Raw genomic sequence first — 107115 nt, forward strand, 5'->3', positions numbered from 1 at the left:
GAAAGTTTAACTCCAGCTCCTGCCAGCCACTCTCCAGAACAGCCTGAGTCCTTAAATAGGAGAAGTTCAACGCCCACAGCAATAAACAGGAACAGCAGATTCCCAGCCCAGCACAACTGCATTAATTCAGAGGCGTGTATTATGGAGTGTTTAACTGTTCTGTAAATACTGAACACGCAGCAAACAGCATGAGGGCAACTGCTAGTTAAATAACCTTTATCACCTCTGCTCCCTAACAGTTTTCACAGTGCCACGAACAGACTGGATGCTCAGAAGACACAGCTCAACTCTCCAGGAAGGTAGGCAAACAGATGACAGCTCAGGAGTTACAGCGCTGGCAGCACAAACCAGGGACCTTCTTTAAAAAACTGGGGGATCTCTGATGGGCTTTCTGGGATAGGGGACCATGCCTGGATTTTACAGGTTCGAACCCCAGAAACAAGAATTTCTTCATGAAAAGCGTCAGGCTGACAGCTATCTTACCACAGGGTAGCCCTCACAGCTCATCTTCACAGCAGAAGCTGAAACTGGGATCACACCTACAGAAGACTGGACCTGGAGCAACAAGGGCTCCTGTACCTGAAGCCAGTTTTCACTTAAAAAAAAAAAAAAAATTAAGACAAACCAGGCCATCATCCCCTTTTCAGTTAATTCTCACCTATCCTATACACCCCAGTCCATCCTTTAAAACCACACCCGACATGGGGTTATTATTTGCTTTAAATAAGTGTTGCCACACTGGCCTGCTAGAAGCAGTTGTTCTGGCTACTGACCACAACTCACCATGTGCTGCCATTTCTGTGAGGTGTGATGGTTCTCATTTTAAAGTTTCAAATTATTTTAGTGCTTCCCAGGAGATCTCCCTCTCTGCGTTTCCGTTCAGAACAGCAAGTGCTTTGTAATTGTGGATGACAGCACCCCAAGGGTGGGCGAGGCAAGCACAGCAGCCCATAAGCAGCAAACACCTTCTGTAAAAGTCCTTGTGTTTTTTATGTTCCTACCTCTTGAGGGCAGCCCCTTGTTCAAACAGGCCCATATCATAGCCCTCCTGTTCCTGGCAATCTTTGACTAAGAATTTAAAGACGGTTAATCCTGTCCACCACATCATTAATTAGCTTGCAATGCTGTGACATGGCATAAACATGTTAGCAGGCTCTTCTCTGTCTTTATCCCCACTTCACCCCCAAATAAACAACAAAACCCAAAATCAAACATGGCTGAAGTGCAATGCAATGAACTACTTTTTCACTAGGTGGAAGGAATTAATTTCTTGTATTACTAGTACACGCTGCACGGACAGCAAAGACTGATCGTCTGAAGAGAACATTATGGGGAAAACATTGAATTTCATGGTCATCTGTTGGCTGGAAGTGATTTAAGAAACACCCAGTATAAATCACAGGTCCAAGAGACAGTTTCATTTTCCTCTGCAGTTGCACCTTTCTATTTCTGAGATCTTTTAGGTTACAGCTGTGCCAGTTTCCCTGCATTCCCAGATGCACAATATAGGCTGCTCAAAGACACACAATAATAAATGAGCAGTTCTCCAAGAATGCAAAACTACTTGGGAGAACACACAAAAGACTGGAAGAAAGAGAAACAAAACACAAAACACATTCAAAAAGGTTAACTTAAATCTTTTGGTTGAAGAACACAAAAGTTATCATAAACATTTGAGCTCCCACCAAGGATCAGAGCTTTGACTACTCTCAGCTATTTAATAGAACCAGATGACAGTCTGGTCATACTGCCCTGCACACACCTTTTCCAGGTCTTACACTTGGTTTCTGGGCCTGATCTCCAGCAAGGAGTACAACAAGAGCTGGGATGCACTGAGAGAAGAGGGAAGTCCTGTGGAGCTGCTTCTGTTTGCTCACTGCAAGATAAAGGAAATGGCAGAGAGGAAAAAACCAAAGACATGGAAAAGCTGTATTGTAAAATCAGTACAAGGCAACAGAACATGCACATTGGACATCAAGGACAAGGAGACAACACGGAAAGCAGAGAACAATAGGAGACATGAAGAAACAAGTAACACTCTGTGTGAAATTCTGGTCTGTGACACCTTGGTAAAGCACATCAACTTCAACCATGCTAGGATTTCACCTTCAGTACTTTGAAATAATCCATACCTACACTCTGCTATAATGTGGCTGGCCCAAAGGCCAGCCTGGAGGCTTTCAGACCTGTAGGTGGTGGGGAAAAAAACCCGAATAACTAAGAAGTCTCTACTTTCCTCCCTTCAAAGACACAAAGGCAAAGGGGGTGACATTTCCCATACAAGCTGAGCAAAACAGAGGCAAACACTGGAGGTCATTACACCACTAACAAGGCGAGCCCCCAACACAGTCAGACAGGAAAGTCATACAGAGGTTGCTGTAATAGGTGGGATACGCCCGCATATGGCTGACATGAGCCGAATCCGAGAAGTCTACAGCTTTCACAGAGACACCGAGCTGCTGCCGGGCATCAGCCATGTGCTTAACTTCACTGGCCTTAATGATAGCATCGGCTTGGGAATAGAGGTAAAGCTCAGGCCACCGCGAGGGCGCTTTCAGCAGGGCATCATAGTGGCTCTCGTGGATGAAGCGGGTAAATGGGTACAGCAAGATCCGCAGCACGACAGCTGAAGTAGCAAAAGCGAGTAAGAGGAAATACTTGAGCAGCACATTCATGGATACCAAGACAGTTGCCAAGGCACGAAGGCCTCCTCTCAAGTTTCTTCTGCCAGGGGCACTATCAAAAATGGTGCCTGCTACTTTGAGGTTCTTAAAAGGCGTGTGAGTGTGGAGCGCCTCAATGATGTAACGGTACAGCATGACACCACCATTGCTAAAAACATGAAAAAGAACTGGTCTGTTTTCAACACTGTAGTCAAAGAGCAGCTCCAGGAGTCGCCTGGCTGGGGTCTGGAGGGATCTGATGCCAAAGGTCTCAGAGAAGAATATCATCCTCCATGGAGCCGTGTAGCGGATGACGGTGCACCCCTAAGAAGAAGAGAAAGAAACCACACACACATTTAGGCTATGCTGTAAATTACATGGAGTAGGCAAGCAACAGTACAAAGAACGTGAAAATTTGGGACAGGTTTCCAACAGAAACCACAGGGCCAGAAGAAAGTCTTTAGCGTCAGTAGCAAGGCACCAATATGAATAGGATTATATTAATCATAACAGCACACAGTATTATGAAAAGGTTAGAGGCCTGGATTTGATGATGTTTGAGATCCTTTCAAATCCTGTGCTAACTGGCACAGCCCCTGTGGACACTGCCACCCAAGCTTTTATGAGTGTTAGTCTTCACTCAGGAAGAGAAAACCATCTCCCTGATTCACAAACCTTCAGTATCAGCCATTTTGGTCAGAAGGGCCTGCTCTGGTAGACATCTAGCTCATGACATGGAAACAAACGTAAGAAGGAGAAGGAACTTCTTCCTGTCCTTGGGTAGTACTTGTTTGCAGCTGTCTCTAAGATTCACCCACAATCAACACTGACGTGATTTTCCTAAGCCTTTCTGAAACACTCCAGCTGTGCAAATGAAGAGCACCGATTCAGAACGCCTGAGCAATTGCCTTTACAGTTAAGGCCTTACATTTAGGTATAGATTGGGAAACAGGATCTTGGAGGAGTTTCTAAATAGGGCAGATGGAACTACATTTATAAATGCTTTAGATCTTTTCTATCACCTAAACTCACCGACATTACACACTGACAAACACAAGGCAAAGCCACCAAGACAGCCCTCCCACCCAGAGCTCCCTAAACAGTGAACAAGGAAGAAGAGGATATCAAGTTCTTAAATCAAAGTCTTCTATACCATCTTGCCATGGTTGCAGCAATTTCCTCATTAGGGAGCTAATAAAACACTTTCTCTCCTTCCCCATTCCTATCATCTTTCTGATAGAAAAGTATTTTCAAAAAAATTGGCATGCTCCCATGTAATGTGCTCCTCATCTGCTCAGCAGTATCTCTTAGTCACAACAGTCACTTAACAATTACGTCTTCACTACAACAAGCCAATTCATGACTCTTGCACTGGATTATACATTAAGAATAGACCTGTTAATGTACAAACTTTGCCACCTATAGCTGAAACAAATTTGGATGAATACAAGATCCTTGTATGCTGACAAAAAAAAAAAAAAAGTCTAATGTTTCGCTGGGTCTCCATACCTCAAGTTGGGTCATTCCAGTAAAATACAGTATTAGAAAGGAAAATACCATAACTTAGGGAATAGACCTAAGTCTGTTAGGTCGGACAGGCCTCTCTAGTTCAAACACAAGGAGCTCCTAGTGAGCAGGGATGACTGTCATAGGATGCCTGTTTCACAGGCAGGATAAAATGAATTTGGATTACAACATTTAAATGAATCATCATCACAGGAAGGAAAAGCCAAAGGAATGACAGATGCTGATGTTCTCTTTCAGTCCTCAGCCTGGCCTTGCCAAGTCTGTGCTGTGGCCTATTAGCAAGCAGTAAATGCATAATCTTTCCCCACATGTTTACCTGTTTGGCAAGCCAACACAGTTCATGTCATTCATGAATAATCTCACAACTTTAAAAGCCTTAAAATACTCCAGTGATTCACACAATGTCAGAAAGTTTCTCCAAGGAAGTATTTTTGTCTCAACTGCACGCACAAAGATTACATCAGCAACTGTTAGATAACGCCGCCTGGGCTCAGAGAGACAAGGAGGTTTCAATGACAAGAGAACTCACCACTCGCTCCCAATGACTCTTCAGATGGAGAGAGGATTTAGAGTGATTTTAGCAAGATGCAGAAAAGAGGCAGTTTCCTCAGAGAGCTGTACGACAGTGTCATGAAAATATAAATAAGCTACTCACCTTCTGACTGTAGATTGCACTGTATTTGGCCAGGTATTTGTCCTGGCAGCCTGCCCAACCTAGAAGGATCACCACAGGCTGATCGTCCGTATGCCCTCTCTTTGTACTGCTTTCTGAAACAAATCACAAGATTTAGAAGAATTGTTCTCCAGTCTACCAGAATCAGAACTTATGGCAACTTGCCTGGTTAATAAAGTTTAAAGGTAATGGTGAAGCGGGTATTAGCTTAATTTCTCAGTCAGTTATGAACACTGCCTCATCCCAGTTTCACTGTGTGGGCACGCTCAGTAGAACAGCACAGTTTCGATCCCTGCAGCTTTCCAAAGCTCTCCACTGATGCAAAACCAGCAGTGTGCAGATCGCTACGAGAGGCAGAGACCCCCCCTCCGCACGCCTCCCGGGCGCTGGGGGGGCAGCAGAGGCTGCTGCCCGCTTCCCGGGGAGAAAGGAAAGTGTCCTGCCCTGCCCTCCAGGAATTACCAGACACGCGGTACGGCACAAGTGTCTCCACGGCTCCCTCCCCCCATATCCTGACGGGTCCCCCGGGCCCGGTCCCCTCCTCCACCCTCAGGGGTCCCCCGGGCCCGGTCCCCCCCATCACCCTCAAGGGTCCCCCAGTCCCTCCTGTCATTGGGGTCTCCCCGGCCGGCCCGCGCCTTCACCCTCGGGGCCCCCCAGGCCCGCTGGCCCCCCGCACCACGGGCCTCCCCCGGCACCAGCTCCACCGCCGCCTCCAGCCCGCGGGCCCCCATCGCCGTGCACTCCCGCCTCACACCCCACCGGCGCTTCCGCTCTCCCCACCGGAAGCTCCGCCCCCCGCCCCTCCCGCAGCCAATGGGAAAGAAAAGCGCTCACCCCCTCCGTCCCCTCCCCGCTTCCCACTTCCTTAGCAACGCGCCCTTAGCACCCTGCCCGGGCTGGGCGCCTCGCCCACTGATGGCGGAAAGTGGCCCACCCATTGGGCCGGGGGGAAAAGGCGGGCCGCGATTGGTTCAGCTGAGGTGTCAGTCATGATGCGGGGTATCCGCCCCCTCGGGGAAGGTGAGGGGGAGTGAGGGGCTGAGGCGGGCGCTGCGGTTGAGGGGTTGTAGGGCCGGGGGGGTGGGTCGGGATGAGGGGAATTGTAGGGCCTGGAGTGGAGGTCGCAGTCAGGGGGGCTGGGGTATAGGGTGGGCGTGGGGGCTGACAGGGGTAGTTGGTCCTGAGCTGGGCATTTGGGTCAGGGGAGCAGACACGGGACCTGGGGTCAGGGAGCGTGTGAGGGACTGTAGGGCCTGGGGTGGGTTTTGGGCTGTGGGGGAGCACAGGGCCTGTGTTTGGGCTGGTGGGATGGTTGGGCCTGGGGCGGGGAATGTTGAGACTGCAGTGGATTAGGTGGGGTACGGGCTGGGATGGATATAAGGGTCAGTGCAGGGCCTGTCTGGGGGTGAGGGGAGTGCAGGGGCTAGGTTTGGGGTTGTGGCTGGGGTTAACAGTGCGGCTGGGAGGCAGGACATGTAGGTGAGAGAGGGGCCAGTGGGACTGTGGGTTGATAGGGGCTGGGTAGAAGGCATTGGGGTACACTGAGGAAGGTGCGTAGTGTGTGAGGAGGGTTGGGGGGGACTTGAGGTATGCCAGAAGATGGTGAAACCTGCTAGGGAAACAGAAGCTCTAAGTTTTGCTTGAGGCTGGGCACAACCTTGATGTTGTAAGATGCAAAGGTAACACCAAATCACCGTCACTCTGTCCTTCCGTGAGTCCAAGGCTATCAGTCCCTGGCACCTCACACTTGGACTGAGGCTGACGCATCACCAGTCTGACTTTTGATCTCAATCTGATGATTTAGCAGCACTCTGGATGTAAAGAACTGCTGAATTGCCAGAGCCAGTTCCTAAATAACTTGTGTTTTTCTTGGCAGGAATAAAGCACTGCCCTGACCCAGCCTTGTTTTGATTATCAGGTCCAATGGACTGGGGTGGCAGCCTAGCACTGTTGAGAGCAGAGTTTGAAGCCAACGAACAGGAGTTATGTGCTGATGTTAGCACTGACAAATTACTTGGGCAAGTCATTTAACTTCCCTGTGTCTGTATGTTCCCATATGTAAAATGGTTATAATAAAAATACTCGTGTACATTTTCAGGGTACTTTACAATGTTGGCTTAAAGACTACTATGTCAGCAGATGCTGTTATTATAGCAGCCAGGGACAGATACCACTGTATCCTCAAAAGCCTCATGTGACCATTCTTTCAAACTCCTCTTTTTTTTTTTTTGCCATTGATTCATAGGCAAGCCCTTTGTATCACTAAAATCCTCACGTCCAGGGGCTGGTGCTGATATTTCTGAATAGTGGGGGGGTTACTGCAGCTTTATAATAAAAATAGGATAGCATTACACCACCAGCATCTTAAATATAAATACGGAAATGTTAATTTAGAATCAATTTTGGGATGTTTCAGACTGTAAAGTTCTTTTAACTAGATCTCTTGTTGAGGACAGAGAAACGCTTTATGAGACTGTAAATTTCATGCAAACAGTCTCTGTGAAATACAGATTCCCCCTACACACTAGCTGTTCTCTCAATATCAATCATATGCCTTGCAAGTAATGTTTCACAAATATTCTGTAAATCACAGGAAAATGCTTGCAATAATGTGAAATATGACTTTCACTGTTTCTGTGTGACTGTATGACTGTTTCATCAGAGGCCCCTAACAGGCCATTCTCCTGTCAGCACTAACATTTGTTATGGCTAATAACATTTTCAATCACAACTATTTTGGGAAAATGGATTTATTTTAAACCTGCTTCCCCACAAAGGAGATCCTGAAAACGCCCTGCCAAGGACACAGACTCCTTACAGAGCACAGACCGTTAATTCCCAAATGAAATTTCATCTCATCTGAATTCTCAAACATTGTTTTTTAGCCAGCTTTTTGACGACTCTGTTTGTTTTCAGGCACTGAGGTACATGTTCACCTCTTGGTCATTATTTTCAGTTTGCTTCAGATAATAGCAATAGAAAGTTACTTTTGAGTGGCATGTTGGGGATATTCTGGAACTGATTTGGAATTTTGTTCCAAATTCTAGGAGACAAGGCTTAAGAACTTTGTGGATAGGAAATCGGTAATCTTGGTGACTTGTATTACATTGAAAGAAACTTCCTTTTTCTGAACCCCCGAGATTTTGTGTCATTTTAAGTTTTTTCCTCTTAAACCACACTTTAAATAAAACCTAAAATGGTGCTTTTCTTACGTAGAAAGTCCAACAGCTGTATTAGACAAGGCGTGAATTCCTTTCTTATCCTCAGGCATGTTGATACTGATGTTTAACTGCAAGGCTCCTTGAGACTGCTCAGTGTCTTAAAGCCAAATGCACACGTCGGTGGAATTCTCACCTACCTGAATGAACAGAGAGCTTAATCCTCTGACATTTCACCCCCCTACTAAGTGCACCTTCACATTTGTCAGGCTGGAATAGGGGATATCATACTGAGCCAAAAGTGTGCCAAAGAAATTTGGCAAAATATGGATTGCTTTATTTAACACCTGTGTGAAGGGATGGAAGGCAGTGCAGGCAAGGGACGTTTCTGGAGCTTATGTCTTGTTGCCTATAGTTCTTATCATTTCAGGTTCTCTTAGATTGTTTAAAAACTTGCCACAGAAATTAGATGAGAAGAAGCCAGAGCAAATATCTGTTGTGCCAAAGGGTCCCAAAGTGCTCTCCCACTGCCAAGGCCAAGCACATCTTCCTGGGGTGGATGTGGGCCCACTCCAAGTGACTGTTGCTCCATCACGTGAGCGAGAGCATGCTGCGCTGCTGTGCTAACAGGCATTTACAGCCCCCTTGACCCTGTCACTCCCCATAAATCCATACCTATTTGTGCTCTCATTTCACCCTATTTATTCTCTGGCAGGTCAGATATGAGATGCAGTGTTCATATCATGAGGCTAGCGAGAAACCAAGGCTGGGGTAATGGGTAACATCAAAATGACTTTATTAACAGAGCAGAGAAGGTGGTGAAGCCACCTGCTGTGGAAAATAATCTCAAGTCTGTCGCAGATTGATTGTGCAGCTTCAGACATACCAGGAACTCTCCTTTTGCCTCAGTTTTGCTATCTATGAAATGAACATAAAGGAAAATGAGATGAAATTTATGGCTAGTAAGTGGTTTAATATTATTTGCCAGAGTTTTTAAATGTGATTCTGGTGGTAATTCCTTAGTACAGACTTTTTCTATTTTCAAAGCTTTTTTTTAACTTCTGTCTCACTTTTCTCTAGGCAGAAGAGATCATGACTTCTGTCAAAGAGCAGGAAGCCATCAGGAAGCTCATGGTTTTCTTGCAGGAATGGGATAGTGCCCACAGAGTTGCTCGAAGCCGCATCCTGGACAACTTCATTAAAAGCAATAATGGCAAGACAGAACCAGAGCTGGAGCTGGAGTTCTCCCAGGGAGCCAGCTTGTTTCTGGCTCGCCTAACAGTATGGCTGAGGATGACGTATCTCTTTCCTTGGACAGCTGGAGGTGGCGTGTGGTAGTGGGATGGAGAGGGAGGGAAAGTTCTCTACCAAAAATTTGTTTAAAGAACAAGCTTCTGTATGGAGACATCCATATCCAGCAGTGTTTTGCAGGGTTAAAAAGAATCTGGATATCTAAAGATAGAACTGAAGTGAAAGTCATGTAACCTGTCTCTCAGGGACCTAGAATTAGTGGGTTTTTCTCATATTGGGATGAGCGTGCGGCCTCTGCATGCCTGTGAGAGAAGGGTTCATGCTCTCTCGGAGAGGGATTACCCAGTTCAGACCTCCACATTGCCAAAGGCAGCCTGAGGGACACCATGATGGTCTGTAAATCTCTCCTTAGCCTTGTCAAACAGATACATGTACAACACATGCCTCGACAAGCTGCTCAAGTCCCTTGGCATCTTCTTATCTGCTGCAAGTGGGTAAGTATAGAATGTCACTGTGTGAGGGGTGCCATGGGGAAGGCACACAAGGGTGAGGGGGTGAGTAGATAAAGAAAATAACTAGTCCTTGGTGGTCTTTTGAGAGGGCTGTGTAAGCATTTCAGGCAAGGCAGGCCCCAGTGAGGCTTGTGGTAGGAATTTCAAATGCTCTCAAAACCAAATCCACTGCTTGTGTGCGTCTCCAGAGCCACTGGGTCACTCACATGATGTGGAAGGACTGTGGTGAGAGTCTGAGTGTGGAGACGGGCCTTTCTGTGCCTGTGGTTCAGTACCTGAAATGGGCACAGGGTAAAATGGGAGCTGGTGATCTGCTGGCAGCAAAGCATGCTGCCAGCGGGCATCTGCCTCTGCGCTCCAGGCTGAGCCTCCTTGTGTTCACTGCCCGGGCACTGGGCACCCCTTGCAGCGAGGCAGGAGGTGATGGTTCCCAGGAGCACAGCGTGCTGACAGGGGAAGATGGGCTCCAAGGCAGGTGACACTTTTGACTTTGTTCTCCCCATCTTTGCAGACGCAGATATGTTATCGAATTTCTGGAGATCGGAGGTGTCTTGATTCTCCTGGAAATACTAGGGCTGAACCACCTGAAAGAAGAGGACAAAAGGGAGTCTGTAAAGCTGCTGCAGCTCATTGCAGATGCTGGCAGGAAGTATAAGGAGCTCATTTGTGAAAGCTACGGTAGGCAGCGTGTCCATCCGTGCTTTTTCCTAATTCAGGCGAGGGTGTTCTCCCTGACCTCTGGCCCCAGGGCTGCTCACAGTGCTGAGCCACTCCCTTGCCTCTACCAGCCAGGTGGCAGATTGCCGCAGCATTTCTCTGGCTGGAAGGAGTTCAGAGTCTCGGCTATTGTTGAGCGGTTGCATTTCATCCCCTCTCTCAGTTTTTAATGAGCTCGCTTTCTTTACAGTCATTTCTTTTGATGCGATACTGCTGTCCTGCTGGTTGCAACTGCTCCAGTTAAACCACAAAACAGTTTCCGTTCTTAACTGCAGCGTTCACCTACTGCAAACTTTCCCAGACTTTGCCTCTGGGGGTGGGAGGGTTTTGTGGCTTGTAACTTTTGAAAGAGCATTACAACTTTTTTTTCCTGTTTTTTCTCCTGGACAGTGGAAGCCAAACCCCGTTAGTTGTTCTATAGTTCGTATTACGTTGTCAGAGGCTATGGGGCGATACCTGCCGCCACAGCCTCCTCCAAGGGAGACGAAGCGGCAGGATCAGCAGCGGAATCCTTAGCAGCACTGTCGGCATCCCAGTGCCAGACTCTCTGCTTGTGCGAACGCCTGCAGAAGGGCCTTGGCCACCTACTCCAGCTGAGAATTTTGCCGACTGGTTTTCCAGCTGGTGATGTGGCTCCTGACAAGGACAAAGAACTTTTTTCCCAGCTTCTGTTCTTTGACCTGCCCCTCGAATGGGTTGTGGTGCTGGGTCCTCTCAGGGTGAAACAGCTGAGATGGGTGACCCAGGCTCATCCAGGCACATGACTTGGTGTATCTTTCTCTGCACAGGGGTGCGATCCCTTGCCGAGTTCTTGGCCACTTCCAACTCAGCAGAGGCTCAAGAAGACGTGCAGGTTCTGCTGGACTCTTTGGGCCGTGGCAATCCCAAGTACCAGAACCAAGTCTACAAAGGCCTCGTTGCTGTGCTGCAGTGTGCTTCCCCCCGAGCCCAGCAGCTGGCTCTGCAGATGCTCAGGGTCATGCAGGTGGGTAGTGGACCAAGCTGGGGGTGAAGCACAGCATTAGCTTCCATGTCTGTCCTTCCTGCCCTGGCAAGAGCTGGGCCAGTCCCCTTGGTGTTGGGGGCTGCACTGGGCAGCCCCTGTGCTTGGAGAACCACAGCCTGGTGTACTGTGTGAAGACTGTCCCTGTTGCTCTTTTCTCCCCAGGACGTTGTGGGAGAGGCCCTCTCCGTCCTCGTGGAGCCTGTGCTGCGTGTGCTGGGCTCGGTGCACCTGGAGGTCCAGTATGAAGGTAGGACCCATCTTGCAGCCTTGGGTGGTGGCCAAAGGGATCTGGGGGAGGTTGTCGCTGGGGGTGGTGGTCTCTAGACCTGGGCAAGTGTGGCAGGGGCGTGGGGAACGGTGGTGGGGGTGGAGGGCAGGGGACGGGAGGCCTCAGCCCGTGCATCTCTGGGGCCCGCGGAGGGGCCGGACGGGCGCAGCAGCCCCCACATAGCGCCCCCTCGGCCCGGCTGCGGCCATGCTCGGCACCGCGGGCCATGTGCGCCTCATTAGCATGCGGCATATTAGCATTCATCTTATTTGCATACCCAGGGTGCACTGCGGACCGATAGCGCCATCCCCGGTAGCGCTCTCCGCCGCCGCACCTCCCGCGGAGCCCTAGGGCGGGGCGCGGAGCGTGCCCTCGTCCGCCATCGGGGGGGAGGGCCGGGACGGCGGGGAGCCGGCTGGCGGGGCGGGGGTCGCCGTGTGCGGCGGAGCGACAGCCGGGGGTGGGTGCCTGTACGGGGGAGTTGGTAAAGCATACTCTGGTTTCTCTTCAAATCGTATAAATCTTTCGCCTTTTACTAAAGATTTCCGTGGAGAGGAACAGGCACGAGTGTCGAGGAATTTTTTTGAGGCTCCATTCAAAGGGAGCTGTCTCTTTTTGGTTAAAAACAGAAAATGCGATAGGTGGGTTAGAAGCGCCGAATGTTCAGTGTGCGAATATCGGTGCTGTGGTGAGGGCAGCGAAAGATACGGCTGCTTTCGGGGCGGGGGGAGTAGGGATCTGGCGCCGCCGGGGTCCCGGTGCGCACGGCGGAGGTGGCTCCGGCTCGACGTGCCGCAGCGCTGACCCCGCTGCTCGGGCCTCTCCGCATCGTGTCTACCCCCGCGAGGGTGGCGGCGTCCTTTGTTACCGAAAATCGTAACCAAGAAAACTCTCCAAACGAAATGATAGTTCAGAAAGCCGACACTGGTTTATTGCAGCGCTGGGTACATGGGGGATTTTTCCTCCTAGCATGCACACCGGGTTAAAATCATGACAGGTGTTTAAAACAGTTAACGAAGTTAGTTACGCCTATTGGTCCTACCCCTGAATTAACTATTGGTTAGTACCTTTTTTACTTCATGCTAAAGATACAGTTCTATTTTAATTCACTACGCATGCCCAGAGAGTAGGGGGCTTATTTGGGTTGGGGGCGTTTTCTAGCTAGGAGGTGTGGGTTTCACACTATAATTAATTATAATGAGGCAGGTTACCTTTAGGATACTATTTTGGCACTCTGTTCTATTTTTCTAGAATTTGTCCTTGTGTTAATCGTTATTGCTAGTTAGTGGAGACAGTTTTTAATATGTCTAAATACCAGGTGCATTCGTTATGAAGTATCTTTACATTCTTTCCATTCTTTTTCACTTATTTTTGACCTTGTGTTTCGAGATGTTCTGTAAAACCTTGTCTGGTCCAAAGATAAGAGAGCGATCGGGAGGGGGCTCGGGCGACCCCTTCTCCCGGACCGGGCGGTTCGAGCTCCGGGAGACGCGGTTAGCTGGGGACCTGCCCCGGGCGCGGCGGGCCCAGCATCGCAGCGCTGTCCCCGGCGCTCCAGCCCGGCCCGGGTCGCCGCTCTGGCGCTGCTGGCGTCGCGGGGCTCCCGGGTGGGCCCAGTCGTTAGTGCCCGGGGCTCAGCGCCGTGCGCGGCGCCCGGCTGGCTCCCCCCTCGCCGCCGAGCTCCGGTCCGTGGCGGCGGAAGCGGCGGTGGGGGCGTACCACGGCCTCTCCCGGAACCGATCTTCCGCCTCTGCGCAGCGCTGCCCGCGGGGGCGATGCGACCCAACCCGGGCGCCGTGGGGTCCTTGCCCGCTTCCCCTCGCTATCCCCGCCGTTCCCCCCGGCCCGGCCATCTGGTCCCCGACCGGCCGCCGCGCGGCCCCGCCCAGCACTACCTCCCTCCTTGCCTTGGCGCCGGGGGCGGGGCGGGCCGCCTCATTAGCATGTACCTCATTAGCATGGGTTCGATTAGCATACCCAGGGTGCAGTGCGGGGAGCGCCGTGCCGGTCCCGCTCGCCACAGCCATTCCGAGCCGGCGTGGCCCGTGGGCTCGGGTCGAGCCGGGGCTGTCGTACCTGCGGTGGGCCGCTCTCGGGCCGGGAGGGGCAGCGGGGGGGGTGGGTGTCGGAGTGTGAGTCGCCATATCCTGTGGGGCGACAGCCGAGGGTGGGTATCTGTGCTGGGAAAGAAAGAAGCATACTCTGGTTTTTCTTCAGATCGTATAAATCTTTCGCCTTTTACTAAAGATTTCCGTGGAGAGAAACAGGCACGAGTGTCGAGGAATTTTTTGAGGCTCCATTTCGGTGGAGCTGTCCTTTGCGTGGTTAAAGACAGAATGAGAAATAAGTCGGAGGTGAGAGAGGAGTGTAATGTGGTTGTTACGATGGGGAGGGAAAGCAGGAGCTTTCCTGGGCTGGGCTGGAGGGAGCGAGGATCTGCTGCGGGATAGGGATCTTGCCCCCGCCCGCCCATGCGGCCGCTCATTAGCATACATCTCATTACAATGCGGCTGTTTTGCATACCCGGGGTGCACCGCGGCAGTACGGCGCTGCCCCGGCTCCGCTGTCCGTCGCTGCGGCCGCTCCCGGCGGCCGGTGCGAGTCGTTCGGCTCTTCAGGCTTGTGCGCTCCAGCGGGGCCGGGCCGGGCCGGGTCGGGGGCCGCGGTGCCGGGAGTGCGTCCGTCGCCCTGACTTGTGGGGCGTGGGGCAGGCGGGCGGTGTGCCGGGGGTGGAAGAGTGCGTATACTCTGGTTTCTCTTCAGATCGTATAAATCTTTCGCCTTTTACTAAAGATTTCCGTGGAGAGGAACAGGCACGAGTGTCGAGAAATTTTTTGAGGCTCCATTTCGGTGGAGCTGCCCTTTTACTGGTCAAAAATAGAGTGATTTGCGTGGTCGCTGTTATAAAGCGTTCATCTCTGAAGGTTGTACTTTGGGGTGGTTCTTGCTCTCTTCTGCTTCTAGAACCTCCGCCGTCACTAGCATAGCTGAATCCCTTCTTCTCTCTGCAAACACATCCAGAATGTGAGTCCCTGTGCTGACAGGGGCTCCCCTTTCCTCCAGCCATCCAGCTGCTGAAGGCCCTCATGGCCCGCGAGGTCCGGCCAGCCCTGCTGAAAGGCCTCGTTGCATTGCTGATGCCACCCAGGAAGAAAGCATTTACCTTCCGCGATGAGACCACCAAAGGTAAAAGAGCTGACCAAGGCCTCCAAGTACACAGCAGGCCATGGCCTGCCAGGGTGGTCAGGGGGGTGTTTCTACCGAGGTTCCTCATCTCCTTCTGCAGGGTTCAGCTGTCACGCTGACTCTAGGGGAGGAGGTGCAGGGCGCTGCCCCTTGAGGTGAGGGGCACAGCCAGCAAGGGCTGCCCGGGTCGAAGGCAGTGCTTGCCTGCAGCACTAATGCTAGCGTGCAGGCCTCCAAAGATCTACTTGAGGTCTGCTGTCTGCTGGGTGAGGATGATGAAGAGTTCCAGCCCTGGGTATTTCCTCCCCCAACTCAGCACAGCAGGCCACAGACCTGTGGGCATCGTGCGCACAGATCCTTGCAGGGTACTACATATGATATGTAGCCACAGGGTTTCCCTAAGGCGTTTCCTGAAAAACTACATTCTCCTTTCACGCCAGCAGTGTAACTCCACCTCCTCTCCCACTAACATCTTAGAAGTGATTCAAAGCATCGTTCTCACCTTCCTAATGTTCCTCATGCAGACCCAACTGCACTTTGCCTGAGGGAGCCTGTGCTGGTGTATATTCAGCAGGCAGCTGCCGCAAAAGTCATTGGGTAAGAAACTCTGGAGCAAAACCCACAAGAGCATAAAAGGGACCTTAGAGTAAGTGGCTTCCTTTGGGTAGGAAAGGACTGGGACATGTTCCTTCCAGGGAGCATTCATCTCTAGCACTGCCCTCTAGCTGAGTAGCTCAGCTCTTCCGAGTCTCCAGTACTAGGTTGTTAGGAGATGGGGTGTGTTCAGGAACAGGGCAGAGCCGCTGCCTGCAGGTAGCAATGCTCAGACCCTCCCTGCTACTGACACTGGAGCTGGCTTGAAGTTTTATTTATAGGGAGAAGTGGAATCCCCCCTGCTCTGGCCCTATGTGGTGTCAGTGTCCCCTTTATAGCTGGGCCTGGAAGCAATGTGTGTCCTGCCACAGCGCAGGGCTGAAGGGTGCTGTATTGCTCATGGCCACTGTATTCTCCACACAGCTGGAAGCCGCAGTGAGCAGTGAAACACCCTTATTTAACATCAGCCACTCAAAGGAAGAATCCAGTGCCTATGATTGACTGCAGAATCCTTAAGGAATTTCAGCTGTTGTTTATGCAAAAATTGGTTCATTCAGTATGAATTTCCTGCAGTGTCCACAAGATAGTGCTATCAGAACACCTTTCCTGCAAAAGCAGATGATGATAGAAAACCCTTGGTGGTTAGGGAGACGTACCGGAGTGTCTTCCAGGGACATGCCCACAGATATAATGTTGGTGGTGTTTGAGTCCTGGGTTCTTTCTTTATGGTCATACAAGAAGCTTGCTAGACTTTAATGCACAGGAAGCTCTTGCCAATCATTAAACAATTGGGTCTCAGCAAGCCCACATGTTGATTCTTAATCCATGCACAGCCAAACATTTCTTGTTTATTTTGACTCTCCTATCTGTTGGTGCTACTAGGGCAGGATAGGAACACATAATTTTCCATTGGGATTGAACCAAGAGGCCCAGACTCAATTTGTTGTGTGCTTCTTCCCCTCTGTGGGGTAGGAGCTAATAGCCTATTTCATTGCAGCGTATTAGCCAAGGAGTCAGCAGAAGTGGCTGAAGAGCTGATCCAGTTGAAAGTGGTACATGGCCTGATGGTTGCTGTGGGGAACCTGGATCATGTCGCCAGTCAGAGACATGCTAGCATCTCCCTGGAGGTGAGCATGGTGGTACATGGTGGCAGACATCATAGCATGGGGTCTGCTCCCAGAGCACCTGAACAGAAAGGCTCCCTACACTGTGGGTTGTGTTTGGTTTGTGTTTTTTTTCCTAAGCATAGCAAACAGAGGCTTATTCATAAAGGCAGGAGTGGCACTTCTTTCAGGAAAGAGCTGTATTTCACCTCCTCGCTTCCTCCCTCCTGCCACCCACCACACATAGGGTGCTGGGAAGCCAGTGTTGGCCTTCACACCCCTGTTTTACCCCCAGGCTTGCTGAGGGTAGGAAGCACAGACAGAGCTAAGGGGCTAACCAAGACAATTTGCCTGGAGCAAAACACTAGCACAGAATTATAAGCAAGCAGGCTATTTTTTCCTGCTGGTGCTGGGTAAAGAGTTTTGGCCTGCCTCAGCATGGCTCTGCCTGTGTAACAGCCACAGGGAAGGACCATGCTGTCAGTAGACAGGAAGGGCTGAATGAGTGATGGCTGAGAACCAGGCTGCTCAGGGTGAAAGAGGGTTTACAAACCCACACAGTAATGCAGAGGGTTGGTGCACCCCTCCTCTGAGCAGGCACCGACAGCACAGCAGGATGAACCCCCTGGCAACTACTGCACTGCAATCATTTCACTGAAGCACCCTCCCTCCTGTTGTCAATGAAGGTAGGAACTGGCACTGGGGGAGGGCAGGGGGGAACAAGGTGAGGCTTCAGCAGGGACCCACAAGTTCCTCTTGGTGTCTTCATAAAGTTCCATGAGTAGCACCGGTGGTGCTGAAGGAGGTGGGTCAGGGACTCACTGGCGTGTGACACAGGTTATCTGGAGCCACATCATCCATGCAGCTCTACCCTCTATACACACACACACCCCCCTTCCCCCTACACACCAACTCTCTGTTCTGTTGCAGTATCTTGTCCACACATTTCCCTTTGTGGAGGAGTGCGTAAAGAAGGCACTAGGACACACACTGTTCCAGCACTTTATGGTAAACATGCCTCCCTTATGGGGTTTATTAGCAGCCCTAGGACCTTGGTCTGTTTTGCAGGGATGTAGGGACTTGTCTTGCATGAGAGCCCAGAAATAAACAAAGCCACCCTTTGAGAAGTGTTCACCTTCAATCTCAGTGTTCAGGAAGATAATTGCTCTGACTCAGCCCCAAGACAGAGCAGGGAGGGATCTCATACTGCTGCTACTTCTATGACAGTGGGAACTTGATGTCAGAAGTGTGAGCTGAAGGCCCATTGAGGCAAGAGGCGAACTTGAGCTCCTCCAAATCAGGTCCCTCCTGACTTGAGCTCCTGGGGTGGATATACAGATTAGTAAGCAATGTTAGGTCCAGGGAGGGAATGTGGAACAAAAAAGAGGCAACATTTTGTTCCTAGCACCCAGGCCCATCATTACTCACCCCAAGACACCCCTGGGCAAGGGTGGATAATCCAAGTGTAGTAACATCAGAAGTGGAACAGGACTGCCTTGCTTTAGTCCAATCTCATTAGGGCATAACAGCCCTTTTACTCTGGCTGTGCCCTCTTAATATGATGTAGGCAGAGCTCAGGTACAAGTCAGCTTTGACAGTTCAGAGGCCCTTAGAGTGCTCAGCCCCACAGTGCTTCTAGTACCTAAACTGTTGATCACCAAGTGCCCCAGCTGTGGGAACAGATCCTGTCTGGGTTGAAATATCCCTTCTTTAGCTGCTTGTCACTGCTGCTTGCCCACATCCCATCAAGATCCTAACTCTTTTGCTGCCTTTTCCAGGATAGTCCTGAGACCTGGTACACAAAAATGGATCCAGTCCAGGCTGTAGAACTGGCCTCCAATATAGTAGACATCCCCAGAGAGACAGCAAGGATGCAGTCCACAGGTATGTGCAGAGCTGGGGGCACAATCACTTAAATTACACCCTTTACTTTCATGGGGAGAAGGCAGCTCAGGAAGCAGGAGAGCAGGGTGGGCCTCTAGGGAAAAAGGGAGTAACAGCAGAAGGATCCCTTTGTAATGTGGTGTTGACAGAGCTGGATCCTGTGTTGCTGCACCCAGAGCTCACAGGGCTGTTTTGTCCTTTTGGAGACAAACCCTAGAACAAGCTGAACAAACAGGAAAGAGGGGAGCAGCACCTGCCTCCCATCTGTCCTCCTCCACCCTTCCCCTCTGCCTGCTTCTTCCCACAGGACAGGTTGTGTAACCTGGGTCCAGATGGCCCCACACACAAGGGCCATGGCAGCACCTTGCTGCACCTGAGACAGTAGCCAGCTTTGCACTTCTGTCCTCAAATACAGATTTTGGTGGGCTACTCAACATGTGTATTTTATGTGGCATGCTAGCCCTGGGAAATATATGTGAAAAAATGCAAAGTAACATCCTGGAGCTATCTTCAAAGCCTCAGTAAACTCCAATGGTACAAGGGAATCTCACAGGGCCCTTCCTACTTACCTGATGTCATAAGAACTGAGCCACTCACTACATGCTGAGCTTTGCTCAGGTGCAGGATAGGTACCCTCTAAAACAGCTTCCCCCTTGCTAGGCAAGTTCTACCCATCAGGATCTCAAAATTGAGACGAAATTTATTTTGAGTGATTTTTTTTATGTAAACATTAGAAGTGTAAAGACTTTAAAAAGAAACTTCATCCAAGAAATCAGCCTCTCTCTACAACACCAGCCAGTCTTTAGGGGCTGTTAGACTTTACCAAAATCAGCAAGAAATATATTTTATAAGATAGAAGATAATTAAATCCAGGAACATTTATTTATCAAACTTCTTAAAATACTGATTTTTTTTTTTACAATTACATATAGTCCATTTTCTTTCTAGAAAAGCCAGACTTGCAACAGTTTTGCAATGTTTCAAGCGTATCTGGAAAGGTTATATGTACACTAGAAAACTATACATGTGTATCTAGTTCTATTAGAGGAGACCACTGTCACTAGCAAAGGGCCAGATGCTAGACACATCTAGCAGACTCTCAGGCCACCCTCCCCAGGCCTTGCAGGGGGTGCATTTCTAGCACTCTGCCAAGTACCCTGATACCAGGCCATGAAGAGAGAGAGGCTGCCATGTTCACTGCCCTCAGGCACATGTGACCTGCAGACACTCTACCACATTTAAAATAGGAGTTACACAAACCACCGACAAACATACAAGACATACAGAAGACTGCTTGTGAACCAGGTTTTGCTGTATTTACTAAGGCCTCTGCCAGCTCATCTGCTTGCTGGCTTGCTCCTCCAGTTGCATGGCAGCCCCCAGGGCATCCAACGTTTCTGTAAAGGAAGACAGTGACAGGGTGACTGACTTGGACGCAGAACTCCCCAGCCCAGCTGTCCCCCTCAGCAGCGCTCTGCAAGGGCCACAGAGGGAAATGAACTGGGCAAGAATTGCTCAGCCAACATCAAATCCTGCCTGGTCCCACAAAGCTCTTCAGCTGTACTTGTTAATTTCTACTCATCAACAGTTTCAAGCCTGCAGTTTGCAGTTCATACTAGATGTCACTAATCCAGCCATCCCAGAGGGACAGATTTCCCTGGCCTATAAGGCAGAGAGGGTAGCAGGGCATTTAACTCTTGTTATCTTCTCACCACCCCTCCATCGTGAATGGAGAGATACAGCTCTGAGGCTGTATTTGAGATGGGAAGACAGCCAGGGCTGTTTAAGAAAAAGTCTTAACAGGTTAACAGTTCACTTTGATGCCACAATTTTCAGCCTCATTAAAATAAAAAAGCCCTCACAGCCCTGTTTTTGAGGCAAAAACTATGCCAGCTCTAACAGCTCAAGTGACAATCAAAGCCAAAGTTATTGGAACAATGGCAGAAAAGTAGCAGTTACCAGTGTAGCTTCCCCTGTCCTAGTCAGGCAGTCTATGTACCTGGCACTCTGTTACCATGTGTCAGCCAAGCTCATACATCTGCCTTGCTGCCTCTCTACCACAGCTTCAACCAGCATGGTCCAACCAAAGTCAGGCAGTGCTCAAGGAACAGGCAGCTGACATCCTCCTGCAGAGAGCTGGGAAGTCTCTAAACTGGGTCAGAACTGAACAGTTGGAGGGATTTTGTTGCACATGAAATAAGGCCCTATACTAAGGCAAAGGCATGCCAAATGCAGGTGCTGGCAGACACAGCACCTCAGCATGTGTCTGGCAGACACTTGTTATTAAGTGGATGGGTATTAAGGCCTGATATCCATGAAACAGGAGTGGAAACAGTGGGCATACCCCTGTGAATCCCTAGAACATGGCACTGGGACCTATTTCTCAAAGTCTGTTTTTTGGCCAAGGTAAAAGGTAAACTATATAACCAACTAGCCAAGCAGACTTCAGATTATCTGCTCTTGGCAGATACTGCATTCTGCTCAAGGGAAGGCAGTTTTCTACAGCAGTGCAAAGCAAGTGGAAGTTACTAGCCAAAATTTTACTTTGGAAAGTGCAGACAATAGGACATTTCAGATCTGTTCCTATGATCACCTAAGAAAAGTGACCCAAACCATAAGCTATGCAGAAGCACTGGGTGCTCAAACCCCCACAGGTATGCTGGTGTTACTTCCAGGTCTTTGAAAAAAGATTAGTGACAGTGCTAGTCAGAGACAGGCACTAACATACCTCTGACACTAAGGAAGTTTCTTGAGCTCTCCTCTACAAAGTGCTTAGCTCTGCTCACAAAGGTCTCAAGATCATAGTCCGGTTGCTCCGTGATTCCCAAGAGGTAGTCAAGTTCAGCTGTCATTCTCTATATTTACAAGGATAACAGTAATGAGAAATTGACTTTCTGGAAATTCAATTAGTTTCTTCAAATCTGGCATACCAATCAACAGAGCTGAGTTTCAACAGACCACTACTAGTCAGTGCTCATTAGCAGCAAGTAGAGGTTGGTAGTTGGAGGGGAAGGGGGACCAGCTGGCCACAAGCACTGAAATGCCCCAGTTTAATCAGTTGGGCAGGAAACCACAGGAAAAAGTTGGCAGTGAGGAAAAAGTAACACCACTGACAGCATCTTGCAGTACAGCACACAGCCTGCCCAGCAGCACTTGGCTCAGACCAGGCAAGGTGCTATCAACATGTAGAAGGCAGCCTGGACTGGGCTTGCCTCTTCTACGTACCTGTCTCAGTTCTCTAAGCTGTTCTACAACTTTCTCCTCCCGTTCACTAATTTGAGTGATAGCCTCACGGAAGTTGAACATGTGGGGAGAGAGATCTTCCTCCTCATCCTTGGAGAGCTGCAAGAAACAGCCCAAGTAAGAACAGCAAGTTGTTCCCAGCTTTGAGATCTGTTCAGCCCACTGCACACACATACATTGTGACCTGAGCCTTCTCCACTGGTCTCCGTTTCCTCATTCTCAGTCTCCATCTGATTCTGTGTTTCACCACCTCCATTATGAGGGCTGAGCTCTTTCACTCTGCAACAAGAAGACTTGTCACTCAAACTCTTCTTCCAGTAGTTTCTGGGCTACAGAATCACAAAACAGCTACCGCAATCAATCAGTGCTCAGCAAGATACATTCAGCTGCACTTAAGTTGCACATTACCACCCCAGAACAAGCTCCCATGGGCAGAAACCCCAGAGGGCTGTGGGAAGGAAAGCTGAGATGTTTGTCTCCATGCCCAATCTAGGCCCTTTCCTGGAGAGAAATGTCCAAGTACACAATGCTAATTGCCAGCAATGCCTTTTACAGAAGCTGTCTTCTACATGTCAGCTTGGTCTGTCATGACCAACTAAGAGAACTTAGTATGGAAAGAAAAGGAATAAGGTTGATTTTTCCCAGAGACCCACTGTGCCAGAATAGGTCTATAATAAGAGTAAAAGCTATGGCTGATGACATGGCACTAGAGGTAGATGTCAGATACCACCTGGGCATTTCATTCCAGTTACTAGCAACAGCTTCATATTTCCAGTGAGTTTCAGCTTAATACCCCCCTTTCTTAAAGCTTGAATTTGCCTTGTGCGCTGGCTAAGAATCCAATGGGCCCAACTCAAGACTAGAATCTTACTGCAGCACACTACGTCACATGGTGTATTTTGTCCTGTACTTTCAGGTGAGCAGGAATGACTGTCCACCAGAAGAAAAAAATACAACCTCAATCCAGAACCAAATCTGGGAATCTGTTAAGATTCACAGTGTTCCTGAATGCTTATGACAAGAAATACCATACATCCTTTCAGAGAGTGGAATGCTTTCCAGGAAGGAACCAAGCAGCCTTTTGTGAACTAAATGAAGGAAAGCTACCAAGCCTGAAATGTGCAAGTGTCATCTTGTTAACATATGACAAAAGTCACAGTCTTCTTTTTACTTGTCACCTCACTGGAGAGGTGTAGAGGCATGTAAAGCAGAGACCAGGAAGCACTCGCTGCTCCGTCACAGGCATTCCAGGTATCAGCAAGACCCCCAGGGAAGCCTGTGGCTCAGTCCCTGCAAATCGACCTTGCCCTGCAGGTACCCAAGGTCAACCATGAGGCACTCAAAACACACACTCCCACCATCTGCTTCAAGGCATTTCAGTTCTCCAGGTCCTTCAGATTTTGCCCAAAGTCTCCAAGGTGCCATGCCCTATTAGTTCATATCAAAGTCCATCAAGAAGCCCCTGTAGGGCCATGTCAGGAACACATTCTTAGCACACCACTTAGAGATGGGACCCAAAGTACTACAAAAAGTAAAGGGCATAGAGGTAACCATTCAGGACAGATTAAACTCCCTACAAAAACCAGGGCAGTCTGAAGTCTACCATGAGAGACTCCTTTGAGGAAATGAGACAGTCACGGTTTAATACAATCTCTATTATGGCTCACACAGAGAACATCCAGGTTAGTTTCACAAGACAGCTCTAAGATAACTTGCTCCTAACAAACAACCTCCAAATTGCCATTACAGGCAATGACAAGAGAACTTTTGGTCAGAATAAAAGCAGCTAAAACACCGTCTGCAACAAGAGTAGAATCCCCAGGTCAGAAAGGCCATTACCTGTCAGCGTATCTCAGTGTGTTTAAGGTGTACTCACACGAACTCATGCCTGGAGAAATCATTGCTATCTGCAAACAGAACAAAATGCCTCAGTGACTCCCATACCTGACTTTTGCTCATGTTAATGGTCCTACAGGTCTCACCAGGCAGCTGGGACATGTTAGAGCAAAGGGCCAGAGCTGAGACATTCTATCAAGTCCATTTTTCTTTATAGCTTCTGTGGGACATGCCAGTGGCCCTGTATCCAGCCTTCCACTGGCTTTGTATACACCCACTGTGCTGCACCCTCCACAAGAAGCAAAGCCCTTTCAGAGCACACCAGGCTCTACTGTAGATTCACTGCATGAAACTGACTTCTGCAACCCTGCTTCTACTGGAGCTGGGCAAAGCTCACCAGTTTTTGATCTCAGTCACCATGGGTGAGTGGAGGAGGGAAACTGTATGACTTTTTTTGCAGAGAACTGAAGCTTTCTGACTTCAAAGTTCCTTCACTCTAGAAGAGCATGCAGCTATTTGGTCAAATTGCAGAACTTTAAGTAGTATGTATGTTTGTGCCATGCGCATACTCACCATACAGGTCCTTGAGTTCGTTCCTATGAAAGAGTCTCTTAGCACCTGGGTCAGCTTGCTCTCCCGGAAAGGGGTATGAGATTTGTTCTGCCCTAAAGCTCGGATACATTCCTAAGAAAAGACAAGTCTTGTGAATGCAGTATCTGCATCTCTTGTTAAACAGCTCTGCAAGCTATCAACCACCAATTGCTGGTAAACCCAACAGGCTGGAGAATGAATCTATTGCTCTCTAAGTACTTCATAGTCTTTTAGATGTACTCCAGGTATCTGACTGTCACAGGACAGTTGGTATGTCCACCATATGTTAAAAAAGACAACTTGAATGAAGCTTGAAATGGTACCAGTGTCTGGCCTGACAAGACTGCACTGCTTTCCTGGAAACATTCTAAATGGAAGTATACACCATTTTCAGGATTGTTAACATACTAAACTAGGATCTTTTTGGCTGTTCTTTTCCCTTCCACTGGAAAGAAACAACAGATAACCCCAGAGTTGAACAGAATCCATGTGTTGATTAGCGCTATTTACTCCCAGAGCTATAGCTCACCTTCAAAGCCAGCAAGCTCTTATTGATTTCTGCACCTTCCATTCGTGTCTGCCGATCAGCACTAGATGTGTCTGCACCCCTCTCATTTCCTGCCAGATCCACCAAGGAAAATTTGCCAAAGAGTTTCCCTCTTCGGCGTAGTACAATTTGGAAGCAGGCATGTGACCGTGAAGAGCTAGCATTTGCAAAAGTCTGCCCAGATGTCCTACAGCAAAGATGAAAACAAGCATTAGAACTGTGTCACAGAAGATGCAACAGATCCCAACAGCACTAGACAAGACCTCCAGCCATTCAGTTAAGTTGTTTAACCTCCCCAGTTTTATCCTACACTAATATCTCAGGTTCACATGAATTATAGGATTACCTCTGATATAAGAGCACAGAAGGTCGGCTGTGAGAAAAATGAACCTGCACCCCAGTCGTAGAGATTTAAGACTATTTAATCTGACTGGCTCAACTCAATCAACCTACACTGGAATACCTTTCTGATTGCTAATGCCTTAACATGCATTTGGAGCTGGAGGACATACCTTCAGCACTGCATCTCCATGTCTCAGAGCAGGACACATGTCATTCTCCTAATGCATCTGTCATTACATAGTAAGCTCAGCCAAGCTCCCTACTAAACAGCATTAACTGTGCTAACACATTACAATCATGGTAAATCCCCTTCTCCAGCCAAGCTAGCTTGGCACTTCTGCTGTGCAACTGCACCTGGTCCATCACTGCAAGACAAAGACCAGAGTCTTATAAGTTACCGTAAACCTCCCTGTGACCTTCACTATCATTTATTCCCTGAGAAGGCTGGCAGGTTCACTGTCCCACTTGCATCCCTGCTGCTGGGGGAAAGGGAGGGAAGTTGTCCTAAAGTGAGGCAGGAGTCTGAAATGTTAAACAGTTTTTGGCTGCATTATCAGCCAAAAAAGCATGCACAGCAGAGAGCTGAATGAGCTTTCAGGATGTGCATATCTGCACATGCAGTGTAAAACAGAAGCCGAGGAGTTTTCATTTGCCTAGTAATGTTTTCCACAGCAGTTACAACTTAACTGAGACAGATAAGACTTGGTAATACAGATTTTAGCTCCTGATTAAAGACACCAGTACGATGGTAGAGTTACCCCAACCACAGCCTTCCTGCCAGGATGATGAGCCAAGCCTACAGCTGTCCCTTGGCACCTGCTCTCAAGGATTCTTTAGACAAGATCCCAAATGACAATGCAGCATTTTTGTTGCCATTGGAATAGCTCATCTGGCCTGCAGTTAAGCCAAAGCATTTTTGCAACCGTAGGTTGATGCCAGCTGCTCTTCCTTGATCTTACAAGCCCACAGGGAGCTACTTGTGCTCCTACAAACTAGCTGATACTTCTAGAAAGCAGCTAAACTGCTCAGTTTAGCTGTGGCACCAGGGCAGCCATCTCCTCATGTGAATAGTTTCTCTTGTTGGAGTTACATGAGGACATACGAACCACGAACTCTGACCTTCTCTATGGAAGGCAGGCTAAACCCATCCCTGCTAGCCCTTTACTCTGTAACCATCTTGTATTCATGCAGGGGTGCTGCTCAGTGCCTGCCTATTACTGGGAACAGCAAGCTCCTGTTTAAGTCTCAAAGCACCAGCTACAGACTTATTTTTTGTAGACATGGAGGTACAACACGACATGACTCCTCTTATTGATTTTAAGGCACCAAACCTGCAGGCACTGCCCATCTCAATCATTCTGATGACATCCTCAGCACAGCCGACTTGTCTCTCTTGGAGACCGACGACCTGGACCTGCTGCTTGCCATCCTCCAGGACTCGAAGCTTTGCTTTCTTATTCAAGAGGTCAAACACCTATATTCAGGCAACAAGATTAAGGCAAATCTGAACAAGGTCTCCTTGTAAGTATTTTGCACTGTCTTCATAGAAAGCTATATAGAAACAGCACCTTTAACATAGCCTTCCAATTCAGTTACAAACACACCAAGAATAGACTATATAGAGCTATAGAAACTAGTAAGTTTCACTCAGCTACTTATGAAACATTCAGCCAAAGAAGTCAGGTCAAGATTTAAAAAAAGTCTTACCTTCCCATTGTATATTTCAAAGAAAGTCACATAGACTTCCAGGTCCTGACTCCTGTACCTGGGCTGGTTTAGAAGGAGGAAGACATCTTGTGCTAGTGAGGAAAGGCAGGAGTTTAGTTAACTAGTTTAAAACATATTCCAGTTGCTACTTGATCTACTTTTGAATATTGTGCAGCCATAGGGCAGTGTCTAGCAGCTAAAGACAGTCATCCTAAACAAATGCTAGTGGAACAATTAGTGCTGTGCTACCATCTAGAGAATAGTTTCAGCAGCGTCCTCATCCAGGGACTGAAAACACAAGGAGGATACAGAAGTTTCTACTCCTGATGTCACCCACAGACAGCAATCCTTACTGATCTGGGGGAACACTGGGATCTGCTATTCTTTTGGACAGGCCTGAAAGTCATATATTTGTGTTTCAAGCACTTCTTGCTGAAAGCCTAGAAAACATACATCCCTGAGCATCTGCATTGCTGCTGTTTGGAGACAATATACCAGATTAGTTGACCCTTTGGCTGGATCCAGTGCAGCTTCTCACAATTAGGTTTCAGACTTTGAAATTGAGCTGAAAAGCAAAGACTTCCCTTCAGGGCCAGTCATAACAAATTTTCAGAGACTAGCAAACAGTTGTTCTTGTTTCAACTGCCTTGCTACACAGACTAGTTTCACAATATGCCTTTCTAAAAGGAAAGTAGAGGTGGACAGGGTTCATGGTGCTTTCTAGGCATTATATCAAGGAGGGACTTCTAAGCATCTGTTCTCTGAAATAATTTTGTATGTGCTAGGTTTTTTGCATCTAATGCTTACAAGAAGAAACATAACACATACGTTCATATGCTTTCTGTATAACAAGCTTTATATCAGAAATGGGTGGGGTTGTGTTACATTCAAGTCAGGTATTTCCAAACACCATCCCTAGTCTGAGACAAAAGCAAAGCAGAAGAATCAAAATTAAATGGTTCAGCCCCGCAAATGCCAAACTAGAAAATGTCATCTCTTTGCCTCAAAACCAAATATCTTCTCATGAATTAAGTGTGGATCTAGAAACTTACAGGCTGGATGGAAAATATTTTGTGAAACAAAAAAAATCATACCTTCTGCAACAAACACCACTAGTTATTACTGAAAACACAAATACTTCATGTATATTTTACTGGAAACATTTAAATAACAATACAAAACCAGATCTTATCTATTTAAGAAAAACAAGCACTAATTTGATTTTCATATCTAAAGAAGAATCAACTTACATGCAAAAGCATATATGCCCTTTGAGGCATTCTGTGTTCTCCCGGAGAAGTCTCCACCCATAGTCTGTGAAAAGGCCAGAGGTAAGGTGTGGTACAAAGAAGTCAGGCTACCTGACTTTAGTCCCAAGAACATACTAGGAAGTTACCATATATATATATGCTCAGATATCAGTGAGATGATTAGAACACAGTACAATTCAGGATAAAATTAGTTTGCTGCTTCCCTATCAGTTCAGAAAGAAGATCTGGACTATGCAAAGCAATAGCTGAATGCCTGTAAGGCTCTGCAGTGCAGAGTCAAAGCAGTTGTTCCTTCAAGGGGAAATGCATGGCCTTGACAGTGCAACCAAATAGCCTCCAGTCAGAAGAAACAAAACCTCATTTTTTAGGACGTAGGTTGAGTAACATTTTCACTGCTACTTGCAAAAGCTCACATGTGATATCAAACTTTTAGAGCGGGCAATACCTTTAACTCCTTTGACCAAGGAACCTTTAATCCTAACAAAATTTTCAGTTGGTGCTATCCTGGTGACTTGCTCTACCACTTTTATATGAAACAGAGTCAAGTATTTAAAACACAATTCAATCCCATGACACATTCTCAATCTTCCAGACTTTAATGTACAGCTATTGCCCTTGCACTAGTTCTGCACTCTAGGATTAGGAAGGGAAAGTAACTTCATTGCCTATGATTTTAGCGCCTCACAGTTGTATTCCTGTAATGATGCTCAGATGAGCAGGTTTGTCTGCCCATTCCAGTGCAATGGAGACAGCCTAAGTACAAACTTCTGTGAACTTCCAAATTTCCTTTTGGATTACTTTAAGACATCTAGAGCTCCCTACATAGCACTAATGATAGGAGATCCTAGCCTAAAACGTGCCTCTAACACTGGAATGACTGCAACTGTCTGATTACTCAAACTGGCAGGCTAGCCCAGTCCAGATAACTGTGGTTTGAGGTAAAGGCTTCTTGCAGAAGACAGCAGATTTGACTCCACTAGCATGCTGCGAGGGAAGAAAGTTTCCCACTTTCCCTATGGTTTCCAGAAGAAGAAAGTTAAAAAGACAACACAGTTATTGAAGATTTAGAGTAGAACACCTTTGAGGCAGAAAACACAATCTTCAGGTCTCTTGAAACTGCAGCTGGTAGACCGGAAGGAGTGGTTAGAAAGTGAATGCACTAATTTGCCCACTTCACAAACAATACAAAATCACTTAAACATTTATGTGCAACAAAGAGGCTTACTCTTATATAATCACTAAAGTCTTTGGAATGCCTCCAAGCTCAAAACCCAGTACAGACAACAGCCTTTGTCTCAGATGTAGGCTAACAGCCCCACTTTGCAGACTGGAGTTAGGCAGTGACAGCCATTTGAGGAAAGGAATAGCCATGACTAACACTAACATGTCAAGACATCCTAAGTCTTGCAAAAGCCAGCTGTGGGGGGATTTTAGTATGATTTTCCTCACAACCTCAATACATAAAACTACAGAGAAAAAAGATTAACAACTGACAAAGTATTAGCTTTAAGACAATAAAACCAAGATCCAAACTCCTTTACAATCCTACTCATTATCAACATCAAGGAGCTTTAAAATACTTTATCTAAAGCTACAAAATTTGAGACCCTGGAGAAAAAAAAAAAACAAACTTACATGGGTTTTGCCACTGCCTGTCTGGCCATATGCAAAGCATGTTGCCTTCCCACCCTCAAAGATGGTCTCTACAAGAGGTCTAGCAGTGAACCTGGATATTCAGAAGGTAAAAGACAGTTAAGGCAAGTGTTTCATACCCCGCTTCATCAGTTTTCCTAAAAGAAGGTAAATAAAAGCAAATCCTTAGGAAATCAGCAAGGCCATGCCAAAAATAAGCTTTTGACTTTTCAGTCCTTTGGTTTCCTCCAAAAAGGATTTTAATATTTATTTCAGGTAACAGTTTCTTTAAGCCAGAATGCCATCTAGCCATAGGTCCATGCTTTTATCTTGAAAGTCATTCCCAATGAGAAGAAAGCATTACCTGTATACCATTTCATTAGAAGAGGATTCATCAAATGAAAAGTCAAATCTAAATGCTTGGGTTTCAAGGTATTTTGTTAGGTCCACTTTCTGCTTTGGCTCATGCACCAGCAGGACACACTTGCTCGGAACAGTGATCACATCACACTCCTTTTTTAGAAGTTCTGTTGACAGAAAAGACCATCAATTTTAACAAGAATAAGCAATGTCAAACTGCCCCAAGACCGAGCTGCTTTGTCAGTACACTCACCTTGTTTATTGAGGGGGCGCTTCCTCACACAGACACAAATCCTATGTTCTTCTATCTAGAAGAAAAAGTAAGAAAAATAATTATTTCCCAATTACACCCACACCTACTTAGTATTACAGACGGAAATGTCCGCTGCTCCCTCACACCTACTTTTCTATATGCTGATCAGAGTTGCCTCTGCTACTGATCAGACCCAGTCATGCAGGAATGTAAGTCTTAAAGTCTGTTCAGTGCAAAAGAAACACCACAAACAAGTGACCTTTACGTAGCATGCTCCAACATATCAGGTGGAAATGCTGCTATGCTATAGAAAGTGCCCCAAATATTCTGTATCAGAATTAGTAAAAAAGCTCAGTCCTTAGCCAGCTTTCCAGCAAAATCTGTGATATCAGTACTGCAACTATGGTCAAATTCAGGCAAATTATTATTTTAATTTACCCCAGAGGTATTTTTTGACCTGGAGTTCTTTACTGATGCAGCAAGTTTAGCTATTTATGGAGCACAGCTACATCAGCTGCGTTTGGGAAAGTGCATATTCCATTGGGCAAGGCAGAAGATGACAAACTCTTCTTCTGTCACGCAGTGATATGTACACAAACAGCTGGTTCTCAGCCCCATAGGATGCAAGCACACAAACCACCTTGTGTTCTAACCTAGTTTGAACTTAAATGTTGTCATTTTTCACTGACCACAACAAGGCTTTTGCTAGACCAGGACTACTTGTTCTCAGGTATTAAACAATGCTTCCTCCATAATTGCTGAAGATCTCAACTGAGCCTGGTTTTTCTAGTTTTTGACCTCTACTTTTGCTCCTCTGCTTTCTGACATAGTTTAAAATTAATTAATATATGACTTACATACAGTAACACTTTCTGTTATAGGGCAAGAGTCTGTTTTAACTTTCACCTATACCTACAACAAGCTAAGTTACTGTGTAATAGGCTCTGCCATTTACAAGCTCTGAAAAATTTTCATGTTACCACACAAATCATTGCATGATAATTGTTAAAGTGCAAGCCCGTCCCTGTGACATAGGCAAAGAAATGCATGGCAGCTTAGCCCTAAATAGGGGAGGTAAGTGACCTCACGTATACCACCAGGTTCCTCAAGATCACAATACGCTCAGAAGATTTCCAAGGTGCAGTGATGTACTAAATTGCTCATATACTAAAATCTTCAGTATATAATAAAGAAGTCTATCTACAGGCTGCAGTTAGCAGTATTTACTCAGTATTTACTTACTGGGTCAGTTATAGATATTGGCTGGCAGTCTAAAGTTGCTCTGAATTCTTTGATCATCCGTGCAAACTCCCAATTGGGACAGCTGCTGTCAAATTCCTGCATAGGAAAACCATGGATGTGAAGGTAATTAATCTGTTACAGCAAAAAAGCCCCAGAGCATACAAAACAATCAGCTGTACACAATTAAAAATATTTCACAAGATTCAGAACTTGCTGAAACTAGAATCAATCCATCCTTATGTACAGCTTCTTAAGAACAAAGCCTGTCCAAAATATGTTTTAGTTTCAACTATTGTGATACACTACTATCCTATAAAATTTCCCCTTACTGGTGTACTGTAGAGTATTTCACCTGTGCACGTTTTGTCCTAATTTCACTAATTTGAGCTCTCTTTTCTTCTCTCTTGTTTTTCATTTTCTCCATCTCTTTCACAATGTTCGATCTTCTCCGAACTAGATAAAATAAAAGCATTTCCTTGGATTAAATTTTAATACTAGGTTTTAAGCATAGTACAAATGTTTCAACTTTTCCAGGTTGATGACAGACTAACTTGTACAGGAAACAATCATCTTCAGAAGGATGGTCATTAATTTTGCAGCACTTCCTTCCCAAACCAGATCTACCTACCACAAAAACTGCCTATGAATTCACACTACCACTCTAATGTAAAGGCAGCATTTCTGAGGTGATACCGCTATAACAGAATTACACATTTGTAATGAAAATTAGTCAAGATATTCAGTCTTACTGCCAAAGCCACCTTTTCAAAGCTTTAGTCTCAGAGTATACAAAGCAGCAATTGCATAGTGATGCATTGCTGACTGGTGACTCAGTTCTTACCCACTGCTCCCTGGTACCTGGGCTCACTGAAGAGCTCATTCTAGCAGCAGGCAGATGATCCTCTGTATTTCCATTTACATTTGTCAGTGAGGCTTCTGGAGCACAGCTCAGCCTGCTAGTCCTGGTTCGGCCAGCTGCAGAAAGAAGCCAGACCAAAACCAATAATTAGATCCCAAAGATCAAGAATAATTTTGTAATTTGTAAAGCCTCACAGACCACAGGTAGTCCTCAACTCTGATTCCGGATCAGGAGAGAGAACTAGCAAAAACATGTGGTAGGGTGCAAATAGTTTTTTAAATCCTTTGCTGATCACCAACCTTTATTCAAAGCTACAAATCAAGGCCACACTGACTAAACAAGAATTTTAGTATCAAGCCTCTTATTTTGATGTCTTTGCAGAACTTAATACACAAGGCATGCCCTCAACTATTCATAGGGTAGGTCTGGTAAAGATAAATAACTACAGTTTCCTAATTTAAGTAGGCTCAAGTTCTTACTTTATTCAACCAGTATAAATAAAACTACTATCAGTGTAGTTATAGAGCATGTTGTCACCAGTATTAAGGCACTTCTCTTCCCACTCTAGCCCTGTGAATACCATTTTACACCGTTAAGCAGATACCACGTCTACCCACACGCACAACCACAGCTCTCTGGCTAATAAAGCACATCATTATTCAACAACATTGTTTCCAAAGTCCTTTGAGAACCCCTTCAGGTAGGAGCCCTGGATATTTACATAGTGGCAGACCTCTAGGTCACTCTTGTTTTATATATGAAGGGGTAGTCCCCCTAGGATTTGCAGTTTACCCAATTAAATGCATACAAAGCATCTTGCTTCATAGTGAGAATTCACTGGGTCCTTTTCTCCACTCACCAGGAGCTGATGAATTGTTTCTGGTTTGTGTAGAAGTGCAGGGATCCACCCCCATCTCATTTTCCTGGAGGCTGCACTGAGATTCTGTGATAACAGACATCCTGGAACGGCCACGCACAGCTTTGGAAACACAAATTCAAGGTCACCATCATGCCTCAGACACTCAGACATCTGCAAGTAATCAAGTGCTCAAAGTGCTGAACAGCAGGGAACAAAGTGTGGGTAAAAAGACCTTTTCCAGATCTCTGATACATTAGCAAAGTGCAGGACAAAGCAATGCAGGTGAGTGAAAAGTGATGATGAAATCTACCACTACAGAAATGCAAACGGTTCCTTCCAGATTTGCAGTTCCAGAACCTTAGTACCTAGGAAGGAGGAAGTTACAAGTCAAAGAACTGCAAAATCCTCTGAAGCTTCACACTCGCAGGGCTGTGTGAATTAACTGTTTGATGGTGAATGCAATACGGCAATCTGGCAGCTGGTCACAGGCAGCATCATGCCCACCATCACAGCACCCACGCACAGTGTGCGCAGTCCACAGTGGAGCGGGAGCTTGATAACAGTAAATTCAGCTAATAGGCTATATAATCACAACAGTAAATCATTGGAAAAGATCTTTTTGTAGGCAGTCTCCGTTGTCACATGCTAAGATATTTCTTTCACTGAGACGAAGTCCATTGCAAAGCTTCCTAGGGAAAGGATTGGAACATACACCTCAATAGATTTGTAAAGAAAGCAAATCTGATATGAAAAAATAGAAGTGTGATATGCAAACTAGAACTACCTTCACCTCTAGCAATCACAAGACTTTATCCAGAATTAATCACTATGATTTCAAAGGACACCAGATCTGTTTCAGACTAAGGGTTAATTTCAATTCTGGATCAAATTCCTTAGAACCATACCCAGGAAATTCAGTGCTCATATCTGTTAACTCTTTACCTGGAATCTTCTGCTCAGGTGCAGAGACATTAGGTGTCACTGCTGCAACTTTAGGAACAAAAAGCATCCGTTTCATTATACTCAGAGATGGCATTTTATTCCATTTGCTTTTGTCGCACATGCCCAGACCTGATCTCATCACAAACTCAGCAGCACTTTTTCTGTAAATGCTAGTGCTTCTGGACAGGCATACCAACTGGAGGATTTGCTGCCACTAAATGTGTTTGATTCAAGTGCTTTTTGTACATGAGGATATTCAGCATTATTCTTATAATTGTTCTTATTCAGCATTATTCTTATAACATTCTTATTGATTCAGAGGACTGAGGCAGTATGTGCTTCTTAATTCATTCTGAAAGCACTGCTTCTCTCACTTTGCTAAATGAGAGACAGACACCTCCTGATCTTCTTTAATTTGTTTAGTCTAAGAACCAAAGCCTGAAGCCTATGTTAGCTTTCTAATTGGTGCAGTGCAGAGTTTGCAACAGGACAGATACTCACTGACACTTATGGGGTTTAGCTAGTTATAGTACAGATAATATTTGAGAAATACTGAAAACACTGCTTCTCTCTTCTCTCTAGCAGATCTTCAGGGACAAGACTGCACCAGTAGGAAAGGCAACAGATATTTCAGATTTGCAATTAGATTCTATACTTCAGGAAAGCCATGACCTGTGTGAGGATGTTTTTCCATCAATCAGTGACTGGATTAACACACCTTTATTTTTCCAGCTGGCTATCCAGCTTCATTAACTGACCTGTCTAGAGACAGTCACAACTTTACCACATCATTTTGCTTGTCAGTTCACAGAACTTATGGAGAGTTCTCTGGATCTGAGGAAGATCAGGATGCTCTAGTACAGAACAATTTTTGACACATTAAGCTTCTTGAACTACTCCTGCCTCTCTGATGCAAGGAGATTTGTACTGTTGTCCTCTGGTACCAGCTTCCCCATCTTGCGCCACACACAAAAGAGACCAGACAAGCCCAGATGTTTTGTTTACAGCTCAATTGCCTGGAAAAGCACAAGTTTTATCTAACCACACACTTTAAAAGAATCATTAAATTAGCAACCATTCAACCTCAGCATCACACAAGTGTATTACAAATAGACCTGTAATAAGTAATGCTGCCACTAGCAATTCAAAAAGCCAAGAGTCAACTAATGAGCCAAGAGAAGGTAGAAAACATGGGAGTTTTCTAACTCTGACACCTCAGCAAAAACAATTCCTTTGCAATCCCACACTCTGACATTTCTATCTTCTCTTCTGGCTTTGCTCAAAGCATTGAGCTGACATACAATCACTGAGCTATGGCACACCAGCTGGCACTTTGGCTGCCTGGTCTGAAACGTCTCCAAGGATAAAGCTCTAGTTATTGTCTAGGGGGACTGTCTGAAGAGGAGACATCCATTTGTCACCCCTATTTCTTTCTCACCCTTTCCATTCTCATTTTGACACTTTCAATCTTAATAACTGCCACTTACCTTTTGTTGTTTGTGGCATTTGCAAAACTCCATACGAAACTTTAAAACTCACTGCAACAGTAACTGCCTAGTGACATTTAAAGCGGTATTAAGGAATAACTACAGCAATACTGCAAAAAAGGGCAACGTGTCAACAGGCACCAGCTCACAGGAACAGGACAGCAAACTGTTAGAAAAGTTTCTGCACTCAGGAGTCCAAAATGTTGGTTGGTATGAAAAAGTACGTTGTTAGCATTGCCTGGATGAGCAGCTTTATGATGCACTGAAGTAGAATTTTATGGCTACAATGAAAGATCACCAGTGTTTCACAGGGATACAGCAGAGAAAAGAACATTTTCTCACCTTCCCGTGGAGCAGGAATTTTTGAAAGGGTTGTTCTACGCTTCTGTTTCTGAAAAACAACAAATGCTGTAAGTAATCTGAGTAAGCTACAAACAGCTAGCACAGTACTTCAAGACAACATTGATACAACAAGAATTTCTGACCAAAGTCTAACTATGAGACAGAAAAGACAAGTTAGAGACCTTAAACTTTTAAGACTGAGGGAATTATTTATAACAAGACCTATACTGTTGGCACTTTAATACCCTAGGAGGGACTAAATCACTTTAAAGCACTTACCTGCACAGTTACATTCTCTTGCAAAGGAAGGTTCTCTTTCACATCTGCAGCAAGTAGTTCTTCTGATAACTCAGGATTTATTGTTATCACATCATCAATCTCAATCTACAAGAGCACAGGCAGGATTTTACAGAGTGGAATATTGCTGCTACCACTTAGAACTTTTTTTTTTTAACCTTGACTTTCAGTACATGCAAACAAACCTGACCCACTGCCTGCCAAACGTTAAGTTAAAATTGCCTGGAAGGGCAAGACAGTCGTTCATATTCCATTTGAGTATTCTCGTACATCCAAATATGCTAGAAGAAATGTGCTAGTTAAGCCATTTACCCTCATCTGCCAAACACCACACAGCTCTGCAGGTGCCATAGAGCACTTCTGAAGAGAAGGGCAAAGCACCTTTGGCATCAACTGATTTAATCTCTTACTGCTAATCTTAGTAAATCTCAGCTGCTCTGTGACTTCTGTGCTAGGAGAGCATTAAGTGTTTACCATGTGATTGCATTTACCGAAATAAACTCCAAAGAGCTGCTTAGACTTTGGGAAATGAAGGATTCAGCATCTAATCCACAAGTCAATTCACCTGCATTTTCACTTGCTATTGCAAGTGATTTCACCTAGGGCCAGCTACCACCTCCTGCCTGACCCTCCAGTGAAGTCATAATCCTGCTGTCACCACGTTCTGCAGCGCCCTGGCACAGGCAGCCAAGGGCAGGAGGAGTGACAGGGGGCAGGCAGCCAAGGGCAGGCACAAGCACAAGAGACAGCCACTCTCTCAGATCAGCTTTTCAAACTTAACCCTGCAGAAGAGGCTGAAAGCACATGTACACAAAAACTCCGGTATCACAGCAGCTTGCACTGGAATTCACCTAACAAAGCTACACAAGCACCACTCCAGGAAGTTCTTGAGTTCTCAATTAACCTTTAAATTACTTAAATAAATTAAGAGTCCATAAAAAGAGCAAAAACAAGTAGGTGAACCTCTGTAAAATATGGAGATACCACATTCTAACATAAGAGAAGTAATCTATAAATTTTTATTTATATGGAGTCTTTAAGTACCTAATCAGAAAGTGAATTAGCTCAGAAACACACACGCTTGGACAATATAATATATACTAACAGCATAATAGAACATTTGCTGATTTTTGAATTATCTTCATCCAGCCATATCATAAGACATACACACAATTTAGCCAACAATTATGCCTGAATCTGCATGTTTGAATGCATCACACACACAAACAACGTAAGAACCAATTTCAAAGAACCAGCCAATGGCAACTTTAAGATTTTAACTAAACTCTACAGTGTAGGTTTCCAAAGAAACAGACAGGACAAGCATGTTTGCTCAGTTACCAAAGGAGATTTTAAGTGTCAGGATTTCAGCCACATCAACACGAAGTGCCCCAGGCTCCCTTCCCCCTCCCACCGCTTCCCCCCCAATCTCACAAAGTATTTATTTCACACCAGCATAGAGATTCTGAAAATCAAACTCAGCCCTCTTCACATGGCACCTTATCAGGGGCTCATTAAGTCTTAAGAAAAGCCTGAAGGCCATTTGTTAAAGACACGAAAGGCCAACAGACAGCCCCCAGAGCTGGGAAAACGGGGACTTCAGGGCATTCAGAATCAGCCAACAGAAGGTGAGAGGCCCAACATCTCCTTGTTCACTCTGAACGGTCAGGAGCTCTGCTTTGGTACTGCTCCGCTGCAACTTTCACATCGTACCTGTACACATTTACTTCATCATTTTAATTATGCATAACGTTAAAACAAGCACAGAACTGAATCAGCTGCAAGAGCACGGAACAAGCGTTACTCACGCCGAGCGCACCCAGCGAGCTGCGGCTGGGCCACGCGTTACGAGCCTTTGGCTTCCAGCGGCGCGGACCGGCCAGGGCTTCAGCTGGCAGCACCCAAAGCCTGGCTGTCCCTGGGGGGACTCACCCCCCTTCGCTGGGGGCTGAGAGAGCACTAGAACAACGCGGGGAAGGAGCCGCGGGTGGGCCGTCGCTCACCTCCTTGCCCTTGACGGTGTCGCCGTCGGACCACTCCACGGACACTGAGGACCGCTCGGCGCTCACCGTTTTCACCGTCGCCTTGTGGATCAAACCTGGAAGAGGCCGGCGTTGAGCCCCGGCCCAGCCGCCCCGCGGGGCCGGGACCCCCACGGCACCGCCCCGCCGCTGCCGAGGGGCTCTAGGGGAGACGGTGGCCGGGACCCCCGCAGGCGCCCCGCTCCCCACCCCACCCCTCACCGTTGCTCCGCTGGATGTTAATGACGCGGCCGGGGCAGACGTAGCGGTAGAGGCGGGAGTCCATGGCGAGGGCACGAGGAGAGCGGGCGGCTCCTCCGCAGCAGCGAAACCCAGGCCCAGGCAACCGCCGCCGATTTAAACCCCGCGCGCCGGCGTGCCGCGGGGCCTACCGGGAAACACCGGCGGGGGGACTACACCTCCCAGCATGCTCTGCGCGCACGGCCGCCTACAGCTCCCGGCGTGCCCCGGGCCGCGGCCCGGGACTACGGCGCCCAGGAGGCGGGGAAGGCCCGCGGCGGCCCCCGGGGACGACGGGCATGCTGGGAGGTGTAGTGCGGCTCGGCGGCGCGCGTGCGCAGTCGGCCCCGCTGCGTGACAGCGCCTGGGGGCAGGGCGGGAGCGCGCGGCGGTCCCGCGGCGGGCTGGAAGAGACCCCAGCCGCCATCGGGCCCCAGGCGAAGCCCGGGGCCAGCGGCGCACACGCGGCTGCGCTGAGGCTGGGGGTATGGCGGAGCCACAACCGAGGTTGGCCACTGCAGAGCGCCAATGGTGGCATATTAATACACTAATTATATTTGTTATACACATAACTTGTTCTGTCTTTAACCACGCAAAGGACAGCTCCACCGAAATGGAGCCTCAAAAAATTCCTCGACACTCGTGCCTGTTCCTCTCCACGGAAATCTTTAGTAAAAGGCGAAAGATTTATACGATCTGAAGAGAAACCAGAGTATACATACCCTTCCACCCCCGGCACACCGCCCGCCTGCCCCACGCCCCATAAGTCAGGGCGACGGACGCACTCCCGGCACCGCGGCCCCCGACCCGGCCCGGCCCCACCGGGGCGCACAAGCGTGAAGAGTCGAACGACTCGCACCGGCCGCCGGGAGCGGCCACAGCGGCGGACAGCGGAGCCGGGGCAGCGCCGTACTGCCGCGGTGCACCCCGGGTATGCAAAACAGCCGCATGGTAATGAGATGCATGCTAATGAGGCGGCAGCACGGGCGGGAGGGGGTGGCGCGGGGGACTCGAGCAGAGGGACAGCTCTGCCCCCGCCGGCCCGGGGGCCGGTCCCGCAGCAGATCCCCGCTCCCCCCAGCCCGAATAGGGCTTGTGGCTCCCCGTCGTGGTCTAACCCCCGCCGGCAACGGAGCCCACACAGCCGCCCACTCGCTCCCCCCCGCGGTGGGATGGGGGAAGGATTAGAAGGGTAAAAGTGAGAAACTCGTGGGTTGAGGTAAAAACAGTTTAATGATTAAAAACAATAATAGCTAAAAAAAATTGTACGGAAAAGAGAAAAAAAATCACGTAGAGGAAAATGCAGCCCAAGAAAGTCAAGTGATGCAAATGAAAACAATTGCTCACCACCAACCGACCGATGCCCAGCCAGCCCCCGAGCAGCGCCCCCCCGCCAGCCTCCCCACTAGTTTTATTGCTGAGCATGACGGCATACGGCATGGAATGTCCCTTTGGTCAGTTGGGGTCAGCCGTCCCGGCTGTGCCTCCTCCCAACTCCCTGCGCACCCCCAGCCCCGCTCGCCGGCGGGGCGGTGTGAGGAGCAGAACAGGCCGTGACGCCGGGACGGGGTAAGCGCTCTCAGCAATTGCTACCGCATTTCTCTATCATCGATGCTGCTTTCCGCGAAAACCCCAAACCACGGCGCACAAACGCTACAGGACGTGAAACTTCACCCCCAGCTCGCACTCCCCCATTTTGTTCTGTCTTTAAACAGCGAAAAGACAGCTCCACCGAAATGGAGCCTCAAAAAATTCCTCGACACTCGTGCCTGTTCCTCTCCACGGAAATCTTTAGTAAAAGGCGAAAGATTTATACGATATGAAGAGAAACCAGAGTATACTCTGCACCCTCCCCGCGCACACGCGGTCCCCCGGTTGTTCCCCCCGAGGACACGGCGACCACCCTCCCCCGCCCGGTCCCCCGCCTGCCGCGACCCGTCCCCCCGGCGGCGCGCATGGCACGGCACGGTCCTGAGGTATGCGCGAGCGGCCTCGCGGGAGCCGCGGAAATTTTTACCGGGGCCGCGCCGCCGGTCCGCGGTGCACCCTGGGTATGCAAATCAGCCAAAATACTAATAAGTCGTATGCTAATGAGACGCCCGCGGCCTGCAGCGCCGAGCACGGCCGTAGTCCGGGGGGCGCGGGGGCTGCTGCGCCCTCCCGGCCCGCCGCGGGATGGCGGCCCTGGGCCCTGCCCGGAGGAGTTGGTGAAGTAACCCGCGGGGCAGGAAGGACGGACCCGGGACAGGCAAACCCCCGGCAATGCTCCCCTCCCTGCTGGGCCCGCGGGCTGGAGCCCGGGGCCGCTGGTGCCGCGGCAGAGCAGCCCCAGCGCTGACACACGCTGAGACTCGGCCCCGGCCGCCGCCATCGCCCACCGCCTCCCCTCAGCGCCGCCGCGTCGCTAGGCAACGGCGCGCGCCCCTCGCTGGCGGCGCGGTGACGTCACGGCCTCGCGAGATCTAGCCCCGCCAAACCGCCCCGTGAGCCTCAGCGCCGCCTCTTTGCGCCAGTGCCGCACCATGGGTGAGTGGGATAGCTGCTGGGCCTGGCCGTCATCCGCCGCCATCCGCCTGCCGCGCCGCCGTTGCCCGCTCCTGTTCCTTACTGCATGGTAGCGGGGGGTGCTGCCAACCCGCACCGCCCGCCACTGGGGGCGGCCGCGACGGTGCCGAGCTGCTGGTGGGGGGGAGAGTGCCCAGGCCCAACATGGCGACGGGATGGGGGGGTAGGGGCGGACGGCCTCGCCTCGCCTCGCCTTGCCTTGCCTTGCCTTCCTGCGGGCCCCAAGCGCTGGGCTCGCTCTTGGCGTCTTCCGCAGGGAACCCTGCGGATGAGGTGGGACGGTTTTCGCAGGGGACCCAGGAGGAGGGGTGGGGTGGATGGTGGCCTTGTGAAAGGCTTATCTGGTTGGCAGGGGCTTGTAGGGGACCCGGGAGGTGGGGTGCGCTTGGGGAGATAGGCCCCGTAGGGAACCCAGCAGGCTGGATAGAAGCGCGGTTAAGTGGGGGTGTCTCTCATAAGGGCTCAGCGTACAGGTGGGATGGGGGTCCCTTCCCATAGAGGACCTACCAGACCCAGCCGATAGCATAGGGTGTCTCCTGTAGTGTGCCTGGCAGCTTGGGATAGGGCACTTCCCATAGGGTGCCCAGCACACGAGGTAGGTTTGGAGGCTGCTTACCAAAGGGACACCCGTCAGACACAGTGGAGGGAGTTTGTCTGCTTTGTACAGCTCTGCTGGAAGGGAGGAGGTTGAGGCGGATCTGAGTATCAATGATGAAGCTTCTCTGACTGCTGCATAAGGCTGAGTGCACTGTGCGGATACCAACCTTGGAGAGCTGAGGACTCAGAACCGTGCCTTGCTATGGCCAGGTAGGCTCCATGCCATCCTCTGACCACACTGCTCTCCGTTCAGGTATCTCCAGGGACAACTGGCATAAGCGTCGCAAGACTGGGGGCAAGAGGAAGCCCTACCACAAGAAGAGGAAGTATGAGTTGGGGCGACCTCCTGCCAACACTAAGGTGGGTGATTTGGGGAGGGTGGTCAGTAGTTGTGTTTTTAAACTGGTTGCTGGTCATGTGCTGTTAGAGGCTTAAATACGTGCTGTGTTTTGTGAGTGGTTAAATACTGTCACTGCTTCTTTAAAAGGTGGTGTTTTCCCCTGTATTTATGGAAAGCAGTGATATATTTTTGCAATAAGAGGCAATTGGAGTGATGAAACTTTCACCTTAGGTAGATGCAACAGACTGTTTTGGTCACTTACTGTATCTGCCAATGCTGGGGTTTGTCATAGTTACACTGACCACGTTGCCTTTGAGGTTAGGAGTTGGCTGGCCTCCTGCGTGAGCTGTGTGGCATTCCAGCACCAACAACACCCTGGTGTTTGTTTCTGACCGTAGATTGGCCCACGCCGAATTCATACAGTGAGGGTTCGTGGTGGAAATAAGAAGTACCGTGCCCTTCGGTTGGATGTTGGCAACTTCTCCTGGGGATCGGAATGTAAGTACATCATACACCTGATATGTTTGAACAGAAAGGTCTTTCACAGCTGTGCTGGTCTCTGGTACCTCTGTGGAGTAGAGGGATGATGATGCAAGTGTGGATTTGTTGGCTGGGTTTGAACATAGTGGAGCTTGCAGAACTGGGTCTGAAGCTGCATGCATGGTGATGATAACTTTGACCTTATGTGACCTTAGGAGACTTGGATGTCTGTTAAGTTCACAATGATTGGAGTGTCATAGTTACACTGAGTGACATGCTCGCATTACCTTTTTACTGGGGTGGGGGGAACTACGGAGGGGCAAAAAAACTGAATATGGGTAGTTCTTCATAAATGTAACTTCTTCTGTTCATTGATGAACACTTACTGAAAGTTAGGGGATCCTGTGCAGCAGAGAAAGGTGAGGATTTTTCTGAGAAGATGTGGCCATAGGACAATGTTACATTAGTTTGTGCAGTTTACTTCATACTTCTGCTTTGCTAAGCAAAAGTGGGAAGTGTGTTAGTGAGAGGGGAGTCCATCGTATTTTCCCTGAGCAAGGTGGGTTTTCTCTGAGTTACAAATGGAAAACCATGTAACTTGAGCCCAGGCCTGTTCAGTGTTACCCAGCATGTTGGTAAAGCCAGCAGTTAGTAAGGTGGTGTTTCAGTGGCCAGCGTGGTGTAAGGGCAAAAGGACATGCTTTCTGCTCAGTAATCACACAGTGCTGTCCCTACTGTGATAAGTGCTGTCATTCATAGGCAGTATTACAGAAGTGAAGGGGCTGGGCATACCTTACAGAACACAGATGAGGTATTTGAATGAAGAAAAGAAAACTGATCTGATCCTGGCCTTTGCATACATGGAGGGCGGTGTCTTCAGGGTGGGCAACTGCTAAACAGTCAAATCTAGTAGCTAATAATGCTTCAGGTGGGTCTTTAAGGGTGAAAAAACCAGCTTCCTTTCCTCAATTTTACTCATAAGCCCTCATTCTATATAAATGGTTTCTAGTGCGTGTTGCAGAGCAGTCCCGTTCAACATGGCTTAATTTAGTAACTAGGAAGTACATATGGGATTGAGCCCTGCATGCAGTGTTAGTTGGCATCTGCTGAAGTACCTTCCAATCCAGAAACTCATTTTTTTAGCATTGCTTAGTCTTACTTGAGATGAGTTCCAGCAAGGCCACAGACCCCAGTTATTCATCAGAGGTGAATCAATAGCCAGGTGTAGGTTTCTCTACTAGCAACAGAAGGTTGAGCTGATGAAAAACGGAGGCATCTTTTAGTTAAATTTAAGTGAATGCCAGGGAAGCTGGAGGTAGTTTGATGGGGTAATGAGTGTGAGATGGTTTGAGGGTATGTGTGAGATGCTATGGACTGTATACTCAGTTGTCTGATCCCTGTAGGTTTGAATTCATACTCTTCTTTTGAAAGGCTGCACTCGCAAGACCAGAATCATCGATGTCGTCTACAACGCTTCCAACAATGAACTGGTGCGGACGAAGACCCTGGTGAAGAATTGCATCGTTCTCATTGACAGCACCCCATACCGGCAGTGGTATGAAGCCCACTATGCCTTGCCCCTTGGACGCAAGAAGGGCGCCAAACTGGTATGTCTGGCAAACTGGTATGTCTGGGATTGTTGTCGTTGTCTTTTTGACTCCTTGCAGAGTAGAGTCTGCCCTTCTAGAGGCAGTTAGCCATCAGGAGTGGATAGTGCCTGCCAGAACAGAGTTGAGTAGCTGTCAGTGATAACATTGGTTATCTGAGCTGCATTCCTCTCAGCTCCCAGCACAAGTCTGGCCCTGGTAGTGGAGTGTTCAGTACCACGGAGCTGTCTCTGAGGCATTGCACCGGTTTGTGCACAAGGACCTGCCTGTCGATCTCTTTGGTCTTCTAATGACGATACCTTTGTCCAGTTCTGCTACTGAAGGGAGAGCGATGACATTTTATGATGCTGAGGAAGACTTTGCAGGTCAGGTCCTTGTGTCGGGGAATGATTGCTTTGAGAAGCTTGTGGGTTGCTGACTAAACTTCAGCTTACTTTTAAGTGTTCTTAAGTGTCTTTAAACTATCCAGGCCTGTCATCTCTAATTTTGTTCAAGATGCAAACCCCAGTCTGCTAGAAGGTATTTGAACCCCCATGTGTAGCACTCGGCTTAAGGTTGTCTCCTTGCATTAAAAATAAAGCACTTTTAGGTGAGCACCGTACAGTTCAGAAGCACAGGGAGAGCTTGCAACCTGTCTGCTGGGACTTGCACCACACCCAAGTGCTCTCATTATGTCTGGAGAGGGAAAGAGTATTCACTTTTTTGGAGGAGGATTAATTCATCAAGGAAACCTTTGCAATTTCATTTGTCTAAGAGCACCCTTCCCTAGGACACTGTGCTTTGTTGTCAGCAGTGACTCTAGTTAGCAACAGTGCATTTTTTGGCCTCAAAAGTGAAACAGCACCTGGTTCTGTGAGGTTGAAGTATTTGTACCTCTGGAAGGTATGACTTGGGAAACACAGTGTAGTGCTGAGAATACAAGGGTCTCCTTAATGTTGGTGGGGACCACCTGCTCTAGTAGAAGGTGGCCATATGCTTAACCTTGTCTTCACTTATGTTGTTGTTTTCAGACTCCTGAAGAGGAGGAAATCTTGAACAAGAAGCGTTCAAAGAAGATCCAGAAAAAATATGATGAGAGAAAGAAGAATGCCAAGATAGCAAGTATTCTTGAGGAGCAGTTCCAGCAAGGAAAGCTACTTGGTGAGTCCCTGGCAGCATTACTGTGGGTGGGGGTAAGGGAGTCAGGGCACAAACAGGGTGCCAGAGCAGATCTTATTCTTGGTCTTGGGATCGTTTAAAGTTCTGCTCACTGTGATGCAGCAAACTGCAGGGTGAAAGCAATGGGGTGTTCTCCATATCTGCAGGAGTATCTTCTGCTACTTAAATGTAACTTGTTCTTTTATCTTCTCTGGAGATACCCCACTTCTGGCAGGAAGCAGAAATCTATTTCTGGAGTTTGAATTGGCAAATGTCCCTGCCAGCATTCCTGGTTGGCCTTTGAGAGAAATGATCAGGCTTGAGACTTGCAAAATGAGCAAAGGCCCACAGGCTGTAGTGTGTGTCAGAAAAATGTCCTACAAACATGTAACAGCTTTGACCAGTTTCATGTTCTGGGGAATAGTTCAGTGTTCTGAAGTCTTCTGGTGATGAGACCTTTGTCCAGTTCTGCTACTGAATTTGAGCGATGACAGTTTGGAGATCTGAAGAGGACTTCATTAGGGACTCGGCCAGCAGCGCAGGTCCAGGAGCAAGATACCTTAGGGGGAGGTACTGAAGCCAGCACATAAACTGGTGTATCTGTTACTGATAACTTGCTCCTCTGTGCTTTTGCAGAGAAACTGCCTGCAGTGTTTATTTTGCTTTGTGTATATACTGGGGTAGGGAATTATTAAACTTCTTTAACTGGACGACTTCTCCTTGCAGCGTGCATTGCCTCCAGACCTGGACAGTGTGGCCGAGCCGATGGCTACGTGTTGGAAGGCAAGGAATTAGAGTTCTACTTGAGGAAGATCAAGGCAAGAAAAGGCAAATGAATAAAAACTATTCTGCTGAGGGAACGAATAAAACCAAGAGTCTACTACAGTAAAGGGGTTGTGTGCTCATTTGTGTGCGCAGGGTGGAGGGGGCTGGTGTAGCTCCTCCTGCCTGTGGAGTGTGAAAGGAAGAAGAATCTCCTGGAATCCCTGAGCACTTCTGCATCTTCAGGCAAGCTCTGATCCTGCATGCTCTCGACTAAAACCTCTCCCTGGGTTCTAGGACAGTGACTTAATGGACCAAGTGGGTGTGGAAAAGAGTTGTCAGACTTGGCTCAAGTGGAGAATTTCCAGTACTGGAAACCTGTGAGCAGGAGGAAGGTGCAAATGTCCACCCGCATTAAGAGTTCTGGCTTTCTGGGAGCTGCTGGGGTCTGGCTGGGCACACGTCCTCCCTTTTCCTGTGGTGTGTTAGGTCAGCACATGCTGCGTTTAGGGTCTTGGAGTGAGGTCAGTGGGGAAGGGGGCCTGCTGCCTCAGGCGAGGAGTGTCCAGGGAGCAGCTCTGCAGCTGCAGCGCTGTTTCTTAGACTGCATTTGTGCTAAGTCTGGCTGAAGTCTTGTCTCTTACACCTCCAGCCTCTGCAGCTGGTACCTTCTGCCTCCACTTCCCAGATCACACATGCTCACATCCTCTGGTTCGGGCCAGCAGCCCCTTTTGCCATCGCTTCGTGTTTCCTGCCTGGTTGTACAATTGCCCTCAGGGTCTGGTATCATCTTTTAACCAAACTTGGCTGCACTGCTCAGTGACCAGCTGGTCTTTCCCTGACCTCCTTGGTCTCATTCCAGTGCAAGATAAATTCCTTCTAGCAGAAGGGCCAGGCTCTTGTCATGGTCTGTCCCTTTCGAAAGCTGGGTACAAACTCCAGCTTTCTGCCCTGTCACGTGGTGGGATTGGAAAGCTGTGGTGAACAAAAGCTTTTCTGGATGTCTTGGGACATGAGATGTCATTCCTTGGGGCTGCTGTCTTTAAAGAAAACCAGCACGATGGATCTCTGCAGGTAGTTGCCTGATGCTTTGTGCAGGTATTGGGGTGAAGCTGGGGGCCCATTGAAGGGCTGGTCCTAGGGGCAGGCCAAACTCACACATCCCATGCCTGTCAAGTGGACACATTGCACGCTTCACCCCACTTCCGTATTTTTACAAAAGCCTCATCCGTAGGCGTGCTGCGGTGTGAGGCATGCTACCTACAGCCTGAGCTTCACAATTTTTAGCTCTGAAGGAGATGGTCCATGATTATCTTGCCCCAAGCAGAGCTGGAGTGAGACCCATGTCTCTAGTTCCTTAAAATGCAGACTGTCTGCCCCACAAATAGCTTGTGCTTGGTATTTTTTTTAAGTTTGTCCTGTGATGCTCTGCCCCAGCTGCCGTGTGTGGCAGCAGAAGGTGCTAGCGGGCTCAGGTGCCCTGGGTGGTGTGGGTTCATCCTGCCTTGGTAGCAGGGAGCTGAGGATGGGTCTGTGCCACAGACTGAGAGACACACCAACCACATCAGAAAATGGTACCTGTTACCTGGATCGCCGCAGCAGCACGGTTATGCCGCGATGGTCCTGTGTTGGCACTGCCTCGCAGCTCAGGTCTGCACTCGTGGGCACTGCAAACAGAGCCATCCCCGGCTGGGTGCAACTGGCTGTGCTTCTGGAGTCCTGGCAGCACGACCTGGGCTGGGCGGAACGTTTGCACAAGCACATTCCTTCTCCATAGTGATCTGAGGTAAACTTTCCCTGCTCTCCAGCAACACCAGCTTTCCAGAGAGGTGGGGCGGAGGCAATAAAAGGCCCTTGGGAGGGATGCGTCATGGCTGCTTCCTCTGAGTGTGTTCCTTCTCCCACCTCGCGCTCTGCAGAGTACAAACAGGATTCAGGGTGTTTCTGGGGGACTTTGTACAGATAGAGAAACTGAGGCTTACAGAGCAAGTGCCAACTTTGTGTCAGAGCAGGAGCTGTAAACCTGGCCCCTGATGAGCAGGATTATGGCTAATTCATCAGTGCACGCTGCTTATAAAGTTATTGCTCTGAAAAACACAGCTGCCAAGGGCAACGGCCCGTGGGAATGAAAGCAGCACCTATTGCCCACTGGAGCCATGCTATAGGTGTGACATGGGAATGGGGCGGTGGCAGCTGGCCAGGGACGTGTGGCACCTGGCTCCCACGATGACACAGGCTGTGGGACCTTGTGCAGCTTGGCCGCAGGATGTGTGGTGTCGGGTCTGGCCTTGGCGTAGCCCCGTGGATGTGTGCGGGGATTTTAGCTGCCAGGGAGGAGGCAAGCCTGCTGTGCACTGAGCCAGAAAGAGATGGGCAGGGGCTGGGGTTAAGCACAGCTTTGGTCTGGCTAGGCTTATGAGGTGCCAAAGCCTGGTCTAAGGACCTTACCCACTTTTGCAGATAGGTGCGAGGGATAAATTTTAAAAAAGCTACTTTTCATATGATGAGCAGCCGGCAGCGTGACCCAAGTGAGGTCACTTGTCCTGAGCGCTGCTCCTTGCTGTTGAGTAGCTCTCTCAGCTCCGCACAGTATTAACTTTGGGGTGTTTTCACGGGACATGATCCAACCCAGAAAATGACCTCATGGTTATACCTTTACAGGTCCAGCAGTGGCCCGGAGGGTAGCAGAGGAGTGGAGCTGGCTTGCTGGGGGTAGATGGGAGCTTTAAAGGAAAGGTGGCTTTGGGAAAGGGGGGCTTGCAGGAAAGGGGATTTTTTAACAGCTCTGCTAGTATTCTCAGGGGAAACGTGTCTGAGTACAGGAATCCTTCTACAGGGGCTGAAAGCATCTTTCTTTCTGGTTTTTTTCCTGTCTGTATCACTTGGTCTAATACCCCCCAACCGTCACTGGTGTCAGTCCATGGGGCTGTGCCCTTTTTGCCCCAGGAGAATGTGTGCACTCCTTGACAAAATCCAAGTTCACCCATGTTCTGGATAAATGCAATGTCCCTGCTGTCTCGCTGCTGGGGATGACTTGCACCGACGAGGAAGAACCTCAAAGCTGAGGTTGGCAATAGCTTTATTAATATCAAGGGGACATCTCCATCACAATGTTGGTTTTCTGCAAGACTAATGCCCTTGTCCTGTCCCTTGCTTGAGGTCTGGGCTGTCCCCTGTCCCCCATGTTGGGCCTTGAGAGCACCAAGTGAGCCTGGCCAGCTGCAAGTCGGTGGCATCATCGCACAGATGGGCTGAATCCTGCAGTTTTGGGGCTAACAGCTAGTGCTGAAGGCTGCCTGCCCAAACCCACTAGGAACTTCCCATCAACCTGGGGACACATCTTGGCCCGGGGCTGGGTGGCGAAAGATCTGGCAATGTCCTGCTTCTGGACAGGGGGTCTGAGGTGGGGTGTCCTGGGAGAGGGAGCTTCGTGGCTGGCGGTGGCAGTGCCTTGGGGAGGGGGCAGCTATTCTGCCCCCAGGAAAGGGGTGCTTTTGGGGCAGCCTCAGGGCTCCCAGGCCTCTGGCTGGTCAGCCCTGATGCTCTGGCTGGACGGTGCCTTCACCTGGATCAGCGGCAGCTCCTTCCTCTGTGTTTCGGAGGACTCCGGCGGCCGGGTCCCTCCTGAGCGACTTCCAGGCGTGGTGGGCTCACTGACCTGGCCCTCTTCATCCTCCATCTCCTCCTCCTCGATGCGGGCCACCAACTCAGGGTCCTTGGAGCGGTTGGGGTAAGGGGAGGGGAAGCCACTGTCCGCCCGGGGACACAGCAGGTGGGGGTGACCTCGGCTGCCCCGGCTGAAGTTTTTGATGCTGATGGCAGGGGATGTGGCAGCAAAGAAGCGGCTGAGCAGAGGCGTCTGGATGCGTGGCATGCTTGGCGAGGCGTCCACCAGCTGGCTCTGCTCCGCATCCTCGCACATGCTGAGGGAGCACGGAGGGTAATAGGGACAGGCTGCCATCCTCCACAGGGATGCCCAGCACCACTCACCACCCCTATCCCAATGCATTTGCGAGCAGGGAGCAGCCCCAGGAGCCCACATCCCTGCCCCAGTGGCTCTTCCCGTCACCCAGCGTAGCCCCCAAGCCCCACAGGGGCTGGGCAACGTGCTCCCAGGGGGATTTGCTCTCTGTAATTGGGCTGGGGTGGGGGGGGACGACGACAGTGGGATGAGCCCGGCTGTGCTATTGCTACCATGAAGCACTCGCCCTCTTTTTCACCAGCCCCAGGGCTGCGCCATGCACTCACCGCATGTCGAAGGTGGAGCCCAGGAACGAGGGCTTCAAGGTCTCGGCAGCTGTGGCCGTGGTGTAGGGGGGCTGAGCCGTGGACTCGTTCCAGTATTTGTCCTTCACGGTGGGGGGCAGGTTCTGGTACATGTCATCCACGGAGAGCAGGGACACCTGGATATAGCAAAGGCAGGGGACAAAGGTGGCTTTGCGAGGACATGAGCGGTACCGGTAGCTGCAGATGCTGGTCCCGGTGCCAACCTGGCAGGGGTGGGCCTGGGCTCTGCAAGGGGTCAGGGAGGCTCTGGGCTCGTCTCCTGCCTGCATTCGGGGTTTTCCCCTTTTGAACGCTTTTCAAAGGCAAGGGGCTGAGCAGCAGTGACACGCTGCTGAGTGTCCCTTTGGGGGGAGTGTTGACGCTGCTGTGGGGAGCAGACACACGGAGGGACAGGGATGGAGGGACAAGGTGCAACCCTGCTTTCTTGCATGGGAATCTATTTTGGACAAGGACTTGCGTGGCCAGGAGCAGGGCTGGGGGCTGGCAGGGCACAGGTCTCACTGCCAGGGGGCAGGGATGTCCCTGTGCCCCAATTGCAGCAGCCCCACACAAGGTCAGTCTGGGGCAGGACTCACTTGCAGGTTCCTATCTATCAGCTTGTTGGTCTCGAAGTCATCGTCGTCTTCTCCAAAGGGGTTAATGATCTGCTCTGCAACCTGGGGAGGGAGGGGGCCAGGTGAGACAGGGGAGCAGGGACAGGGGCACCTTCCCATGGAGCTCTCCATCCCTCGGTCTACCCGTGGGGCACAAGAAACATGCAGACTTGGAGCTCTGTGGTGCCCTGATGTGATGGCTGGGCCCAGAGGACATGTCCCCAGGGGCAGCTAGCAGTGACATGGCTGGTGCCATGCCCTGGGCCAGCCACCCCCCAGCCCAGGGGGGTGCTCAGGGCCACTGGCCACCGCCAGCCCATAAAGCAAAGCCTGGCTGCATGGCCACATCTCACCTTCAGCCAGCCGGCGTAGAAGAAGAACTGGAGGAGGGTGGAGAGAGGAACATACATGTCCAGGTCCCCCTCCTGCCCTGGCTCCAGCGGCTCCAGGAACTGCCGCCCAACGAGGCAGAAGGCGAAGAAGGAGTAGACGGCGATGGTGACTACCTGCCGGGAGTGCGGGTCAGCCCGTGGCGAGGGTGGCAGCCAAGGGGGACGCTCGGCACAGGGGCAGCAAGGATGCAAGAGGCTCGGCTGGTCACTGATGCTCTTGAGGGCTTAAGGCTAAACCCCACTGCCCCGCCACCCAAGCTCCTGCGCATCTCTGTGGGGCTGCGAACCAGCAGCCGTGCCAGAGCTGGCACCAGATTCAATGGGAGATTAAAGTGCTTTTAGAAAGGGGGGTAAAGTGCTCCCCATCAGGGTGCAGGGAGGAGGCTGTGGGGGTCCTCCGCCATTGGGGGGTGGAAGGAGCTGGGATCTGGGCTTGGGGGGCCCGCGGGGTGCAGGGGTACCCACCTGTGTGTACACCAGGGGGATACTGATCCAGTCGTAATGGAACAACATGCTGCACTTGGCCCGGTAGAGGTTCAGCTCCTGGGCAGAGAGGACAAGGATGGGTGACCCGGGCTTTGCACAAGCCCCCCCGTGGCGCCTGGTCCCCCCCGTGCAGCTGGTACCGACTCACATCCATGAGCAGGCGGAGGGCCACGTCGTCATGGATGCGTCCGTCCCGCCTGGCCTGGGCTGCCAGGTTGGTGAACCACACGCAGGGGATCCAGTACTTGTTGAAGTCAGAGTGGAGGCTCTCGAACTTCTTGAGCTCATCCTGTGTCATGAAGCCTGTGGCGGGGCAGAGGCTCAGCACCACAGCCCCCATGCCAGTGGGGGACAGCCATTTTGGCGACTGTCCCCAGGAGGAATGCAGGGTTTTCCAGGTGAAACTACAGCCCCTGGAGATGGGCTCTGGGCAGAGGGGACGTGGGGCTCTTTGGGGGTGAACATCTATGCAAGGATGCCACCCTATGTGTGGGGCGGTTTGGAGCAGGGATGCTTGCAAGGGTCCCTGGCCCCCAGCATTCTCTTCCAGTGACAGGGACAGGTCCGTGGCCCACAGCTCTCACCCCGCATTGCAAGCCATCACCCCCAGGGCTTAGCTTCTCACCTGCTTCCACCACATGGTCCATGGTGGGGAAGCGCTTGAGCACCCTGGTGCTGACGGAGCGCAGGATGAGGACAGCTGACAGGTTGGCGTAGCGGATGAGGGTGCGCCGCAGGATCCGGCCCCTCTCATCCTTGCCGTGGACATTGCTGGAGATGACGCACATGAGCTGGTCAGGCAGGGGGATGCTGGTGTACTGGGCCCACCACCGGTTCACTATCAGGGTGACGTAAAAACCTGCACCGAGAGACAGCGTGTGGGAGGCTCGGAGTGGCTGGGCAGTGGGTCAAGGGGAGGATGAGCCCACGCCAGAAAAGCTGCCACATTTCCGGGGGTGACAGATTTCTCTACGGCTGGGAGATAAAGCATGTGTTGTGCTTCCCGTTGGGCTGCCCTCCCCAGGGATGGAGATGGGGATGTCCCCAGCTCTTCCCTGCCCTGGGACCAGGTGGCACAGGGCAGGACAGCCATCTCTTGTAGATAAGGTGCCCCTTTCCTGGGCAGGGGGAGGAGGGTGTAGAGCGAGCCAGGGGAAATCACAGCCTCCTGCTGGCATCCCCAGGGCCAGGGAGCTGCACTCAGCGGATTCAGGAGCCAAGTGCCATCCCTGGGGCGCCAGGCCCCTCCATCGCCCATCCAGCAGTGTCTGAGAGATGTTTTGGCATGGGGTCAGGATGGGCAGTGGGGCATCATCAAGCCGCCAGCACCGGGGGGAGCAGAGGACCCCAACTCCCAGGTTCAGGGGAGGGACCTGTACCTAAGACAAACGACATGGGGATGAGGTCCGTGGAGCGGTTGCAGTATTGAGCCACTTTTGTATAGAGGCGCTTCTGCTCCTTGGTCAGCAGCCACCTGCAATGGACACACAGTGGGGTCAGGGACACGTAGCGGGGTCAGGGGCAAGTGGCGGGGCTGGGGCACTGCCTTGGACCTCCACAAAAAGCCGTTGCCTGATTCCCTTTCTCCTTGCTGGGGTCCCTGCCCTCCCCTGCCCACACCCACCCTCCTTGGGAAGTCCCCCGGGCTTCTCCCCTCCCTGCAGGCACCCCAGTCCATGACTGATGGGGCATCTCTGCACATCCCAGTAGGTCAGCAGGGAGGGATCACAACCGGCAGAGACACACCAACCCTGCTCACCGGTAGACGAGGCTGAGCATGGCGTACAGCACCACGAAGACGATGAACTCCTTGTAGAGCAGCTTGTAGATGCTGCCTTTCCAGCGGAAGAGCAGCTTGGAGAAACTTCCGAAACGGGAGTTGGCGACTTTCAGCGTGTAGGAGACAGTCATTGCAGCTCAGCCCTGCGCCTTGGCAGAAGAATCCTTCTCTCACTGGCTGCCAGCTAAACTGAGGAGAAATGGGGTTCCCACCACAGTCCAGGCTGCAGGGTCTGGGGACGCGTGCTCTCTCCCACGCCAAGCACTATGGCCCATCAGCAGGATCGCCCACACAGCCGCCCTGCCCTTCCCACGCCCGCTGCAGCCGTTGCCTGCTCCCTGCCTGCACCCACCCATCCCACTGGTGCCTCTTCCCCCTAAATACCCCAGCATGGGCCCGGGCAGCCGAGCCCTCCCCATGATGGATTGGGGCTGTCAGAAGCAGGGAACACGGAACTCTGGGTCAGTCACACCTCCCTGCCACCGGCCACGGCGGGAGATTTCAGTGGGGGCTGTGGGCACCGGGGCTGGGCAGAACCCTGTGGGGAGGTTTGGATCATTCCCCTTTGCAGCCATGGCGGCTGAATTTAGGCTCTGTGAGAAGGAGGGGAAAGGATGGATGGTTTCATTGCTCCTGGCAGCCCTGGGACTGGGACCCTGGAGTGCCTAGGCAGAGCCGGCATCCAGGGAGGGCTGCGGTGTACTTCTGGAGCACGGGTGAAAAACGTGCCCATCACTGCCCAAGTCCTTGCTGCCAGCAGCAGGCAAGACCTGCAGCCGTGGGCCGAGCTGATGATCTTACAGGTCTTTTCCAACCGTAGTGATTCTGTGATTCTGTGATTCTGAGCTGAAGCCCCTGGGGATGGCTGGCTGACCCCTGCCTGTCCTGCCTTGGCACTGGCAGCTCCCGGTCCCTCCGTGTCCCCGAGGGGGACTTGGGGGTGGCATGAGCTGGGGCATGCCCAGATGCCCGGGCTGCGATACCTGGCAGGGGGTGATGGAGGCACACTAAAGGCTGGCACTGGGCCACTTTCACAGGGTCTGGGAGGGAGTGGGAAGGGAAAAATTCCAGCGGGACATAAAACAGTGGGAAAAACGTGTGAGTGACAGCCAGACATGCAAGGAAGTCATCCCATCCTCATCCCCGACCCATGCTGTGGCTGGGACTGAGCACTGCCGGGGTCTGTGGCTCGTCCCGCCGTGGGCTGCCGGAGGCCACACTGTGCTCCGCAGGAAACTCCACTTCCTTTGCCGGCCGGAGCACCACGTCCTGCCCTGCCTGGCTCCCTCCCTTCCTGCCCAGGCACAGCGCCCGGCCCAGGCCCAGGACGGCTCCAGTGCGGAGTGGAGTGGCCGCTCAGGCTTCCAACCTGGGAAATGTCCCCCTGGGCAGGGGAGACAGGGCTCAAGGGCACCTGTGTCCTCCCATCCCTGGGGAAGGGCTGGAGCACCCATGGGTGAGACTCATTGGGGGGGTGTCTGTGCAGGGGAGTGATTTACAGCACCCCCAGCCTTTGCCCCATTCCCAGGAACCCCACAAGTTCCTGCCCCAGCCGGGAACCGTGGTATTTACAGCAGGCTGACACCTTCTCTGGCTGGGCTGTAAATCACAGTGCAAGGCAGAGGCTCCGATTGCCCCCAGCCAGCGCCCAGCTCTGCTCCGCCGGGCTGGCAAAGCGGCTTCAGGGCTGCCAGATGAGACCCACGCTGGGACATCACCCAGGGCATGGTAGGGGAGATGGGGTAGGAGCAAAGCCCCCTGTCCCTGCGCTCCCCCACATCTCATTGGTCAGCTCCCCACCACCCCAAACCACGCAGACACAGGTGGAATCACACTGCCAGGAGTAAAATGATTTATTTCTTATGGAGAGCTGGATCCTACAGGGCTTGACAGCAGGCAGGGCCATGCCAGGCTCCCCTGGCCAAGCCCAGGGCACCCTGTCCACGCGTGACACCGCTCCAGGCCATGTAGGCAGAGCCAGCCCCGTTTCATGTCCCCAGACCCTGTTCTCTGTGGGCTGGGGAGCAGCAGGTCCGTGCCAGATGCCATCTGGCTCCAGTGAGAGAGGATGGAGGCCCCGGTCGGTGGGTCTGGCATACACAGTATTGTTAACTGGTCCCCAAAACCAACCCCCACCTCCTCTCCACATCCTTCCTCGGGCAGAGCCCTCAGTGCCCAAAGCACCCTCACACCCTCTGCCCAGCTGTGGCATATGGCAAGCAAGGGGTGCACATGGTAGCGCAGGGGGAGGGATGGGAATTTGGGGGTGCAGCTTTGTCAACAGCCACTGTAAGCCATGACAGGACAGCTAGTGCCTCTCTTGCTCTGCTGGCTCTTGCTACAGCCTGGCCCCTGCCATCCTTCTGGCGTGTCCCAGAGACAGCGCAAGTCTCTGCATCAGTGCAGGTCGATGTTCTCATACTCCAGGTTGTCCGAGTCCTCCAGCTCGATTCCGGGTACCAGGTTGTAATAGTTGGTTGACTGACTCATATAGACCTTCTCCCGGTCAGTAGAGTCCTTCAGGACTTCGCTCACGCTGACGGTGTCCCCCTCTGGCTCGCTGGTCCCCAGCTCCTCTGCCCTCGGTGCTGGGGTGTCCCGCTGCCTGCCTGGCCCTGTGCCCCGCCATCCTTTGTGGGCTGGCACCTGGGAACTGCTGGGGGATCCCACCTGGATCTCCACCTCCTCATAGAGGTCCCTGCTGCTCTCCAGTGGGTCCACGGAGGGATGGAGCAGGACCTGGCTCCCCAGCAACACCTTCTTCTCAGTCTCAGAGGGGGCAGCAGGCAGCTCGTAGGGGACGTAGTGGTGGGGCTCCGCAGGCACTGGCATATTGCCCCTCTCTGCGGTGGCCAGGTGGCTCTGGGACCTGCTCTGAAGGCTGTAGTTGGTCTTTCTCTTCTGCCTGCAGAAGCACCAGGTGATGCTGGTGAGGATGAGGAGAGGGGGCAGGCAGATGAAGAGGGCAGTGAGGCTGTGCGAGCGGCACAGCTCATCCCGGGGAATGCTCTGGAGGTCCACGCCACGGTACCGCTCCGGCGTGTGGCAGATAACCTCAGTGACCAGGCTGGGCCGACCCTCCAGGTTGCTGAACAAAGTGCAGCTGCAGTCCCAGCTGTTGTTGGAGAGCTGGAGCTGGAGCAGAGACGGCTTCAGGAGGCTGGTAGGAAGGAAGGTCAGGGCATTGAAGCCCAGGTAGACCTCCTGGACCTGGGTCGATGCTTTCAGGAAGGACTGGGGCAGCTCCTGGAGCTGGTTGCTGTCCAGATAAAGGACCCTCAAATTTGGGGCATCTTCCAGAAAGCTTCCAGGGAGACTTTCCAGCAGGTTGTGGCTTAAATGCAAGATCTCCAAGGCAGGGGGCACTCCCTGCGCGTTGCTGATGGCCGTGATGCTGCAGTGCGAGAGGTAGAGCTCCCGCAGCCCCCGCACCCCTACCAGTGCGCCCCAGTCCAAGTGGGTGATGTTGGAGCTGGTGAAGTTGAGGCAGCAGCTCTCGGGGAGCGGAGCCTCCCGGAAAGCCTGGAAGTCCATGGGCTCCGTGCAGTTGCAGCTTTGCAGTGCGGGGTCGAGGGCAAGGCCAGCAGTGAGCAGGAGGCTGCCCCAGAGGGACACGGTCCCCAGCCCAGCGCCTGCGGGGAGAGCAGGGGGGACAGGTGATCCCCCGGCAGGACCAGCTCTCCCGCTCCCCTTGCTCCAGCCCGCCATGGCGAGGGGATGAACCCCGCTTTTCCCCCCGCCTAGTAAGGGACCCGAGTCCCCGCAGCCCCCCCGGAGCCACCTCCCAGGGCTGCCGCCCCCCGCCAGCCCGGGGCTGTCTCACGCCCGACGTCCCGCTGCTCCGGCCGGCTGCCCGCAGGCAGCGAGCGACCCGCGGGGCTGCGCTCGCCCCCTCCCCGGGGTGCCCTGCCCGGCCTCACCTGCCGCCGCACGCCTCATCCTCCGGGGCCGCTCCGCGCCCCGCCGCGCTCCCCGCCGGGCGCGGCCGCCGGCTCCGCCTCGCTGCAGGGCGGCCCCGCCGCAGCCCGCCCGCCCCGGCCCGGGTCCGCCTCGTCCCGCGGCCGCTGCACCCCCCCCCCCCGCCGCGGGCCATGGCCTCCCTTCAGCCCCCGGTGCCGCGTCCCCTCGCTGGGCACCCACCGGCCATGGACCCTCCAGCCGCACTGTGCAGCAGCACCCCCCAAAATACGCTTGCACCCAGCCCCCTACATTCAATCCACCCGCTGGGTCACCTTCCTCTGCAACCCCCCCCAATAAACCATGGCCCCTACAGCCCCCCATCCCTCTCCTCTCCATCCCCCAGAAGCAATGTCCATTCCCAGCCTCTCCCAGTTTCCACCACCCTCTGCCCCCCAACAAGCCATATCTCCCTCCAGCCCCCTTCAGACTCCAGCATCAGCCCCCCAAGCCCCTGGAAAGGCACCAGGCTGGGCTCTGCTGAATTCCCCTCCCACCTGGGATGGGGAGAGAGCTCTGCCTGGTTGGTCCCCACCTTCATGCACGGTACAACTCCAGGCCCCACTGGGGAGAGGATGCAGGGTTGGCATGCTTGCAGGATGGGGACCAAAGGGACTAGCTTCTCTCTCCATCACTGGACCCCGTACAACTTCCTTCCATCCCACACAAGTCCCAGGCTGGGAAGGAGGAGCTGGGGTCTGACACAAGCTCCACAACCCACAGGAAAAGCAGCACCGAAGAGGAGAGCTGTATTTCCACACCCTGAAATGCGTGTCTGCTGATCGTGGTGTGAACTTGATAGATTGAGGTGTGCGGCGTGGTACCAACGGCACTTTGCTTCAGTGGTGGTGGGAGATGGGTGAGACGGGACCTGGCCCGAGTGCCCGCGTGGTGCTGCAGTGCCAGAGCCCGGCAGGGTGACCGCAGCGGGGCAGGGCTCTGGCAGCCACTCTTCAGCCTGGCTCGGGGTGCAGAGTGCTGGGACACCCTACGTGCTGCATATCTGAGGTGCCTCAGAGGCCTGGCAAGCTCAGCACGTCAGTAATAACAGTGTTGGGTTATTTCAGGCTTCCCTGGGCCACACGTGCTATCCCAAGGGTGCACCCCAAGAGCAGCGGAGTTTGAGAAGGCACCAGGCTTCAGGAGTTTCCTTCCTTGATTTCACTCCTCGCTGGTGGCTCAAAACTGGCACCTCGGGTGCTGTTCTCATGTCTCAGCTCAGGGACACTCCAGCCCTCATGGGAGAGCAGCAGCTTCCCTTGGCACAGACCCATAACCCACGTCCCATGCACCCTGCTTGAGTTCTCTCCCAGACCCACAAATGCCGGCAGAGGGGTGGATTTCTGGCAGTGAGACCTGCCCTGTTCTGCTGCGGCCATTGCCCCATGAGCAGCAGGTTTGGGGTGCCAGCACCTTGCACTGTGCGGCAAACGCCGCAGCAATGAACCCTGCACCAGGGATTTCTGCTGGGCAGCACGGACGGGACGGGGTGAGATGGGAGAGGATGGGACAGGGAGGAAAGTGGGGCTGGCTGAGCCCTGGCTGCTGGGGTGGGACGCAGGAAACGGCCATTTGGGCACTTGCAGGAAGGGAGGTGCCAGCTGTGCACCAGCCCCGGGGGGGGGGTGAGAGTTGCGTCCTGATGGGCCCCAGACATGGTCATGCAGCCCGGAGCTGGCACCCATGGGCTGGAGCCTGCTAACACCCTGCTTGGGGTAAAGCCTCCCATGCTCCCCCCTGCTCCGGGGCAGCAGCTGAGCTAAAAGCCCATTGCAGGAGATTTCAGGGGGCTCCCTGAGCCTCCATGGGCTGGATCCTGCCTCCCAGGAGGTGCCTTCCAGCCCTAGCATTTTACATACCGCCCAAGCGCTTCCTTAATCCGGAGAGATCTGGGTCCTTTTATCTCTCCCTCCAGGCAGCTTTGTCCAGATTTGCAATTTCCCCTCCACACATCCCCAGCCAGCCCCTGGGGCAAGTTGGCCTTTGCTGGTGCTGGTGGTTCCGTCCCCTGCAGACCAGAGGGACCAGCCACCCTCTCCCTCCTCCTCCTTGGTGGCTGCAGCCCTATGCTTTGCTGGAGCTCACCAGGTGATAGTGCTGAGGGAGGGGAAAACCCCGCTCCCGAGGGGGTCAGGGCTGTCACCCCAATCCCGGGGATCTCCCCCGCACCCTGGGCTTTGGGGGGACATGGGTGCTTGGCTGGCGTTGCTCTTGCTGCCCAGGTGCTGCGTGCAAAGCACACAGCAACGCCGTGCAGCCGCCCCAAGAAGGCAGCCCTGCCGCAGAGGCAAGTTGGCAGCTGGATTCAGCTTCACCTCTCCTGATGCTGCTGAGCATCACTGTATACTGAGAGGGTGGGGGGACCCTGGGGGAGACCAGGCCAAGTCTGAGTATCATGGAGGACAGAGATCCCACAGCTTCTCTGGGCTCTTGTAATATTTTACCATGCTCACAGGGAAAAAAGTTTCCTAGTATCTAGACGGAATTTCCCTTGATGCAACTTGCATCGGGTGCCTGTCCCCTTTTCACTGTACGCCTCGCCAAAGAGCCTGGCTCCCTTTTCCTGTATCTGCATCCGAATAGCTGCAGGCAGCTGGGAGATCACCCCAGAGCCTCCCCTTCCCCAGGCCGGGCAGGCTGTTGATGTTAAACCACACTTCCTCCCACCACCCCAGCTCGGTGACGGGAAAACCCCCGGCTGCAATGCTCTGCATCACTGCAGACCCCAGCTGCAGGTGGAGGGGGGGCTGCGCCCGGGCTCCATCCCTCTTGGAGGGGAGGTGCCCCAGCCCTGGCGGGACATGGGCTATGGGGTCTGTCGGTGCCCCCAAACCCAGCCCAAGAGCTCGCCTGGAGCCAGTGGGGAGCAGGAGCAGAGCCGGCAGCTCTCAGCCCTCGCTGGTCCCCGCTGTGCCTCTGTGGAGGACCCCGGGGCAAGCCCCACGCAGGTCGTCCTGCCGCCCCCAGGGAGGTCCCCTGGGGCCTCCCTGCACCCCTGGGTGCCTCCACCCAGGCGCTGCCTCCAGACGCTGACTCAGCTCTGCCCGGGGAGCTCCTGGCAGCCCCGAGCCGGGGCCTCGGTCGGAAAACCAGCTCTGCCCCGTGACGCCACCCGCGCCCTGGGGAGCCCTGGGGCCCTGGTGGAAGCAGACAGCGTTCCCCCAAGGGGCAGCAGCCTCCCTGCCTGCTCCCGGAGTGTGTTTGCTGCTGGGCGGGGGGGTTGCACATTCTTCCTCTGCAAAAGCTGGAAACCTGAGAAAAAAGCAGACAGTTCTGGGTTGTTTCCTCTCTCCCTACAGGCAGGTTTGCTCAGCTTTCCTGGAGCAAAAAAAGGGGGTTACTTCCCCCCACAGGGGATGTGCTGTGAAGCACGGGGCTGTTTGGCTGGGAGTACTCACGCAAAACCCTCAGCATATTCAGGAGCAGATCGAGCATCAGTGACCACAGCCCTGAGCTGCCCTGGGGAAGCAGAGGTGGAGTGCAGAGTGGGAAAACTGAGGCACAGAGCAAGGGAAATGCACACAGTCACACTGTGTGCAGTATGGAGCAGGGGAAGGGCAGTGGGATCTAGTTTTGAGGGGCTCTTACAGTGCTGCTGCTCCAGGCTTATGGGGGGCTGTGGGTTTGTGGCCACCTCTGCCAGCTCCCACTCCTGTGGGGAGGGAGAGATGCCCAGCATCCTTCCATGACCTGTTTTGGGTGACACAGAGATGTGTCCTCCTCATGGCCATTAGAGAGCAGCACCGCTATGGCACACTGCCCGGACACCACTGCACACTGGGGCCAGCACAGCCGGGCCGCCCCACAACACCAGAGCCCCCAGGAAGGCCAGGATGGGGTGCCCAGGTGCCAAGGGGCACAGATGGGCATCCCCAGTGGGACAATCCTGCAGGTCCCCAGTCCTGGACTGGCCACTGTGGGCAGTTGCAGGGCACTGACCTTTCGGGGCTGTTTGAGGGCCGCTGGGGCATGAGGCTGGGCTGGAGCCGGGGCAAAGGGTGGCCAAGGGGCACCCACCCAGGGGACAGCCCGTCCAGGGAGCTAACCTGCATCTTCCACTGTCCCCTACGTCCCCAGTACCCCACCTGGGGTGGGCTGTGACCCCCCTCCCTGGCCCCTGGCACAGAGTGAGGGGCTCCAGGGGGAGTCCCTGCCTGCATCCAGGTTTGGCATGGGGGGGCCAGGGCCCGCAGCAAACACATGGGCTTTGAAATCCCACCCTGGCCATGGCCTTTCCATGTCAGGTGTGGGGTCCCCAGTTCCCAGCGGGTCATCTGACACAAGCTGGTCACCCACTCCTGTGAGGGGAGGCATCCTGTGTGTGTGGAGTGTGTATTTACAGTCGTGTATGGGGAGGGGGCTCTGCATGCCCTGGGAGAGAGAGCTGAGGAGGGGTGTCTGCGTGTTTATGGGGTCTCGATGTGTCTATAGGCAATCCCTGTGTCTAGGGGGGCTGCCTGTCTCACAGGGCTCTTTGTGTCTGGCGGGGGGACATGCATCTATTGGGGGGCCCCTGTGTCGGGCGGGGGGGTGCTGTGCGGTGGAGGCAGCAGGGCCGTAGCTGGACCCCGCCCCGGTCACCGCCGGCCAAGGGGCGCCGGTGGGCGCGTTAGACGACGCCACTCCCTCCCACTCACCCCTCACCGTGCGGCGGCCGCTTTAAGGGCAGCGCGGGGCCGCCCGGGGGCGGGACTCCGCGGGTGACGTCAACGCGCCTATTGATAAAGCCGGCGGGATTCCCGGGGCGGCAGCAGCAGTGCGCGGCGGCGGGGCCACGTGCGCGGGGCCCGGCGCTGGCGGAGCGGCCCCAGCCCCGCGGAGCCTCCTCCTTCTCCCGCGCCCGCCATGGAGCCCGCCGGCCTCTTCCCCCCCTTCCCCGCCGCCCGCCTCCCCGCACAGCCCGCCCCGCCGCCCCCGCCCCGCGCCGCCGAGACCACCCGCATCATCACCGACCCGATCTCCGGCCGCTCCTACTGCAAGGGCCGCCTCCTGGGAAAGGTACCGGGGAATGGGGGGGGCGAGCCGCCGCGGCGGGCACCGGCCGTGGCGTGCCGGCTTGAGCGGGGCTGGGAGCCACCGCCCGGGGCGGGCGCGGGGAGGGGCGGGGCGGGGGGCTGCGCGCTTGTTCGATCCCCCCCCCGAGTGGCCCGGGGCTGGATGCGGCCCCTCGGCTGCCGCACGCCGCCCCCACCCTCCCCGCCTCTCCCGGCGGGCCCGCAGCAGCGCTGGAAGCTGTGAATCACCCGGGCTGGCTGCATGCCTCGCCGGCTATCGGAGTCGCATCGGTTTCGGGGCGCCCCGCGGGGCGTGCGTGGGCCGGCGGGTGCCCCGGTTCCCAGGGGTGCCGGCCCGCGCTGCTCTGCCACACGCAACTTTTCCTCCCGCTGCCAGCGGTGTGTGTAGGAGGTGGGTGCCGGTTCCCAGCCCGGCCCGGGCGGGCTCGGCGGCTGAGTGTGCAGATTGGAGGCTGACATCATGGCAGGAAAAACCTGTCTCCATGGGGCTGCCTTTCGGTGGCCTCTGGTACCGGGCTCCCTGCCCTGCGCAAGACTTTCCAGGCTGATCTCTTACGTGGAAAGATGCAGAGTCCGGCCATGGTGGGAGGAAAAACGCCCTGGAGGTTTTACAGGAACTGGGTGAAGAAAATCCCTGGTTGAGAGCATCGTAGTTCAGATCTTAGTGGGCGACGCAGCAGGAGGGAGCGTGTGACACTTGCCAGGCTGTACTGCAAGGGAATGGAGGAGGTGGTTTGTAGGCAGAGGCGAAGAGCTGTCCCTCACCCATCTGTAACCAGCTCTTCCCTTGCAGGGTGGGTTTGCACGATGCTATGAAATGACAGACCTCTCCAGCAACAAAACCTATGCCGTGAAGGTCATTCCTCACAGCCGGGTGGCTAAACCCCACCAGCGGGAGAAGGTGGGTGCTGTGGGGCTGGTGGGATGCTGGGCTGGTGGGGTGCAGCGGGTGCCCTGCGCTCACCTGGGACTGCTACTCCCTTTCAGATCACCAATGAGATCGAGCTGCACCGGGACTTGCACCACAAGCACATCGTCAAGTTCTCCCACTACTTTGAGGATGCAGAGAGCATCTACATCTTCTTGGAGCACTGCAGTAGGAAGGTGAGTGCTGGCATGGCCTCCCGGCCAAAGAACCTCCTAAACAGAGCTGTGGCTGGTTGCAGCAGGCCTCGTGTGAGATGCTTTGTTAGCATGCTCCTTCTCCTGGGCTGCCTTGCTGCCTGCTCTGTCACACCATCTGAGCTCAGCCATAACCCATGTGGTTTTGCACAGCACTGGGGACATTGCTGGTTGCCTGTCCTACATGGGCTGTCTGCTCATGTTGGCAGCCCTTAGCTCCTGGTGGGGCCACCCTAAATCCAGTGGTTCCCATGGCTGTGCTGAGCAACCTCAACCATGTGTGGGGAGTCTGCTGAAGTCATGGCTGTGGAAGAACGATTATTTGTGGATGTGCAGCTTCTGGAAGAACTGGCTTTGACCCTGCCTGCCCCTTGCCTAGTCAGCAGGACTGCCTGTTCTCCCTGCCTGCCATCAACAAGCTGCCTTCTCTCCTTCTGCAGTCCCTGGCCCACATCTGGAAGGCCCGCCATACTCTCTTGGAGCCTGAAGTACGCTATTACCTCAAACAGATCATCTCAGGCTTGAAATACCTTCACCTCAAGGGCATCCTGCACAGAGACCTCAAGCTCGGTGAGTGCTGTGGTCGGGGCAGAGCACTGTGGGGAGTGAGCTGCCCCAGAGGGACTTGTGGTGATGCAACGCCCTTGACTTGCAGGCAACTTCTTCATCAATGAAAACATGGAGCTGAAAGTGGGGGACTTTGGTCTAGCTGCTTGCCAGGATATCTCTGACCAGAAGAAAAAGTAAGTCTGATGCTTCCCTATTCCAGAGCCCTCTGAGGTTTCATTCTTCTTCCTGTGGCTTCCCAGGAGGGTGGAGGGGTGAGTAGTCCTTCCTGGCCTAGGGAAGGGAAGCCTTAGGGACCTTTCCTGGGGTGGGTGGGGGGTGATTCCTGCCCCAGCTGCAGGCAAAGCAAGGGGGCTGGAGGCTTTGTGGCTCCTTCAGGAACAAGCTCACAGCCGTCGGAGAACAATGTGCTGACTATCCTTATTGTGCCTGCCTGGCTGCCCTGCTGGCTGCGCAGGCTGGGACACAAAGGCTCTGTTCCTCCCCGGCTCTAGGACAAGCTCTTCCCAACAGCTCCTCAGGAGCAGCTGCTCCTGACCCCTGGGAGTTGGAGGCAGGGGGAAGTCTGTATGGGGGTCCTTGTAGATGGAGGGGGGCTTTGGCCACAAAGAGCGAAATGGAGGGGAGGACAGGCTGCAAGCTAAATCCCAGGGCTCGGAGGGGGGAGGTTGTTTGTGAGGGGATGCAGAGCATGTGCTAACTTGGCACTCTGCCCCACAGGACAATATGTGGAACCCCCAACTACCTGGCCCCAGAAGTGCTGCTGAGGCAGGGCCATGGGCCGGAGTCAGATGTGTGGTCTTTGGGCTGTGTCATGTAAGTCTGTGCTGCTGGGTGGGGAGGGGTCTGGGCAGTCCTGCCTGTGTGGGGCTGGGGGGGAGTGGGAGCCAGGCTCTGGAGCAGCTGCAAAGAGGAAGCCCTCTTGTGCTTTGCCGTGTGGCTTTGCAGTGTTTGATGAAAGGCAGGGGGAGGGGAGTGGGTGGCTGGATCCTGCCAAGCCCTGCTTTGGAGTGGTGCTGCCAGCCATCCTGGGATGCTGCTCAGGGGCTGTGCAAGCAGGAGCTGCAAAGGGCAGGCGCTGTTGTGCCCCATTCATCTCTGGTTAAAAGCAGGCTCAACCTCTCTCTGAACCTGATAAACAACGGAAAATCTCTGTGGCTGGCGGCAGCTGCCGCTCTGTTTGTATGGGGAGCGATTGTTGTGCTGCTTCGGCGCATCCAGCCCCTTGCCTGGCCGCTGCCCACAAGCTTCCTGCTCTGCTTTCCACTGCGGTGGCTGCACAGGGGTAGAAGCGGCACTGGCAGAGGGTGGCCTTTGCCTGCCAGCCCTCTTGCTGTCCCCAGGGCTCCTCACCTGTTGCTCTAAACAGTTGCTAGGAGGAAGCATGGCCGGATGTGAGCGTGGCTGCCCAGGCTGGAAGTGATGCTCCTGGCCAGGTGTGGCCAGCCACATGCCAATAACTTCCTTGCTTTAAGTGCTGCTGAGTCATAAGCCTGGCAGGGATGTGATGGTGGCACACGTGTCCCCTCCCAGGTACACCCTGCTGTGTGGGAACCCTCCCTTTGAGACCTCTGACCTCAAGGAGACCTACAGGTGTATCAAGCAGGTGGAGTACACCCTCCCTGCTTTCCTCTCCCTGCCTGCCAAGCACCTCATTGCCGGCATCCTCAGACGCAGCCCCCAGGACCGACTCACCCTCGAGGAGATCTTGGACCATGAGTTCTTCAAGGTGAATGGGTGGGGGCCTGGCCTTGACCCTTCTCCAGGTGGGATGAGGCTTTTTGGGCTGTGCAGGGTGCTGTTCTTGGAGCCCAAGTCTCAGTCATTCAAAGGAAGCAGCTGCTGTCCTGCCCAAATGCCAGCCAGGGGAACCGAGGGATCTGGTGCGCTCCTGCTGCCTTGTCCCTGTAGCACAGGCTGTTTCCTGTACAGCCAGTCATGGGGCCAAGGCTTGACGGAAACGCAAGCTGACTGTCAGGAGGGCTGTGAGTGACTGCGGTCAGCCCAAGGCAGCTGCTCTGCCTGCAGCATGTGGGCAATGGAAACCAAACCTCTGTCTTGACCTCTTTGCAGGGCTACACTCCTGAGAAGCTCCCTCCCAGCAGCTGTGTGATGGCTCCAGAGCTGAGTCCCCCCAACTCAGCAAAGAGTCTGTTTGCTAAAGTCACCAAGACACTCTTTGGGAAGAAGAAACCCAAGGGTGAGTCCATGCACTTGCCTAGGAGCCTCTGGGTGGTCCTTCCTCCAGGGAGAAGTGAGTCCCGTCTCCTGGAGAGACCTCCTGATGGGTCTCTATGGGCCCCCTGTCCAGGGCTAGCACAAGCTGGGCTTGCCCCTGCCCTTCTGGTGCTGGTGGCCTGGCATGGGTGTGTGCCTGGAGAGCGGATGATGTGCTGCAACCCACAGGGCAGTTCCTCCTGGAAGCCCTGTGTTGCATGAGAACTGGGAAGTGAAAGTGGGAGGCAGCTATCTGACACCATTGTCACCACTGAGGGCATGGGAGCAGATGAGGGAGAGCTGAGCTACTGGGAGGGGTGGCCCAGATGTCCCCATCCACTGTGCTCAGCAGCGTGCTCATCACTTGCTCTCTTCTCAGCCAAGAAGGGCTCTTTGGAGGACAAGGATGACATCTCCAAGCTGGTCACTGGGCTGATGAAGACCTCGATCTGCCGGCAGATGAGCTATAAAACTGTGGAAGGGAATGAGGTGAGAACATTCCTGAGCCTGTGCACACCCCTTCTTGGGGGAGCGGTCAGGATGGTAATAAAGCCAGGTCTCTCTGCAGGCCACCCCCCTATCGTGCCGCAGCACCAGCTCTAGCCCTGTGGAGACAGTGGTGGAGGAGACATCTCACAAGTCTGTGTCCCCTTCCGTCCGGGGGACGATGGCCAGCAGCTGCGAGGGTGAGCAATACCTGCTCAGGCCACCCCAGCCTGCCCTGAGCTTCCTGTCCTGCCCTGACTGATAGTGGGGCCTGTTGACTCAGCCTGTCGTCTTCTCTTCACAGCCTTTGAAGACTGCATCACTGCCTCTGCCATCATCGAGTCGGCTGTCCGGCTTCTGCGGACCTGCCTCTCCTCCATGCCCCCAGGTAAACTGGTTGGACTGCTCTGGGACAGGACAGGGAGCTGTGCATCCCCTTCCCCATGGGATGAAGCACAGCTGCTATTGGTGTACCTTAAACGCTGCCAGAGCCCAATGTGGGGGGGGTCTGCTCCCCTCTGGGGAGGTGAGATGGACAGGGGCTGGCTGCCTGCTCTGCTCACCCCCTTTCCTCTTTACCAGCGGAGAAAAACCCGGCTTCCCTGGCCCGCCATGAGCATTTTGTCTGGGTGAGCAAGTGGGTAGATTACTCCAACAAGTACGGCTTTGGCTACCAACTCTCCAACCACAGCATCGGGGTCCTTTTCAACAATGGCACGCACATGACACTTTCCCCAAACCACAGGTAAGCGGTGTGGAAGGGGCTGGTGTCTCTGGGGGAGCCCCTTGGGTGGGAAGGGGTGAGGGGAGGCTCTGCAGGGGTGGGTTTGGTGCTGGGTGGCCCCAAAGCTCATGGTCTGCTCCCTCCCAGGACGGTGCATTACAACCCGACCAACAGCAAACACCTTGTGTTCTCTGCGGCCGCCATCCCCGAGCAGCTGCAGGGACAGATGAGTGTCTTGTGCTACTTTGCGTCCTACATGGAGCAGCATCTCATGAAGGTGGGTGCTGGGGTCCTGGGCTGGCCTTGGATCATGGGTAGGCTGGATGTTGGGTTATGGCTTGACCACACTGCCTGGGGTTGTGGGACTCCCTGCTCACAGGCTGTGGCCAGGTGGACACTCAGTTGTCCTGGGAGTGGGCCCACTGGGGGTGTGTCCAGGTTTAGCTGTGTGTATGCTGGTGGCAGTGCTCCAGTGTATGGGACTAGTGGCTTACACAGACCCTTCTCTCCAAGGGAGGTGACTTGCCCAGCATAGATGACCTTGGGCAGCCAGCCCTGCTCCTCCTGCAGTGGGTAAAGACTGACCAAGCCTTGCTTATGCTCTTCAGCAGTGGCACCCTCCAGGTACGTGTGGGGCACAGTGGGGATCTCCTCCCCACAGGGGTCTGGGTGCTAGCTGGGGACTCCTGGTCTGTGTTAAATCTTGTCTGCCCCAGCCTGAGTGCAAAATCCAGCTGTGGAAACAGCTGTGGGTGCAGGATGCTGCTCCAGTGCCCAGAGCTGCTGGTTGCAGCTTGTCCAGTCCATGGGGGACATGACACTTCAGTTGGCTGCTTCCATTTGTCCTGGGCTTGGTGTGTTCCTGCCGTGGGGCATGGAGCAGGGATGCTCCCAGGCAGGTCGGGGAGGAGGAACAGGTTGAGGCAGGAAGTGTGGCTCCATCCTGGCTCCCAACACGCTGCGGGAAGCGTGGGTTAAACCAAGCCCAACCTGTCTCCTAGGTGAACTTCTACAATGACCACACCAAGGTGATCATTAGCAAGCCTGACCACTCCTGCCTTGTCACCTACATCAACCGGGAGCGCAACTCCTACACCTACAAGCTCTGCAGCATCCAGGAGCTGGGCTGCTCTCCTGAGCTCCACCACCGCCTCAGATACATCCTCAAGCTCCTCCAAGAACGGGCTGAGGCCTAGCATGGGACCTTGGGGGACCCTCTCTGGACGTAGAGGTCTCCCCCTGCCCTCCCATGGGATGGGAGGTATGTTGTGGTGCTGGCTGCCTGCCTGGGCACCCTGTATCCTGGTGCTCAGCTGGACTCTGGACTAAGACATGTGGATGTGGTTACAGCAGCAGGTCTGGACATCCTTGCTGCTCCCTGGCTCTGGGCAATCGCTGTCTTCCCACTGGCAGCTCCTGCTCTGGTTGTGCTGGTCTTGGTGGAGTGGACTGGGGTGGCACAGGGAGGTGGTGGGTGAGTGCTCTGCAGCCAGGTTTGGGGCTGGCTGTGCCTTGTTAATGGCCTGGTGCTCCAGCCTGCCCTGGCTGGCAGCTGCCTGCAGTGGGGGCTCAGGGTGTCCTGCCCAAGGTGATGCACTGGTTGCACAGACCCTCGCCATGGCCTGGAGAGGACTGGCACAGCCTTGACCTCAAGGCTTGGCTGCTGTGGGGTAGGGAAAACTCCTTCCCAGGGGTGGACAGGGGTGAAGGGCGCTGCCTGCCCTGCCAGGGGCTGTGTGGGCTGGTGTGTGCTGCTCCACAACTGCTACACTAAGGAGGGGGCTGTGCTGGGCCCAGCTGTGCCCTGTCTGCTCCCAAATTGTGAATTGTCTGGTACAACTTGAGGTTTGATAAAGCGTGGGGGGGATGAGATCTGAGGGCTTGCCTGGAGAAGTCCTCATCTCGCTGGGACCTGGGGAGGTTTCTTGTTTCAAGGCAGTCTCTGCCATGTGGGACTATTTATGTATCTTATTTATATGGAATTATTTATTTTCCTGTTGGTCTGTCCATGTGCAGCTCCCCTGTCCCTGACTCACCTCAATAAAAGTTTATTTGTGTAAGGGCAAACTGGGTCTGTCTTGCTTAGAGCTGGGGTCACAAAAGGCCTTCATCCTTGCTCCAGGGCTGCTTCTGCCTGCCAGGCAAGACCCCTCTTGACATTGGCTGTTGCTGGGGGACAAGGTGAGGGAGGCAGGATGGGAATGAGGAGATCATGGTGTACCTCCACTGCTCTTCCCAGGGCTGGCAGGAAGGGTAGCGTTAGCACTTGCTGATGCTTGTGGAGCCCTGGAGCTGCCTCAGCTTCTCCTTTTTGCTGCCAGACTCTCATTCCCAAGTGTCTCTGCACTTGGGCCAAACCCAGCTGCTCTCCTGCTTCTGCTGAGCTGGAGAAGGCAGGGGCTGTAGCCTGGGCCTGGGTGGGTTGCCTGGGTCCTTGCACTATGATGCCTCCTGTGATGGGATATGAGCTGGGAATGAAGCCAGGAAAGAGGAGGGATTTAATCTGCTCCATGAGCTTGCTTTGAAGGTGATCTGTCACCCCCTGCCCCAGTGCTCGTGTAATCAATCTGTCTGGGAGCTGCTTGTGCTGGGCTGCTCCTTGTAGCATGGTCCTGGGGCAGCTGCCTCCTCCAGGGTAATGCAGCCTCTTGGGTTGGATTTGCTGCAGCTTGGGTCTTCTTGCAAACCAGATAGTGAAAGCTACAGTGTGGGTGTGAGCCCAGATTGGGGGTTGTAGTGAGCATCAAGACACTGAGGTGCATCCATGTCTTGCTCCTTGCATGCACCATGGCCAAAGCCACCAGGTATGAGCCACAGCTGGAGCAAACCTCTTTATTTCAGCTGCTCTCCCCCTGCAGCGCTACAGGGCTGGGTGGAGAGAGAGGCAGGAGCTACTCAAAGTAGACCCCATGCACTGTGGCCACAGCAAAGAGGGAGGCATTGGAGAAGGTGGCAGAGGCAAAGCTGTCACTCTCAGGGTCCCACAGTGCCTGGCTGGCCACCAGCAGGCTCTGCTGGCCCTGCTGGCCCAGCAGCACATGGCAGACCAGCTTGTAGCGGGGTGGCACCACCTCCTTCGCCTGGCTCCGCAGCAGCTCAGCCAGGCTCTGGGCTAGCAGGGCACTGCCCTGGGGGCTGTAGACCGTGGTCCCCAGGGTGCTGGCCAGGGCCCCTTCCAGCACCCGCTGCATCCGCCTCGCATCAAACTTGCAGCCTTCATCCGGCCGCATCCTGTAAGTGTTTTCAAGACGGGTCTTGAGGATGGGCTGGAAGAGGGGGAGCCCAGAGAAGCTCACGCGGCTGTGGAGCATCCAGGGGCCGATGGAGGAACGCCTGCCCCCTGGGGCTGCCCCCAGCGAGCTGCGGCGGCTGGCCAGGGGTGCTGGGTGGGTGCTGATGATTGAGCTGCGGCGGGAGGGCAGGAGTGGTGGTTTGCATTCCTCGGTGCCCTGTGTTGGGGCTGGGGGCTGGGAGCTGCGGCGGGTGGCCCGGAGTGGAGGGGCTTCAGTGTTGTCCGCAGCTGTCACCTGGGCTGGCAGGGCCACCTCTGGGGAGGGCTGTTCAGCCATATGGGTGGTCTGGAAAGGAGACATGGCTCTGAGTGTTTTGGGGGAGGCGTGTTGTCCCCCAGTGTCTCCATCCTACTGCCTCTCTGCTTCGCTTCTCCCTGCCCCCTGGCATGCAGGTCCCCATGGGGCTGAATGCAGAGGGCCTGGGGGGACTGTGGCAGCTGCCTTCCCTTCTCCAGCACCTCCATCCCCAGAAGCCTTGGCCAGCTGGGGCTGATCAGCGCAGCCACACGCAGTCCATCCAGCCTTCTGCTCTCCCATCCCCAGCCTTTCCCCCCCTCTGCCCCCTGCACGGGTGAGCACCTCCCACCTCCCCAGCCCTCCTGCCTGCATCTGGTCCCACACTTACCCCTAGCGCCACTCCTGCCCTGCTGGGGTAAACCCAGGGGAATTGTCTCTAGCCAATGTCGTGTTCCTGGCTGCCCCGGATCAGTCTTGGTCCTGCAAGTTGCAATGAGTGAGGCCAAACCTGTTGTGCTCCTGGAGCGTGATGTGTTGCTATGTGACACGGCAGCTCTCCAGGGCTGCTCTGAGGCATGGCTCTCATAACTCCTTGTTTCCTGGTCCCTGGACAGCCCAGTCCCCTTTCACTCCTGCCCTGTCTGTGTTTCCAGCTGTGCCAGCATAGGGACATGGTTGCTCCCAGGTATGTGCCCTCCAACCTCATCTGCTCCCTGCCAGCCCTGAAAAATGCTTGCTGGTGTTGAATGGGCAAAGGAAGAACAGTGGGTGGAGAACAGCCACTGTGATCACCACTTTGCACCCCAACTATGGCCTGCACTGGGGCTGGGACCTCCAAAAACTTGATTTTACCCAAAGGTTTGCATCCTTCAGGTACTTATCCCCTCCCCTGCACCAAGGGAGAGTGTGGGCGGGTGGGCACCCGTTGAGCACAGCCCTACCGCGTGCCGGGCACCCTGCTGCCGCAATGCCTCGATCTGAGGGCAGGTTTGCTGCGGGTTCCCAACCCCAAGTGGCGTTTCTCTCCACAGGCAGAGCCCAGCCCAGCTGGTACTCTGTGGCCGCCCTGTCAATACGCCTTTGTCTGGCCCGGCTGCTGAGCTATTTGAGGAAAGCGGAGACGGCTTTTGTGTTTCTATCTCTCATCAGAGGTATTTATAGCCTGCCACTGACTAGCACTGCCAAGCTCGCTGGCAGCTGGACCCCCGCTCCTTTGGGGTGCTGCCATAGGCTGCGGGCCCTGCTCCTCCCTCTCCCTCCCACCGCCACTGACAAGCGAAGGTGGGTCCCTCCATGGGCACCCTCGCCACCTCCCCATCCGCAGGCTGCTTGGGGTCAGCCAGGCTTGGGAGAAAAGGGACGGGGCATCCCCTGGCACAGCAGCTGGTCTGGGCTTGGGCGAGGCTGGTTATGTTTTTTCTGCCTCTGATCGCTTGTGTCCTAAACAGACACGAGAGCTGCAGTGCTTTGGCCTGGAGCATCGGCAGGAGAGGAGACTTTTTCCATTTCAGGGCACAGATCTCCCCGCTGGGCTCGAGTTTTCTCCGCTCCCGGTGCGGGGGACCCAGCCACGCCCAGCGGCTTTCCATGGGGGCTGTGCATGTGGAGGTGATCTTTGTGTTGCCTTTCCCAAAATCCCAGCCGCCTGCCTCCCTTCACTCCCATCTGCCCCCATCCACGGGGCCCCATCCAGCAAAGCCACCGGCTGCGGGGCAGGTCCCCGTGCCGGGGCCGTGCCATGAGCCGCGGCGGGGGATGCCCCCGGCCCGCCATGCCGTCCGGCCTCCCCGCTCCGCTCCCATCCGCCAAACGCCCGGAGGGAGCTGCCTCGGCACCGAGGGTGGGCTTCCCCGCTCGCCGCCCCCCTCTCTCTCCCCGGCTGCCTGGCCCCGGCGCTGCCTGCCAGGTTTCCCTAGCAATGGGCCATGTCGTACGGCGCGGCGGCCTCCTCCCCGCGGCCTTCCCAGGCCGGCCAGCCTCCCGCCCGCCCGCTGCTGCCTGCGCCGCCTTCCTCCGCCGCCCTCCCCGAGGCAGCCCATGGCCGGAGCCTGCTCGGCGCGGCTGCAGGGCGAAGCGGCTGCCTTCACCGCCGCCCTCCGCACGCTGGTCAACAACCCTCAGTTCAGGTGAGGGGCCGGGGGGCTGCCACCTCCCCAGACATGCCGAGCCCCCCGGTGCCCGCTCCGTGCTGCTAACCCACGGCTCCGAGCCTGGCCGGGGGGGGGGTTGGGGCCCCCGGGCAGTGCGGGGAGCCCCGGGCAGCTGGCGGGGCCGGCCTGGCTTGTGCACGCCCCGGGGCATCCCGCACGGCTTTTGCAGCGCTCCCCCCACGTCTGCACGGGAGCAGGAGCCCAGGACTGCGCGGGTGCATCCCCCTGGGACAGCCACGGCCTCTCCGGAGGAGGGAAGGTCCCCGGGTGCGCCCAGACCCCCTCTGTCCCCGGGCATTGGTGCCAGCAGGGCAAGGCAGTGTCCCAGGCTAAATGCCGCGCCAGGGCTCCTGCCCTTGCCAGGGGTGGGGGTACTGCAGCCGCCGTGCTCCCCAGGGGCAGCCACCCGTGCTTGGTTCCTTTCCCACCCGGGCTTCACCGGTGCTTTCCTTCCACATCACCGACCTCCCCAGAGAGCAGGCGGCAGCCCAGCTGGCCCCCCTCGCCGCGCCTGGTGTCCCTGCCACCTCCTTCCGGAGCAGAGAGCGCGGAGATGGAGAGCCACTGCCTCGGCCACCCCCCACCTACACTGCACGTCCTGCCTGGGAGCTGGCTAGCTGTGTGGGCCTCTTTGCCCGCTTCATGCTGAGGCCTGGCACAAATGCCAGTGCTATCTGAGGAAATCCCCATCCCTGCTGAAATTTTGGCCACCCAGAAGAGAAATCCCAGTGAAAACTCCCCAGCCACAGCACCAGGCAGTGCGGAAGCGGCTGCCAGCTCCTGGCCATCCCCAGCCCACATCCTGCTACTTGCATCTTGCATCCCGCACCCTTCATCCTGCATCCCGCAGCCCACATCCTGCAGCCTTCATTCTGCATCCTGCAACCTGAAATCTACACTCTGCATCCATCAACCTTCATCCTGCATCCTTCCTTCTGCAGCCTGCATCCCGCAGCCTGCACCCTGCAGCCTTCATTCTACATCCTGCAACCTGCTCCCCACATCCTGCATCCTTCCTTCTGCATCCTGCATCCTGCAGCCATCCTGCACCCATCCTGCAGCCTGCATCCTGCATCCCAGACCTTGCATCCCATAACTGCAGCCTGCATCCCATATCTCACAGCCTTCATCCCGCAGCCTGCACCCTGCTTCCCTCACTTGGCCTGTGGACCCTAGCCACAGAGCAGTTTAATTTGGTCCCCCTTGTCACGGAGGTCCTGTCAGGCTCTCCTCACACCGCCCAGCACACCCCAGCCATGTGTATCGCAATATACCTGTGGGATGACCCAGATGCCCTTCCCTCTGGTGGGCACAACCTCTGCGGGATGCTGCGAGGGTTGGGTGGTGTGTTTGTGCACGGCCTTGTGACAGCTACAGGTTGGGTGGCATGTCTTCTGCTCACTGCGCTGCTGGGGTGGGGGAAGAGAGGAGGAGGGGACGAGGGGATGGATGGGCCATGGCCGCACAGCGCACACAGGCTGGAGACTCTCTGGCCTTTGCCCACTCCTTTTCCCCTGATCCTGCCTTCCCTTCCAGGGGCTGCAGGGCTGGGGAACCGTTCTGGGGGGCCGTGGGGGACCAGGGCAGTGGGACCCCATGCCCCAGTGTGCAGTGCAGGCTGCCCTGTCCCGCAGGTGCAGGGAGGGCCAGTGCCAACCCCACCGGCGGTGATGACGGAAGCTTCGCATCCCTGAGCCCGTGAGTCAGTGCCCATGAGTCAAGGAGGCTGGGCCTGGTGGCAGCCGCACTTTCCCCCACTTTGCCGTGCCAAAAGAGAAAGCCACTTTCTCCAGCTGTCCCGGGCCTTTCTCTTCCCCACTCTGTGCCAGCACCCGTGGCTGGCTGTGCTGGCACCCGTGGCTCTCTGTGCTTTCCAGAGGCCCCATCTTGCTCACCCGACCTGTAGCATTCAGACAGCTGCAAGGAGCCACTAGCAAGGACCCCTCCGTGCTTGGGAAAAGCCCCTTGGTTAAAACTAAAGGACGCTACCTTGACAGGATGGGCACCCAGCTGGTCACTGCCTGTGTGCCCTGTCCCAGCCCCAGGGCATCACATGCCCCAGCTTCCCAAGGAACCCCATCCCTCACAGTCCCCTCTCCCCCGCAGCGACGTGACATTTGTGGTGGGCCGAGAGCGGCAGAAGATATTTGCGCACCGCTGCGTGCTGGCATGCCGCTGCCAGGCTTTCCGGAGGATGCTCAGCCAGGGGTTGGCAGGCAGCGAGGACCCCCCCAACAGCATCCCACCCCAGGGCCCCTTCGTCCTGGGCAACGTGCAGCCTGAGGTCTTCCTGGCTGTCATCGAGTTCCTCTACACCAACAGTGTCACCCTCAACAGCCAGATTGTGAGTGGGGATGGGGCTGGTGGGGGCCATGGGCATGGGAGGGACAAGGAGGAATGTAGGGCTAGGGGGTGTTTTGCAGCTCTTGGGGTGCCGAAGGTGGAGGGGCTGCTCTGCATGATGCTTTCTGGCTGGCTAACAGTGCAATAAGTGTGTGGGGTCTCAGCTCAGTACAGTGGGATGTCCAGGGCACCTTGTCCCACACGTGTCTGCCCCAACCTTGGGACAGCTGGCTGTGCACACCCTGGATACTGGGAATGGGGACACCAGAGCAGTACACCTGCACATGCCCCCATGCGGCAGCCCCTTCCCCCTGCCATGCCCCACCTGGGAGCTCCCACGGAGGCAGGAGGACATGTGCCCTTGGCCCCTGGGCTGCCATGCCCATCCATGGCCCTGCAGGCCAATGCTCACAAGGTGTCTCTTGCCTGCAGGCTCTGGAGGTGCTGACCTCGTCGATAGAGTATGGCCTGCAGGACCTGTGCAAGGTATGGCCCTGCTTAGACTGGGGGCGGTGGTCCCTGAGTACGCCCATGCTGAGGAGTGCCCCAAGATGGTCCCTGCATGGCTGGTGGCTGGAGGTGGCTCTGAGGACAGCACCATGGTGCATCACCTGGGTCCGTTGCAGGCTCAGCCCCTGCTTCTCGATCCTGGAGGGGGTCTCCAGTGGGATCCCCCTTGAGGCGGTGCAGCACCATCCCGGAGCCCCGCAGCAGCTGGGGAATCCCGGGGAAGGGCACGGGGCCTCTTGTCTCCCGCACGGCAAAGGGCAGCAGGAAAGCCCCTATGCCATCGCCCACGGGTGCCCTCCGGTCATCTGGCAGGATGAAGCCATAGGGAAAGCCCCGGTCCTGCGGAGCGCTCAGCACCCCAGCCACAGTGCTTTCAAGGGGGTGCTGCTTGGGGCGGGAAGGTTTTGGGAAAGCAGCAGGGAGCAAAAAGGAGGGGTGGGAGCCAGACGAGGAGTGGTCAAGAAGCTGGAGCGGCTCGGCGTTGGGGAGGGCGGTTGGGCCACGTCATCAGAGCGATTCCTGAATTACAGCCGGGCTGATCGCGTGACCCGCCATCTCGCGCCTGGACTTCCCCTCCCCTCCCACCGGGGAAGGACCTCGCTGAGGAACTGTTGGCTGCTCTGTGCCGGGGCAGTGGGATGGGACCTGCCCCATCACCCCGTGGGGGAAAGCTCAGCCCGACCCCAGATGTGGCACAGGGCTGTCAAGCAGCTGGCTGGGCAGGGAAGGGACATAAAGGGTGCTGCAAAAAGGGGGACCCAGTGTCCTGGCCACACGAGTCCCACGCCACCATCCAGCAAATGCATCCTCGGAGAGATGACCTGCAGTGGGGAGAGCCATAGAGGAGGGGCGGGGGGGGGAAGGGGGATGACCAAGGGCAGCCGGGGAAACCCGTGGCTGTGTCCCCAGCTGCAGGGTGACTTCATCTCCCTCCCACCAGTGACTCAGGGCCCTTCTGCTCCAGCTGATGGATCCTCCCTGAATGTCACATCCCCTTGGGTTTCCCAGGGGCTCTGACCCTTTTGCATGGGAGGCAGCTGAGATGGGCAGGAGGGAGGTCCTGCTCCCTGATAGATGTGCCCATCTGGCCGCATCCCACCTACATTGCCTGCGTGTGTGCTGCAGCTGGAGATGCCGGTCCCTCAACGACCACAGGCAGAGAGCAGCTGGCAGGCAGGGCTGGGCAAAGCTGAGGTCACCCAGTGCACTGCAGCCAGCACCAGGGCCGTCCGCTGTGGCAGGCCGTGGCTAGTGACTGTGGCCAGGGTTAGGTGACCCACCTGGAGCTATGAGGTTCACTGGGGTTTGGTCACATCAAACTTGGTCCCTGGCTGAATCAGTACTCCATTGCTGCCTTATGAAACCGTGCGGAGCTGGAGGTGCCTCCACCCCATGTCCCGTGTCCCATATCTCATGTCCTGGGGGCTCAGGGGGTGCTGAGAGCCACAGGAGTGGGTGGCGGGGCTGAGTCCCTGCTCTGCCCACACTGTATCCATCTGCCTTCCAGATCTGCGTTGAGTTCATCAAGGACACACTGAGTGTGGAGCAGGTCTGCGAGGCTCTGCAGGTGAGTGTGACCCCCCGTGGGGTCACAAGGGGTTAAAAATAACCTGTCTGATTTTGGGGCAGGAGCTGGCCCTTCCTGCTCTTGGCTGTATGGTGGGGCAGGATTTCCAACCCTTCCCTGGCCCAGCAGCTGCCCTGCCAGCTCCTGGGCACATTGTACTAGGGCTGCAAGGGACACTGGGGCCACCACAGCCTGGCAGGGAAATGTCCTCACACTGCCCTGGGCAGGGGTGGCCAGAGCTCCCCAGTGCCAGGGCTTTGCCATCATCTGCATGAAACTGGGAGGCACTGGGTTTCTGGGAGCTCTCATGGTTTTGGGGCCAGTCCAAAAAAACCCTGCTGAGAGTTGGGCACCTAAAAATAGCCTTGGAGGAGTCCCAATGGCACTGCCATGCTGCTTGGTGGGACCAAGGCTGCTCCCAAGAGAAGGGGGATTTGTTCTACCTCCCATGGGTCGAAGCAATGCTCTCGGGGTGAGATGCCGGCTTCAGAACACAGAAACTCCTGCCAGATGTGGTGCCAGACCACCGCGGCATAAACAGAGCTAAAACTGGCCTGGAGGAAACAAACAGAAAACCCCAAAACCCCAGAACAAAACAAACCTGAAGAAAACATCTAGCCTTCCCTCTCCGCTTGCGTCAATGCTGGTCCCCTGCTGTGGTGGAGGGGGAGGCGATGCTTGCCCTGCTTGTGCTGGTCCAGAGTACCCCACACGCAGGGGCCACTGCCATGGGGGTCAAGCGTGTATCCTCCTGGTGCCCAGATGGGCAGTACCAGCCCTGGGATGACCATCACTGCGTAGGGCTGGGGGAGGATGAGAGCAGCCCAAATTCCTGGTGCAGTGGGGGATGGCAGCTATGGGGCAGGCTGGGGCTGGCACCAGGGCATGGGGCACATGTGGGTGGCTCTAAGCTGACCCTGTGCCCACGCAAGGAGCGCTGGGGACGGGTGGCCCCATGTCCCCGCAGTGTGGCCTTGTGAAAGCAATACTGGGGCCCCTTGCCCACCTGGGGCTGGGTCACGTCCCGAGCAGCAGTGGATCATCAGGTGCTTCCTGCTGACAGCGGGGCTGAGTGACCATTGTGGGCGGTAGAGCCACCAAACCCTTTGCCATGGGGCAGGCCAGGAAAGGAGGGGACCTTGGTGCCCCTTCCCCACCACACGTGGCACCCACGCACAGGGATGCTCACGTCACCTAGGTCCCTGAGAGTGCCCGTGTCTCTGTAGGGCTTTGGCAAGGGGGGGGGTCCCTCGCAAGTGTCTGTGTTGTCCCACAGGCTGCGGTGACCTACGGGCAGGCAGACCTCCAGCAGCACTGCCTGGCCTTCATCGAGGGCTGCACTGCGGTATGGCTGTGGGTGATGGGGGAGCATGGCACGGGGTACCCCAGGGCATGGGGAGCACCAGGGGCACATGGCATGGGGAACACTGGAGGACACAGCATGAGGCAGGGGAGCCGGACCCCTAAGAATGGCATAGATGGAGGCTGGGCAGGGGAGGAAAGGGAGCAAATGGTGTATCGGGAGAAGATGCTGGGTGCCAGGTAGAGGCTGGCTGAGGGGTACTGGGTTGCCGGGGGATGGGGGTCTGGGTGGGGGATGCTGGGGTGCCAGGCAGGGATGGCACCAGGATGGGCCCAATGGCCCATGGTGGGGGTGGGGGGGTGCTGTGGGGTCCCAGTACCAATGCCCTAGTGCTGTGGTGTGCTGGCAGGCGGTGGTGCAGACACAGGGCTTCCATGAGCTCTCTGACGCCGTGCTGGCACGGGTGCTGCGCAGCGACCGTCTGGCCGTGGATGAGCTGGACCTGGTGCAGGCCGTGCGGGAGTGGGCACACGTCAGCTCAGTGAGTGCAGTATGGCGGTGACGGGAGTGGGTGGTCCTGGCTGCCCCCCCGCCCCCCCCAGGCAGAGCCAGCCAGGGGTGCCAGGACATCCCCACACCCCCCCACACCCCCCCCCGTCCCCGTGTTCCCCACCCAGCCCCCGCCCACACCCGCAGCCCAGGCAGGGAACGCAGGCGTCCTGTCCCTGAGCCGGGGGCTGTGTAATGGGCACAGAGGCTGTGTCGCCCCCCCGCCCTCGTCCCCCCGTCGCGTCCCGTCGTGTGCCCACCCCCCCGCCAAACCCCGTCTTCCCTGCTCCCACACACTACCGCCCCACCACCACGCCCGCTGCCCAGGGCATCACCGGCCCCATCCCGCACATCCCGCAGGCCGTCTTGGAGCGCCCAGTGCCCGAGGTGGCCGCCCTGCCTGTGCGGGAGCTGCGCCTGCCGCTGCTGGCACCCAGCGAGCTGGCGACACTGGAGAGCCACAACCAGCGGGACCTGCTCATCCCGGTGAGCTGCTGCCTCCCCGCGGGGTGCCCCGGCGCGCCTCCGGGGCTGGAGGATGCTGCAGGACTGCGGTTGGGGGGACGACACACACACTACGCTGCGGTCCCATCCCTGTCCCCCTCCCTGTAGGTGGAGAGCATCGCGGCAGCCTGGCGGGCCCACGCGCTGAGGAGGGGCAGCGGGGTGCCCTCCCGCCTCTGCCGGCCCCGGCGCGGCACGCGGCCCCGCGACCACCACCGCCACCTGGACCCGCAGGCCAAGTAGGGACCGGGCGCCGCGGTCCCCGCAGCCTGACCGGGGGCCTCGGGCAGCGGCAGTGCCCCCGCCCCGGCCGGGTGCTCCGCAGTGGGGCAGGCTGCGGGGCTGGGCACTGCCGGAGGAGTGGCGCAGCCAAGAGCATCCATAAAGCCCTTTGCCCCACGCCTCGGCTTCGGGGTCAGGGCAGGATGCGCGGGTCACCCCAAAAAGGGGTGCGGGGAGCAGGGCGTGTGTGTGGGGGGATGGGTTGGAGATGGGCCATGGGGTCACAGGGTGAGCTCCCTCTTTCCCGGCCCCTGTGCTGGGGCCCTTCCCCAGGGCCGTGCTGCCCTCCCCCGGCAGTGGGGCCGTGCTGCAGCAGGCAGCGAGCGCTGGCACCGGCCTGGGCAGGGGCGCAACCTCCTCCCCGTGGCAGGGGTGGGAAACGGGCTGAGCGGGATGGGGACCCTGGGGCTTAGGCGGGGGGCAAGTGGGAGGGGAGACCCTGGCATCTCTGCACCCACCCAGCACCGCTGCACACCTCCCCCCCTGCCCCCTCCCCCCCCCCGAAAACCCACCCCAAGCCCTGCCAACAGCCCCCAGCTCCTCATAGCCCCGGGGTGGGGGGGGCAGGCCGCCAGCCCCCCCGCCATGTGCCACACACACTCTTACACATCTCTCCACAGCGTGCACCACCCCTGTCCGCACGTCCCATTGCATGCGCACACACAGCTGGGTCTGTCTCAAGCATCCCCCCCCCCCAGCTGTGTCCCCCACAAAAGAAAGGGCTGGACATGGCAGGTAATTTATATATAATATATATATATTTACTCTTTAAAAATAAACCTTCGGTCCCCACTACCGCCTGTACAAACTACAAAAATAAACCTTTGCTCTCTTTGATATAAATAACTTAGATGGCGTGTTGGGGGGGGGGGGCTGCCCACCGTGCCCACGCCTGGCACGGGGACAGGGTCCCCAGGGCCACCCCAGATCAGCAGCAGTGTCTGGGGGCTGGGGGAGGCCGGGGCCACAGGCACGGCAAACACCGCTGGAGTTAAAGTGCTGGGTAACGGCGCAGACGGTGCCTGGGACGGGGATGGGGACAGGGGCTGGCCTCACGGACAGGCCCGTTGCACTGGGACACAGTGAGAAATCTGCTTTCCCAGCAAGATGTGGCCGGTGGCACCACAGGTGCCCACGTGAGCATGCGCTGCCCTGGGTGTACACCAGCACATGCTGTCACCAGGGCAGAGCACAAGCATTGCACGAGGGGCCGTGATCATGGGACAGCTCTGGGGCTCGGCAGAGCAAGGACCAACCCAAGGACCACCCGCCAAAACCCTGCCTGTGCGATAGGAGCAACAGGCTCCCTGGGTCTGCAGCACATCCCCTATCTCCAGCCCTCCCATGCTCACCGGTGGGGAAACTGAGGCATGGAGCAGCGTGTCAGAGGGGGTGAGCTGCCCGTGGCCACCAACACCCTTTGGAGCAGGGGCATGAACCGGGTCTGCAACCCTGCCCTGGGCTCCCGCTGCCTCTGGCCGGCAGCCCTGCACTGGCAAAGGGTCTGCCCCCTCCCTGCCTGCACCCTGGGCAGCCAGGTGAGGCTGAGAAATAAATCTTTTAAAATAAGCTTAAAAATATATATCTCTCTATAGATAGTTTCCCTTTGCAATAAATAAAGGTGGGGGAGTGCCCGCCCCAGGCCTTGCCCATGGCACCCCCAGGGCATGGCTGGCTTTGGGGCTGCCCCTTTATTGGGACAGGGGGCATCAGGGCACCCTGTTGGGGCACCCCAGCTTGTGGCCCGGGTCGGGGGTCCCAGGAGGAGGTGACAGGGAGCAGGCAGTGACCCCGCAGGGGGGGAGCTGGCAGGGCACTGAGCCCGCCTCACCAGCAGCTCCAGAAACAGAGTGGGGGTTAGTGCTTCCATTTCTGGGGGGGGCAACAAGCCCGGGGCAGGATAATCCCAAACCCTGGGTGGGGGGGATGTGGCACCATCGACAGCCCCGGGCGGGGGACACACAGGCACAGCGTGGCCTGCACACAGCTTGCATAGAAGTGCCAGCCTGCCCTGCCGAGTCCCTTTGCAGGGGGTCACAGGGGGCTGGTGCTCCTCGGCCGAGACTAGGGGCATCGCCGCTCCGGCGATTAGCAGCACAATGCGGGCAACCCTGATCTGCACCCTCCTGTGCCTGCCGCACGCTGGGGAGATGCTCTGCCCACAAGTCAGCAACCTGTGGGGAGAGAGAACAGGGGGGTCGGCTGGGTCCCTCCAAAGCCACCCCGTGCCCCACGCCGCTGTGCATGAGTCCCAGGGTAGGGTGCCCACGTCCCCAGGCTCACCTAGCGCCGGGCACCTGCCCCACGGCGTCCCATGCTCTGCATCTCGAAGGCATCGGGCACAGTGGTGCCGCTGGCACTGGGCACACTGGGATCCTCCAGGCAGTCCCGCTGGCTGCTGGCAAAGCCCTCCGGGCTGAAGCTGGGATAGGAGCCAGGCAGCGTGGGGTGCAGGGCCACCGTCACTGAAGCGGTGGCCGTGACAGTGGCATAGCCACCGACAGGACCCTGCAGGTGGGTGCTGTAGGCAGGCAGGGCTGCAGGGGGGGCTGACCAGGTGCCCGCTGGGCAGGGCTGCGGGTAGTCTCGGGGCAGCACTGGGCACGGCTCCCCAAAGGGCAGGGAGGGTGCAGGCTGCGGGCCGGGAGCTTCCTTCTTCCCCTGGACCTCCGGGCTGTCCTTGTAGGGCTTCAGCACCTGGGGCGGGGGTAAACAGCGTGTGAGGGCCCCAGCCACACTGACAATCCCTCTGGCAACCCCGCCAGGGTCACAGGGACCCACAAGCACCCGTCCCCTGGCTCTATCCATGACCCTCTCCCAGGGGATGCCGGGGAGCCAGCAATGCCACGGCGGCCAGACACTCACGGTGATGCGGGGGAAGCTGGGGTCCTTGCCGGCCTCTAGCAGGATGTGTGCTGGGGCAGGGGGCACGATGAAGGGTCCCTGGGGGTTGCCCGGCCCCATGCCCTCTGCATAGCGCTCCGTGTCCAAGGGGTCAGGGAAGGTGGCGGGCCAAGCTGGGGCACGCCGGACATACAGCCCCCCGGGGCCCAGGCACGGGGGCACCGGCTCTGGTGTGGGCAGGCACGGGCCATTATCCACCGGGGATGCCTGGGGAGAGAGGGGATGGTGTCAGAGAGACTGGGGACATGCAGGGATGGAGGAGCAGGGGGTGACAAGGAGTATGGGGTGACGCAAGGATGGGGCGAGGGCTGTGTGGGGTGAGGGAGATATGGGGTGAGGCAGAGATGGGGTCAAATGGGTCAGGGAGGGATGGGGGGAGTCCAGTGTGTGGTGAGGCAGGAATGTGGTCAAGCAGGTATGGGGCAAGTTGGATACGGGGCAGAGAAAGGATGGGGTAAAGCAGGGATGGTACAGGATGAGGGATGGGCTGAGGTGGGTATGGGGCGAGGTTGGGAGTGAGCAAGACAAGGATGGGTATAGGGTGAAGCGGGGACAGGGTGAGGGGCAATGGGGGATGAAGAGAGGTGGGTGCGGGGTGGGGGAGGGACAGGGAGAAGCAAGATGGGGGTCTTGTACCTCAGGGGGTGGCCCAATGACAGAGAGCAGGACAGGCAGCAGCACCAGCCCGTTGAGCAGCCCCAGCAGCGTCAGGATGGTGAGCACCGCAAAGAAGTACCTGGAGGGGCCGCAGGCAGAGGGAGTAAGCAGGCACAGCCCCCATGAACGCCGTCCCACCCCAAACACGGCTTCCCGCACCACACACCCCAGCCCCTCCATGTGTCCCCAGACTCCATGCAAGATGGGGTGGGTGCCCGCACCAAGACACATCCTCGCCAGCTGCCTCACATCTGCATTGCCAGCCAGGGGGGCTGCCATGCTCACCAGCCCCTGTTGCCAAAGCTTTTGGGGGGCAGCAAGTGGCTGGTTTACCCCCCACCAGCACTCACCTCATGATGAAGTCGAACTCTGAGCCTGCCAACATGAGAACGCCCAGGAGGGTGGAGACAGCACCGTCCATCACAGGGGCGAAAGTGTGCTCCAGTGCTGCGGCTGAGCGCATGTTCCTGCTCCCCACAGCCGTCAGGAAGCCCTGCATGGGGTGGGGACGTCACGCAGGGCTCATCCCCGTGTGCCACCCATTGGCACATGGCCAAGGGGGTGAGGGTGCCAGGGAGTGGGAACTGGGGTGCCCTGCAGCTGGGCAGGGGTCTGCCTGTGCTCACCAGGGCCACGTGGACGGTGAACTCCACACCGATGCCCACCGAGGCAATGAGGATGACCACAGGAATGGCACTCAGCTTAATGCCCATCAGCCCCATGATGCCAAACAGCTCCACTGCCATCATGGCCAGGATGGAGACCTGGGAGGAAGGTGGGGTCAGTGAGGGGTGGCTCTCACCAGCTGTCCCCTCTGCCCCTCCACCTGGCATGCCTGATCCTACCGCTCCATATAGGGCAGCCTCACCCCATTGCTCCTTTTCCCCTCTATTCAGGGTTTCCCTCTGTCCCACCTATTGGGGGTGGCCCTCACCCTCCTCTGCATGGATGTCCCCAAACCCCTGCCCACTACACATGTTCTCTTCATAAGGGGTGTCCCTGATCCTCCATATGGGTGTTCCCCTCACCCTCTTCTGCATGGATGTCCCCAGATGCCTGTCCCCTCCGTATGTTCGTTTCATAAGCAATGTCCTTGATCCCTCCAAAAGGGTGTCCCCCCACCCACTGCCACCTCCATATGGGTGTCCCTGCCACCCAGGGTGCCCCTGGCCACCCCACCACCCCACACCCATGAAGCAGGTACCCAGGGCCACCCAGCAGGATGGAAGCAGGGCTGGATGTCCCCATCCCCACCTAACAGGAGGGCAGCATGGCCAGTCACCCCCCCATCCCCATGCATCAGGGTGCGTACTCACGATGATGCCAGCCGTCCAGGGGTTGAGCAGCAGCAGGGCGCAGACGAGGAAGGTGCAGGCCAGCAGGATGCTGATGGCCAGCAGGAACCAGTGGCGCAGGCCGATGTACTGCTCCCAGAAGAGGAAGGGGTAGCCACTGGGGTAGCTCAGCACTCCGTGGCGCTGGGCGGCCTCCCGGCAGATGGCCCGCACGCTCTCGATCGCCTCCACGAAGTCGGCTGTGTGACGCAGCCCGCTCAGGTAGAAAGGGAACTGGGCAAACTCCAGCGGCTGGGCTGCCGGGACTGGGGAGGAGAGCACGGGCAGTATGGGGGTATGGGCAGCATGAAAGTGCAGGCAGCATGCGGGCAGCCCAGCCACACCAGCCTGAGGGCAGCCTGATGCCTGACTGCATACCATGGGGAGTGTGTGGGGAGCAGACTGGGGGCAAGGAGGCGGCGGTTTCTCTGCCAGCAGGATGCTTGTGGGGCAGGGGGTCACGGGGAGCAGGGGGTTTCTCTGCAGGGGAATGTTTGTGGGGCAGAGGGGGAACAGAGTGGAGGGGCTTCTTTGCAATGAGATGCTCGTGGGCTGGAGCAGGGGCGTGTTGCTGCGTGCTAAGGGCACAGGCAGTGCGCAGTGGGGTGCTCAGGGTGTGGGGTGCAGGGGGACGAGCATGGGGCACAGGGAAGCAGGGCAGTTTCTCTACCAGAGAATGCTGACGGGATGAGGGATGTGGGGGGGGTTCTCTTCAGGGGGATGCTTGCAGGGCAGGAAAGACACAGAGAGCGGGGTCCTCTGCAGAAGGATGCTGGGGGACAGGAGGGGGCTGTGGGGAGCCCACTGCGCTCACTCACTTCGCAGGTTCTCGCCCGTGGTGTCATACTTGTCATGGATCCACTCAGGCGGCGGGGGGTAGAAGTTGGCCTGGGAGGCAGCGAAGCCCAGGGGGTCGTTGCTGGCCCACACCGTCAGGCAGATGTAGAAGGTGTCAGGGGGGATGATGCCATTCTCGTCCACCAGCCGCCGCGTCGTCAGCTACGGGGAAGGAGCAGGAGCGGGTATGAGCTGGGCAGCAGACACAGTGTCATCCCCAGCCCAGTCGCTCCAGCCATGTCCCCACGCACCTGATTGAAGTTGAAGGGCTCCTTCTTGTTGCCGGTCTGGATTAGGAGCTTGTACGCCAGCGCCCCATCCTCAGAACCGTTGCGGTAGCTGTCATGGGTGATGCGCCCAGCTTGCCAGTCCCTGTCGAAGGTGGCCTGGAGCCCTGGGGACACAGCGTGGGAGGGTGAGCATTCCTTGGGGGACATCACCCTGCACGGCATGCCGTGCGCCCCGGGAAGAGAGGTGCCAGAAGGATGGGTGCACGGAAACCCCAGGGCTCAGCTTGGCATTGCTGGGCACTGTGGGAACACCACGGGACCACTCTCCCCAGAGTGTCACACACCAGGGAAGGCATTCCCATGCCAGCAGGGAGGCTGCAGGCTGGGGAGAGGGTCCTTGGGCAGGGGAGGTCATGGAGAAGAGGGATGTCCCTCACCTCGCAGCCAGTCCTGGAAGTAATGGAGCCACATCTTGGGCAGGTCACGGTTGCCCTCCCGCACCACGTACTTGACGGTGCTGAAGGACTGGTGCAGGCTGAGCAGGGCAGCTTGGGCTCCTGGATAGTGGAAGCCACCCTTGGTGACGATGAACATGTTGTAGAAGGAGAAGTACTTGAACTGGGCCGAGATGAAGGCATGTGCCTTGGTGTCCCGTGGCACGATGTCCGTCAGATAGAGCCCGTCGTGCACCATGGTGGTGCCGTAGAGGCTCAGCCCCAGAAGTGCCAGGAACAACACTGCCACCACCGCCTGCGGGGACAGTGGGGGGGGGGGGGGGGGGGTCAGGCAGGGTCCCATGCCACCCACCTGCCTCAGGCAGCACCACCAGGGCCGACCCCACCTCACCTTGGTCCGGGTCCGCAGGAGGAGTGGGGCATACTTCTCCCGGGCGAAGTCAGCGAGGCTCCAGCGGCAGAAGGGCAGAGGGACGCACTCCCGCCCACCCTTGGCCTCGTCCAGCTGGGCCAGCAGGTCCCGGGTGGAGCTGGACGGGGTGAAGACCTGAGAGCCCAGGGGGTCAGTGGGGGGCAGGAGGACAGTGGGTGAGGTGCACACCTGGGAGGTGGGTGGCAGGACGGTGACAACGTGGTGGCCCAAGGGGTCGCACCGGGTGAAGGCTTGCACGGTGGTGGTGATCTGGGTGCTGGTGGCCACACCAGGGTGCCCATAAGGGGAGGGGTGGCAGGCGTGGTTGTCGTTGGTGTCGGCGAGTTCCTGGGGTTGGATCTGGATGACCCGCGAGGAGCAAGGGCTGTGGGGAGAGAGGAAAGGAGAAGAGAGGGAAGGAGGAGATGTTGAGGGAAAGGAGCAGAGCCACCCCATGTTTCTCGGGGGGACCCATGGGGTCAGCCCCACCCCAGCCAGCCCAGTGCTGGTACCTGTAGAAGCAGCAGAGGATGTCAAGACGGCGTTTCTCCCGGCGGTGCAGGTCCAGGCTCAGGATGGCAGGGAAGACGAACAGCACCATGGCGAAGTTGAACACCACAACCACCGCAGCCTGTGGGCAGGGGGGACATGTCAGAGCTGGGTCTGGCCACCCCTTCCTGCCCCCCCGGAGAGGGACCCTGACCCTACCTGGAGGGAGAAGGCACGCAGGGCAGGGATGGGCACCAGGGCTGCCATGAAGAAAGCGATCATGTTGCTGATGGAGGTGAGAGCCACGCTGGTCCCTGTGCGCTTCAGGCACTCACCCGTTCGCTCCTGCGGGGACAGAAGGAGGGGATAATGAGAAGGGCTGCAGGGAGGCAGGAGGGGACCAGGCAGCCCCCGGCAGGACTTGGCGCTCACCTTGAATGGGATGTGCTGGCTGGTCTCAGTGAAGGCATGAGCCAAGAGGAACATGTCATCTACACCGATGCCGAGGGCCAGGAAGGGCAGGACCTGATGGAGAGTAGGTGGCCTCAGTGGGGGGACATGGCCACTGCCTGGGAAGGGACCTGGCCACCCCGCAGCCCCCAAGGTCCCACCAGCCCCGCAGTACCTGGCTCTTCCCCCAGCACATACCTGGGTGGTGGCTGCATTGAAGGAGATGCCCAGCAGTGAGCAAAGCCCCAGGCCAGAGGCCACAGAGAGAGCCACAAGCAGGACACCAGCCAGGCCCACGGCCCCTTGGGACTTGGAGCAGTCCCACCGCAGCATGGTGACGCAGGCATAGGCCAGCTGGAAGAGCGCAGCAGGTTAGTGGGAACATGGGGTTGAGGGAGGGACGACAGGGGACAGAGAGAGGGGGCACACACACCATGAGGAGGTAGCCTCCGGCCACCCGGATGGCGCTGACGTCGGAGAAGGACTTCATGATGTCGTTGAGTGTGGTAGTGGAGAAAGCATGGACGCTCTGCGTGGCATTGGACGGGATGGAGTCCTGTGCCAGCTGCCGGAGGTGCACGCCATTAGAGAAGTCAGGACCCTCCCCGCTCCCTGGTACATCACCCCCAGAGCCACCCAGGGCGTCAGCATCACTACTGAGGGCCCCTAGGGACCCACTGGACCACAAGACAGAGGTGCCAGGATCCGTGGCCACATGAAAACCTGGGCGCAGGGGGATGCCACCCACAGGCTCACCCCTGCCCAGCCCCACGTGGGGGCTGTCCCCGGTGCCCACCTCCACGAATTTCCTCTGCCAGGCCTCCAGGATGGCACCCGCCTTCTCCTCGCTCCAGCTGATGTCATGGATCTCGTAGTCATCCTTGAAGTGCTCAAAGAGCTGTCGGGGGCTCATGAGGAGGAACATGGTCTGCAGGGCCTCGGCGCTGGGGGACAGGCACGCACCTCGCTGGGACCGGCTGCAGTGTCCCAGGATGCGGGAATGGGTCCATCCCCCACCCCATAGCTCCCAGCCCCACCACGGACACCCGGGAGGAGAACCCAGGCATCCTGCCCCCTATTCCCCCACCTCACTCCGAAGCACTGCCCTGCTCGCCAGCACCATACACTTGCCAGCCTCACATGCTCTCCCAGACAGCCCCACAGCCCCTCTTGCAGCCAGGGCAGGTTCCTGCAGGCACTGGATGTGGATGAGGAGACCCTGTCCCAAACCATCCCAGGGGCAAGTGCCTGGGGACGCCCACACCATGGCGGCTCTCACCGTAGCAGCTTGCCCTGGGAGTCTTTGGTCGTGCCGCCTAATATCAGCTCCTCCTGCCAGCGCATAAACTTCCTGGAGAATCCGTGGCAGCCCCCCGAGAGCTCAGCTGGGATGTCAGGGCTCTGTGGGGAGAGGGGAGGTGTCAGGGATGGGGGACCGTGGGGCGGGCAGGAGAGTAGCAAGCCCCTGCACCCCTCCCGGTCCCCATGGGCTGTGACCCACCTGCTGGCTTTGCTTGTTGGGGGCACTGGAGGGACACTGGGGGTCCCAGGGGTCCAGGCAGGGCCGCTCCATGTAAGCCTGTCCCACCTCTGCCTTATCCAGCAGCTCTTTGAAGCCTTCCAGGGACGTGAACTGCCCCAGCTCCTCCATCAGCTGCAGAGGGTCCAGGTTGCTCCACTGGATGTCTGGGCGGCCCCTGGGGAGAGAGGCACCAGGGTGATGGGGGATGCCGAAACCCACATGCAGTACCACCACCACCACTGCCACCCCATCCCATGCATGGAACCATGCCTGTGGGCTCCAGGGGTGCCCTCGAAGGCAGGGTACAAGGATGCAGAGGAGCAGCATCAGACCCTAGCGCATCTCATACCCCCTCCCAGGGCTGCCTGCAGCATCCCCCGTGCCCCGCGCAGCGCAGCGGCCGTGCCCCAAGTCAAGTAGCGTGCCTGATCCTGTTAGGCTGGGACAAAGCAGGGGGAGCCAGCCCCACCGCCTGGCCCCGCTTTGTGCAAGCAGTCAGGCTGATTACTGCCCGCGGGCTAACATCTTGATAGAGGGGAGCAGGCAGGCAAGGGCTCCCGTCATCCCCTCCAGCCCTTCCTGCCATGTCCCTCCAGGCTGAAGGTTTTGGAGCTCAGCAGAGAGTCTGAGGGCTCAGGACGGTGCTGGGGGCCGGTCCTTGGAGGTCCAGCAGGACCCCATGGGACCTGGGTACCCCAGAAAAGGCACTTATCCACTGCCTACAGACGCTCTACTCCCTCCATCCCAGCCCAGGGTGCCGGGGGCCAGCTCCCAGCCTCGCTCGGCTTCTTGTTTAAGACAGAAAGGACACACAAAAAAGCCAATAACCCAGCCCAGCACTCCAAAGAGGGGAAGAAAAAGCCCTGAGCGAGTGTGGGCTCTGGGGAGAAACGCAGCCTAATAATTCATGAAGGCTGGCTGGGCCGGAGCCGGCCGCTTGAGATTCCCACATACCAACCGGAGCTGCTGCTGCTTCCAAAGAGAGCCCCTTTTATCTGCTTTCGCTTGCTTCACTGAGCCAGGGCAAATCCTTTTGTCTTTCCATAGATTGCTGCTCTTTGTTCTCCCAGCTCCCGCCCCACTCACCCCTCAGCGTTAAAAAGGGGGACGAGGGCTGTCCAGCGCTCAGCCAGGGTGCCCGCCCAGGCACCCACTCACCCAGTTGCAAGGAGAGATGGGTCCCACCACTGCTGCAGGTGCCACCATGCCTGCCACGTACCCCAGCACCAGGATGCTGCTCACCCCGGCGGATGATGCCACCAGCATCCTCCTCGGCACGGCCACCCCAGCCCCGCTCGCTCCTGCTCCTGGCTGCTCCCCAGGCTGAGACGGGGAGAACCTGAGGTCTTAGGGGGCAAAGCCAGTCCCCCAGTCCTGGCTGGGGATGCTGCGGCCCCTTCCCCCTCCTCCCGTCCGTCCGGCAGCAGTCTGAATAAGGCCACTATTTCATCTGTTTGGCAAGGGGCAGCTTTCAGAGCAGCATTAGCATGAGAAAGCGCGGGGCTGCGTTTGCTGACAATGCACAAGCCGCCCTGGCTCTCCCGGACAAACACAAGCGTAAACAGAAGGAATGTGGGGGGGGCTCCCCCCGCCCAGCCCGGGGTCCCCAGCCCCACCACCGTGGTGCGGGAAGCTGGCCAGGAGTCACCCGCCACCCACCCCGGGGACTCCGCACCCTCTGTGTCCCTGGGCACAGCTCAGAAGTGTGGGTGCTTCCCTGCCATCGTGGCACCCACAAAGTGCTGTGGTGGGAAGCAGCCCCCAGGGCCCTGCCTGTGGCACGGCCTCTGGCCCTGCATCCCCATCCCTGGCTGGTGTGACACGGCATGGCATGGCAGGGATAGGCAGCTCCTTCCCATAGGTTGCAGCCCCCCCCAGCAGTGCAGCCCTGCCTGTGTCACTGAGGCCAGGCAGACGAGGACAGGGACCCGTCCCCAGGGTATTGACCCAGCAGGATGAGCAATGGTGGTGGGACCATCCTGGGGCGGAGCAGGACAAGCAGCAGCACGGAGGGACCTTGGGGCAGCAGGGCCAAGCTGCAAGAGGAGGTCAAGCACAGCCCCTCAGCAGCCCCCCCCAGCTCCTGCTCCCACCAGGACAGCCCCCCACACTCACGGGAGGTAGGCTGAGCCTCCCTGCAGCTTGGCGCCTTCCCAGAAGCAGTCCAGCGGTGTCAGGATCACACAAGGGAACAGCTTCTCTATCATCTGTGGGAGGAGGAGATACAAGGGGTCAGCAGGGATGGATCAGGCCCCCCTGCTCCCCCCCAACCCTGCTGGGCTGCCCAAACCTGCACCCTCCCGCACAGAGCTGGCGGTGACTTTGCAGTGCCTGGGGCTGGCAAGTCCCATCCCCACCACAGCCCATCCGCTGCCTGTTTCTTGGGGGACCGATCCCCCATGGGGGGGCTCCCTGGGGGCCACGCCATGCCCAGAACTCACCCTCTCAATCATGCCGTTCTCAATGATGGGGACACCTGACTTGTAGCAGATCTTATTCAAATCCCACGATCTGGAAAGGCAGAAGGAGGAGCTGAGGATGGGTATTATCCCACGGGGGACATGGCAAGGGGTGTGGGGGACATGCAGGACACAGTGGGGGTCCCTGTCCTCCCCGTCGGGAGCCGGACTCACTTTCCGTACAGCGAGACTTGGACTTTGCTGGCGGCCAGGGCCGCCTCGAGGTGGAGCTGCAGGGCCTCCTGCGTCAGGATGTTCTCCCCATCCTGCTTCGGCGTCTGGATCAACATTTGGGAGGTGTAGACAGACTCCTCGCCCAGCTTCTCCTTGGTGTAGCGCAGCTCCTGGCTCACCCGGCTGCCCGCTGCAGAGGGGACCGCAACGTGCCCTGTCAGTGCCAAGGCTGGCAGAGCCCCCATCCCACCAACCTGTCCTGCCCATCAGGATGCCCAGGGAAGGGGACAGGCAGGAGAGAGGCCTCACAGCATCAGATGGTGCCACATTAACCCGGGGGGGCTTCTTGCCATAGGTTTCCCCAACTGCTGCATCCTCTGGGTGCTCACACCGAGGGGACCCAAGCAGAGAGCACCCCAGCCCATGCCAGACCAGGCATCCCCCTTCCCACCGACACAGATATTTCCAGCCCCAGAGCAGCTCGTTGGCTTTGCTTTCCCTGGAAAAGCCCCACGGACAGACAGCTGGCAAAGCGGATGGGATGCATCCTGCCCACTCCCACCCGTGCGCAGCAGCGGGTGCTGCAGATGCACAACACAACTGGACCCTGACACAGCGAGCAAAACTGGGGACAACGCACCCCATCCCTGCCCCGCTGCTCCCTGGCATCCTGAAGTGGGCAGTATTTCGGCCAGGGTATGGGCGTAGGGAAAGGTGGGCACCCCCAAGACCCCGCAGGTGCATGCTGCCCCGGGAGGGGCATGGGGACAAGGGAGGGACATGGTGCTGGGGAGCTCCACAGGACCCCTCTCCTCCTGCCAAGGCTCCGGGATCTGTCCCTGATGGCAGTGGGAGAACTCCAAGTGCGGCGGGGCTGAGGTTTACTGGAGAAGGCAACAACTTTAATTGCAGTCGCCTCAGTGCGGAAGAGAAATCCCCCACCACCACCACCAGCGCAGCTGGGACTGCCATCAAACCCTGCACGGCCTTTTGCATGGCCGCGCAGTCCCAGGGACAGCCATCCCTATCAAACAAGGGGCTCCCATCCCTCCTGGAACAGGGAAGGGGGGATGACACAGCCCGGAGGAGGGCGGGAGGCCAATCCCAAGACCCCTAAGCACAACACCCGTCTACCCTGCTTCCAAGCCGCTGCCTGGGGGTGGGATGCTGCATGTAGCCCCCACCCCAGTGCCACCCACCAAGGGTGCCCCAGGGTGCCCAGCATCAGGGTGCCCAGCATCAGGGCGCATCCCGAGGCAGTGCTGCTGGTGGGGAGGGAGGCCAGCTCCTGCCCCAGCCCTGGGTGCTGGGGACGGGGGGAGGATCAGGATTCGTCTACGCTGGGACGCTCCCTCAGCAAGAGGCGGGGGCCCTGGCGGGCCTGGCCCCCCGCCAGAGCCGAGGAGGCCAGAGCAAGACCGCAAATAAGGAGCAGAATCTTCCCTTTTAATGACTTATTATATGGGTTGGTGTTTTTTTGGAGTTTTTTTCCCCTGCTTTTTGGGAAGGGGGGGGAGCATCTTTATTGTTCCTGGCTGGGCCAGGGAGCAGCTGGTGTCCATCAGATGCCAGTTGGGATGGAGGTTGTGCCAGGGACGGGGAGGGGGGGACATGGCCGCAGCCTTTGTGCATGTGTCAGAGGGGACAGCGGTGCCCAGGGCGAGGGGACGAGGACATAGGGAGGGTGGGTGTCACAGGGTGGCAGGGGGGACCCGTCCCCTTCCCGGTAGGCTGGGAGGTCGGGCAGGAGCTGCACCAAGCTGCTCTGACCTCAGCCGCGCCACCCACGCTGAACCCGGGGGGGGCAGTGGGACACGGCCATGGGGGGGTGCCCAGCATCGCCGCCGCTCCCGGGGGACGCATCCTGCTGTGCCATACGGGCATCTCCGCTGAGCACGGCTGCGGGAGGAGCCGCACATCTGCAAGTGTGGCATGGGGGGGGAGCCCCCCGAAAAATTAAAGAAAAAAAAAAAAAGAGAAAATAAAAAGCCGTCCTTTGTAATTAGTGTTAATTTGGAACAGGGCACTGCGAGCCGTCAGCAAGCTTCAAAGGCTGTGAGGAAGCCTCAAATTCCAACACCCTAATTAACCAAAGAGCAACATGAAAAGACAAGGCAGCGCACACAGGGCTGCCAAGGACACTTCAAACGGGCGCGCGCCTGCCGGCCGGCCGGCCCGGAGCTGGGTGAGACGCCCCACATCGCACGCAGCCCCCCGGCCCGGGGAGGGGCCAGGGGGGCGCCCCGAAACCAGCAATGAGCACGTTAATGAGGAACTGTATGTAAATTCTTCTTTTTTTTTTTTTTAATTCCAATTAACAAAGGGAGCCCTCAGCTTTTTCATGCAAAGGGCCCTCTGGTTCCAATCAGGCACCCCAGTCCTGCTTATTAACAGCCCACTCTGCTCCCCAGTGGGGGCTGCCTTCACCCCCCCTCCCGGACCGCTATGCCCCCCAAAAATTCACAATGGGGCCTGGGGGCATCCTCCCTGGGGTGTGCACTACTTCTGGGTAGCACTGTCCAGGGGTTTCACACCGAGTGGGGTCAGGGGGTGCAGGCATGCAGCAGCGTGAACTAGCGGGTGGATGGGACCCCATGCCTACCCACACCCGGAACACCCAGGGTGCAGAGCAGACCTCTACCGTGCCCAAGCAGGGAGGGGACGGGGTCCCCAGCAGCGAGGGCAGCTGCGTGTGCGGCTGCCTCCCACCCGTGGGCCACGCCGGGGGAGCCCTCCCCGTAATTACAGCATCCGCCGCAAAATTACAGAGCAGGGCGGGAGCCTCCCTGCCCCCTTCCCGGCCACCCTGCCTGAGCCACCCCCCCGCCACCGCTCCCCAAACCTTCCTGGCACAGGACCCGTGGCCGCAGCCCCGGTGCTGCAGCCAGCGCACCCTCGCCCAGCAGGACCAGCTTGTGCCCTCATCTACCCCGATGGGTGCAGGGACCGCTGCACCCCCCGCCCAACGCCAGCCCCTCTGCACCCTCCAGCCATGGGCAGCACCAGGCTGGGGGCAGGGGCAGCTCCTGCTCCCAGCCAGGACAGAGCCCCAGTGCCCATGTTGCACCCCTGCCCAGGAAGACCCAAGCTCACCCCACATCCCCCCCAAGGGCTGCAGACACCCCCCAGACCCAGCTCAGAGGGTTTGGGGTCAGAGGAGCCCATGACAGGTCCTGCTGCTCCCAATGCAGCTACAACCCCCCGGCGCAGGGCTCTCCTCCACACAGCCACCCGGCCTGGCACGGCAGCAAGGGGACGTTCTGCCATGCCTACCCAGGGCAGGAGGTGGGCAAACCCCACGGGGGCCCTGTCCCCAAACACCCACAGGTGGGGGGCAGCAGGATGAGCGTGCCAGGACAGCGTGCCCAGGCAGCACCGGGAGGGCAGCGGGTCGGGGCAGGCTGCCAGCCCCACACCGAACCCACCCTACCTGGCAAGGGCAAAGGGGGCCAGAGGTGGTGGAGGGCCAGGGGAGGTGCTGGGGGCCACGGAGAAGCACTGGTGTCCCCCTGGGAAGATGCATGCTGCTGCAAGGACCCCTCTGTGGTGGAGGCTGTGCAACCGCTCTGCAGACAGGACCTGGGCACCACCAGCAGCTGTCACCACTGCTTGGGTGACCTGAATGGGACAGGGTGGCAGGGAGGGAACATGCCTGGGTTCATGTCCTCACTTGGTCTCCAAAAATCAGGCCCTGTCCTCCCGCCTGTTGTAACAGGACTATGGGATGTGGTGACAAATGAGGCAAGGCCCAGATTGGGCTGGTGCATGGGGGATGCTGAAGCTCTGTCCCAGGGCCAGTGAGCCCCAGAGACAGGCCAGCCCTGACCCTAGCTCCAGCTGTGCCCCCCAGCAAGGGAAGAGCTTGGGGCCATAACGGGAGGGGTCCCCTGGGGAGCAGCACCCTTTCCACAGCATAATATCCCAGTGCCAGAGCTAGAACACCCCCCACACACACTCAAGTCCACAGCTGGGATGGGGGCAAGGCCGTGCTGAGATCCCCTGGGAAAAGCCATCCCTATGGGGACCCCCCTCTGCAGCACCCCCCCACTGCAACAAGGGGCATTCGCAGGGGCAAATGCCAGACTGCTAAGCCACCCCACAGCACAGACAGAGCACATCACACCGGCAGATATGCCCACCCCTGGGCAATTAAAGCCCCCAGGGGCAACAGAGAGATGCTGGCATCATCCCGCATCCCATTCGCCATCCCACATCCCGGCAGGAGGGGGTCCCGAGGCACCGCCCCAAGCATCCCTCCGCCAGCCGCTTCCCCGTGCCGAGCAGCGTGCAAGCTGGAGGCCACCTTCAAAGTGTTGTGGGGCGGATTAGCTGGATTAGGGAGGCAGTGAAAGGACCCATGCTGCTCCGGAGGAAGTCTCGCCCAGGGCACGCTGAAAGAGCCATTTTTACCTGTCCCGGCCACTACCGCCGGCCTCGCCAAAAGCCCCATGGCCCCATCCTGTCAAAACATGTCCTCCCAGCCCCATTCACCCCATGGCGTGGGGCCGGCCCCAGGGAAAGGGGGGGTGGTGCGTGGCAGATGGGTGCTCCCAGCAGCGCTGAGGGATGAAGAGGGGCTCAGTGCTGCCCCGGCACCTCCGACCAAAGCCGGCCCCACCAAAGGGGCTCCCACCACCCGGCTAAGTCAAGAGGGGCAGCAGAAGAGGGGGATGCCTTCAAAAAGCCAGCAGCAGAGGGACTGAAAGGGCCCATTTGAGGCCAGCTCCCCGGCCGTCGGCCCCGGCCAAACCCTTTTGTTTAACAGCAAAGCTAAATTAATGTCTTTATTACCCCAAATCGCGGGGCGGCGGTTCCCAGCGCGGGCTGGGGGGCAGCCGGCAGCTCACACTGCCCCGGCCGGCACCGAGGGGACAGCACGACCCCCGAAAAAGAGGGGGGAAAAAAAAAAAGGGGGAGAGGGGATTCAGTTGGGAACTATTCACCGCTAAGACTCCTGTCAGCATTGACATAAATTTCCACTGGTGTTGGCATTTAGGCATTTGCCATTTCCATATGTATAGGGCTGCCTGTACTAATTATGCTAATCACCCCCTCTGTTGGCTGCTGTGAAAAATGGCCACATTAGGCACTCCACTGCTTGCTAATGTCACTTAATGTGTGGTTGAAACATACATTCATCCCCCTCTGAATGGTGAAATTTTTCCACATTGCTGGCTTCATTCAGGCAAGAAATGAATTTTTTGAACTCAGACCACTTTTCCAGGCCCGAGGGAGAGGCAGATAATAAAACCCTCTTCTCGGGCCCTGGCGCTGCCCCCTCACAGCCGCCAAATAACATTTAAAATGCAAAAAAAGAGCCCCCTCCCTAAGTCCATGGATATGTCTAAGTCTAAAAAAACCAAACCACTTTCTAGGAAATAAAAAAAAAATCTATAAGTTGAAAAGTAAAGCTAAATGGATAGGGTAAGCCACAGCCATCTGTGAAGAGTCTCCCAGTCTTTTGGGGTTAATTAGCAAAATTTTCCAGCCCGAAGAAGCCAACTGAGCTGTCAAGGAAGGGAAAAGGAAGAGCAAGAGGTTTCATGCTCACCTCCTGAAGATAAATAAAGGCAAATCTGCCTGCACCCCATCTTCGGGTAGGCAGGGGGCTGCTTCATGAGCTCAGCCCCCCACCCCAAGAAGAAAGGTGCTTTCAGAGCCAGCTGGGGTTGCAGGGGAGAAGGTGCTTTGGAGCAAAGGGCAGCACCAGCCAGGATTTTAGGATAACAGGGACCTCGGCACCCCACAGCAGCACCACCCCAGCTGCCCCTCACTCCTCCGAGCCCCTGAGAATGGGGGCACGGGGTCCCCGAGGACGCCCAGACCCTGTGAACAGAGAAGGCTGAAGGAAAAATCCTGCTGGGCCAGGCAGAGGGTGGAGACCCCTGGTTGCCCCTACCCTCCCCATGGGGCAATACCTGTGTTACCACATCCCAAGAGGAACAGGTACCCTGTCCCCCACAGGACACCCATCTGGGGATAGAGCAGGCATGTGGCAGCCCGGGAGCCACCCCTCGGGCACAAGGCTGGCTCAGGCCAGATCCCGGTGGCCGTCTTGCTGCTCCCACTGTATGGATGAGCTGCCATGGCCCACGCTGCCAGTGCCAGCCCCACAAAGATGCCTAGCCTGGCTTCGCCTGCTCCTTTCTCAGCCCCCACACCAACATCTCCCCCCACAAAACCCACTCACCAGCAGCAAGACCACCCACCTCTCCCCATGCCCACCCAGGAATGGCCACAGCACCCCACTCTCCCCCACAGCTGCTGCCCCACACCCCCCATGGGTCCCACCACGCACAGTGGGGATAGGGGCTGGGAAGAGGGGCCGCATGGACTATGTCCCGAGGGCAAAGGCAGCATGGGGAAGGCGCTGAATTGCCATCCTTGGCTTTCCGTTGTGGCTTTCCCATCCCCGATGCCCCTCTCTCTGCAAAGACAGAGCCAGCTGAGGTCTCCTCTCCTGCTTGCCTCTGCTGTAGGGGGAGACCCTAGGCTGCACCCCAGCCCTGCCCTGGGTGCCAGAGAGGGGATGCCCCATGCCAAGTCATGTTGCAGAGGTCAAGGAAGAACAGAAACTATTGCCAAGGGGGCTGGGGGTTGTCTTGGCTTCATGCCCCAAGCTGAGAACAAGGCAGCAAATTCCCCTTGCCCCCATACCACACATCCATCTCATCACGCCAACACACTCTGTGTGTCCCTGACCCCTCCAGGAGAGGATCGGAGTCTTCTCTGGGGAGACTCAGCAGCTCCTTGAGAGCGCGACGGCTGCACGGGGCGCTGGGCTGTTCCGGTTAGGAATTAACCCGGCCTTCCTTTGAACCGGCCCTCGGCACTATAAATCAGGCAGGCCCATTCACCACCCAGGGCTCTGCCTGCCCGGAGCTTGCCGCCCCGGCCCCTTGGCCCTACGGACACCCTGGGAGAGCTGGGAACAGCTGCCAGGTGTCTAGAGGTAACTCAACACTCACTGCTAGCCGGGATTTCAAAGCCTCTGAGTGGCTAATTGCTTCGGAGGAGCCTAATTGAACATTTCCACAGTCGAGTCCAATTTATGGGGTGACATGGCCTCCCTCCATCTCCCAAACAGGGATGTGGGTCAGACACAACCCCAGGGCACTGCTAGCACCCCCTGGCCAGCTCCCAGCCTGCGGAGCTGAAGACAGTCCCCAAATTCGGACAGGGGATCCTGCGCTTTCCTGCAGTGGCCGAGGTCACAGCCCAGGCTCAAGGGGACCTATCAGGGGATCTGCCATCAGCACAGCCCCAACGCTGACCCCAGCCATGGGGCCAAAAGAGGGCTGCCCACCCTATTCCCCTCAGAGGGGCAGCAGCATAGTGCCCCCACAGGAAGCAGCTCTCTTCCCTCCCCTGCCCACCAGCACCCACCAGGTCCCCAGCTCCTGGAGGGCTGAGCTCAGCCTGCAGTGGGGACAGCCCAGCACAGGGTCATGCTCCATGCCTGCAGGGTTGGGACCTCACCTGGGTGAGATGATTTGGGTTGGAGCATCACCAACCCACATCCCTCAGCCTGGCTAGTGAGGCTGAGGCAGGTAAGCAGGTACAGCCCAGCTTCAGGGGGTCATCAGAGGCTTCCTGGGATTCTCAGCCACCCAGCCTCTAAGCTAGGGGATCGGCTGGGACCCACTGGCCTAGGATGATAGGACCAGGACTCCCTGCATGCATACTCTGCCCCTTCAACACCCCACGGCACTGTCTCAGGGCTGGGATGGACCGTGCTCCTGCAAACATCTCCCCACACATACCCAGAGAAGGCAGGAGCTGGGGTCCCCTGGGGATCCCAAGGTTTTGGAGCCAGGCTGACAGGGGCACCCAGCTTTGCCAGCCTGGGAGCAAGGGCTGCGCTGCCTTGACCTGGCATGGCAGTACCAGGCTCACTGCAAGAGGGACACACACACCAGCCACCCTGCCATACAGCCAAAGACAGGAGAAAGTGCCGGCTGAGAGATTCCAGAAGCAGCTTAAAGTGCTCAGGATCCAACCATACAGTCTGGGAAACTGTGTCCTGCTCCCCACAGGCAGCCCAGGCCCTCCTGTCCCCCGATAACACACACCCCTACACCAGCAGGGTGGGGTCCAGAGATCAGGGAGGGCTGAGTACACCCAAGGACACCAGGGGATGCTTTTATCTCCCAGAAAATACAGAAGCAGAGGCCAGTGGAGAGGCAAGGACCCATGGATGGTTACGGGGAAGGGAGGCAGCCCCATACATGAGACTGAAAGAGCTGCTGCAAGCCTTCCACATCCTGACCCATACAACCCCACCAGGGATCCCCACAGGACCCTGGCTATATTGTCCTTGGTGGTTGCAGGTACTGCCAACACCCAAGGACAGCGGTCCCGAGCACACTGGGGACATGCCACCCAGGAGCAAGGTACAGAGGGGTCTGCCCCAAGTGCCCACTCCTGTGGGAATAGCCCTCCCAGGAAGGCCAAGGTGTGGGGGGGAGCTCCAAGCAGCACCCCAGCATCATATGCTGTCTCCACCCCGGGCGCTGCAGATCTGGAGCCGTGTGTGTGTGCAGACCCCAGTGCACCCATCGCCTGGGAACGGGCAGGACACCCCACGTCAACGGTGTTTCACTGTGGGGTGAAAAAAATGCAGCTCCCGAGACCGAAGAAAGTGCCCTGGCCATAAGAAAGAGCCAGTTCCGCGGAGAGGCCCCTGGCACCCGTGCTACAGCCACACCACAGCGCGCACCACAGCGGGGAGGGGAACATCCTCTAACAGTAGCCACAGTGCCTCCTGGCTGTACCCCCATCAGCAGGGAAGCACAGTGGGGCACAGATGTGTGTGCAAGAAAGGCTGGGGGTCCGGGCACTTCTAGCTGTCCCCAGGCTCGGCCCCTTCCCCGTCCCACTCTCCACCCCAGTGCACCGCAAGTACCGTTTCCCCCCCCCGCCCCAACAGGAACAACCACAGCCACTTCCCTGGCTCCAGCCACGGTTGCAAGAAATGCCGAGTCCTTGCAACTCCAAAAGCACAGTAAAAATCCAATGGAGCCAGAGCCATGACCCGGAGCAAAGGAAGAATGGAGGGAGCGCGTCCCTCCTCCAGCAGCAACCACTCAGGCGCTGGCCGGACCAGGAGGTATCACTGGATTTCTTTGCTACGTGTTGCAGAGGAAAGGGGTGATGGAGACGAGACCTGGGGGGGACAAACACCCCTCAGGAGTGGGGAGCAGGTGTGAGAGCCGGGCATTCCTGGGCAGGGGTGCGTGCGTGTGTCTGTGTGCAAGCAGCGAGGGAGCACAGGGCTTTTTTTTTTTAATAAAAAAAAAGGGGTGGGAGAGCAAAGTTGCTTCTATTGTTGAATCAAATCCAAGAGTAGCTGAGGACCACACAGGGAGCGGGGCGTGGGGGAGGAGGCAGCGCTCCCGCACAAAGATGGCTGACACCCCTCCGCTGAGCAACATCTGCCCCTGCACAGCACCCCGCCGGGGACCCCAGGCTGGGAGACCCCCCCCGGCCAGGGCCTGGCAAGGATGGGGGGTGCAATGCAGGGTGCTGCCCCCCCGGGACCCCTAAAGCAGGAGGGAGGCGCAGGGAAAGCGAATCCCAGCGCTGGGGAGCAGAGCTGCAGTGAGAGGGGAGAGAAAATCCACGCTGGAGATATTAATAACAAAGGAGGGGGATCAGCCGCTTCCACTCGGAAACGGGGATTTGCTCCTGCCTGACCCTGCCCGCTCCTCCGTCCCCACGGGGCAGGGGTCCGAAGCTGGGACCGGCAGCCCCGCGGCGCCGGCTCTGCCCCGGTACAGGGCTGCGACCGCACCGGGGGCTCTTCCGCGGGGAAGGGGCCCGGCGGCAGGAGAGCAGCACCGCGGGAAAGGGGTGCCCACGAGTGGGGACACCCGCGCTCAGCCAGCGCCAAACACCATCCCCGCCGCACGTGTCCACTCGTGCGGGGACGTGACGGCACCTTCGCGGGGGACCCCCGCCAGGACACGCGTGGGGGTCCCTTCGCAGCTCGGCACCACGCACCCGCGCAAGACGCAGCCCGAGCGGCCGCGCAGACGGGACCTCCGCTCGCGGGCATCCACGGCCCCGTCCTCCGCGGCCCCGCACGCAGGAATCCCGGCGGCATCCTCCTCCCACCCCGCTCCCGCGCTGTCACCTGCCTCCGGGCCGGCCCCGCACCTCCGCGCCCCGCGGGGGGACAAAGCCGCGGCCGGGAGCAGGACCGTTCCCACGGGCGGCTGAGCCCGTGGGGCCGCGCTTACCTTCCACCCAGAGGTGCTCGATGTCGGTCTCGATGGAGGCCACCCGCAGCCCCACGGCCAGTGCCCCGAACACCAGGAGCCCCACGAAGAGCACCTTCCCGCAGTGCCGCTGGATCCGGCAGCCCAGGGCGAAGAGCAGCGCCTGAAAGCGGGCCCGCAGCCACAGCGGGGCCCTTTGGCCCACGGCCCTGCCCTGGGGAGAGGGCGAGGATCAGGCCGGGAGCGGGTAAGGGGAGCCCCTGCCCGGGGGAGGGGGATCACGCAGCGGGGCGGGATGCCCGCGGCGGCCGCGCTCCGTGGGCTGCGCAGTCGGGCCGGGACGCCTCCGGCACCGGCGATGCTGGGGGTCCCCAGCCGGGGAGAGAGCGGGTCCCCGAACCGGAGGACACGGGAGTACCCGCACCCGCTCCGCGCCACCCCCCCCCCCCCCCCCGGGCTCCTCCACCCTCCCTCCGCGCAGCCCGAGCCCCCCCCCCGGCCCGGAGGCCCCCGCGGGAGCGGGCGATGCTCGCCCCTTACCTCGGGCAGCGGCTTGCGGCGGGCGGCGCGGAGCGGCGGCGCGGAGCGGGGGGGCTCGGCCGGCATGGCGGGGCGGCTGGCGGGGCTGGGCACCCCCCGTTATGTGGGGCCGAGCGCGGCGGCCCCCATGCGCGCGGCGGGGCCGGTGGTGCCGGTGGCGGTGCGGCGCGATGCCGGTGCGGAGGGCTCTGTGCCGCCGGCCGCCCGCCGCGCCTCTAAAGGGGAGGCGGGGGCGGGGGGCGCCGGGGCCGCGCCGCCGCCGCCGCTCCCATTGGCCGCCGCCGCCGCGGCAGCGCCCATCGCCGCTGCTAGGCAACGGCGCGCCCGCCGCCGGCGGCCACACACGGCGGCACCCCCCCGCCCGCCCCCCTGCCCCGCACGGCCCGGCCCGGCCCCGCCGCGGGGGGGAGCGCGGCGGCGGCACCGGGGGCGGCCCGCTCCGGCCCGCCCCGCCCGCGGGCAGCGGCACCCCCCGCGCCCGGGGCTGCGCCCCCCCCTCGCTCCCCGGACCGGCAGCCCCCCCCCGCGCCGACACCCCCAGGGATGGGCAGAACACCCCCCGGGCGCACCGCAGGGGTGGCACCCCCACGCTGTCACCCCCGGGGATGGGCATCCCCCTGTAACCACCTCCCTAAGAAGGGGCAGCCCCCCCCAGCCCTCCTTGGTCCAGGCATTCCCCCCATCGCCCCCCTCCAGTGCTGGGCAGCCCCCCCCCATAGCCACCCCAAGGGCCAGGTATCCTCTCCAGGGCCAGGCATCTTCCCATAACCACTTCCCAAGGGATAGGCAGCCCTCCCAAAGGCTGGATATCCCTCTATGCCCACCCCCAAGGGCTGGGCAGCCCCACCATAGCCACCCCAAGGGATAGGCAGCCCCCTCCCAGAGGCTGTGCGCCTCCCCTATAGCCACCCCAAAGGATGGGCATCCCCCCCTTCAAGGGTCATGTGTGTCCCCCCCCCCAAAGGACCAGGTATCCCCCCGATACCTTTTCCCAGAACAAACCACCCTGCAAGAGCAGGGCGAACCCCACCCCAGTGCCAGTTGCCCTCCCCAGGGGCCAGATAACTCCCCCAGGACCATGGTGTGGGGCAGGAAGACACCCCACTCTTGGAGGGTGCCCACAAGCGCTGCCCCATCCCCTGCCATGGGGAGCCAAGCCCAACACACCAGGGCTGGAGGCAGGGGGCAGGCACAGACCCCCCCATCCATGGGGCAGGGGGCTGGCAAAAGGGCAAGGGGTAAATGCCACCAATAATTTGTGGGGTAATTAGGGGTAACCTGCTCTTCTTAGACCCTTCTCAGGCCTTTATTGGACAGACTGGTGCTGCTCCCACTGCGAATGGCGCCTGGAGGAGTTGCTGAGGGCACCGGGGGGGGGATCGGTAAACTCCTATGAAGCAGCACCCGCCCCATGCGCCTCCCCATCCCCACTGCCCACCCGGGTCCCCTGGAGCAATGATGGTGATGCTCATCCTGGTGTCTCCTTGCTGGCCAAAAATGGGGGAAACCCCCATAAATAAACCGAGTTCCTCAGGCAGCTCCTCCGCGCCCCCCTGGCCACGGCCTCCGCCAGCCCGACCTGCTGCCGCCGAGCTCTCCTGGGCGTTAGCGGCGCGTAAAGGGTTTCTCCCTCGTCCGGCGATAGGCCTGTAGCATCTGGCGTGTCCCCAAATACAGAAGGGAAACGGCTATTCAGCACTTCTGCTGCCTGATTAACAGCTCCACCATTCCTCTTCCTCAGTGGACCCGCACTACCGCTGGGCAGCTGCTGCTTTTTATAAACTTAATTTTAAAAAACTAAGTTGTCCTCCTTTCCGGCACCACCGGTGCCCCTGGTTCTCCATCCGCTTTCGATCTGTCACCACCCATCGGTTTCCACCTGGGGCTCTCTTGCTGGTACCCTGCAGACAGGGAAACGGCATCAATGTCCTTGGAAAAGTCGTGGGATGGTCAACGGAGCCCCCCTTGGTGTCTGCTGGGGTCTGGGGCTGAGCCGGATTTGCCCTATCCCGGGCCACCAAGGGTTTCGTGGGACCTGGGCTCCCAGTGATGCGGGACCGGCTTTCCCGACCCCATCCTGGCTCGCCCACACCGGCACCGGGCTCCTGTGCCGCAGGAGCACCGTGCAGGACTGGCTGTGGCAGGAGCATCCCTGGCACCCCCGCCTGCTCTGCGCCATGCACCCCCTGTCCCGCTGCCCACCCGCTGCCTCCATGGTCCCCGGGGCCTGCCTGCCCCCACAGAACTCACGTGGCCCCAGCGGCAGCTGGCACCACCGCGGCATGGCGGCACGTGCCCCAAGTGAGATGGTGTGGGGCTGAGCAAAAGGGCAGCTTGGGGATCCCAGGCTCTGCAGGGGGGAATGACAACCTCAGCGACCGGGCCGGATCCTGCCCTGCCAGTGGGGATTGAAAACCCAACTGGAAAATGCTTGTGGGCAGGACGGGGCTCAGCCTCCCCTTGCCCTGACGCCGCAGCGATGGGCTCCCAGACAGTGGGTCTGCTCTGAGCCCGGGGCTTTGGATCTCCCTGCAGGATCCTTATTTCCCCTGGAGCCACCCGGGAGGGGACTGGGAGCCCTGCAGGCCACCGGCCTTGGGGGAGCGGGATGGGGAGCAGGGGATCGGCTCGTGCACAGGGAGACTTTGCCTGCCGCTTCTTGCTGACCGGCTGTTTTATATCAAGGCGGGAGGGGGGATTTGCTGTTCTAGATGGTATTTTAATGGGCAGGCAGGCAGCTGGAGCCTGGGAGAAGCCTGCTTTACATTGTTTGGGGTTGTAACAAATAAATTCAATTAAAGGCAAATGGCTCCGCGCAGCCCCCACCCTGCGCAGTGTCTCTGCGGCACCAGTGTCTGCGAGAGTTGCGGGTGCGAGGCGGGAGCCCAGGGCTTTGCCCCCGTGCCAGGGCCACCCGGGGGTCCTGCCCACCCTCGCCCCTCGCCCCTGCTGTGGGGAGGTGCCGGGGTGAGCCAGTGGGATGCAGCAGGAGCCGGGGAGTGCGGGGCACCGCACCCACTGAGTACCCGGAGAGAGGATGGCGTGGCCGGGGAGCCCACCCTGTCCCCTGTCCATGTACTGCACATCCCACCCCGTCGAGCAAAGGGGATGGGAAAATCCCCACGGGCAAGAGCCACGCCGCAGCAGGCACTCCTTGGGGACGGGCAGCCTGGGACAAGGGCCTCGGCGGGCAGCGGCATCCTCCAGGCAAGCGGAGGCCGGGCAGGGGCTGGGGCGTGGAGCTGGCTTTTGCACGGCTGTGATGCAGCCCCAGAGCCCTGTGGCCCCGGGGGGGAAAGCAGAGGGGACTTGGTGGGGACGTGCCAGAGCCTCAGCACGCTGTAAACAGCCGCCGCCGCCGCAGCAACTCCTCTGCCGGGAGCCAGCGCTGGGCGTTTGTTAGTTGGAAACCAGATGGTGTTCTCCCAAGCGCCGGCACAGCCTGCCTGGCCGCGGCCCCAAGCCAGGCGCAGGCTCCCAGGGACCCCGAGGCGGCAGAGCGCTCAGTGCTGGGACCCCCATCAGGGTGGCCAGAGAGCCAGGGGTGCAGAGAAGGTTTCCCAAATGGACAGGCAGTGTCAGGGTGTCCCCTGCCCCATTGCTCGACCCAGCCGGCACTGGGTGTGTCCCGAGGGATGCTGTGTCCCGAGGGATGCTGTGTCCCAAGGGGATGCTCTGTCCCAGGGGATGCTGTATCCCAAGGGATGCTGCGTCCCTAGGGATGCAGAAGGGAGGCAGCATCCACCAGAAAGGATTAGAGATGGGGCATTAACATCCCTTAAAACCCCCCGCACACCTCTGTGTGATGCAACGTGCCTCAGTTTCCCTGCAACTCCCCAGCAACAAGAAGCTGAAGGAGGGGGGAGAGCCTGGTCCCCAAGTCAGAGTCCACCCAGTCCCTGCGAATAGGGCCAAGATGTCAGCAGGGAAGGGATAAAGCCCATCTCCGAGGCCAGGGAAAGCC

The 107115-nt window shown here is 56.5% G+C and overlaps 9 protein-coding genes and 10 non-coding genes across 19 annotated transcripts; 12 read left to right on the top strand and 7 right to left on the bottom strand.

Moving 5' to 3' along the window:
• Window positions 1-1854: 1854 nt before the first annotated feature.
• Window positions 1855-5597, bottom strand: TMEM53 (transmembrane protein 53). Its single transcript, XM_059822055.1, has 3 exons — window positions 5543-5597; window positions 4846-4958; window positions 1855-2987 (listed from the first exon to the last, which is right to left on the bottom strand). Exons 1-3 carry the CDS (start codon window positions 5595-5597, stop codon window positions 2325-2327), a joined length of 831 nt encoding a protein of 276 aa, XP_059678038.1. The 3' UTR covers window positions 1855-2324.
• Window positions 5598-9110: 3513 nt separating this feature from the next.
• Window positions 9111-35104, top strand: ARMH1 (armadillo like helical domain containing 1). Its single transcript, XM_059821607.1, has 12 exons — window positions 9111-9322; window positions 9701-9769; window positions 10299-10465; window positions 11293-11489; window positions 11673-11757; window positions 14842-14964; window positions 15489-15561; window positions 16556-16685; window positions 17592-17669; window positions 18440-18545; window positions 21537-21545; window positions 34974-35104. The coding sequence occupies exons 1-12, from the start codon at window positions 9117-9119 to the stop codon at window positions 35102-35104; spliced, it is 1374 nt and encodes a 457-aa protein (XP_059677590.1). The 5' UTR covers window positions 9111-9116.
• Window positions 12270-12385, top strand: LOC132317670 (U5 spliceosomal RNA). The gene has a single exon (XR_009484151.1). It is a non-coding gene; the product is annotated as a U5 spliceosomal RNA (small nuclear RNA).
• On the top strand, window positions 13976-14090 carry LOC132317669 (U5 spliceosomal RNA). Its single transcript, XR_009484150.1, has one exon. It is a non-coding gene; the product is annotated as a U5 spliceosomal RNA (small nuclear RNA).
• Window positions 14522-14636, top strand: LOC132317659 (U5 spliceosomal RNA). Its single transcript, XR_009484140.1, has one exon. It is a non-coding gene; the product is annotated as a U5 spliceosomal RNA (small nuclear RNA).
• KIF2C (kinesin family member 2C) lies at window positions 19866-33405 on the bottom strand. The gene is made up of 16 exons (XM_009814373.2): window positions 33288-33405; window positions 31922-32022; window positions 31570-31665; window positions 30328-30382; window positions 30079-30241; window positions 29718-29808; window positions 28062-28125; window positions 26812-26903; window positions 26436-26578; window positions 24745-24949; window positions 24198-24308; window positions 23628-23695; window positions 21965-22067; window positions 21767-21887; window positions 21274-21390; window positions 19866-19942 (listed from the first exon to the last, which is right to left on the bottom strand). Exons 1-16 carry the CDS (start codon window positions 33385-33387, stop codon window positions 19866-19868), a joined length of 1707 nt encoding a protein of 568 aa, XP_009812675.1. The 5' UTR covers window positions 33388-33405.
• Window positions 35105-39217: 4113 nt separating the features above from the next.
• LOC132317668 (U5 spliceosomal RNA) lies at window positions 39218-39332 on the bottom strand. The gene has a single exon (XR_009484149.1). It is a non-coding gene; the product is annotated as a U5 spliceosomal RNA (small nuclear RNA).
• Window positions 39333-40340: 1008 nt separating this feature from the next.
• On the bottom strand, window positions 40341-40455 carry LOC132317647 (U5 spliceosomal RNA). The gene has a single exon (XR_009484129.1). It is a non-coding gene; the product is annotated as a U5 spliceosomal RNA (small nuclear RNA).
• A 656-nt stretch (window positions 40456-41111) lies between these two features.
• RPS8 (ribosomal protein S8) lies at window positions 41112-46226 on the top strand. The gene is made up of 6 exons (XM_059822036.1): window positions 41112-41142; window positions 42032-42138; window positions 42517-42616; window positions 44030-44205; window positions 45216-45345; window positions 46069-46226. The coding sequence occupies exons 1-6, from the start codon at window positions 41139-41141 to the stop codon at window positions 46176-46178; spliced, it is 627 nt and encodes a 208-aa protein (XP_059678019.1). The 5' UTR covers window positions 41112-41138; the 3' UTR covers window positions 46179-46226.
• On the top strand, window positions 41881-41965 carry LOC132317653 (small nucleolar RNA SNORD55/SNORD39). The gene has a single exon (XR_009484134.1). It is a non-coding gene; the product is annotated as a small nucleolar RNA SNORD55/SNORD39 (small nucleolar RNA).
• Window positions 42322-42425, top strand: LOC132317656 (small nucleolar RNA SNORD46). Its single transcript, XR_009484137.1, has one exon. It is a non-coding gene; the product is annotated as a small nucleolar RNA SNORD46 (small nucleolar RNA).
• On the top strand, window positions 44489-44561 carry LOC132317654 (small nucleolar RNA SNORD38). Its single transcript, XR_009484135.1, has one exon. It is a non-coding gene; the product is annotated as a small nucleolar RNA SNORD38 (small nucleolar RNA).
• On the top strand, window positions 45783-45854 carry LOC132317655 (small nucleolar RNA SNORD38). The gene has a single exon (XR_009484136.1). It is a non-coding gene; the product is annotated as a small nucleolar RNA SNORD38 (small nucleolar RNA).
• A 685-nt stretch (window positions 46227-46911) lies between the features above and the next one.
• LOC132317666 (small nucleolar RNA SNORA35) lies at window positions 46912-47041 on the top strand. Its single transcript, XR_009484147.1, has one exon. It is a non-coding gene; the product is annotated as a small nucleolar RNA SNORA35 (small nucleolar RNA).
• Window positions 47042-49609: 2568 nt separating this feature from the next.
• Window positions 49610-53773, bottom strand: BEST4 (bestrophin 4). Its single transcript, XM_059822077.1, has 9 exons — window positions 53622-53773; window positions 53242-53336; window positions 52488-52721; window positions 52011-52165; window positions 51842-51919; window positions 51338-51490; window positions 50967-51047; window positions 50353-50507; window positions 49610-50027 (listed from the first exon to the last, which is right to left on the bottom strand). Exons 1-9 carry the CDS (start codon window positions 53771-53773, stop codon window positions 49610-49612), a joined length of 1521 nt encoding a protein of 506 aa, XP_059678060.1.
• Window positions 53774-62444: 8671 nt separating this feature from the next.
• PLK3 (polo like kinase 3) lies at window positions 62445-69179 on the top strand. The gene is made up of 15 exons (XM_059821829.1): window positions 62445-62597; window positions 63408-63515; window positions 63602-63718; window positions 64177-64306; window positions 64392-64479; window positions 65024-65119; window positions 65837-66032; window positions 66377-66503; window positions 66900-67009; window positions 67089-67206; window positions 67311-67394; window positions 67589-67751; window positions 67878-68007; window positions 68244-68354; window positions 68732-69179. The coding sequence occupies exons 1-15, from the start codon at window positions 62445-62447 to the stop codon at window positions 68924-68926; spliced, it is 1926 nt and encodes a 641-aa protein (XP_059677812.1). The 3' UTR covers window positions 68927-69179.
• Window positions 69180-70621: 1442 nt separating this feature from the next.
• Window positions 70622-71299, bottom strand: DYNLT4 (dynein light chain Tctex-type 4). Its single transcript, XM_059822287.1, has one exon. The coding sequence runs from the start codon at window positions 71297-71299 to the stop codon at window positions 70622-70624; it is 678 nt and encodes a 225-aa protein (XP_059678270.1).
• Window positions 71300-73297: 1998 nt separating this feature from the next.
• Window positions 73298-80429, top strand: BTBD19 (BTB domain containing 19). Its single transcript, XM_059822255.1, has 8 exons — window positions 73298-73386; window positions 75517-75754; window positions 76186-76239; window positions 77771-77830; window positions 79107-79175; window positions 79543-79674; window positions 80043-80168; window positions 80295-80429. Exons 1-8 carry the CDS (start codon window positions 73298-73300, stop codon window positions 80427-80429), a joined length of 903 nt encoding a protein of 300 aa, XP_059678238.1.
• Window positions 80430-82930: 2501 nt separating this feature from the next.
• PTCH2 (patched 2) lies at window positions 82931-103217 on the bottom strand. Its single transcript, XM_059822192.1, has 24 exons — window positions 103152-103217; window positions 102633-102825; window positions 92392-92581; window positions 92200-92269; window positions 91874-91965; window positions 89738-89933; window positions 89516-89637; window positions 89033-89180; window positions 88670-88801; window positions 88435-88590; window positions 88219-88311; window positions 88006-88131; window positions 87810-87928; window positions 87277-87682; window positions 86868-87180; window positions 86452-86594; window positions 86182-86362; window positions 85346-85629; window positions 84656-84793; window positions 84380-84522; window positions 84009-84108; window positions 83334-83579; window positions 83023-83165; window positions 82931-82976 (listed from the first exon to the last, which is right to left on the bottom strand). The coding sequence occupies exons 1-24, from the start codon at window positions 103215-103217 to the stop codon at window positions 82931-82933; spliced, it is 3846 nt and encodes a 1281-aa protein (XP_059678175.1).
• Window positions 103218-107115: the final 3898 nt, after the last annotated feature.

This window comes from Gavia stellata, chromosome 10 (genome assembly GCF_030936135.1).
Source record: "Gavia stellata isolate bGavSte3 chromosome 10, bGavSte3.hap2, whole genome shotgun sequence".
NCBI lineage: Eukaryota > Metazoa > Chordata > Aves > Gaviiformes > Gaviidae > Gavia > Gavia stellata.

Coding starts and splice junctions, on each gene's coding strand:
- TMEM53 (XM_059822055.1), bottom strand. CDS start 5,597: ATGGGGGCCCGCGGGCTGGAGGCGGCGGTGGAGCTGGTGCCGGGGGAG. Junction 4,959..5,542: donor GGTGCCGGGGGAGGCCCGTG/GTGCGGGGGGCC, acceptor GATTTGTTTCAG/AAAGCAGTACAAAGAGAGGG. Junction 2,988..4,845: donor GTGCAATCTACAGTCAGAAG/GTGAGTAGCTTA, acceptor TCTTCTTCTTAG/GGGTGCACCGTCATCCGCTA.
- ARMH1 (XM_059821607.1), top strand. CDS start 9,117: ATGACTTCTGTCAAAGAGCAGGAAGCCATCAGGAAGCTCATGGTTTTC. Junction 14,965..15,488: donor CCGCGATGAGACCACCAAAG/GTAAAAGAGCTG, acceptor TTCCTCATGCAG/ACCCAACTGCACTTTGCCTG. Junction 15,562..16,555: donor GCTGCCGCAAAAGTCATTGG/GTAAGAAACTCT, acceptor ATTTCATTGCAG/CGTATTAGCCAAGGAGTCAG.
- KIF2C (XM_009814373.2), bottom strand. CDS start 33,387: ATGTCTGTTATCACAGAATCTCAGTGCAGCCTCCAGGAAAATGAGATG. Junction 23,696..24,197: donor CGAACTCAAGGACCTGTATG/GTGAGTATGCGC, acceptor TTCTGTTTGCAG/ATAGCAATGATTTCTCCAGG. Junction 21,391..21,766: donor TAGAGAACTGAGACAGGTAC/GTAGAAGAGGCA, acceptor AGAGAATGACAG/CTGAACTTGACTACCTCTTG.
- RPS8 (XM_059822036.1), top strand. Junction 44,206..45,215: donor GCAAGAAGGGCGCCAAACTG/GTATGTCTGGCA, acceptor TGTTGTTTTCAG/ACTCCTGAAGAGGAGGAAAT. Junction 45,346..46,068: donor CCAGCAAGGAAAGCTACTTG/GTGAGTCCCTGG, acceptor TTCTCCTTGCAG/CGTGCATTGCCTCCAGACCT.
- BEST4 (XM_059822077.1), bottom strand. CDS start 53,773: ATGACTGTCTCCTACACGCTGAAAGTCGCCAACTCCCGTTTCGGAAGT. Junction 51,491..51,841: donor TCCCCCTGGTGTACACACAG/GTGGGTACCCCT, acceptor CACTCCCGGCAG/GTAGTCACCATCGCCGTCTA. Junction 50,508..50,966: donor TGATAGATAGGAACCTGCAA/GTGAGTCCTGCC, acceptor TGCTATATCCAG/GTGTCCCTGCTCTCCGTGGA.
- PLK3 (XM_059821829.1), top strand. CDS start 62,445: ATGGAGCCCGCCGGCCTCTTCCCCCCCTTCCCCGCCGCCCGCCTCCCC. Junction 67,752..67,877: donor ACACTTTCCCCAAACCACAG/GTAAGCGGTGTG, acceptor GCTCCCTCCCAG/GACGGTGCATTACAACCCGA. Junction 68,008..68,243: donor TGGAGCAGCATCTCATGAAG/GTGGGTGCTGGG, acceptor CTTCTCTCCAAG/GGAGGTGACTTGCCCAGCAT.
- DYNLT4 (XM_059822287.1), bottom strand. CDS start 71,299: ATGGCTGAACAGCCCTCCCCAGAGGTGGCCCTGCCAGCCCAGGTGACA.
- BTBD19 (XM_059822255.1), top strand. CDS start 73,298: ATGGCCGGAGCCTGCTCGGCGCGGCTGCAGGGCGAAGCGGCTGCCTTC. Junction 79,176..79,542: donor TCATCGAGGGCTGCACTGCG/GTATGGCTGTGG, acceptor GTGTGCTGGCAG/GCGGTGGTGCAGACACAGGG. Junction 79,675..80,042: donor AGTGGGCACACGTCAGCTCA/GTGAGTGCAGTA, acceptor CACATCCCGCAG/GCCGTCTTGGAGCGCCCAGT.
- PTCH2 (XM_059822192.1), bottom strand. CDS start 103,217: ATGCCGGCCGAGCCCCCCCGCTCCGCGCCGCCGCTCCGCGCCGCCCGC. Junction 102,826..103,151: donor GCCGCAAGCCGCTGCCCGAG/GTAAGGGGCGAG, acceptor CCCTCTCCCCAG/GGCAGGGCCGTGGGCCAAAG. Junction 88,802..89,032: donor GGCAGAGGAAATTCGTGGAG/GTGGGCACCGGG, acceptor CACCTCCGGCAG/CTGGCACAGGACTCCATCCC.